Here is a 134075-nt window from a genome sequence, read left to right on the forward strand (position 1 = left end):
CGGGGGTGGGGGGGGGGGGGGTGATAGTGAAATTATGTGACGTCACATGTATGCTATCTGGAATTAGTTTCTTTTCTAATTGCATATCAGCAAATTATCTGAAAATATAACTGACTAACACAAAGTATTCAAAATGAAATCTGAAATTCATTGACACTTTACTTTCCAATTTCATTCACAGAGTAAAGATAACCCTTAAGTTTGTATGGGACATCTGTCGATATTAATGTGGATTAAAGTACATTATAATTAGAATACTTTCTCCGATTTAGAATTTTGAAATTTTACAATTTTTAGCCAAAAAGAAGCTTTAAAAATATTTGGAGAGTTAAAAATTGTAAACCCCCCAGCGGGATTCTAACTCATGACTTACAGATTCGTAGTAAATCCTCTCACCCTTTGTGCAACGCTGTTAGGTGACTATGTTGGGAAAGAAACTACTCATATAATAACACTTCATTTTCGAAATAAACAATACGTCACAATATGGAGGTGTCCCATACCACTCTAAAACTATTTCCCAGATCTGCGTTATATGAAAATAAAAACGAACAAAAAATGAAAACATTTTTTATAACATCTAAATACAAAATATAGATTAAACATATATCTACATGTAGGCCGCCACACGTTTATATATATAAGAATATACAAGTTAAACAATCGTAAAATCGCTGCATTGAATGTTCAGAGTCACTGGCTGGTGACGTCATCGTTTGTTGGGACAACAGCACTGGTGTTGGTGTGCGTTGTAGAAACATCCCAGGCAATGGTGCATATCATGGACTTCAAAGCAGGTTTCTGTGAACGAGAAATTCACCGACATAATGGCGATCCCCTGAACTGAGGGTAAATATACAGTGCATTGTACATTTATTTGAAGCGTCGAAAAAAAAAAAACCGGCCAACTATTTCTTTAAGATTATTTATGATATGGAAAAGGATGATATTGATTAAAAACCTAATAGATATTTAATACATTCAAATCGCATGTCTAAAGCTACCTGATCAATTATTAACGACACTCAAAGTGGCTGAGCAGCCACCAACAGTAACACTTGTCGCTCAAAGTCAACAAACGAATCGGGCGACCCAATGTCAGAACTGGATCCGCGCGTGGTTGTCATGTCAATAATGGTTGATATGATTATTTTTAATGCTATTTAAACATTTGGTTGCAAATATTGAGTTGCAAGCGAAATAGAGAGTTTAGAATTCTTTGTATTGTAAACACAGCTGGAGTCTTGTTAATGTTTAAGAATGTCATATGTTGATACTCAAGGTTTAAACAAATCTTGTTTTCTTTTGTTGATAATATTATCAATAAACACATTGAGGCTGTTTATCTTGATTGTCGCGAGTCATCATGTTCAAGATACTGTAAAAATTTTACCGTACATTATTATGGAATCAAGAGAAAATCTCGGGCTTTGTTTACACAAGAATGACTTTTGACCTCTGTATCTTGCTGTAATTTGACTTCTAACATTCAGATCTTGGTCAGTAATTCAAAATGCCTCACAAAATCAATCTATAAAAAAAAAATGATTAACTCAAATCCTGTATAGGTCCCTTTACGCCCCTGCGAATGTGTTCAGAATGTTTTCTTTATCGTTGCTAAGTATGTAATAAATTCAGAGGTGCTCGAATGAAAGTTCACAAGACTTCACCGAGATTTGTTCAGTTCATGTGAAATTTCGAGCGGAAGTTTTAGTGTTCGGATAATATTCTCAAAATACGTAAGTGCTGGTCGATTTTCATATCATATTCTACTTTGATTTATGTTAAAAAATCAACATCTTTTAAGATGTATGTCTTATTTCACCATCTAGCGGTTTTTTAAATTAAACGTTGATATTCAGAACAGAGTTATCGTTCGTGTTCAACCACGTGTAGAGTGGTTGATAATATAAACATTGGGTTGCTTAATAAAATTAAAGCCATGCTGATGCTTGTGGTGTGCAATACCATTTTTAAAAAAGAAATAATGGGTGTTTGTTTTGCATAAAATAGTGTATCGAACCATTTTCAAGGAACATTCTGCATAAAATAGTAGTTTGTTTCACTATTGATGTTATTACTAGGTCAGGCGCGGATCGGAAATTAATTCTTAGGGGGGTCTCTACTACGTATGTTAATTGTCGCAACAGCAGAAAAAACTATTTTTTGTATTGTCACATTTATTTCTAGAACACATTTTATCCACCAATTGATGAAGATAAAGTTTAAAATCATAAACCTCTAGAATTTATATTTGACTACAAGTACCTAGATTCTCTAAAATAGACTATAAACACGAGGCACGATTTTAACTGCGAAACTGAAAGGGTCAAATAAAGCACGTGGTCTAAAATTTAAATGATAATAACATTTGCAGGGGTGTTTAATGGTATATACCGTAACAATAAAGCGCATGATTGCGTCCGTCATAACGGTATCTGCATTAAAGTCTGCAGAAAAGATACATAACCCGACCCGTGTTAGCGGGTTATGTAAATTTTTCCTGCAATGATCGCTTCCTTCATAACCCGCATGAATCATAAAAAAAAAATAATTTTTTTGTTTATATTAACGTTTTCTTTTAACTAATTAATAAATTGATTATGAAAAGTACATGTAGAAAAATCACTAAATTACTGTTAATGTACATACGTACGTTAGCTAAAAGAAACAGCCAAATCGTCTGCTGTGAGACTTTGAGTCTGACATCATCATGATTATTTCATGCAGTCCGTGATATTTCGTAGGTCTCTGTAGATTTAGACCAATTGATAAAGAGGGCGTGTCAATTTCAGGGCCGGCACATCCACACGTTAAGGTAAGCCTTACACAGTGGCGTCGGAGGAAAATTGAAAGTGGGGGGGGGGGGGGGGCTAGACTAATCCTCAGAAATCTTAACAAGTAAAAAAAACCAAACTAATTCCCAAAATCATTAAAATCCTAATCCGGGGGGGGGGGGGGGGGGGAGAATAAATTACCTGTGGGTCCAGAAAAAATTCTTACCTGTCAAAACAATTTTCCACCCAATTCATGAAAATCCGTGGGGGGGGGGGCTAGTAAACGTATGACTCCAAATTCTCAATATTTCAATCAAATAATGTCTGCTGCGAGAAAAAGTGGGGGTGGGGTCGGGTGGGTGAACCCTCTGGCTAATGGTCTACATTTGCAAAAATTAGCCCCCCCCCCCCCCCCCCCCCCCCCCCGGTTCCGACGCCTATGTTACGTGATAAATAAACATCATTTCCATAATCACCACGTGTTAAAATTTTTGATTTTTCGAAACATAATAAAAACGGAGGAAGATATCATATCTGTAGCGACAGTTATTTTATTGGCTACGGCAATTACATTAATTAAAAAGAGGATAAGGGAATACAGGCGCAAGATAACATAAGGTATTTTTATACATGTTTTACATTGAAAAATTTGATTTATTTATGTACGTGATTCCATTAATTATTCAATACGTACGTCAAAACAAAAAGAAAATTTATTATTAAATTTTGATTCCTTCGTAGTCAGTCAAATCATGATTAGATCATGATATAATATTGTTATATTGATTGATTTGAAAGCTATCGGGTATTATATGACATGTAGAAAGGTATACGCTGTTATATAGATAACTTAATGCATGTACGTGATGAGGAATTTTATCAAATAGATACGTGTTGTATAAATTATTTAATTCGTATGAACATTAGATAGTCACGTTATAATATAAATCAATTGAAAAGTACTCGGACAAGTATTATGTTAGAAACAGTATGTGATGAGACATGTATTATATCAGATACAGAACGCGAAAAAATAATTATATATTTAATACGTACGTGATCCGTCCGTCGTGGATTCCTCCGAAAACAGGAAACCATGTAAAGCTACAAGAGTAAGCACAAAGTCAGTCAGCTGAACAACAACACGGGCTAAATACAGTAAACATACTTTTTTCGCGTGCGATAAATTTTTGCGAGGTTCGCGAGGGCTTTGTCCACGCGAATATATCCTGCCGCAAATAAGTCGCTGTGGTATAGTTGTTATAACAACACGGGTCTAAATAAGGCTTTGCCGCGAACATTAGGTGTCCCGAACCAGTCTATCGGTAGTACATCGCGAAATAAAGTGGTCGCCAATAAAAGTTGGTTTACAGAAAACAATAAGTGGGAATCAAAGAGTAAACACAAAGTTTGTCAACAAAACAACTACAGGCACTTAATAAACGATAAATGGGAAACATAAAGTATCTTCTTTAACGCAAATTAGATCATGTTAAGATATATATGCATCATCAACTATTCCTTAATACAGATATTTTAAACTCCTTTTTAGTTGTAACTTACATGCACCCTGTACAGAAACTGTCAGAACACAGAAGATCAAAGCAAACGTCATAACCAATGGCTGCTTCATCTTGGAAGATTTCTGGGCAATATGTTACTGCGTATGCCGTGTCCTTCTCTTTTATTGAATAAAACTCCTTTCATAATCCAAGGTTTTGTAAACTAACAATTACTGTTCTCGACCCACATTTTAATTATTTCTGATCAGATAAGAAATGATAAAATTTGGTCAAAGCGACTCTTTTGTCTAGATATAAGAAAATTTAATGCGAACCCTGTAAATGTTAATCTGTGAAATTGCTCACTTTTTGACGTTAATTGTTCAGTAAGTAGAGTTGGAGAATTCTGTAAACAGTTTTAGTTTTCATGATAGCTAAATAACTGACCAGATCTTTCTAATCCAGATTCCAGAAGGAGATTAGAGTCGCTAAATTCCAAATTTGTCCGGACAACCGGAATGTGTGACATTTACTCTCGCGTCCAACGCGACAACGGAAGATGTGGACCAGATTTAGGAGAGTCTGTCATTATCTGTACCATTATCTGACCTAAAGCTACAAGTCAATGGACATTGTTGCCATAATATCATTTGCAATCAAAGTAATGTTTGGAGAACACATTATCCAAATATCATGTGCCTGTATTTTTTATGTTTTTTATTTATTTTTACACTTGAGTTCTGGACAAGAAAACAAATACTTAAGATCTCTGGTTCCTGCCGCACGAAAGCAGTGCAATATAAGAATGTTTTGTATCGTTCTTTTAGTTTTACAAAAATACCAAAAAAAAGTATAAATAAAATTTGATATATCGTAAGTCCTAAACATACTGAGCCAATTAAAATATATGGAAACGTTAACTAAATCATTTTATATTCATGGTTTTTAAGAATTCCTGAATATTATATCCTTGGAAAGTTTGGTCTATACTTCCCAATGCACTTGTACAACAACTATGCGGGAATTTTAAATTTTATATTGCAATTGGTAGATCTTAGACTGCCTTCTTTTTCAAGGTTTCATCGGGTTTAAGAAATACGTATAACCCTTTGCAAATGTGGTCATCATATACGAGAACATAATTCAATAACTGTTACTACAATAATATTTTATCTACCTTCATGAATATTATCATCATAATTATAAACCTTGGTATATACTTAGACAACTATAATACTTTCATCACCTTTTCTATTTCATAACTATGATAACAGTTCAAAATGTTTAGTAAAATACTTGACAAGTAATTATCATAATATATTTTAAGGATGCTTTTAAGAAAAATCTCATTAAAATCCGAGAATAAAACGAAATTGACCATCTTTTAATCTCAACTGATATTTTAGGAAAAACTCATGGTTTATGAATTTCTGTAATATTTTTGTTGGAAAAGCAAAACAAGGTTGTTTTTTAATAGACACGATTTTATTCACTGATCACATCGATTACAATAACACATAAACAAGGTATGAAGATCGTTCTCTTAATGTAGAAGCGAAACAAAATTACTTCATTGTCCTGTACAAAAATAGGTCTGCTCTATGTTTCTAAGTAGAAAGGCTTTCTTTTGATAGCATTTTATGATATATTTTCATCTTATTTATCATAAATGCTTTAGTTATACGATTACATGCAAAATGATCATAATAGCGAGTTTTCGAAGCAAACTACGATTCTAAAAATACAGGTCATGTTACTTTGAACTTTCCCCGTACTCAGGCCAATGCCGTAATTCTTACACCAATTATTGAAGAATTCGGGAGTGAATTGGCAAGGACATTTATGCAATGAAGTAAGATTCTATTTGTAAACATTGGGTTATAAGTCAAGGTCCCGCATAATAAAATAATCTATTATCAGAATCCAGAAAATGGCCCAGAGAAAAGCCATTCAGGGGCGATAACACTTCCCCATTAATCAGAGTCCTAGGGCGGGCAGCGCCGAGGGAAACCTCACGTGAAAGTCCTCACTCACGGCCCGACTTTGATAATTATAATAAATGAAGTTCGATGGAATGCAATGAAACTATATTTTGAACTGGCGTGTTAAATAATTCTTGTCAGAAATGACCTTGAAGTAACCGATTTGTTAGAATGGTTTCATCAAAGGTTGTCCAGTAAATGAATCAGTACATACAGACCAAACTAAGTTCTACCTAGTTTCACATTGTTTAATCTGACAAATATTAATGTTTTGTCTACAAAATACTTGAAACCAGCAGAAAATTTAATCAACTAAATATATCTTTATTTTCTTTGTTGACAATTTCGTCAAAAAAATAACAGGAAATGTGATCATTTACTAAACGTACACGTGAATTTATCATTATCAGTCAAATTAGTTATTTATTGTTAATTTAGATTCTCCACTCTGATTCGTAAAGTTTCTGTGTTTTCTTTATAGAATCAAAATAAGGATCAACTCGCCATTTATCAAAATCACGATCATCAGAAAACAACCGGATTGTTTTCAAAGTTTTTACACCAAAGCTTAAAGGATTTCTCCCCAATCACGAGGGGATGACGTCACAGAGCTGTCCCCATCTCTTCAGACGATAGTCCACCCCTGCGTTCCCATCCCAACACAAGATGGAGCAACTCGATAAAAATCATGTCACTACCCCGTAAACAGAGTTAGTTAACCCAAGATAACACGGGCCGCTCTCTTGGGGGAGAAAGATTTATCTTAATCCTTGTTTTGAAATGTATCAGTAGAATTTACTTCACTTAAAATTAATGTAGGGCATGTTTTGACAAATTTAAATGATAAGTTTATGGTATCTCTCGACCTAAGGGGTCTTATGGATTGTGCCAAGCGACCGCTTCTATCCTATATAAACCAAACTTCATTCATGCTGGCCATAACCGAATTTTCCGTTCACAAGAACCCAGTGAAATTTACAGAACCCAATACAACATTTCAGAATGAAATCCTGTTGTTTCTTCGTCTTGGTAGTGCTGGTCGGAGTGGCGTTTTCCGCCAGTAAGTTATTTTTGTTTATTATAGATATTTCTTTAAATCTTAAAAAAAAATTCTGCCTTAATTTCGTTTTTATTGAAAACAAATGCATAGGTTGGTAAAATTATATAAGTGAGGAAAAAAAAGCCAAATGATTTTTTGTTGTTGTGTTTCATCATTTTGAGATAAAAAGAAAACTGAATCACAAAATTTTAGTTAAAGCTATTGGAGGACTGTGTAGAGAATTATTGCAATTATTTAAATTGTAGCAATCCAGCGAATTCCGCAACCAATCAACAAAGGAGTAGCCAAACAGATGGTTCGAGGTGTGTACAGCTACTATTGTCTCGATGTAATAATATTTTTCATGTTAATCGGTGAAACGTAGTATAAGTGATATTATTTTTTGTTTTTTTTAGAAGTACTAAATGATCTTGGCATGGACAAACCAGGCGATTTGAATCCAGAGGTCACCACGCCAAAACCTGTCTGTAAGTCATTTATACTGATTCATTGTGTTTATCAACTCCAAATCTCTTATACTGATTCGTGATCATTCACCACGACAAATCTTTATACCGATTCGTGGTCATTCACCACGCCAAATCTTTTATTTTCGATTTGTGGTCATTCACCACGCCAAATCTGTTATACCGATTCGTGGTCATTTACCACGCTAAATCTTTTTTACTGACTCGTCGTCATTCGGGTTTACGTTTTAGGACATAGCCAAACCACTTATTATTGTTCTTGTAGATTCCTGTAAGAGGGAGTACAACAGCTACCATTGTCAGGGCTGTTTCTATGACTACGTCCAGCATCAGTGCTGTTGTCCCGTCTATAAATAGACAGCCAATCAGCATTCAGCCACACAATGACACGACGCCGGATAAATTCTCCCAACAAATGACTATTCCGCATACACACGTACCGATCATTGACCATTAGTAGCCAGAGGAAGTTAGCAATCTCGATGACGCCATCTTCGACCAAAAGGAAAGTGTTGCAAGAAAACAAACCCCTTTATGAATCTTTTCAAATTCCATTTTTTTTGGTTTCGTTTTCGTTTGCTCATTGTAATCATATCAATAATTTATTTCTTTGAAACATAAGAATATGTCTTGCAATATTTTCCTTAAAAAAATGTGCAATACTCATTAAGAAATATTTAATTATTTACTATTTATTATTTTGTGCTTTTTTGCAATTCTATGGCAAAATAAAATTTGCGCAGCAAGAAATATTTTTCTTTTTAATAATTGATAGAATTTAGTACACAAGTATTTGTTATGTCATTGAAATAATTATGCGTATATATATGCAACGTTATGAATGAAATGGATAAGATGGCATATATCTAGAATCATCTCCAATGATCTCTGGTTAAAAGACAAACAGCCTTCATTAGTGTTTATTTTTTTACAGTAAGACATTAGTGGTTTATTTTTTTACAGTAAGACATAGGTTGTCTGTAGCTGATTATCAAATACCGAAGCCATCTAATAATTTTATCATGAAATAACTGAACTGCATTTCAAAGAGCATTCAGTACAAATCAATGTGATAGATAGAGCCCAAACCACTTCACTATACCAGATTTACTGTGACCAATGTGTATACTTAAGGTGGTATAGGACACCTGTCGATATTAATGTGGATAAAAGTACATTATAATCCAAATACTTTCACTGGTTCAGAATTCTCGGATTTTACAAAATTTGATTAAAATTATATTTCAAAATTTTCGGAATGGTAAACATTATGAAAGCCTCAGCCGGACTCGAACTTATTACTTACAGATCTGTAACTTTTTTAAATCTTTGTAAGTAAGATTCTGACCCATTGCGCTATGCTTTTAGGTAACAGATTTGGGAAAGGAAAAATATTTAAAATTATAATTGACCTTATTGTTTATTTCAATGGGAAGTAATTCACAAAAAGGAGGTGTCCCATACAACCTTAAGCATTGGATGTCGTCGGTCCTGTATCACACCAATGCTTTACAGACAAATCGAATACCGCGCGTTAGCGCAATGTGATAATTGTCTGCACGGCCTTGGTGTGTTATAAGACCGACGACATCCAAACATATACATTAAATATACATGTACTTATATCTATATATATAAACGGAAATTGAAATGTATACACATTGTGAATAAATAAGCTATCAAAATAGCTTTTTAATTATTTTCCTTTTGTAATATTATTGGGAAAATAGTGTAGGGCAGTTGGTTGAAGCGTTTGGTTGTGTTTTTCATGACTTCGAAACTTGCTTGGGATTTTATACTTTAAAAAAAAATTCAAACATGATGTACTCTCATCCAAATTGCATTTTTAGTGATCCATTCTATTTCAAAAGTTTGTAAATAGCATTATTGATATCAAAAACGTGACCGACGAATAACATCCACTATCATTGTTATGAAGTTTTGCTGCAACATCTGTTTGCTAACCTTTTCGTCTCGCTATTTTAAAGATTTTTTAATCGAAAACAGAATCAATTCATAGAATCACTGACGCTCTAGATGTCCTGCAAAGTCTCTTTAATATTCTTCTAATATCGGCGTTCGTTTATCTACGTGATTGTACATTCCTGCAACTAAATCCGAATCTCTTAGCTGGATGTGTTGTTTAGTTTGACTGGGAATAGTAGTCAAAGCATATAATGTTATTTGTGAGAAAATCATACATTTCTAAATAAATAAACTTGAACATTACATGGATAACAATTTTAACAATATCAAAGAATTACATAAGGTATTATAATATCGTTTTTAGTTTGTTTAACACGTCTTTCAAGTAAATAACATTATATAACATTTTCCGTGTTCCATTCCGTTCCGTTGTCCGTTCTGTTTTAGCAACACCCCTTGAATCCAACCCCGGTATTTATAAACAATATTTGAATCTAGTTATTGATGCAGCCTTTTCCTACATAACTTTAACTTTCGTGGACCATGCAAGTGTCCCAGGCATTCATACTCGTTTATAGCTGTTTCTAAAAGTAGAAACAACAGCTGTTTTCCTATTACCATTCTCGAAAACCCTGGTATTTATAAACGACATTTGAATCTAGTAATTGATACGGCCATATTCCAACATAACTTTTAACTTTACTTGGATTTTCCATATAAGTGTCCCAGGCATGATCGTTTATAGCAGTTTTAAAAGTAGAAACAAGAGCTGTTTTTTTTTCATTACAATTCTCGAAAAAGTGATCTTTTAACAGAGTGTTAAAAAAGTATATACCTAAGAAATAAAAGGCAATTTAAAAAGTTCATTGGGATATGAACTTTGTTGGTCACATGATCAAATCCTGTGAAGCCCGAAGTTCATATCCCCGTGAACGTTTAACATTGCTTGTCATGATTTCATATCAAGAATGATATTATATAATGATGAATTAACACTTTTTGCAAACCAACTACAAAATGCCGGCACCAGAGTACCTTTGTATTTCAATAAGCTCTATTGTAAGCTCTAACATAATTTTACCTGATAAGTAGTTAATGTGAAATTATTTAGAAACCTACTTTCATTTACCATAAACCAGCCCAAAATAACAAAACTAAGAGTAAGGTGGTGGACACGCTTTGGTTGATCCAAGTCATTGGTAGTTAGCATCAAAATAGATATTTTTGCAATGGAATCCTATTGAATGATTATGGAAAGAGTGAATATATTTATTGGGGACTTTCTTAGAGTATATATTGAAGTTAAGTTTTGACAAATGTTAGATAAGTAGAATAAGATTATTCGTTTCTTGAATGTCCGATTCTAGTTTTGATGGATAGGAGGCTTGTGAAGCACGACCTCTGGTGAGAGAATTGGATAGAAATTTCTAGAACGAGGTAACCTAAACTTTTTACTTTGAACATCCTTTCAACTCCCTATCAACATAAAATGTTACCGTTAAATGGTTTTAATCCCACAAAATATGAACTTGTTTATTTTTCGATTCATTTCCACATTCATTCGAACCTCCAATGTTGAAGTAGTCAGGATAGCTAGAATATTAATAAATGACCACTGTCTCCCTTAGAAGACGGTAAATTTACAGTCTCCGGATTGTGCACTTCCTCTGCTTTTTGATTGGTAGAAAATACATGATGTGAAAATTTACATTTATTTCATTTGTTGAAAACTGTTCGGGGCAAGGGAGATAAATTTCTGATGATTGTTTTTACATACGACTTAACAATTTTTATAGATTTCAATTTTTTTTCTGTCTATCCTTTTCCCTCAAATTTCACTGAAAATCTGCGTTTGCATATATTAAAAAGTGAGAAAAAAACCAATTAAAATTGCTATGAAAGAAATTCATGCTTTAATTTTTCAGTACATCTAGCTGAAAGCAATATTCTATAATATCTATTGAAATATTTTGTTCTTTGTTGCATTGTTTATGCAAATGCTAAAAATATGAAAATTTGTTACGGTATATGGTGAATATCATTAAACAAGCTTGTATACTAGATACGGTGAAACTAATATCAGTTAAACAAGATGCTGCATTATGTGTTGTTATACTTTCATGTTAAATACTGAAATTTGATTGGTTAAGACGCAGTTAATAATATTTACTATTACCCTCAGCGTTAGCAACGCACTTGGCAACGGGTAACATTAAAAAATGTTACATGCGCGAAAGTTATGCGCGTACGGTTCGCTGTAGAATTCACGTTATTCCTATATAAAAGCAGTAAAATTTTCTTACAAATTTTAAAAAAGACATTCAGTATAACAAAATAAATAGTGCCTGTTTGGGAGGATAACAGTTGAAATTGACACCCCTCGAAAACCATTGTCAACCTCCGCTTCGCGTCGGTTGACAATGGTTTTCTCGGGGTGTCAATTTCAACTGTTACCCTCCCAAACAGGCACTATTTATATATTATCAACTTTGATTTTATCAAAATAATACTACCCATCCTAAAATCTCCTATTCCCTACTATTGTCGATCACAACTATCAAGCACGTTGTTCGCATTTCTCAATTTTATCCACGTTCGTTTACGGCTCATATAAAATAGATCCACCTGTATAGAAGAATGCGACATTTAATTATCTGTTTATATAAAAAAGAATCAAATTTGCTTTGACAACATTGCTGTTTAGAGTTTGCTTTAAAGACGGTAAGCTTTTTTTTATAAAGCTAAACTTGTTTATTCATTTACTTCATTTAACGTAAAATTATTTTGACTAAAGACGTAAACAAAAAGTGTATTGTGACGTCACATTTTATTTACACCCGGCTTTAGCAAGTGGCACGAAAATTTTCACCGTCCTGTTAACCAATAAAATCTCGCATTCTAAGCGGCATAGGAAATAAGAAGATTTATTCCCCAAGAAAAATTCCTGCGGGAAAAAATCATCATACATGTATCTCCCTCATTACCATGTAATAAATTGTTTGTTATACCAAACGACAGATGATTTAGAATACGTACATCAGGTTCTAATCGTTTTTCATTTCTTGTAAAGCAAAAACGTGGTGAATGTTTACCGGTTTCTTTCTTTCTTTTCTTTTTTTTTTTTATACAAAAAGGATTCAAAATGTTGATATAATCTGATAATTTAAAAAAAAAATAATTAATTGATGAGATCGTATGATTATCCTCGGGAGTTTTTATACGCATGAAATAAAAATTACCGTGGTTTACGAAGGGGTGAAATATGATGAAAAATATGACAATAATGACAGGAAAAAGTGCCTTGGCACATGGTTGTCTAGAACCAATCAGATATAGAATCATTATAATGAGGTTAATTTATTAAGGAATAAGGAATCATTCTTTGATTATTATGAGGTGATAATTTTCGGACGGACGGACGGATGGTCGGAACAAGGTAACAACAATATACCCGAACTTTCTTTAGAAAGTGTGGGTATAATAAGCCCGAAGGGCTTTATGTTAGATTTAATCACACCCCGACCGAAATTATCACCTCATAATATTCAAAGAATGATTTCTTATTACTTTTACTTATGTAATTTTAAACCATCGTACGATTAAATATATAGATATAAATAAGCAAACCCCGCTGGCGCCTCAATTTGGCGTCATTTGAGTTATGGGTTATGTAGTAATATAGTACAAAATCGATACGTAGTGTTATCACAGACAAAGACACTGGAAGCTGTAAATATTAATGTTTATTGTCTTATGTTTTCCTTATATGTAAATGATATGGTTAAAAAAATAAACTTGAAAATGAGAGAACAGTTTGATAGACTCACGAGTCTGAACAATCATTCGAAGAACTCTGAATTTTTGGCTCAACTTGACAAGGTAGGGTAGCGTGCCCCTGTAAATCTGCCACTGCTGCTAGGTCGAATAATTTACAGTAAAATTCATGCATACAATGCGATACGCGACCGGAAACTGGAGAGTGAAAGTACAACACACGAGGTAATGCTTTATGACTGAAGATATTTTAAAGTCACTGTGTTTTCGACACAATAAGTTTTTATATATTTGGTTGGTATATTCAAACCATAAATCGATAAATAAGAATAGAATTAACAATCTTATAATAATGTACCATTCATTACCAGGTTCTATCTGCCAGTTAAAAAAACCCCCCAAAAAACCAAAAACCCAAAAAAAACCAAAAAACAAAGATAACACAGATTTACACATTTATGAATCTAATTGAAATATTAAGCATATGTATCAACCTTTGCTTCCAGTTACAATATAGGAAAGAGAAATTATATTTTACTTAAATAATTGCAGAAAAGTATGGGGCGCCGTTTTAATATTTCTGAGTTATATTCTGATATCAGAAAATGTGTTTTTGATATCAAGAATTCGAATTTCTGATATCAAAAATGATTTTTTGATATGAACAATTCGAATTCTTGATATCAGAAAATACGATCCATTTTTTGACATCAAAAAATCGATTTTGTGATATCAAAAAATCATTTTCTGATATCAGAAATTCGATTTTCTGATATCAGAAAATGATTTTTTGATATCAGAAATTCAAGATGATTTTTTGATATCAAGAAGGATATTTTCTGATATCAGATATTCAAATAAAATGGTGAGTAAATTTCACGTATTTAATGAATACTCCCTTGACCCAAAATTAAATTGCTGAACTACAGAGCCCGATTTGCATTTTAATATATGTTGTTTTTTATTTGAATATTTATTTATTGTAAAAATAAATTAAGTGTTTTTGATAATTCTGGTCTTATGTATGGAAAGCGCTAACTGTACACCAGGATAATTCCTTTAAATTATACGACGCCATCATGTTTAAAGGAATTCCATTCAATATTCACAGCGAATCACAAAGAAAGCAGTGCTAATCATTGTATATGTGTATACCCTTGCAAAAATGAAATCAGGTTTAGAAATAGGCATGCATTATTATTCTTTTGATAGTAATTTTATGTAGGTCTTATTTTCTGATATCAAAAAATCGATTTTTTGATTTCAGAAAATACAAATGATTTTTTGATATCAAAAATGATTTTCTGATATCAAGAATTCGATTTTTTGATATCAAAAAATGATTTTCTGATATCAAGAATTCGATTTTTCGATATCAAAAAATCAACTTTAATTCTTGATATCAAAAATTTTATGTCAAGAATTCGAATTTGTGATATCAAAAAATGATTTTCTGATATCACAAAATAAAATTTTTGATATCAAGAATTATTTTTTGATATCTAGAATTATTTTTTGATATCAATATTTCGAATTATTGATATCAAATATTTATTTTTTGATATCAGAAAATACCATAAAAATATTAAAACGGCGTCTCGAAGAAAAGGGGGGAAGAATGATGGTGGTCATATACAGAAGCTTTAATGTATAGACAAGAGAATGCAGGGCCTCAATCATTTGTTATTCACTTTAGGCTTTATAGCCCATCACTATTCAAATTAGTATACAGTACATATTCCATACAAATAAGCATTGCCAAATTGAACAGGAGAATAGAAAATATACTTAAATTATGGTTATAAATCATTTTGTGGTTTTAAACTTTTATTTATATTTTCCAAGATTATATATAATGTTTACATTTTCTTGGCTTAAAAGTTGAATTGAAGGTCTCCTTCAAGAATAAGATTTAATATACGTGCACATTTTTTTTTACGAAGAACGTTATATAAAGGACATACCAATATAAAATGAAATTCATCTTCCACACAATTGATATTACAATATAAACATTTTCTTAATAGTTTTAAGAAAATATAAACATACTTTATACATTTCTGGATCAAAAATATGCAAATACATAAAAAGATAATCACAACAAGAAAGAGTGGAAACTCTAACAAGAGTTTACTGTTAATTAGTTAGACTTAGAAGTTAAACTTTATGTATACAAAGACACCCCTGCGAATGTTATTGTCATTCAAATTTTAGACCACGTGGTTTTATTTGACCCGTTCAGTTTCGCAGTAAAAATCGTACCTCGTGTATAAAGTCTATTTCACAGTATCTAGGTTCTTACAGTCAAATATAAAATCTAGAGGTTTATTGATTTTAAACTTTATTTTCATTAATTGGTGAATAAAATGTGTTCTAGAAATAAATGTGACTATACAAAAATTAGTTTTTGTCTGCTGTTGCAACAACTAACATGCTTAAAAGAGATCCCTCCTGAGGATTAATTTTCGATCCGCGCCTGACCTAGTAATAACATCAATAGTGAAACAGACTATACCATTTTATGCAGAATGTTCCTTGAAAATGGCTCGATATGCTAAGTTTTAATGCAAAACAGACACCCATTATTTTTTTTAAAACATGGTATTGCACACCACAAGCATCAAACATGGCTATGATTTTATTAAGCAACCCAATGTTAATATTTTCAACCACTCTACACGTGTTTGAACACGAACGATAACTCTGTTCTGAATATTATCGTTTAATATAAATAACTGCTAGGTGGTTAAATAAGACATACATCTTGAAAGCTTTTCCCGTTTTAACATAAATCAAAGTAGGATATGATATGAAAAACGACCAGTACTTACGTATTTTGAGAATATTATCCGAACACTTATACTTCCGCTCAAAATTTCACAGGAACTGAACAAATATCGGTGAAGTCTCGTGAACTTTCATTCGAACACCTCTGGATTTATTACTTACTTAGCAACGATAAAGGAAACATTCCGAACACATTCGCAGGGGTGAAAGAGGTATATTTTCTTTCCCCATTATTTCGCATACACCTGTGTTTGGACGGAAAGTACCTGTTACTAAAAATAGCTTCAGGTAATGATTTTCAAAAAAAATAGGTACTGCTTTTATAATGGTGTCTGTAACCACTGATTTGTCATAAACGCGAGAAACCTGAATCGAAACATGAATATATAGAACTCTATTATAATGCAATGAATCTAAGTGTACATTTGTATAGAGAATAAATACATAGTGTTATTGAAGAGATCTGTTTATATTGAGTGTGCTCATACTCAGGCTTAATTAAATAAGATAATTTGAAGAAAAAAAATCTAGCCGATTAATATATGTAATTTGAGAAAAGCTACTATATGTAAGCTTTTAAATATATATGGCTATAAACATAATTGTATTTGGGAAGTCACGAATTGAAATATTTCTCTAATTTTCAGTACGAAGACCACGTTAACCAAAATTAATTCAATGTAAACGTGTACTTGAATACCTGTAGAACTTAATTTTAATCGGATTTCTTTGTTTTAAAGGGGTTCAAATAGTCAAATATACCATTTTTATGGCATACTAAATTACTAATTATTTTCCCGTAAATCCCCGACAAAACCTGACTATTTTAATGATGTTGTGTAAAATAATTAAGACTCTTAGAACATGGTAATTGTGTAATTTAATTTGCGTTTCTCTGAATATATTTTACCTAAATATTGTATAATATTGAAAAATGTCTTATGTTTGCAAAAGTGCTATATTTTAGGCGATATCGTACATTTAGTGCGCTATTATAATACCTCTTTTATAAGTTTGTGCTGTTGATTGGCACTGACAACCAAAAATATGTAAAATTAGTTCAACCACCATATACGTATTGATAAAAATTACCCTTACATAGGTGAAAGAGATAATTAATTATGTGTTTTACATGTGTTTTACATGTGTAACGAAATAAACGTCAGAGTAATGGACCCTGTCACATCTAAACCACCGGAAATCTAAATATAGATCGCGGAATTTATTCAGGACTAAAATTAGCTTGAAGTATCTTGGATGATTTCGTAATTGATATTTCTGATACAAATCTTCAGTCTTTAATAGATGAAATCATTTATTACATTTAAAAGACGGAAGATATACGCAGGTGCCTCCGCAAAAATATAAGTAAAGGTGTGTATGAAAATAATTCTTCTAGATTTTTCTTCGATATTTTCATTTTGCCAAATGTCTTAGACGTATGCGGTAAGTTCCAAGGACGAGACAAAGTTGTTTCGTTATCAAGTTTTCTATTAAACGCAAAATATTGTTATTTGTGCTGATTACAAACCATATATTTCCATAGCAATGCAATATTAGTCACTCACTTTCTCTTCGCTGAGTGATGCCAGTGTTACCATTATGTGTTATTTAATATACTCAGTATGTTACGCTCTTTCTATAAGTTTTATTTTTTTCTTATCATTGTTGAAACATTACATATATTGCTACTTAGCTAAGAATTATTATCATGTTTTATATCCAATGCTCACTTACAAAGCTGCACTTATTTTATTACATTAATTGTACGAGAGGGGTCTGCCCTGTAGCCCTAAGGTTCATTAATTCAAAGGGCTAGTACTTTGAAGATTTATTAGTTCGAAAGCCTACTAAATCGAATGTTCATTATTCCGAAGGACCACTTGTCCGAAGGTTCATTAGTCCGAAACTCGATGTAGTAAATGTTGTTGAGGTGAAAATAACTGAAAGGGTAGGAAAGGGTAAACCCACTGCGAAAAGAGAGTATTATTAAATGAATTGTTATCTCAAATATATCTGTAATATTATTTTCGTAAACCTGTATGTATAATAACTTTTTTCTAGTATTCAGCTTTCTGCCCCTTTAATTTTATATGTATTTGTTGCCCATGAAACGTTATGTCTAGAATAGGAATAATATGTTTTCGAACAGGAAAAAAAGTTAATTGTTTATAAATCATATGATTTAAGAATAAGAATGATACAACTCTAGGATCATAAAGACGGAGTCACCCAAAAGACATCGCCTGTTTTGAAAGGGCGCCTGTAAAGTGCGAAACGAAATCGAAACGAAACGAAATTGAACGAAACGAAACGAAACCAATCGAAACGAAACGAAACCAATCGAAACGAAATCAAACAAAACGAAACCAAAAATCGAAACGAAACGCAACGGAATTTAAACAAAACTAATATCAATTTTGACTACATAAAAGTGAAAATAAATTCATTGACATAAATCATTGAACCATAAAATATAACTACCTGTATGTTTAAAATTGCCGCTGTAAATTTTTAAGCCGATTATCCGAAATTTGCAAAAATTATATAATTATGTAAATAAGTTATGTACATTCTTATACCTTTTAATGTTTCTAATTTGTTTCATTAAATGATATTCAGACGTTTAGAGAGAGAGAGAGAGAGAGAGAGAGAGAGAGAGAGAGAGAGAGATGCCTTAAAACTTATCAGCGACATCACATAGCAAAGTACATACGCAAGTTTTGGGAGAGAGAGAAAGAAAGAAAGAGAGAGATAGAGATATGATACTGAAGGGGACATTCTAACAACAATTTTCTTTCTATCGATTTGAAATATTGTAAAAATGAAACGATCGAATACAATGTGATTTAGTGCATACTGGTTGGTTACCGGTTTCTAACATATAATAAGAATAAGTTAAGTTAATTTTGTAAAATTACGACGTCCGAATTCATGCTATACATATTACAACAATTCTACCCCTTCAGTATCACCATCATCATCATCATCATACCTCTATCTCTCTTTCTTTCTTTCTCTCACTCCCAAACTTGCGTATATACTTTGCTATGTGATGTCGCTGATAAGTTTTAAGGCATCTCTCTCTCTCTCTCTCTCTCTCTCTCTCTCTCTCTCTCTCTCTCTCAAAACGTCTGAATTTCATTTTTATCATTTAATGAAACAAATTAGAAACATTAAAAGGTATAGGAATGTACATCACTTATTTACATAATTATATAATTTTTGCAAATTTCGGATAATCGGCTTAAAAATTTACAGCGGCAATTTGAAACATACAGTAAGTTATATTTTATGGTTCGAAAATTTATTTCAATGAATTTATTTTCACTTTTATGTAGTCAAAATTGATATTAGTTTTGTTTATATACCGTTTCGTTTCGTTTCGATTTTTGGTTTCGTTTCGTTTGATTTCGTTTCGTTTCGATTGATTTCGTTTCGTTTCGATTGGTTTCTTTTCGTTTCGTTCGATTTCGTTTCGTTTCGTTTCGTTTCGATTTCGTTTCGCACTTTACAGGCGCCCGTTTTGAAATAAGATTTAGAAAATTATCTCACCTTTTTCTCTTTCAAAACAAAATTAAAACTTTTCTACATTTATTTTATGATCTAGGATATCTTAATTGTAAGCACGTCAAATGTTTTATCATAAATGGAATAAAAATGGTTTAGAATAACATCTTTTGGAATTAGACTGATAATTTATCGATACTAGTAACTTATTGCATAAAAGCATCAACTTGTCAACCAGAAATCATGTTTTATCGAATAAAAATTATAATGTTTTACGTGCCATAATTAAAGTACCTACATGTGCGAAACAAAATCATATTGAAACAAAAACTAATGGACTTATTCAATGAATTTGGGTCTCCCACTTGGTGTAAACTTTTTTTTTTATCTCACATAGAAGAAAGGGCGTAAGGGGTTCGGGGTTTTGGTTGTAGTGATTTAACTAGATCGCATAGAAATAAAAATTAAGTAGGGTTCAGGAATTTTTTTTTATAATTCGCTGTAAAATTTATGATAACCGGAAATGCACAAGCAAAATGACATACAGACGAACGAACGGACAGAGCTAGATTAATGTTCTCTATTAAGAGTAAAAGCGGGGGAAAATATATAACTTGTACTTCCTTTGTACCTTATTGGGATGGCCCACATAGGTAACACCTGATGTCTATTAATTGTGCATTATAAAACATGTCGAAATTTATATTATCACCCCCTTTCCCTTTCTCTCTCTCATACTTAACCCATGGCAGTTAAGGAGTTTTAACCTTTGTACCCCCTCCCAATCTACATATACCGAAAATACCGATATATCTTTAATTAATGTCCACACAGATCAAGAGAATATATTATAAAAAGCAGGTAACCACAAAGCACATCTACCTTCCTATTTAATTAGCTTTGTTAACATGTCAGAGGCACACGCTGTGAGCTTTATATATTAACTATGACAACAACAGGTGTTTTTATTTTCAGTTTTACTTTCCTTTTTGTGATTTCCATCATGGACACCAACTCATGGTCTCTCTCACCATATGCTAGCACCCATCCTCCCTCTTTCCAAAGAGTACCCCAGGGAAACCCTCAGTATGTGTCTCTGACCGACAACTTCCGATGCCCCGTGTGTCGGGGGGTTCTCCGTGAGGCCGTACAGACCCGCTGTGGACACAGGGCGTGCGCTCAGTGTGTCAGGGACCTTCTAGCGGGGAATCCCGGGGGAGTGGTCCCGTGCCCGGTCAGTGACGACACGTGTGTTGTTCTGAAGGAGGAGGAGGTCAGTTTTTAACGCACATTATCAGATCAAATGCATACAGAAAACAAATGATAAAGACATTTTTTTCGTAACACTTCTAACAATTTAAGCATTTGTTTGAATTTTTTTAAATGTTTAGAAGTATCCTATTTTGTATATTGCATGTATAATGAACTTGTTACCGGCATATTATTTAAGGAATAAGGAATCATTCTATGAGTATTACATGTACATGTATGAGGTGATAATTTCGGTCTGAGGGCATGGTCAAATCCAATGAAGCCCTTTATAATAGATTTGACCAATGCAAGCTTTGAGAAAAAAGCACAAATACTTTTTCAAACAAGTACTAAAGAGACAATATAATTGAATTAATGCTCTGCTTAAAACAAAACGTATTATACCCTGCAGGTGTCACTACAGTATTAAATTTTACTATATATTCTTACCAAAATTGCACAACTTTAGATACAGATTAAAAATTCAAATCGAACTTCTGGAAAAAATCCTCTTGACATCTTTTTAAACAACGCTTCATTTACAATTTTCTAGCAAAATACACACGTGCATCCAGCAAGGCGTGAGACTTTGTTTACCTCGAAGTTACACATGTGCTTGAAAATCAAGCTCGGGCCTTTTCACCCCCCTCCGGAAACAACACGCATCAAAAATTCAAATGACCTCGCATTATTACAAAAATGGGATAGTTAGACCTCTTTCACATTGTTTTTCATCTCATAAACAAAATCAGCTCCTGTCGCGTGCGGAACCGCCCCGAATTCAAAGAAAAATTCGGAATTAGTTTGGCTCAGCCATGTTTTGACGTGAACCTTCAGTGAAATACTGTTATGACACCAACAATAACAGTTTCCCTGAGGCTTTTATCGCTATCTAAGGGGACAATAAATATTCTATTGTTCGGAAAGCCAATTTTTTATTATTCCGAAGCAGTGATTGAAACTTGCGCTCCCTATGAAATATACGCAACGCTTATAAACTTTGCTAAACAACAGCAGATCATAAAACAAATGCACCTTCTTTACTTAGTAGTAAACGTTTTTGAGATATTTGTCTGGTCCACTGAGTGAAGCACCATTTTCATTCGAAAATAATTTCATTCTTATTTCAAATACGTCATATTTTGATTTGAAAAAAAATACCAGTAAAATTCATATAATATTCTTTAAAACTGTGCAATATGAAGAAAGTTTTGAAAACTCTTCCTAGACCGAGGCATTTAATCAGTGTTATCTGCTTAAGTAAAAAATACAACGAACCATACTTCAGTACGTACGTTTGTAAAGTGATCGTCCCTAATACATTTATATATCGAGAAAACGAGAATGGTAAAAGTGATTAACCCTGTCTTATTCCATATATGAAAGAAAATATAAACTGACAGATATAGTGGTGTCGAAATACCAACAACTATAACGAAAAAAAAATAGTTTAATAAGTTAAACGAAAGCAGGCTTTGAATTTAGCGTAGCAATTTAAACAAAAGCAGAAACATGAGGAAATTAGAATGTTTCCAGTGAAATGTTTCGTACATATGATTCAGACGGGGAATGTCAATGGTTATTTAGATAGTCTAGATAAAAAAAATATCGGGTTTATTATTCAAAGTAAGTGGAAATATATTCAGAGGCACAAAGAATGCTATAATAGCCAAAGTATTCGGGAATGAAGAAGTCCTTAATCACTTTTGTATCATCAATTCAAAAAATATATATAGATTCACAGAGATGTCAGCATGAGGAGAGAGATCCTCAAGTTAGAAGTGTACTGCAACTTCCGGAATGAAGGGTGTCGGGAGATTCTTCCGTGGAATGCACTAGAGGTAAACCGATGAATTATACATATATTTATCATAGAAAAGCAATTGCAAATAAACACTGCCTTACTTAATGTAAATTTACTTATCAACAGAAACAAATCTATTTTTTAATCACACTGATTATATTCTAGTTTCACCTGAAGTCGTGTGAGTTTAGAGCCACCCCCTGCCTCTTTATGAGCTCGGGATGTCCGGTCGTGACCCCCCACAGAGACAAGGAGGGTCATGCTGACCAGTGTGAATACCGACCAGTCACGTGCACTCATTGTTCTCAACAGCAAACCTTCAGATCTCTAAAGGTAACACTGAATGATAGAACCATACAATCTAAAAGTAACATTGAATGATACCACTATGTAACCTTAAGGTAACAGTCAATGATACCACCATGTGACCTAAAGATTACATCGAATGATACCACCGTGTAGCCTAAGGGTAAAAGTAAATGAAACCACCATGTGACCTAAAGGTAACATTGAATGATACCAATGTGTATCCTTAAGGTAACAATCAATGTTGTTTTACTTTCATGTTAAATACTGAAATCTGATTGGTTTAGATGCAGTTCATAATCTGTTCTATTACCCTCAGCGTTAGCAACGCGAATTATTACATGCGCGAAAATCATGCGCGTAGGGTTCGCCTTAGAATTCACGTTATTCCTATCTAAAAGCAGTGATGTTTTCTTTAAAATTAAGACATTCGGTTTAACAAAATAAATAGGGCCTGTTTGGGAGGATAACAGTTGAAATTGACACCCCTCGAAAACCATTGTCAACCTCCGCTTTGCATCGGTTGACAATGGTTTTCTCGGGGTGTCAATTTCTACTGTTACCCTCCCAAACAGGCACTATTTATATAATACCATCCAGTAACCTTAAGGTAACTGTAAATGAAGCCTCTATGAAACGAAAAGGTAACAGTGAATGATACCAACGTGTAACCTAAAGGTAACGTTGAATGATACCACTATGTATCAAAAAGGTTACATTGAATGATACCACCATGATATGACCTAATAGTAGTACTGAATGATACCACCAGTTAACATAAAGGTAACACTGAATAGAAACCTCCAAGTGACCTGAAGGTAACACTGAATGATACCACCATGTAATCTAAATGTAGCAATCAATGATACCATCATGTGACCTAAAATTAACATTGAATGATACCACCATGTAACCTAATTGTAGCAATCAATGATACCATCATGTGACCTAAAATTAACATTGAATGATACCACCGTGTAACCTTAAGGTAACAATCAATGATACCATCATGTGACCTAAAATTAACATTGAATGATACCACCGTGTAACCTTAAGGTAACAATCAATGATACCATCATGTGACCTAAAATTAACATTGAATGATACCACCGTGTAACCTTAAGGTAACAATCAATGATACCATCATGTGACCTAAAATTAACATTGAATGATACCACCGTGTAACCTTAAGGTAACAATCAATGATACCATCATGTGACCTAAAATTAACATTGAATGATACCACCGTGTAACCTTAAGGTAACATTTACTGACTACACAGAGACTGACACCATTTGTTGGGCGTGCATTACTGTTATAATAGAAAAACCTTGTCAATAATTTTTTCCCGAAAAGCATTACCAAACCTTTATGAACCCCCCCACCCCCCCAACAAAAAACCCCCCACAAAAACAACTTATATAAAGAGCGTCGTTATAAGAAAAGAAGCTACCGTTGTTTTGGTTAATACTATAGTTAGTTTGCAACAACTTTTTGCGATTGCTATACTTTTTTGACCCATCGAAAAAAAAACAACGACAGTTTTTTTCAATTTAATGATATTATGGTCAATTCAACATTCACTTATAAATTTTCTGGGTATTGCTAATAAATAGCGATACACTATTTGTTGAAAAAGTGTTAAAACAGTGTAAGTGATCATAGAGTTTGATTCATGGTCTCACATTTTTGGTGTTCTAGCGATGCTTGATTCGCGTTTTTGTTATGGTCGAGTCCATTGAATAAAAATGGGATGCTTGATTTGAGTATATATCAATTAGTGTTATATTATTCTTACTTAAAACAATGTAAGGAGTATATCCAAATGTACCGCTGTTACTACCATCATAATTATTTTAATTTTTATGATTAATTCATTTCAATTAAGGACAAGTTATGTTCTAATTCAAAATTAACATATACAGTGTCATATGTCGCTATTTTTGAGTTAAACTATCACAATTCTAATATAGTCATTGTAAACTGTTTGATTGTAATAATTATCAAATCAAAAGTTTGATAGTTAATGTTATTTTGATATATATTAAATATAACATATTATCCCTCCTATCATTGATTCAGAGTCATGAGGAAACCGAATGCCCCCGTGTGGTTGTCCAGTGTCCAAATAGCTGTGGATCAGAATCTTGCCCCAGACAAAAGGTAACACACGTACTATATTATAGAACATCCGTTTAGTAGAGATAAATGAAATCAAAGTACTGAAGTACTGAAAGCCGGGCTCTTTTGGTGTGTCTTTATGCATATTGTGTAGTAAAGACTGAAAATCTCTCTCTCTCTCTCTCTCTCTCTCTCTCTCTCTCTCTCTCTCTCTCTCTCTCTCTCTCTCATGCTTTTAATGTCGGCAAAGCATCAGAGAGCGACCAAATTTTGTAAGCGGCTATAAACAAAAAATATGTCTGTCTAGTAGAAGTTAAAAAGTTTAACAGTTGCTGCCTTGAATTTTGCAACAAGCATTATATATTCAATCCCCGTTTCTTCATCGCGCAGCAAAGTAGTTCATGGAAATTCATGCGCATTGTATGTGTCCAAAATGCATAGTAAAAATGTTTTAAAAGCACGTTATTAATAAGAAAACTAAAAAAGATAGAAAATTCATTCGAAATTTAAAAAAAAGAAACAAAATGCCAACACTTTTGACAAAACGTGGCTCTTTGTGTAACTATTTGGTATAGCGGAAGCTTTACCTTGACGCTGTTTGGTTTTTTGTTTATTTGTGCTATTTATAGTAACATTGGTGATTTATAGAGGCAGGACGCGCGCCTGTTTAGCAGATGATATATAGACAAAAGGACACGCCCTAAACATGTATAATGTTGGAAATAACTAAATATATATATTTTGTAGATGGAAATTCACATAGAGAAAGAATGTCCAAAAAGACCACAAGTGTGCAAGTATCAAACAATGGGATGTGTGTTCACAGTATGTATCAAACCAGGGGTGGTTTTTACTCCGTATGTATAAATCAGCAATATTCTAATAACAATAGGATGTCTTTACACAGTATGTATACAACCAGGGGTGGTTTCTACTCCGAAGGTGTAAATCAACACTTAAATAACATTTGTACATCAGCACTAATTTATCTCCACATAATGAATTCGACCATCGCGTGTACCTACAGGGTGAGTGGTTTTGTCAACTGTAGTTAATCCAACGCCTTAAATCCGTGAAATTCAAGAGAGATCGATGTAAAAATCGTTAGTGACTTGGAGCTTGCTTAAAACAAATCTAGAATAAGACAAGTTTTACGAAACTAATTAAAGGATCAGAAGATATATACTTTGGGAGATATTTTTTGGGAGTTGATTTTAATCAACTCTCCTATGCAGTTACTCAGACAAACCGAAAGTGAAACAGTGTTTGGACCTCAGCACAAATCATTGCTGCTGACAAGACGTAGTTCTTGAAAATAATTGATAAATTCGATGTAATGTATGCTGAAGCATTGTTTTTCAAGGAAACTCATTTATAAATACCTTGAAAATAGTCAGATTTTAAATGGTACGAACAATTTAAATATGTATTGTCTTCGTATGTATTCAAACGCCATAGTTCAATATGTTCTCGTTCAACTCGACGCTCGGCTGTCTCCGTAAATCCTTGTCAGAGATTTACGGTGTCAGCCGAGCGTTTGGTTGAACGAGACTATAGAGTTCAATATTGCTTGCATCCATGCAATTTTCGAGAAATATTTCTATTACTGATACATAGTTTGATTGAATTAATTTTATCTTTGAATTTTATTTAACATTATTTATATGGGGGTTTCTCGACATTCTTGTCGAAAAAGTACAAAAATTCATTTATAAAAATGTGCGTAATTCAAATTAGAAACTACATGTACTTGTCATGCAAAATAACATATCAGTGATTTTAAAATAAATAAACATCGACAAAATCAACTCCCATCAGTTCTTCAGTACTTTGATTATTTAAGGGTGAAGAGGCGGACCTGTTGAGGCACACAGAGGTTTCCCGGGATAACCACGCCTACCTGACGGCGCAACATTCACATCAGGTCGCACTTGACACGGCAGGGTGTCGAAAAGATATCCAAGTATGTAAAAAACTCCAGAAGGTTAAATAAAAATACTGAGAGTAAATTTTCATGACTTTTGTGTGGCTCCATGTAAAATCCTCAATATGTTGATTTGTGTAATCGTCAATATAGAATTAACGGTTTTTCTTGATCATGACTGGCATCATAAGCTTATTATATGTATATATAATTATTCCTCTTCATTAGGAAATCAACTCCAGTTTACAAAGTCTGACGGAAAGAATGACTGATCAGTCCAGACAAATGGAGTCATTAATAAGCGCACTCGACGGATTCAAACACACACTTAAAACCATCAAAGTAAGCACAGTTGAACAATACTATGCATGTCAAACATTGCAATATTATGGCATGTCAAATATTGCAATATTCGATTTTTCCATTTGTATTGTATAAATATTCATTTGTGTTGTATAATTTTCACTTGTATTGTATAATTTTCAATTTGTATTGTATAATTTTCAATTTGTATTGTATAATTTTCCATTCGCATTGTATGAATTTCATTTGTATTGTATAATTTTTTATTTGTATTCTATAATTTTCCATTTGCATTGTATAATTTTCATTTGTATTCTATGATTATTAATTTGTATTATATAATTTTCCATTTGTATTCTATAATTTTAATTTGTACTGAATAGTTTTCCATTTCCATTACTGTATAATTTTCCATTTGCATTGTATACATTTCATTTATATTGTATAATTTTCTATTTGAATTGTAAAATTTTTCATTTGTATTTTATAATTTTTAATTTACATTGTATGAATTTCATTTGTATTGTATAATTTTTTATATGTATTCTAAAATTTTCCATTTTATTCTATAATTTTCATTTGTATTCTATAATTTTTCATTTGTATTGTATAATTTTCCATTTGTATTCTATAATTTGTTTTAAGTAATACAAATGGAAAATTAAAGAATGCAAATGAAAAATTATACAATACAAATAAAAAATTGTACAATACAAATAGAAAATTATGAAATACAAATGAAAATTATACAATGCAAATGGAAAATTATACAATACAAATAGAAAATTGTACCATACAAATGAAAAATATACTACACAAATTGAAAATTATACAAAACAAATAGAAAATTATACAATACAAATAGAAAATTCAAATGGAAATTAGGCTCTACAAATTGAAAATTATAGAATACAAATGGAAATTTATAGAATACAAATTGAAAGTTATACAATACAAATGAATAGTTATACAATACAAACGGAAAAGATCGAATATTGCGAAGTTTGACATGCCATACAATACATACAACTTAATAGAGAGTTTTATTTAGTATAAGGTATACACATTTTTTAAAAAAACCTACTAACGAGGGACCACATTACAAAATATACACATTTTTTATTTAAAGCTATACACGCTATAATTTACGTCAATTTTGAATGACAGTGAAAACGCATGTGTTTGTCTACTTATAAAAGTTATCCTTAATCTGTAAATTACAATGGTGAATTCCATCTCGTTACAAAGATATAGATTTTTAATTGTTTATTTTCCTGCCAGGAAAATATACCTTTTCATGAATATTGATGAAGGAAGAGCAAACCGACCTCACTGCACATGTCCGCGGAGACCTAGGTGGTCGTTATTGTTTGCCTAATTAAATATCCAACTTGATTTTTAATATGCTTAACAGTTGTTAATTTGAAATACATACATGTATAATGAGTAAAATACGTTTGTCATTCACGATACCCTTACTTCTGCATTAACACTTATAGGATCTATAAATAGCACATAGGGGAAAACACAGGTCTACGTCATTTTTTTAAAGGAAGTATTCATATCTACTCACAGGCTTGTAGTTTTTTTCTTTTGTTTGTACTCGTATATCGGACACATTTATGCTTTACTGAAAATATCCTTTCCTTTGTGAAACTATCACAATTATGAAGATGTTTACCCTTCACCAGTTTTGGAATGATAGACTAAATTTAGCTGTCGATATCACGTGATAGATTGATATTCACGAGGAGGCATTACTTTCCTGGCAGGAAAATAAATATTTTTTATTGTTTAATATTTGATATATTTGTTACGTGATCGAATTGAGCATTATAATTAACAGCATAAAGGTAACTTTTATTAGTAATCAAACACATACACTTTCCCCTTTATTCAAACTTGACGCAAATTATAGCGTGTATAGCTTTAAGGAACTCACTAAAGAAAAATATATACTACCATAAAGTAGGCATTATATTGATTGTGGAATCTAATTGGAGAGGCATGTACTACATAAAGTATATAGGTTACTTATATAAAGTTCTCATTAATTTAAATGTAATGTAAAATATATACACTTTACTGACTGGGGGATTTCCCCAAGGGACATGTACAGTAAAAGATATACGAATTACTTATTTTTAAAACTCACTTAAGCTGTGCTTATGGTATAAATTGCACTGCATGTAAACCAATTAATTATTAGCTAGGAAGCTCATTATAAAGATAAGTACACCCATAGTTTTTCTTTATATACTGTGGAATCATCTTCGTTCATGGGGGGGGGGGGGGGGCATTTTTCATGGCTTTCACGGGTAACCCTTTCTCACGAATTTATACCCCCTCGAACACATATACAAACATTTGTTTAATATTCATTGTATTTATGCCTAATTTACAAACCCATGAACCAGAAAAAATTGGTTGCCCACGAATATTGACTCCCACGGATGTGAAATTATTCCATATTACTAGTTAGCTTGGTTTGAATCTTCGGTTTCGTGATGATAATATTATGCAATTTGTTATAATATATTTCAGATAAAAGCAGTTTCACAAACAGAAAGACTGATAACCTTAGAGAGGAGAGTTGACAACATGGCAGATAGAGAGCTGGTAGAGAAGCAGGGGAGGAGCGTGATGTTACTGACAGAGAGACAGGAGACACTGGAACAGCGTGTCACTCACCTAGAGAGGGCGGGGCCATCAGGCGGAGAGGGCGGAGCTTGTGAGTGTTTAAACAGTGAAATAAAAAATTAACAAGATTTTAGCGAAATAAAAACTGTTCATCGATTGAACGGACACAGTAAAAATAACAGCCTTATCTTTGTATATGTAAACTGTTGTTGTGTCATTTAAAATATGTTTAAGAATAATTTTAAACAAATTATGGAAAAATTGTTTAATGTAAATGATAATAATATGATTCATTATAAGATAAGAATATTCTTTATTTCCTCCAAATTAACGAAGTGTTATGTTTAATATAAATGATAGTAACATGGTTTATTATTTATTTTGATATGAATATGATAAAACATAAAAATAGAATCATTGTTCAGATACAGAAATCAAACTTATTTGAGAAGGGACCTACCTTGAATTTGAAAATTGGGAAATTAATTATAGACGTTCATCAGCAACAATCTGTGGAATTTGTTAACAAGGCATTATGTGTTATTATATATGTTTTATTATATTTATCACTGCGTGCATAATAATGTTTTCATGTACCTATATGTATATACTAGAAAATGAATTATGATTTCAATTGAAATTCATATGTATGTATAAGCTATCTATGACCACAATTTTGTAAATTGTTTAATATAAAATAAATAAAAGAAAAAAACCCCAAAAACACCAGAAAACAAGGCATTGATCAAACTAATACCAATTTATATTTTTTTTATCTTTACAAACTTTTATAAATAACCATTTTAAAATATTTGAGTCAAAAGTTAAACCTCTTTGTGCATACATTCAACTTTTAGTGGTAAACAGCATTTTAATTTTTTTTTGTCTTCACATTTTCACTTGGCATGTGTTGGCATCTTTCTCTGTGTTTTTATTGAATGTTTAATAATCCTAAAAGTAATATACATTAACAGAAAAATACATAAGCTGGTGCTATACTTTCGTATCATCTTCTGATGTCTTCCGTTCTTACTAGGTGACTTTTTCTTCCAGGTCAGCCTCGAGGAGAGAACGACCAACGCCTAGCCTTACTGGATGCTAGATTTGCGGATATTGACCTACGAATGCAGGTTATAGAGACAGTGAATTACAGTGGGGTCTTGATGTGGAAGATAAGAGACTACACCCAAAGAAAGCAAGACGCAAAGGCAGGGAAGACAACCTCTCTGTACAGCCAACCTTTCTACACAGGACCGTTCGGGTACAAGATGTGTGCACGTGTTTATCTAAATGGGGACGGGATGGGTAAAGGAACACACCTGTCTCTATTCTTTGTCGTTCAGAAAGGTGAATATGATGCCCTGTTGCCCTGGCCATTCAAACAGAAAGTGACGCTGATGTTATTGGATCAGCAGAATGGATCGCGCCATGTCGTGGATTCTTTCAGACCGGATACCACAAGCTCTAGCTACCAACGACCGGTGACGGAAATGAACATAGCTTCCGGGTGTCCATTGTTTATAAGTCACGTGGTGTTGGAGACTCCGACCTATCTAAGAGATGACACGATCTTTATTAAAGTTGTAGTCGACAGTGAAGGTCTTAAACAGCACTAGAGTGGAGTGAAAGTCGACTGAGTGTTATATGTTCTTATTGCAGTGTTGCTTACTTGTGGACTCTTTAATCCCCTTGTCTCCTTTAAAACTTGAAATAAAGATTATCAAATATTGTGTTATCTTTTCATTCTACGTATTCTATATGTATGGATGGTTACAAAAATTAATAAATCGTCACGTTTTTGTTTTTACAATTATTTTTTTTTTTTACAAAACCTAACAAGAATTTATCATACTATTAGTGTAAAACCTGTACTTTTAGCAAAAACAAAATATTACTTATCACATTACCTAATCACCATAAATTATTTGGTGCTTATACTTGATCATGGATTGTATTGCTTGCAAATTTTGAATCAATATCCAATGGCACACGGTTGTCATTCATGTTTTTAAAACAATGTTATTCATATTTTTTAATAATGTTTCTCAGTTTTCATAAATAAAGATGAAGTTGGAAAAATGCATTAAGATTTCTTCTTTTTGATAAGTTTAATTACCTAACTATCCCCAAAGGATGTACGCTGCAGAAGTACATGTAGACCTTAGGTAATCTATGTTTGAATCATTAATAAAAAATGAGATATAACCTCCTGAGTAGTTGGTGAAATGAAGCATGTAGGCGTTGTAAAGGCTTATATATAGAGACACACCTTGACATCGCCTTATCGCCCGTTCACCTGCTGATCTCCATGATGATCTCCATGAAGGTCCTAGTTGTACTGTTCCTGTCTCGGGCAGCCATTGTGATGGCGCTGGACCCGGCCTCCTACCTCCAGGTAACCCTACTGCTCTGACAACGACTGTTCTTTCACTATCGCTTGTTAAAAAGAATAAAAACCTTTTCCCCCACACACTTGAGAAAGAATTCCATATAACAATGATGCATTAATTGTATGGATTGGGGAAACCAATGAGTTGCAATCAATGGATATTAATTGATAATACGCAATATTAGAAGGTATGTTTGATATTTTATTTTCCAAATCTACAACCGTCGAAAATGATATTGGAAAAATAGTGTAAATTACTTCAAACAAAACCTATTTTTCCTAAGAATTAATAGATTTTATTACAAACGGTGGCTAAAAAACGATCTATAATTACTGAGATAGTGTCCTGATATCAATGATGGATTACATGTAGTTAGATGCATTGTGGTAAGAATCCATGCTGTACAGACATATATGTGTATACTAATGTACCATTGTTTTATTTACAGGCACACAACACGTACAGAAGGAATGTCAGACCTAGAGCTGCTAACATGAAGGAATTGGTAGGTTTTAATCCCACTGGTCCCGCGCTTCATGTCTTCTTCTATATCATAGATTGGTTTGATAACAATGCTGGATATAACAATCTTGTATAACTTACTTTCATGTATTTTTAATCTCAAAAATCAAAATCGGTATAAGTCATTAGTGCATATTATATACTAGTCGCTGCATTAGGTGTTGTTTGTTTTACCTAGGCTTACCCCACATCCGGGATACAACTGACAATTTTTTTTTTTGCAATCTGAATGAATAAAGATTGCACAGATTTTGTCAAAAGGTAAAAAGCGTTTCAAGCTAGATTTGTTCTTCAATTAAAATGAACAGAAATGGAGTGAGGAACTAGCTTCTAAAGCACAGAACTGGGCTTCGCAATGTTTAAACGAACCGGATCCTGTAACGTCATCACCCTCCTTCACTTGCGTGGGAGAACACCGTCATCTCGGTAAGTGTGCATAATTACCAAACATCAATTGATTCTTATTCCCTTCTCAATGAATGAATTTTTCACTTCTCAATGGCAAATATACTTGATCTTTGGTTTAATAAATTGGAATTAAAAACCCGGTATAATACGCCCGTCTGTCTGTCCGTCAAATTGTTGAATCTGGTTGATAGGTTTTTAACGGAAATATTGAAAGCTTATCGTTACAAATGTTGCTAATGAGCTGTGTGTGTGTTGAAAGCCTTATCCGACGTCATTTGATCGAGGCTAAGGTTATATCGAAGGCCCCTATTGCTAGTCTACAGTTAAATTCTTCAAATTCAATTTACAGATAAATTTCAATAGTGTATCATTTAATTTTCATTCGTTTGATGAGATATCGGCGCTTCTGATTGGCCGAAAAATTTCTTTGTTACCTGCATCAATTAAATTTTTGCTGCATTGTTTATAGAACGGTTATTTCCAAAATAAACAGTCAGCAAAGTGTAAAGTTGTGTCTGTTTAATTGTCAGCAAACAAAACACAAATTTATAAATATAAAAAATTAAAAGTTTCACCTTCCAATATAAACAATACACATTGTTTAATTCACCAAAAAGAAAATCAAGCGTCTTCTGACGATTTTATCTGCTTGAGATCAATCAACATTTACTGCGAGGATGGCTGTTCCTTTTCCAGGAATAATTATAACGAACATTGACCCGAAAACTTTTTCATCAATGCGCGTAGCTTTCCGGTCAATTTTTTCTTTGTAACGCCAATCAATAGAAACATTATTATCTTCATTTCTTAATTCATATAGATGTGATTTTCTGGTCTATGGTATTTTTCTTGTATATAATATTTTGGCAATAGGTTACGGAACCCCAACAGCGTCCAATGCTGTGTCACTGTGGACCTCTCAGTCCAACAACTATAACTACAGCAGCGATTACTGCAGCAGCAGGACGGCGTCCTGTGACAAATATAAACAGGTGCGAGAATACGGTATATAACATTAAAATAGGTGCGAGTATACGGTATATAACATGAACAGGTTTTGCTGTACTGTAGATAACAAATTATTGTGCGATAATACTGTATATAGCATAAACAGTTGCGAGTATACGGTATATAGCATAAGAAGATGCGAGTTTACGGTGCATTACATAAAGAGGTGCTAGTATAATGTATATAACTTACAGGTGTGATAATACGGTAGATAACAAACAAGTGCGAATACAAAGTTTATATTATTATAGTTTCATGTATAATACTGAAATTTGATTGGTTTAGACGCAGTTGATAATCCGTTTTATTATACTTTCATGTTAAATACTGAAATCTGATTGGATTAGACGCATTTGGTAATCTGTTCTATTACCCTCAGCGTTAGCAACACACTTCGCGTCGGTTGACAATGGTTGTCTCGGGGTGTCAATTTCAACAGTTACCCTCCCAAACAGGCACTATTTATATACTATTTTCCTCAGCGTTAGCAACACACTAAGCAACCGGTAACACAACGAATTGCTACATGCGCGTAAATCATGCGCGTAAATCATGCGCGTACGGTTCGCCGTAGAATTCACGTCATTTCTATACAAAAAATTCTCTAAAATTAAGACATTCAGTATAATAAGATAAATAGTGCCTATTTGGGATGATAACAGTTGAAATTGACACTTCTCTAAACACCATTGTCATCATCCGCTTCGCGTCGGTTGACAATGGTTTCCTCTGGGTGTCAATTTCAACTGTTACCCTCCCAAACAGGCACTATTTATAAGTATAACCAGGTGCGAATATACGGTATATAATATAACCATGTGCGAATTCGAATATACTGTATATAATTTAAACAGGTGCCAGGATTTGGAAAATATCATATACAGGTGCAAGTAGACGGTATATAAACAGGTGCAAGTATATATTTAACATTATTATACTTTCATGTTACATGTAAATACTAAAATCTGATTGGTTTAGACGCAGTTGATTATCCGTTCTATTACCCTCAGCGTTAGCAACACACTTAGCAACGGGTAACATAACGAATTGTTACATGCGCGTAAATGATGCGCGTACGGTTCGCAGTAGAATTCAAGTCATTCCTATAGAAAAGCATTGAAGTTTTCTTTAAAATTGACATTCAGTATGATAAAATAAATAGTGCCTGTTTGGGAGGATAACAGTTGAAATCGACACCCCTCGAAAACTATTGTCAACCTCCGCTTCGCGTCGGTTGACAATGGTTTTCTCGGGGTGTCAATTTCAACTGTTACCCTCCCAAACAGGCACTATTTATATAATGTCATGCCGGTATATGAATATGCTAAAAACGTTATCAAGAACATCCTCATTGGCCGTTATTCAAAACATGCGCTCTTTTTATTTAATTTAAAGCAAACTGAAGAGGTTTATTTACATTTCTACTACAGAGACACATTTTCTGTAAAGAAATCATTTGAAAACGGCAAGTGTATCCTCCACAATCGATTAAAAAGCAAAAGCTAAACATTTTAATGTTTTTGCTCTACGTTTGTCACATCTCGTATAAACAGGTTGTCTGGGCTGACACAGAACACTTAGGGTGTGCCGAACAGAGATGTCAGGCGGGAACCCTGGTGGTCTGTAACTATGGACCTGGGTAAGATATATTCAGGTCTTAACTTTTCTAATGCAAACGAATAATGTACTATTGTCTGTAACTTTGGACCTGTGTAAGCTATGGCAGCTCACTCAGGTGACTAACTGCAATTGGTATCGTCCGTCATCTTATTACAAGGCCAATAGTAACCATTATTGGTGCGAATCTAAATTGTAACATTCATGGCCTTCGGGATTTATGGCCCTTGGATTAGGGGTTCAGGCTTAATTGTTGGGCCAAAATGGCAATATAGTAAAAATGAATTAAATCTTAGAAAATCTTTTTCTCTACTCCCGTATATATTTGAGAAAAAATTAATGCATGATTTTTATGTCCATGAAGCCCTCTAACAAAATTTAGAAATTAATGACCCCTGGTTTAGGGATTCAGGCCCTAGGGCTGGGCAAATATAGCAATATAGGGAAATGAATTGTATCTTAGAAAATCTTCATCTCTACTTCCATATATGTTTGTTGAAAAAAACTTAATGGATGGTTATGATGTACAGGAAGTACCTCCCTCATTGTGAAATTCATGGCCCCTGGGTTGTTAGGGGTTCAGGCCCAAGAGCAGGGCCAATATTGCCATATTGTAAAACATATCAAATCTTAAAAATCTTTTTCTCTACTTCCATATTTATTTGAGAAAAGTTAATTTCATAGTTATAATGGCTAAAATGTAAAATTCACGGTCATTGGGTCAGGTGTTAAGGCTATAGGAGAGAGCCAAAATGTCCAAATAGTGAAAATGTATTGATTTGATATAATATTTTTGTGTACTACCACGGTCATGAGAGATATTGACGTGCATTGCTATTAATGTTCATAATGTCGTTATAATAAATTGTGAAATTTACTGCCCAGGCCATGTACTATTGGGGGGAGGCGGGGGCTTTTTAAATATGGGCATATAAAATTAACATGTATTTCCACTTAGGGTAATTGCTGTGTGTCATGCATTAACAATTTGAACTTTAAAAAAAAATACATGGTAAATTGTGATTTGGCAATATTGAAAAAATTATATGTTCAATTTTAGGAAATATACTTAAATATCCTGTGCATTATATACTTGTAGAAGTAAGCTGTATGCAATTTGTGTGCATTAAAAATGAAACTGCATGTGAATATAATTTAAAAAAATGACCTTTAAAGGCCTGCGGTTCTCTTATTACCCAAACTTTAAATCTTTTGGCCCCTGGAACTAAGGTATAGATAATCAGAGATTCATACGACGTTTGAGCCTCACCCCATTTTTATGAATGAATATTTTTCAAACATCAAACATAAGCGCGCTAATAGATAAACATGTCAATTTATTCTTGCGTTTTCATATCTTATTAAAGAACGAGTACTACCGATTTTGATTGATACACTTTTTATGTTTCAATTTGTAGAGCAAAACCAAGCGGTCGTCCATACAAGGACGGTTTCCCATGCACTCTCTGTCCACCTGGATATTCATGTGAAAGTGGACTGTGTAAAAAACACCAGTCAATTTAACCAGGTCTATTACTAATTTCTACTGATCAAAGAAGTTTACCAACTGAATCTTGGACAAATGATTTAATGTGTTTCTCAATTGTTTGTCTATTTTGATACAGATTGCATGTTTGTCATTTGAGAAGTTGTTGCAAATATGTAAATAAATAAAAAAAATAGTTTGACTTCAGATATATTTCATAAACAAGGAACTGTTCTGATTCAGATTATTACAAAACAGAAATGTAGTTAAATTTTAAAAGCAGCCAATATTACCCATCTATTTCAAAAGACTTTTTTGAAGCTCTTAATTCACAGTGAAGGTTGGCAGCTAAAATTATTGACAATGATCATAACACTGTATATGTCGATAACAATGATATTCGAATTTAAAACCAATGATAAAGTTTATAAAAATAATTTTTCTAATAAAATTTCAATTTGAATTACACTTTTATTGTTTAGTTTTTACCTTGTTTTTATTGGCTTAACTGATTTGAAGGTTTTCAAACAACTGCGTTCCATCATCCGTCAGATCGTCCATCTGTATGTAAACTGTTTACATATTAAATCAAACAAAGTACAAAACATTATGGAAGAGACTTCCGCAATTTTAAAAGTAAGGACGTGCATGTATCCTTCAAAGGGAAGATGGTCACAAAGCATGGGAAAATGGTCACAAAGAATGGGAAGATGGTCACAAAGAATGGGAAGATGGTCACAAAGAATGGGAAGATGGTCACAAAGCATGGGAAGATGGTCACAAAGAATGGGAAGATGGTCACAAAGAATGGGAAGATGGTCACAAAGCATGGGAAGATGGTCACAAAGAATGGGAAAATGGTCACAAAGAATGGGAAGATGGTCACAAAGCATGGGAAGATGGTCACTAAGCAAAGGAAGATGGTCACAAAGCAAGGGAAGATGGTCACAAAGAATGGGAAGATGGTCACAAAGAATGAGAAGATGGTCACAAAGCATGGGATGATGGTCACAAAGAATGGGAAGATGGTCACAAAGCATGGGATGATGGTCACAAAGCATGGGATGATGGTGACAAAGCATGGGAAGATGGTCACAAAGAATGGGAAGATGGTCACAAAGCATGGGATGATGGTCACAAAGCAAGGGATGATGGTCACAAAGAATGGGAAGATGGTCACAAAGCATGGGATGATGGTCACAAAGAATGGGAAGATGGTCACAAAGAATGGGAAGATGGTCACAAAGAATGGGAAGATGGTCACAAAGCATGGGATGATGGTCACAAAGCAAGGGAAGATGGTCACAAAGAATGGGAAGATGGTCACAAAGCATGGGATGTTGGTCACAAAGAATGGTAAGATGGTCACAAAGAATGGGAAGATGGTCACAAAGAATGGGATGATGGTCACAAAGCAAGGGAAGATGGTCACAAAGCATGGGAAGATGGTCACAAAGAATGGGAAGATGGTCACAAAGAATGGGAAGATGGTCACAAAGCATGGGAAGATGGTCACAAAGCAAGGGAAGATGGTCACAAAGAATGGGAAGATGGTCACAAAGAATGGGAAGATAGTCACAAAGCATGGTAAGATGGTCACAAAGCAAGGGAAGATGGTCACAAAGAATGGGAAGATGGTCACAAAGCATGGGAAGATGGTCACTAAGCAAGGGAAGATGGTCACAAAGCAAGGGAAGATGGCCACAAAGCAGAGAAAAAAGAGTGTGTCATAAAAATCCTTTAAACCCAGTGCACCAAATATGCAAATACTTACAACAAACCTACATACACAACAACATATTTTGTTTACCTTTTAGTTAAGTAATATTTATCATAAGCAATGTATTTACATATTTATCATTTTAAACATCGTATTTCATGCACATACTCTTAGTTTGATTATTATACATTTAAAATTACATACCTATAAACCATGCATCATATATATCTGTATTGCATTAAGCATTATGAATAATTCATAGTATTGTTTCATATATATAAAAAAACTTCATATTTTTAAGTTTTAAAGTTATAAAGAGAGTGCAATTTTTTTTTTAAATTAAAAATGTTTTTTTTTACCAGTACTTGATGATTACATAGTTAACAATCTGAAAAAAAAATTGTATTTTCAAGCTTGTCATTCTAGATCTTGCTCGCACAATCTTTATTTACAATGTGTACATTTCATTTTATATTTATATATAGTAAAACGTATGACTGATAAAAAGGGCGAAGATAAAGTCGACTGAATGTTATGTGTTTTTCTTGCAGTGTTGCTGATTTGTGGATTTTTTAATCCTTTTCGTCTCGTTTAATACTTGAAATAAAGATAATAAAATATTGTTTTATCTTTTCATACTACGTATTCAATAGGAATGGATAGTTACATGTTTTGTAAAATGTAAATCGTCACTTTTTTGTTCGACAATTTTACAACATTGTTTACAAAACCTTACTATAATTTAGCAAACCATTAGTGTAAAATCTTTAATTGCAACAAAAACAAATGTTACTTACAACAGCACAAAATACAAGCAAAAGCAAAGGCATTAGATAAGTGGTTGTTATAATTTTAATGGATTGATTGAATTGAAAAATTGGAATCGATATACAATGACAAAAATTTGAAAATTTCCATGTAACAAAGCATACAGTGGCGTTCATTTATATTTTTGAACAATGTTTATAATATTTAACATTTTTAACATATTTTTTTCAAATCTGCCAGCTTCAAAACTGGTATTAGATAATATGTATATTTCTTTAAAGAAACAATTTTCCTTTAAAGAAGAATAAGATATCATTATAAACAGTCGAGTTATAATTACTGAGAAAATGTCCTGAAAAAAAAAATGATGGAATACATGTAGATAGATGCATTATGATAAGAAAGAATTCATTCTGTTGAGACATATAATTATGTGAATATGAATGCGCCATTGTTTTATTTACATGCACACAACATGTACAGGAATGTCAGACCTAGAGCTAGGACATGGTAGGTCCTAACCCCCCCCCCCCCCGGTACTGGGCTTTTCTTCTATCGTAGATTTAATTTGAAATTCATTCTGGATATAGTAATCCATGTGTCAATTAATTTGTTAGTTTAATCAAATCTTAACGCTCAAAACCAGCATTGTCCGGTTGAGCAGTATTGTGTAGCTGTAGAGATTAAAAGTATTGTAAGCCTTATCTGAGGTCATTTGATCGAGGCCAAATTATATCGAGGGCCCCTAGTGTAAGTCTACAGTTAAATTAATCAAATTCAATTTACCAATCAATAGTGTGTCATATAAATGTGATATTCTTGTCTATGGTTTTTTCTTGCATTTAATATTTTGGCATCAGGTTTCATTTCGGAACCCCAACAGCGTCCAATGCTGTGTCACTGTGGACATCTCAGTCCTATAACACTAACTACAGCAGCGATTACTGCAGCAGCAAGACAGCGTCTTGTGACAAATATAAACAGGTGCAAGTATGCGGTATATAACAAAAAATGGTGCGAGTATACAGTATATAACATATGAAAATGCGAGTTTAAAGTATATAATATAAACATCTGCTAGCATACGGTATATAGACATTAAAAGGTGCGAGGAAAAGTTATGATACTGGTATAACAAAAAGGTGCGAAGATACGGTATATACCATATCCAGGTGGGATATATAATATAAACAGATGCGAGGATACGGTATATAAAATATCGGTGGAATATATTATATAGACAAATGCGAGAATACGGATTGTAACATAAATTAGCAAACGGTATAAAACATAAATATGTGCAATGATGTAGTATACAACAGCGTTATACATGAAGAACTGAAAAAATGGTTGTCAAGATAATTATCATCGGCAGGTTTGCTAAACCTAGGGTCTTTTTATGGAAATCAAAGTTAAGAACATGATTCAACTCTTTATTACACAAACAAATGTGTAATTTCTAAGATGAACAATTTTAAAACAGAGAGCGATCGTTAAAGCATCATCTACAATATCTAAAACCTGTAATAGAAATGTTAAAACGAGCAAGATATAAGAGTCTGTTTAACTCGCTAGTTTTGATTTTGTTTCATCTCGTATAACAGGTTGTCTGGGCTGACACAGAATACTTAGGGTGCGACGAGCCAAGATGTCTGGCGGGAACCCTGGTGGTCTATAACTATGGACCAGGGTAAGGCATATTCGGGTCTTCCGATGCAACTTGTATTCTGGTCTGTAACTTTGGATCCTGGTAAGATATTCCAAGCTTTCATTTAGTGAATTTGGGCTCCAGTTGCTTTTCTTTTTTGCGGAATGAAAGTTACCAATCAAACAGTTAATCTTTACGTTTCTGTTTCTATAGATACAAGAAATATACACGCTTATCTTTTATTTAGAAATTAATGGTACAAATTATATTAAATTATAAAATTATACAAATATTATACAGAGTCTGTGTCATCTGTTTCATATGTGAATATTTTATTGGAAGTGGACATTGATGGTAACCTAATAACAAAACTTTATGAAAAACGCGAAGACTTCAGATTTTCTATGGCCAACATTCCTTACTTATGCAGCAATATACCTTCATCTCCTGTATATAGTGTTTTTGTCTCTCAGTTAATTCGGTACACAAGGGCATGCTCTTCGTATGAACAGTTTCAAAGGCGAGGCAAGCTACTGACAAACAAGTTAATAAAACAGGACTATCACCAGTCTCGTTTGAAGTTATCTTGTCGTAAGTTCTATGGTCGATACAACAACCTTGTCAGCAAATACAATTTTCCACTGGTTCGCATGCTGACTGACATTTTTCATACTTATTGTTAGACCATAATTAATCACCAAATTACAAGTAATGGCAATGTAATACATAACTCCGTGTTGGATCAATGTTTGTATTTTGACCATCACAAACAAACCAAATTATTACATTTTTGTTTTTTCCCTATTATGACATTTTCCCGATTTTGACATTTACCTGGATTATGACATGCCCAATTGTAACAACCGGTCAGCAGAGTTAATAATGTGTCAACAACACACAATGCTCTCAGGATAATCCAAGTATCAAAACAAATTATTGGTTTAAAAAGTCCTAAACTTAACGCGATTAAAAAGGACACGGTTGAGTGTCGAAAAGGATCAAGAGCGAAGCAGAATTAAGACTTATATGACAACATTCCCTTTCAGTGCAGAACACGCCTTCATACATTGTAATGACAAATGTTTTTGCGTAACATGAAATTTGCCATTGTAATTCAACAGAAGTCCGAGATAACAAAAACTGTTCACTCCTTCTTTTCTAATTTATTAAGCAAGTTAATATAGTGCAGACTCACTTTCCGAATTAAAAAAAATTAAATGCTTATTGTTCAGCGATTATCGTCAAAGGCTACAAAAAATGTATTTAAAAAATGAAAAGGTTTAATGTTTAATAAGTATTTCTAAGATTTACTTATTCGTTTAGTAATTTTAAAATTGCAGGTGTACAAATGAAATACAAAATATCTTTACTGCTTTACGCAATCAGAAGCTATTGGTGATATTATTCTTGAACCCGAAGCAACATGCTTATTCAATTGTACCCGTAAGTATTGTCTAGAGAGAGAGAGAGCATCCAATCACCAAGCCCGCCATTTTGTAACGTAAATAATACGTCACATCCTTAAATACAATGTGCCAATGACAGAATATTTATATTTAAAGCCACGTATGAGTTTATACTCTTTCAAAGAATAAGACGGAGTTTCTGTTCATTTAAAAAGAAAGATATATACCATTATGCAAACATTATGTGATACTACAAATTCTTGGAAAGTCTGATTTGTGAAACACGACCAGATTTGTAAACATGTCAATTCTTTGTGAAATTGCCTTAATTGTTTTACAAGGAAATATAACATGTACAAGGTATGTAACTTTTAAATTATTACATTATTACTTACCTTTAATCAAAGTATCCTCCCAATAATTTGTAGAAAAAATGAGATAAAAACATTTTATTTGTTATTTAAAGAACGAGCTAAGTAATCTATAAATAAACCTGGATTTCCATATTCTAAATATAGACCGAGGTTTAAAATACACTGATAACAAACGATTACTGTCTTCATATACTTTAAAGTTTTTAGCAAAGTTTATACCTGATTTGAGGTACTTATGCTTTCCACCCAATTGTAGGCGAAATAATTAAGAAAGGGTGCTTTTTTACTTTCGTTTTGTCATCAATTAATTCCAAGTCTTCAAATAACAAAATAAAATGCGAAAGGGCCAAACTCGCACGACTAATTGTCGATTTGAAAATAAGAGAAGCCTTGCTACTGTTTTGGTAGGATTTAATATTCATCTTTTTCTTTATGACTGGCGAAAAATTAATTCACACGCTGTAGTAGGACCCCTAAAATTTCAATCAGAGTTTAAATAACAGGAATTGTTAATTCTTTTACAAACAGTTAAAGGAGACTTGTGATCAACATTATGTGTTATTGCTTTAAAAAAAATCGTGAGTAACCATGTAAACGAAGCCCAGCTATTTCCTAATATAATACATATCATTAAAAGAAAATTCCTATTTTTTTCTAGTACAAAATTATATCCAATTCCCAAATAGTATGGATACATTATTAGTAGTGATTCATTTCTTTATTAACTATGATTTCATTGTCATCAGTTTAAAGACGCAATTGCAATTACATGACACGGATATCAATGTTAAAAACTACCCGCTTGCTACATGTGGTTTTTAAGGAGTATTTGACGACTTTTAGCGAGAAGGGGATGGTTAAATGAGTCGATCCTCCTAATTTCTATAAATCTATTTTCCTTTTGCACTCAAAGAGTGAAATACCATATTAGGAAACTATGTGACTTTTATGTTGGTGATCATCCTATAAGCGGATCCGCGACTGTTTATTACATAATTATAGTATCCACAGTGCAGGTGTAGTAATGAAAGGGTTTACTCAAGCAATGCGCAATATAAAGCTATCAGAATGCTTTTCCGTCGTAGTAACCGTCGTCAGGGTGGGCGGAGCTTAAGTGCGAATCTTGGTTCCTAGTTATTAGTTTCTGGTCTTGAGTGTTCACGTTTCAATGCTAATCGTAAAATTGAATTTTTTCTGAAAAAATAACTGATGGGTAAATCATATGATTAAACAAAAATATAGCTAATCTATTAATAGCCAACACATTTTTATGTACATTACATCTTTGCACATGCAATTTATTTTTGTGTGTGTGTTTTCCCTTGTCTATCCCGCATTTGTAATAATCAGTTTTGGAGTATTATACGCATAAAAACAAACGCAGACATTCATGTCCTTTGGGATTATAGGATATTCATTAGATAAGGTAATTAACATATAACATAGTTATTACCCTCGAAGCTAATCATCTAGATGTTCGGAAACCCAGTCCATGTTATTTGCATGCTTAATTTTGAGTAATGTTACATTACGAACTGTTGAGTCAAATTTTGTATTGGTTATGTATGATCTAATCAATTTTGTTATCTATTTACAGATAGAACAAATTAGATATCACGGAAGAAGTATCTTTTGGTTGATACATGTTGTATTAAAATTATGCCACTTAACCGAGAATAGGTAAGGACGATAATTGCGGAGTTAATACTTTGTTTATTTTTCAGTTAGATTATCAAAATAATTATAATATGTGAGAGGTATGAAATAGTAGAAATCATCCATTAATAGGAATAAGATCCACGGTCTAGGACGAGGCTATTTGATGCCTTAAACATTGTTTAACAATTAAAGTTTTTGAGATATACAGGACATTCAAGATGGCCTTTGACATTATCAAACAGGTGATTTACAAATTAATATCCAGCATTAAAAAGGTTTTTAAGAAATATCGATGAAACAGTAGATATCTTAATTTTAAGATAGAAAACAGTTCATCTATAACAGTAAATTATTTAATACGATTATATTAAGCATATGGGCACTAATGAAAATCATCACTGAAATAATTTGGACCGAAAAATAATTACTCTTGAAAAATTGCAGATATAGGGAATTTTAATTTTAATAGATGGTTAATTCATTAGCTTGACTGTAACTTGCTCCACCCTTTATTATTTAGTATACTCTCTCTTTCTCTCATTTCAAAATACCCTTTCACATTTTGGAAATATTAATCTATTTTACATAATATGTATGAACATATAATATAAATTTGAAGTACACATACATTACGAGACTAAACGATGTGTGTTCATTAAGACTTAATGAACTGTTTTGGCTATTATACAAAACAGTCTGACCCCATTAAATTGAGCATCATGTCAAAACTTATTGTTTATTTGATTACATATGTTGTCCTTATACTCTGCACCTATAACCCGTAGAGTTTCAAATGTCATTCCTAGTTCTGATTCAAACAGTTAAAGCCAATTTGCTTAAAAAATTGTTTTTCTATTTATTTTGATTTTAATTCACAAAAAGGTTCATTGAGGTTATCATATTTGTAACCTTAAATAAAAAATGTTTTACTTTACCTTGTAGATCTAACCTTCTCGTTAAAAAACCTATGTATTTTTCTTTCTTAACTCGATGAAAGGTTTGGGCAAATATGTACAAATTAGACATTTTTAATGAAAGGTTTTGGTAGCTGACAAGATCACAAGAGATATTTAAGAAACGTAAGTGTTTTAAAATGTGTATTACATAGAGTTTATAACAACACTAGTATTTATACGCTATTTGTTATATATACATTTTCGCGATTTTCACATTCTCCTCGATTATGACATGCCCAATTGTATCAAGAAGCACACGGCGGGTGCGACCGGTCAGCAGAGGATGCTCACTCCTCCTAGGCACCTGATCCTACCTCTATCTTTTTAGAGGTCCGTGTTGCTCTGCTTTCGATTTGTATTTCATTTTATGGATTTTTGAGATAGTTGACGGTTTGTTTTTGTCATTTTTTCATAACTACTTAAGATATTTAAACAAATATGTGAAAGCTGTAAGGTTGTTTTAAAGGGATAGTAGCGAACGAGATAAAAAAAGATATTGAAAATATGTAAAGGCGGGTGCGACCGGTCGGCAGCGGATGCCGTATCTTTATAGAGGTCCGTGTTGCTCTGCTTTTAATTCATATTTCGCTTGATGGATTTCTGAGATTGTTAACAGTTTGTTTTAGTCATTTTCATATTCGAATTAACTAATTGTTATTTCATATGGATGAGCTAGTTGAATGATTATATCAACACTACTTGTAAATATCTGCCATCTATATATGCATATTTCTGAATTATGTGGACAAATATAACAAAACGAGACTTTTTACCCTAGAATTACTAGTGACTGACGAGATCAAAAGATGCATCTGAGTAACCTAACGCTAACTTATGATATGGGTTAGATAAAAGATAAATTTATCAACAACACATAAATGTATATACCACAAATATATATTCAGCTACTTGAAATGTTTGAACGAATGTGTCAAAAACGAGGCATTCAATAGTAGCTGACGGAATAACAGGAAATAACTAAGACACTTTAGTGAAGTCTTAAGAATATTTAATCAATAATATCTGTAGATATCTGCGAGTTGCAATTGTAGTGCATCTACGTGAGATGTTGGAACAAATATAAACAAGAAAACATATTGACGCAAGCGTCAAATGGGCCGCAAAAACATAATTGAGAAACACATTACCAGAAGAAAATTATGAGTTGGTTGTACTCATTTCTATGGTATTTTCAGCAGCACGTTTTGAAGTTTAGATTTTACTATTAAGAAATCAGTATTTGCAACAGTAATTGTATGACCATTGACATAGTATGAAGTTCAGCTCATCATTGCTCTCTTTGACATAATGTATTTCCAGGGACATACATCCCTGGTATTTCAAACCAATTTGATTTTTTTTTAATTGTACTGAATTAAAACTTAATGCATTAGTTTATATGATTTGAAGGGGCCACACAATAAAATGGAAATGGATATTTTAAATGTACAAGTAAGATCATGCTCATCCGATAGAAACTGCAAAATTTTAAGGTAAAAAATAAGCTGGAGATTTTTTTTCCTAACTGGAATTATACATCTTATCTACACTCAGTTCATGAAGATAATCATGATTATTTAATTGCAAGTGGTTCTCAAAAGAATTAAAAATAAACACAAATTTTCAACAAACAAAATTTATTGTACATGAAAAGGCTACAAAAAATGTAACAACCTGGACGAAAGAAAGTGACAACAAAAACTTTGACCAGAACATAAACGACTTAATAAAAAATAATATCAAGTGTGTTAATAATATAATTGAGATCATAAAAACTGGTACTAATCAATACATAAACAAACTAGCTAACAAGAAGCAAACACAATAGCTTCCAACAATGAACAAAACTTTGCATCTTGTGTACACTTGTACTGTTTTGAAATAAATAAAAAGAACAACCACTTTCTCTTACAAAAGACTATTTTCTAGAACAGTAAAAAAACTCAACCCTAATCTATAATAAGTTGCAAAAAGACATTGACAATGCAAGCTATGAATGAAATCATCAGCTAAAAAATGCAGTTGCAATATAAAAACAGTTTTGAACATGCATTTTTGGTTACTGGTATTTAATGGTGATATGATACCTTAAGATACTTAATGACCAAAATCATGCAAATCGTGTACTACAGCATACTGTTTTGAAATAAAAAATAATGGCCACTTTCTAGCACAAAAAACTACTTCCTAGTACTGACAATAAAAAAACTTGCTCATAAATGAGTGGCATTCTAACATTGCAAGCTATGAATTAAATCATAAAAAAAATTATATCATTTAAAAAATCCAGTTGCAAAAAAAAGCCCCAAACATTCATAATTTGTTTCTGGTGTTCAATGTTGATTTTCTATTTACTTTTCAACATTGTAAAACATGTTATTTGCACTAACGCAAGATTTAAATCTGATAGGTAGCCTCATGATCAACATTTGAATCAGCTCCTCTTTGTCATCAACTATCAACTCTTCTTGTAAAATAATTTCAAGCATGCTTTTAAATACAGATGTCTTGAGATCTTTTTTCTCTCCTCGCTTGAACAGAAAATTTACACGAAATGTAACCACTTTCTCTTTCAAAAGACTGTTTTCTAGAACAGTAAAAAAACTCAACCCTAATCTATAATAAGTTGCAAAAAGACATTAACAATGCAAGCTATGAATGAAATCATCAGCTAAAAAATGCAGTTGCAATATAAAAACAGTTTTGAACATGCATTTTTGGTTACTGGTATTTAATGGTGATATGATACCTTAAGATACTTAATGACCAAAACATGCAAATCGTGTACTACAGCATACTGTTTTGAAATAAAAAATAATGGCCACTTTCTAGCACAAAAAACTACTTCCTAGTACTGACAATAAAAAAACTTGCTCATAAATGAGTGGCATTCTAACATTGCAAGCTATGAATTAAATCATAAAAAAAATTATATCATTTAAAAAATCCAGTTGCAAAAAAACCCCCAAACATTCATAATTTGTTTCTGGCGTTCAATGTTGATTTTCTATTTACTTTTCAACATTGTAAAACATGTTATTTGCACTAACGCAAGATTTAAATCTGATAGGTAGCCTCATGATCAACATTTGAATCAGCTCCTCTTTGTCATCAACTATCAACTCTTCTTGTAAAATAATTTCAAGCATGCTTTTAAATACAGTTGTCTTGAGATCTTTTTTCTCTCCTCGCTTGAACAGAAAATTTACACGAAATGTTTTACTGGAGCTGCTGGTCCTTTGGCATACTGGGCACTCTCCTTCTACATATTTTTTTTGTCGACAAGCTGAAAAAATCCATAAATAAAATTATTTTACCAGAATTTATCTCGTTTTGCTATGTGGTACACCTTTTTCACAGAGTTAGTTTATTTCATTAAAATCCTTATTTATTATATTGAAACTTCCTGTAAAATTCTCATCAATTTACCTGCGTTGTCACAACAGATGTAAACATCAACATCAGTGAAGTCAGTAAGAACAATTTCTTCAGGTGTTGTATTTTCCAGTTCTTCCGAAAAATCTGGATCAAGGTTCGCAAAACCAAAATCTTCATCACTAAGGTTTACTTTGTTGTCAGCAACAAACTTAAGGATAAAAACAGAACTTATTAAATTCAGGTTTAAAAAAAAAAGAAGTAATTATATAAATATCTGTTTAATTTATGACATTATTATTAAGATTACCTCACAGGAAGATGTTGGGCAAGTTGTTAGCTGTTTTCTTGTTTGAAACACTTTTGGGTAAACATTTGTGACTTTAACAGTGTCCCCAACATTAAATGGACTCAAAGCATTCTTGTTGAATAAGCAAACTTTGGCGACACTGCTGGTGTCTTTGATCATGATTGATTTCACTGCTAAACTACCTTCCTGACGATACTTCAATGGTGAAACCTAAAATATAAAAAGTACAGAATTAATTCTTAAAATATATATAAGTACACTTTGAATTCTTTAGGTATACATGCTTTGTTAAAGCATTGTAGAGAATTCTTATATGCAAATATTTTTTGTATCAAAATAGTGAAAATATACAGATTGTTTTCAATAAAAAAAAACAATTGTGCAATTTGGTTATGTTTGTTAGTAATGGAATCAATATGGTATTGTTTTTATTACCTTGAATATCTTCCCAGTAACTTCCGATTTGTCTGGTGACTGCAAAGCATCCTTAAGCAGTTTTCGCTCTCCTTGTTGTGGTGCATTCTCAGGTAAATTTGGTACCTGTATGTCTTCACTGGTTTCCACTGATGCTGCATATGCAATTATACTTCTTGATGTTATCCATAGTTCGTTCCCAGTTTTCTTCAGTGCATTTTGGAATTTAAAGCTCATTCCCTCCTTGATCATGTCAAACCTTGCCTTTTGATAGATTCTAATTTTGTATGTTTCTGTGCCATTCCCACCAATTACGTTGAAAAAGTGCATGGTTCTGTTTGAGGTTTTGTTGCAATAGGATTGAAGTTCTTTTGATTTCTTCAAAACCTTTAACGTAACTGTCAATGTTTCATCTGAAGATTCTTGAGACTAGAGAGAAATTATAACATTTTTTACAAACGAGAACAACAAATTCCAGCTCACTATATATGTATCTTAACCTAATAAATCAGACTTCAATCATTTACCAGCAAATGCAAAAGTGCATTATTTGACACAAAATTAATATATGCTATGTTTATAATCACAAAATTTCTGCAAAGTTCTGAAAACCCAATTTTAATTCTGTTTGAAAAACTAATTGGCACAAATATTTGTAAAGTGAAAATGTTTTTTAAAATTTTTTGGTTATTCACAAATATTGTACCCAATTAATTAAAATGATTCCACTAAAGTTTTGCAATTTTCATGTAATTCAATAATAAAAATGACAATACATGTACGTCAAATAACTTAAATTCAGCATTGTTTAAAGTGTTATGACTGAAACTTACAATAACCATTTATTTATTAATATTCTTCAGCCTTTCATATTCCACAATAACATCTTCTGAAGCTTTTATTTTTGATGGATCAAAGTTGATCAAAATCAAGCCTGTGCTAGAAGTTACCCTGCTTAGTGCAACATATGCCATACCAAATTCAAACACAGTACTACCTAAATCAATAACTGCTGAGTTCAAAGAAATTCCCTGGACTTTGTGAATTGTGCACGCCTAAGATAACATTAAAGGAAACTGTGAACGTACAACATGTCTACCTCTGTAAACAAACTTATGCTCATATGGTTCTATTGCAACTGGACTATGAAGAGAGGATTCTTGTTTCATCATTACTCTTCCAATTTTAGGATCATCAAACTTCACATATATACATGATGGCTTATTGTTTTCACTTGAAAAAATAATATTCACAATTGTTCCAATAGCTCCATTAACCAAACCATTTTCAGTTTTAATATTCCTCATAAGCATTACTCTTGCTCCAACAGACACCATCAACAAGTTTCTTAACCCTCCAGCAATAGTATCATCAGAAGGAATATGATCACTTAAAACTTGTCCCATGAAATTATCATCCTCTGATGCATAAAAATGATCTGCATAGATTCTGATAGTATTTGCCAATTTACTAAGCTGATTATTGTTATACATTTCTACTTGCTGTCTTGTGGGATAAATATGTAAAAATTTAGAAAACTTGGTTTCATCATATTGTAATCTACTTTTCAGAAAGGATATATCATTTTCTAGAGGCATACCAATACGTACTCTCTTCAAAAGGAAATAATATGATAAATCAGAATTTTGTCTGTTATTTTCCTTTAAAAACATTGGTTGAAATAAATGCCAAAGTAACTCATTCTTGAATGCAAAATTTCCTTTCACAGGTCGCAACTGAAAAAAATCTCCAACAGCAATTATATTGCATCCCCCAAATGGAAGGTCACAATCTTTTATTTCTGACAAACGCCTGCTAATAAATGTTAACATGTCACCACTGACCATACTTACTTCATCAATGACAACTGAATGGACATTTTCAAATTCTTTACGTACTTGTTTCAATGTGTAACTAGACAAACCAGCATAATTCAAAAACTGTGCCACAGGAACTCGTAACAATGAATGAATCGTACGACCATTTATATTATTTGCAGCAGTTCCAGTTGGAGCACATACAAGAACACAATTCGAATTTAAAACTCTTGCACAAAATAATTGGATGTATGCAATAATAACTTTTGTAGTAAAGGTTTTACCAACACCAGCTCCACCTGTTAAAAATAAATGAAATGGCAACTCATTTTTTTCAAATTTAGATTTCACAAAACAAAATGCCTCCAACTGGGATGGTGTCAACCTTTTCACACTTTCTCGAAATTCAACAATTGACATTAAACATGAAAAACTGTGCATATGCAAATCATCATCAAATATTTCTGTTGCATTTTTACTTGTATTTAAAGACGCAGATTCATTCACATCAGCAAAGAATAATTTTTCTAATACAAGATCATTATTCAAAGAAAACAAAGTGTCATTTTTGGTGTTTTCAGAAGAAGAGTTACAAGACAACTCTGACATCAATTTCAGCTTCCGTATTGTATTTTCGATTTGTTCCGTGAATGAAAAGTTAATGAAATCAATGCTTGTATTGAATAACTGTCTCTTGTTAATGAATGCTTCTCTAGGGTTGGAATAGGGAACAACAAGCTCATTTTCAGATTTGTGTGGCAATAATAAAAGTAACATTGAATAAAAATGATCATCTGAAGATGGAGGAAAATGTGGAAATCGTACAACACTTGGTTTCTTGCATTTCTTCATAACCACATCATACTTTTCAATATAAATACGAGACAGAGAAACTCTCTTAGGCATTTCATTGCTACATTTCTTGTACCAGGAACAAAATTTGAATAAACAAATATCACTTAATTCCACAGGACGACAATGATAATAATCAATAATATTTGTTTGAAACACTTCTGTAGAATTGTCATCAAGAATTTCAATTTCTTTTCTACTTTTCAAAATTCTGTATCTTTTGCTTGGTTGCCTTGTATTCAGATAAACAAAACACCTGGTTACATGAATCAAATTCAAATTGCTTAATCTGTAAGCAGCTTCTTGGGAACTCAATCGTCTATGGCGCAAAACTGTGAGTCCTATTTTCAACAACCGCTCATGCCGTGGAATAGGATTTTCTCTAAAGACATTGTGAATTAGTTGACCCAGTGCATTTTTTAACTCATCCGGCTCTGACTTGCAAATATAGCTACACACATAATATGCTGCACCCTCAGCATTACAAATCATCTGGATATCCATATTTGCTCTCCAGTGTCTTAATATATCAGGATTGTATGAATTTATCATCACATCTTTACTTGTTCTTTTTGTTGTGTAAAACTTTCCTTTATTTTTATCTGACAAATTTATATTTCCAACAACAAAAGTTTTTTCACATTCTCGTTTTGGAAAACCAAATCTACAACAAGACTTAAATCCTTTACTGCAATAAGAAGTATGAGAATGACTTTGTAATGTAGTCACTAATTGAAACAGTTCAGCATCATGCTCACAGTTGGGAATAACAGAACATATTGTTTTATCTATATAACGAACCAGTGTTGGAATTGTTAAATTTGAAATTTCATTGGGTACATCTTCAATCCATAAAAACATATGAATGTGTGGGCTTCCCCTATTTTTAAATTCTACTCTTGCAAAGTAATCAAGAACTTTACCTAAAGGATATTTTTCACTCTGAATTACATATTTCATTAAAGACTTGAATCTGCGCTCAAAGTGTATTGCAGTCATTAAAGGATCACTTCTCATACCACTTCCAAAACTATTCCATTGTTTAGCTTCATCAAAATCAATATTATGTAACATCATTCCCAATTCTGGCCAATGCAAATCATCTGCTGATAAGGTCATGAAAAGTGTTGGTGGACCTAAACATCGAAACATCGCCAGTAAATTATACAGCTGGTTTCTGAAATAAGCCACTGTTCCACGAATATTTTTCATGAACATGTAAGAATTTTCTTTTAACTCTGCATTATTCTGCAAATTTTTAATGTCACATGCATTCACAGACACAGCATTATTTTGACCCTTCTTTATTCGCATGTTTATATTTATCTCTGATTTCAGACAGGCAAGATCATATGAGACAGCAGAATGTAACAGATAAGTCAAATCTTTCCTAAAATTTCCATTTTTGTTATATAACCTATATTTAAAATACATAGACTTTGAAATTTTCATAGGTCTATTGTAATTTAAACCATTTTTACCATATGGGAATAGCCATGGAAATGCCATTTCCTCACCACTTTCCATTTTGTACACCCTTACAGGTTTTTCTGAAATATGAGGTACATTAATAATGCCCTCATTTCCGATTACAGAAATGTCGTTAGGCATTGTACTATTTATTGGTGTAAGGGTAGCACTTTCCATATCAAAATCTTGAAAATCCATTTCTGTATCTGTCAATAATTCTTCATTTTCTTCAGAAATAGCAATGGGTTCATACAGCAAGTTATTTCTTTTCAACCATAAAAGTGCCTTTTTAACTTTTTGGGGGGAAACAAAATATTTAAATTTTTCAGATTCCACATAACCTTTGTGTTCAAAATTTACAGCAAAAAAACATCCATCATTAATACCTTCGGGTAGTTGATTTGCAATAACTTGCACATTTGTTGGCAAATTTAGAATTAACCCTTTTTCAGCCATTTGACCCCCTGGTAAAATAATGACTGTCATAAATATCTGAATCAGTGCAATTAATCTTTTTTCAATAAATGACAAAGTTCTCAGTTCTGAAGGAATTTCAAATGTTTTCAAGCAATTAGCTTCCGTGCATAAATATGGAACTTCTTTTTTCTTTATTAAAGAATGACAAGTTTGACACAACACCTCACTTCCATTAGTTGTTATATGTGTGAAGTTTTTTAGCTCTGCATTCTTAAAACTGTGAGTTTGGTTCTGAAATAAAAATCTGTCACAACAAGCACATGAAAAAATTGGACATTCTCTTATTCTACTCTCATAAGCTTGTACATGATTTTCATCATGCAAATAATTAATATCAAGTCTTGTAGGATATGCATCTGAATGATCTGATATTGTAAAAAACATGAAACATTATCAAAACTGTTAATACTGCCACCACTGCTATTCAAGTCTTTCAGTATCAAATTGTGCGCAGATCTTTCACTATTTTCAAAAGAGACATTTTCATGAAAGTAATTTTGAGGAACATGAACTTCATGTGCAACTTGCTTTCTCTTTTTTTTCTTTATCGAACAAATTTTTTCGCTTGATTTACAATAAGTATGAAAATTTTTATTACTACTACATGTACTACTAAAACTGGAAAAATCAGAATGTGTTTTGTTGCATGCATATCCATATTGCCTTTCTTTTTGCTCTTCACACAAGTTAATCACTTCATCTTCATTTGAGAGAAAAGAACTTCTTGAACTTGTCGCAATTGTACTACAATCAAAATTGTACCAAGGAAAAAGCAACGGAGTTATTTCATATCTCATATTGCTAAACAACGTTGTTACATATTGGAAAAATTCTTCAAAATTTTCAAACTGAAGCATGACAGCATTCCCATTTTCATTAGGAAAACCTAAAGAATCTCTTTGATGCGAGTCAAAAACATAAACAGTGTTGTCACATATATTACTATAAACTGCCACAGTATTTCCACCAAAAGTAACCAAATGAAAACTTGTTATTCCATTAGCCTCTAAGAAAGCATGTTCAAATGACATTTCACCAGCATCTACATTAACAACGCCATTAACAACGCCATAATATCTGTCAAAAAAATACTCTATCTCACCAGGTAACCCGTTCCACGAGTAAAATGTTGGTGGTAAATCTCTGTGAGATAAATATCCATACTCACGACCAGAGGACAAAATATGACCATAAAAATGTGTACCGTTCGCAACAGTTTGATTCAAATCACTGGGAGATAATTCTGATAAATCAGGCATATGTTTAACAAACATGAGCAGAGCAACTAAAGCTATCGCAGTACATTGTACACCATTATAAGGTTGGAATTCGACACAGCCTTGATGGCAATTTGCTAACAAACTTCTCACCATTTTTCCTGCTTGTGGAAACCGCAACCACGTGCGTTGTGAATCGTAAGATCACAGTCTTCCTCCAAAAGTACCACAGGAAGCGCGGGAAAAAATTGCCTTGGTGAAAAATAGTGAATACCGATCCCGATACAGTGCCTTGAAAACAATGAAAAACTCCGAAAAGTTCCGAATAGATTATAGTCTCGATAAAAAGCAGACAGGCATTATCTACTATACATTTGCGAGAAGAAATATAAAAAAAAAGCCATTTAACATTTACTTTTAATTTATACATGAAAATTTACTTTTAATACAAATAGTAATAAATATAATATTAATTCTAAAAAAAAACAAAAAAAAAACTATCCCGCAGAAACGCAGTAACACTTTCTAAATGTATATCAAATAACGGACCGCCTCCTGGCGGCCCGTAATAAAATGTTAGATATATTACTTCCATACTTACGTCGACTCGATATATCCCAGTAAACTTGAAATAAAAAATACCAAAGAGTCTTTATCATCTGTTTCATATTTTGAAATTTTGCTTATCCAATTATTTGCATATTTTACTTGAAAGGGGCATTGATCGTAGCCCAACAACAAAGCGATATGACAAACGTGATGATTTCAATTTTACAATAGTCAACTTTCTTTATTTGTGTAGCGATATACCTTCACCACCTGCATATGGTGATTTTGTCTCCAAGTTGTTTTGATACGCAAGGGCATGCTCTATGTATGAACAGTTTTCTAAGGCAAGGCAAGCTACTGACAAACAAGGAAAAATAACAGGACTACCAAAAGTCTCGATTGAAGTCATCTTTTCGAAAGTTCTATGGTCGATACAACGACCTTGTTAGCAAATACAATCTTCAACTGGATCGCATATTAACTAACGTTTTCCATACTTTTTGTAAGACCATGGTTGTCATAATTGTCTACTGATGTTTTCATTTTCCCGATTACGACAAAGAGCACACGGCGGGTGTAACCGGTCAGAGGAGGATGCTCACTCCTCCATGGCACCTGATCCATCCTCTTTTTTTTTTTATTAGAGATCCGTGTTTTTTTGCTTTTGTTTTGTATTTTTCTTTGGACGTTTGATTTTGGACACTGTTTTTTATCACCACATGTCATATTTAAAAGAAAACATGTAACAATTGAAAGGTTTAAAAAAACCCAACAAACAACAACCAAATAAGCAAATCTTTATTTTAATGTCATGTTGACGATCTCTTAGAATGCTATTATAAACAACACTAGTAGAAATCTGTCATCTACATAATGCTTTTGATCTCAATTTCTGATAGCTATCCTATTGCTCTATTTTATTTCCAGTGACGAAAATTCTTTTCTCGTTTATTTTACTGTGTCTTGTATCAAGGTTTATGGAATATCTTATACAATACTAGCACTAGTATCGACTTTAATATCCTAGCTAGATACTTATAGATAGCTTTTCTCACATCTCGTAGCCAGTGACTAGTAGTCAGTGACTAGTAACTAATTTTACCTGTCTTGAAACCTTTGACTATGAAAAAAATGACAATAACAAACTATCCAAAATATTATTCGGTAATTGATTTTAAAAAAAAGTAGATTAGTTTATCTTAGACAGAAGATATTAACATACAATCATATATTATCGATTATACTATTTGATTTTAAAGGCATATTATCTAACCAATCTCTGCTTGAGCCAATAAGGCACATTCCATTTAAAGGAAAATAAAAATGTATTCAATCACATTTTCGTGCCTTACATTTACATAATCCACAAATCAGTTATTCGCTTATTTTGCCAGTCTTTGAATGTCCTTGATGGCAGAAGGAACTCAGAGTTCTCCTTCATCGTTGTCATCAAACCCTCAATCAACTCGACTTCCAATTCATCAAACCCCTGCTGGCAACCCAGAATTTATAACTGTTGACGACAAGTACAGATGTGTGGTATGTAATGGCATCGTGCGGGGGGCTGTTCAGACCCAGTGTGGACACAGGGGCTGCGAGCAGTGCTTCTCTCAGTTACTACAAGGGAATCCGAAACAGGTCATGTGTCCAGCAGGGGAAGAATCATGTGTCTATCTAAAAGAAAACGAGGTGAATATTTACATGATATTAAAACAAATTCACAATGGTTTCTTTCAAGCACCTTTAAACTATTGATTAATGTGATATACTGAATAGTTTGATATTTCCAAATGGTAAAGTGTTGTTTCTATTCCTTGTTCTTTATAATAATTCTTCTTACGGAGTTCCCTCCCAACAAGGAAATTGGATAAACTATGTCCAAGGAAATTGATTAAACTATGTCCATTTCTTATATTTGTTGATTTAAAGTGAACTGTTAGCGAACCAATTTTGCTATATCAACCAACATATGGAAAACCAATGTTAAAAAAATCAAATGATTTAGATTTTCAGGGATTTTGGTGCACGACGGGAAGTGCGTCTTCTTCCTGTGTATTGTAGTTTCAAAACTGAAGGATGTAAAGAAGAAGTGCCATGGAAAAATCTACAGGTAACTGAATATATACCAAGTCTTGTGACAAATGAGAGTTATTTTAATAATGATAATTTATATCAGAAATAAAACTTCTAGACATCACTTTTATACAAATGCAGAACAGTGGTGTTATTATTAACTCTATTACCTTTGTATAACAGAGGATAAACGTATTCAAGAAAAAATATAAAGTTGGGGGTTACATATCATTTTTTCAGTACTGCAAAGTGACGTACAGCAGAAAATAGTGATGTTTAGATTGGATTACTAGTAAATAATCAATAACGGTTTGTTTAACGTATCAATATTTGATAATAGGCACACGAAACAACATGCAGTTACAAACCTTCTAAATGCAAGTTTTCCCAGGAAGGGTGTCAAGTTACCGTTGTTCTAAAAGATTTACAAACACATGAAGAGGGGTGCCTGTTTCGTCTGGAGGCCTGTAGTTATTGTTTGCAAGAAATAAAGCATCATCTTATGCAGGTGAACAAGATACTGGTATTTGATTACCACAATGCCATCGGTTAAAACCTACGTTGTCAGATATTGTCAAATTTCCATTTTAGGATCATTTGGAAACTGCGTGTCTTGAGTATGACATATCTTGCCCATTCAGATGTGGAGTCGAATCTGCTACTAGGAGAATGGTATATGAATTGTTTTTCAGATCTAAATGGAACTTAATCAAAAAGTATATTATCAGTTGCATGGTTTATACAAGCTCTATTTTAGTACATATCATTCTTTGGAATCGTAAGGCAGATTTATATTCAATTCAGAAATTTAATAATTTACGAAAAAGATATTAAGCATAAACTTATCCGGATCTTAAGATTTGTAAAAAACTGAAATAAAAAAACTCCAGACAAGGTGCTTGTTTTAGATTGAAGCTAAAAATGCCTAGTTTTGCTGGGATAATATCGTAGACAAGATTAAGGTAGTGAGATCTATACTATTCAAACCAGATTAATAATCGAAAACAAAATCGAAGTAGACAAAGTAGACACATGTCTGTGTTTTAGAAACGTTAAATTGTTTGTGCTATGCATGTGTCTTAGGAGTCTGTATGCTGCATGTATGAAATGCATATACCCATAGACTGAAAAAAAATATATAAAGAGCACGCCAACGTTTCAACATTCTGAAATACCATTGTGATGACTTCGTTTGCATGCAAGATTTTAGTAAATTACACTAATAGGCGTTTTGCTCTTTGGTGCAAGAGTTAGTTTGGTTTTGTTTCCCGTGCATACTACATGAGCGAGGCGTTTCTTTGTTACTGCTCGCATATCATCATGTAAGTAATTTTTGTGTATTTTTATGCATAAATCTCTCTGTAAAGCAGTATGTTATTTTTCAAATAGTCAATTTTAAAGATAAAGTGGGTGTGCCACTTGATATTGTTACAAACCAAATGTCGGTAAATTTGAACGATGTTTTGTATGAATGCGTCTTTTTATTGCTTTAAATGAGAATTTCAAAGCGCACACTTTTTAATAATTTACACATATTTTGATGACATATTTGTCAGCAACATTTTTATAAAATTTATTATCTACTATGTTGTTTCTTAGAAACCTTATTTTTGGTTTATTGCAGTTAGTTTACCACATACACTCGAATGCCATACAAACTGTGCATTAGACGTATAAGTAAAAGACTATTAAAATTCAAATAGTTGTCTTGGTGGATGCGCCTTGAAATTAAAAGAAATGCGAACGACATAGCATGACTTGCCTTGGTAAATGTGGATAACATGCTTGCAAAATTAGAAGGACAATCTGCTGAAAAAGACCGAGAATATCATTAATCTGAGTCACCTTTTGGGTTTTGTTGTATTTCTTCAAAGATTTAGAAGCTGACCTCGTGTTATTAAACATTAAAAAAGTAGTAGCTCTTGCTGAAGATGAAGTTCGTAGGGGAGAATATGAAGAAATTTGTAATAGAAATATCGGCGACAGTGAAAGTCAACTGAACATACGACAAAATACGTGAAACAACATTCCAATGCGTCACTTTATTTAGGCAGAAAAAAAAACCTGTAGTGAATTATGAAGTTGAGAAACCATCAAGTGCAAAAAAGACAACTCTTTTCTAAACAAGTAGTTCCTGATCTATCATTGCTTTGATTAGAAAATAAATGATCAGTATGAACAACTTATTGTGACGACATAACCATACTATCTGCAAGGAAACATTGACAAACACAGCTGTGAAATACATGAATGAATAAAATAGAGGTATAACCTCAATTTCATGTGCTATTTAAATTTGTTTAAAAGCAAAGTCGTATAAAAAACAAGCCAAGTTTTATGTGCAATTCACCTTTGATCTCCACCAGCAAAATTACAAATCCTAAAAACAGAATAGTGAACAAACTAGATTATGTGCTCACTAGAACTAGAAAAACTTCTGTGAATGACACAATATCAAGTAATATCGAAAACGTGTGTCCTATTCATAGACCCGGTCTTTCCTTTGAACAGTGTCGAACATTTATTGCAAAAACCACTTGATCAGAGAAGAACATTTTTGAGAGACATTAATATATGTTTCGAATGTTCGCGTAAAAACAACAAACAATATAAATGTCATTTAATCTGAAATGTGTGAAGTGAGGAAGTTCATATCATTCAACACCTTGGATTCGAAAAGAAAGTTAGTGTCGATGAAATGTGTCGTTTCCTATCGTTTCTAGAAGCCTGAAGGCGGAGAGGATACAAAATAAAGAGAATGAGAAAAAAGGAACTCAAAATTACGCAGGTTTGCGGAGATTCGTTGAATTTCAAAGAAAATCTTGTGCAAAAACTGTACTTGTTAATGTGCATTCGAAAGATCTCAGAAACAAATGCAGGTGTATGCAGTGGTTAATGATTAACCAAACAAAATTTCAGCAAGTTCTGACCTTTTTGATCTTATAGGAATCAATATAATAAGGACAAACTATGTGTTACCATCACATTGCAAGAAAACAATTATAAGGTGTCACAATTACTATCCAAATATGTAGGGTTATTTAATTGTTTAACCATTCTGGTACGAGGATGGTCCTTGTTACTTAAAACAAGAAAATATTCATAAAACAAGAGCAAGCTATTCAAAAATAAATAAGAACAAATGGAAATTGTTGACATCACTTCTTTTCGTATGGACTGGCATTCAACACGACGTCGCGCTTATGGTTAGTTTCGTTACTTATATAAATGTCTTTGCAAGGATATCACATGGTCTACCACGTTTCCACTACTTGGTTACCTACTTAAATATTGAACAACATTGCATAATAAGTTTTATTATTCACGTTTATTCGAAGAATTATTGATTCAATAATATAGTGTTATATAATATAATAATCAACACTACAAACATAGAAGAAAAATATGACAATTAGTTAAAGCTTTCTCAGAATAAAGCCCACACAGGTATATCGTTCCCAAGATCATCCAGCATGGGAAACACTCAAGATCACTCAGCAAGAGTACGAACACGTCCACACAGCTTGTCGTCCAGAATGCATCTAACTTATCTTCCAAAACCACAAAGCAAATTAATTTGAAAATAAATCAAATCTGTAAACCAGGGTTTCCCCAGTAAACTACTACACCCACTGACCACGCATGCGTACAAAAATATATAAAATAGATCATGAGTGTGGAAATACATTTCAAACATAATTAAGAAAGTATAACCAAACCAAAAGAATGACAGAATATTTGGAACATAATTGTGACATGGTTAAAAAACTGACAATCGAGATTGAATCTATAAATGGGCATACTTCTATTCTGTACAAAACAGTACAGTTGCAAGCTGTAGCTGACTACGTTCCACCTATCGACTACAAAGCTGAAATCATGATGTTCATCATGAGAGACATAACTAAAGCGCATCGCGAACTAGATCAGAAAGTAGGACCTGGCAATCTTCCTTATGGACAGGAACGCACAGGAATTGTATATTGGCTTTACGTTTATTCGGGAAACCTGTTTAGGGAAAGTTTATCAACACAATAAAAACCTATTTCTTGTCAAATGGTCGTCCGATGGTGATGTTACGCTGTGATAATGATATTTATGTAAAAAAAACTGTGCTGAGATAACTGATATATGTAGTGTTAGATGTGAATTCGGGAAAAAATATTTTCCAGAAAACAAAAAATAATGAGAAGATTGGACTCTCCATCGATGACAGTGAATATCTTGAGATCAAGAATCACAATTTCATAAAGATTATAAGAAAACATAGAAGCCTTCTTACTTTAATTTAAACAAGTTTTCAGGATAATAAAAATATATTAAATTCTTTTTATCTTTTGTTTTGTTTCCGAAAGCCATAAATTTTGTTTTATTCAGTTAATTTGCCGTATACACTCAAAAATCATACAAAGTGTGAACTTAATGTACAAGAATAAAAACTATGAATTTGAGTGGGTTGCTTGATGTGTGCGACATTAAAATCGTTTTACTTATTTTTGCGTCTGCAGTTTTAAAAACTGTTTCTGAAATTGTTTTGCTAAGTAAAATTGAATTATTTATGTGAAGTCTGCTTTCTTTTACTCAATGTTCAGTTTGTGTCTGATACTCTGCATATAAGGTATAATTATGTATACTTTATATGAAACATACATCTGCCCACTCCTTGCAAACCATGTACCTTTTTATGTTCAGTATAATTCAGTATTCTGTATTTGAAGTTTGTCTGTTAGTTATTGGTATTTATTGTACGTTCAGTTGGAATTTATTAACTGAACGTTAAGAAAAGTACTTGTTGTCTCGCATATATCATTCTGTAAAGTACAAGCTTGTTTACCATGTGTTAAGTACCAGTCTTTTTATTGTATAATTATATCCGCACTTTCTAAAGAAAGTTCGGGTATATTGTTGTTACCCTGTTCCGTCCGTCCGTCTGTCACGTTTTACTTTCTCAAACTGCTCTTACATCTTATAAACCAGCAAACTGAACTCTTGGAGTTTGATTTGGGGTGTCATGTTGTTTCGTAAAAAGGTTTCCAAACTTCCCTTGTAGTCCTGGGGGTCAAATAATTGGTAAAAAATGACGTTTTTTCACAAAAACCCTTCTTCCTCGAACTCCTCCTACATTTTCAACAGTAGACAAATCATCTCTTGGAATATGCTTTTGGGTATCCTATAAATGCGCAATAAGGTTTTGTAATTTTCAATTTTGTCCTGGGTGTAATTTAATGGCTGAAAAATGACTTCTTTTTTTTACCAAAAAAAATTGTTTCAAAAACGTCATTTTTTTGCCGTAGCCAAATGATCTTCTAGAAAATGATTGGGATGTCATATTAAAGTGTGATCAGGTACCAGAATTTTTTGTTTCATTAAGGGGATCAGTGGGCAACAAAAAATGATGCTTTTTTTGCAAAAAACTATGGTTACCAGAACTCCGCTTACAACTTTTGGAGTAGCTACGTCATCTCTTGGGATATAATTGGGGCTGTCCTATAGATATGCAATAAGGTTTTAAAATTTATGTTTCATCCAGGGAGTCAAATAGTAGCAGAAAATTGACGTTTATCACTCAAAAAAAATCCATAGATCCCAGAACTCCTCTTATGATTAAATGGATAGACACATCATATCTTGGGATATGATAGGGACTGTTCTATAGATGTGCAGTAAGGTTTTAAAACTTTAAATTTCATCCAGGGAGTCAAATAGTTGCAGAAACGTTTATCACTCAAAAAAAGCATAGATCCTAGAACTCCTCTTATGATTTAATGGATAGACAATTAGACACACCATATCTTGGGATATGATAGGGACTGATCTATAAATGTGCATTATGGTTTTGAAAAATTAAATTTAACCCTGAGGCACATTACCTACATACCGTTTGATGCCCTTTAAAGATCAAGATGATATATGGTTAAGGGCTGGGGATCTCAACCGTTTTCGAAATATTCGTGCACTTCCTGCTCGAGGGGGGTCACGACCCCCCCCCCCCCGGGGGGCCCATGACCTACATATCGTTTGATGCCCCTTGGCACAAGGAACAAGAATATATATTTTGAAGATATTAAGGGACTTGCTGTTCGGGGGGAGGGGGGGACAGGACCACCCACAGGGCCCATTACCTACATAACATTTGATGTCCCTTGATATAAGGAACAAGAATATATATGGTTTAGGAGTCCTGATTTTCCATTTACAATAGAGTCTACGATTCTTCCCATATGGTTCAATGTTAGACCCTACACCCTTTTGATACCCCCCCCCCCTCCGAAAAGTGGTTGTCTAACCACAAATGAGAAAAAATCAAACTAGGGTGCACAACTAGATATGCAGGCCTATTGTATCCTAGAGTTTTGTACAATTCTGTTCAGCCGGCTATTTGTACTTTGCGGAACGGAACGGAACGAAACGGAACCAGTTAAGAGGCCCAAAATAGGGAAGCAGACTTTTTTAAAACGCCAATATTTCAATTTAATTTATTGTAAGTAGAAGATTGTTTTTCAAATGTTGATGTTTGAATGGACTGTTTATTACATGAAATATGCTACTCATTGCTCTAAAAGTCATTACACGCTATTTTTCCGAGAAAACTTAATACACAATTCGAGATGACTGAATTAATTTGATAGCTTTTTTCATTCATCTCTAAAGAATCTGATAAAAAAAATCAAAGAACGGCGAGTTGCTGTTATATTTTCCATTAATTAAATTTTGTTTTTGAAGGATTTCGTTCCGTTTCGTTAAATACCAATATCCAGACGAGTAAGGATATTTTGCGGAACGGAACGGAATCAGAAAAGATCTATTCAGAAGAAAGACAACATAAGTTATTTTCATCGATGTTACACATGTATACAGATTGAGTAGCATATTTCATCTAATAAACACAGTCCATTCAAACATCAAAATTTGTAAACAGTCTTCCATTTACGATAGGTTGAATTGAAATATTGGCGTTTTAAAAAAAATATGTTTCCCCGTTGGTTTGGGGCCTTTTAACTGGTATCGTTTCGTTCCGTTCCGCAAAGTACTAATAGCCGTTCAGCCATCTCTGAGAAACAAGTTCAGAGCGGGAAAGAAGAAAAAGAAGGAGAATATTAATACATGTAATAAGAACCGTACAAAAACAATTAGTCTCCAAATTACATTTGAGAGACTTAATAATAAAGTTAAAATGGAGATAGGATCATCAAACATCAATAATTTCAAGATAATTGACAATTTCTGATTCTAAGGGGCACAGGATGACCCCTTCGGGTCATAACTTATATACCATAATGATCTGACGCACCACGGCCAAAGGAGGAATAATATCTTTGGATTAAGGTGGGAATCTCAATGGTTTTTATGATATTTGATATTATCAGGAAGAGCACTTGGGATCATGACCTACATACCATCTGAAATGCATTGAACAAAGAAACAATAATATATGTACATGATATATGATTCAATTCAAGAACCCAGATATAGATCTATCATCTATGTTTTGTAATACTATTATATATATATATATATATATATATATATATATATATATATATATATATATATATATATATATATATATATATAGTTTGTGTTTTGTTCTATACTATTCATGTTCATGACTGTAGTATGGCTTAGTCTTATTTTGCATTACATCAAAAAATTATCAAATATATGACTTGGAACCCCCACCCCCAAACAAACATAAATATAAACCGCCCCTTCCCCTAGAAAATGTTCTGGATCCAAGCATGTATTCCTCCCTAAACTAAATATAAAATGAAATTTAAAAAACTTACATTTATTTATGCCTAAAATGAAAATAAACATTTACAGTTCATTGTTGAATGCTCTATTAAAATCAAAATATAATTTGGGGTCTAAAAGTTTTATAAACTGAAAAAAATGTTATTCTTAAAAAATATCACATTACACCTTGCATAATTGACAAATGACCTATTAAGATATGATCAGAAGTCATATATTTCTACCTTGGGATCAATAACTAATATTCATCGACAAGTTAAAATTAATAACAATATATGATTCAAATTATAAATGTTTATACTCCACATCCACACCCCCTCCCAATCAAACCTGGTTCTAAAGATTCAGTCTTCTTACATTCTTACATGGGTACAGTAGCATATTTTAATCATTTCTTGATTGCTTTTTCTCTCCTTATGCACATCACATTAACATTTTTGAAATTGCTTAATTTAATTTTTGAGATTTATAAACAAAATGTTATATGCATGTGTATTCGCCTATTTGGGAAATTGTAAAGTCTCCTTAACAAAGCAGTGTAATCATTAGGCTAGGAATTACCCACATGGATCAAACACTACATATGAATAAGATAAAATACTTTATTATTTCTAGTTCTAGAATGTCAGAGTGTCTCCAAGGGGACATAACCTATATACAATGACACAAAGAGCAAGAATAAATTATATGGTTTAGGGATGAGGATCTAAGATCTCAGAAGTTAACAAAATATACAGTGTATCATCATTTACTATTTCATTTTCATGTATTTTCCTGTTTCGTGGGGTCAGAACAGTCCCATAAGGTCATGATCTACATTGTATTTGATGCATTATAATACATTTAGAAAGAAATACCCCTTCCTTCCTATTATAACTCATATAAAAATGATAAGTGTCTACACTTACTTATACATGTAATACACAAATTTAATACGAAATTGTTTATACAGGGTCAATATGGGGTCAATTTAATAGTGAAAGTTTGACAAATGAAAAAATAACTTTTGCAATTAAAATGACGGAAACTTTACAATGCGATAGGATAGGTAACGATAATAAGCTTATTTAAATACCGGTATTAAAAATGCTAGTAAAGGGAGATCACTTATTTAGAAAGTGAAAGTAGTACTTATACCGGTTTCTCATAATATTGTGCTACAATACATGTATTATGCTTACCTATATTGGTCAACATCATAATGATCCATTAGAGCACAATATGAATCCCTTGAGCTGATCATCACAAAAGAAATGTTTATGCATGTTAACTAATCCTTTTTTGAATATGAAAAACACATACATGTATGTATACACCACGTGAAATGAAACCTATCAAATCGAAGAGCTGGGTAAAACTAGTACCCGCTATTGAGACCCGTAGACCTGTGTTGTGTACGTAACTTCAGACAAAGATCAGTCATTTGTAACATGCATGTATTTTTATGACCTATTCTTCAAAACCCCTTGCACTATTTTATTAAGTAAATAACAGCTTCAAGGTGGTGCAGGACACCTGCATATTGTTATGTATACTTCCTATTGAAATAAACAATAAAGTATAAATATAATATTTCCCCCCAAAATAATGTTACCTTACATTGAGGCGCAATGGGTTAAAGCAATAACATTTCTGTAAGATCATTGGAGTCCGAGGTGTATTTTTGGTAATTTTACTATTGATAAAAATGAATTTTCATGGGGGGGGGGGGGGTCTGGACACCTCACTCCCACCCCTTTTCTAAATCCGTGCAAACGATTATGTACATGTAGGCACACAGAAGTAAATCTAAAGCCGACAACCGCCGCGGAGAGTGGGTATAATTTAATTATGTTTGTAATAATTATATACACCATACTTTATATGACATTAAATGTTAAGATTATTGATTAACTTAAAATTCACATGCAAACAGTTCAACCCCAAATTGCACATTAAGTGCTGCTCATGTGTATTATCATGTGGAAAAGGGATCTCATCCTTCAGTTATGCAAATTATAATTTTTGAATGTATTACCGGAACTTGCATGTGGCCTTCATTTTTGATTAAACTGGAACAGAACAGTGTTATTTAGGGGCAAACACTTGGTGTGGGTATTACTGTCTAATAATAGCATCTAGTTAATGTTTGTTAATGTGAGTATCTTAATTGTATATCGACCTGTTTACTGCTTGTTTGGAAAAAAATGTTTAACTGTTATTAGGTATAATTATATTAAAGCTGCATGGTCTATTACAGTATCAAATAATTTTCCATACAAACCAACTATCTTAGAAAGTTTTAGACTTTCGTCTATTTACATCCGCAGAATCGGTCTTCTTTCAGAGTTAAGAATATTCAAAGTAAATAAAAATAAATTCTTTTCGGGCATACAACCCCCCCCCCCTAACCCCCCCCAAAAAACCCACAAAAAAACAAAAAAAACCCCCAAAAAACAACAACAACAACAACAAAGATACAAACCAAAATGCATCACGGGAATGTGTACGAAAGGGAACCGTTTGGTTTCGTTCCCCGACTATATTTAACCTGGATGTCATGCATCAATTGTATATAAAACAGAGATAATAGTGAATAATTTGTACATATGTTTATTTTTTATTTTCCAGAACACTACCCATATTTAGACTCTATTAATAGCGTTATCAATCTCGTAATAAAATCATCCCTGCCTCGACGTTAGAGGCGAATTTTGTTTAAAAAATGTTCATCATTTTTTTCATTTTAATATGGCTTATTTGACCGGGAAAACTACTGCAACGTCTATTATTATATACTTAGCACAATTATCGTTTAAAAGCATACACAAAATCTGATATTAAATCGGACAAAGCAGCTTTAACTAAATTTTACTATAATTCAGTTAAGTTATAATTCACTTATTTGTTATCATATGTCGAGGTGTTGTCACGGAACGTTTATAATGTATGGATATTTATTAAGGGTATAAAGTTTATAAACATTGTAAGAATCAGTGCAAGTAATGAACATAAACAATAAGTGTGATGCTCATGATTTATATGTGTTACAGATGATTCAACACTATACTAATGAATGTCCGCGACGTCCGATTGAGTGTAAATACAACAGCATTGGGTGTAAATTTACCGTGAGTACAAAAAGCAGCCTTTGCTTAAACAATAAAACAAAATTGGAGTTGTTTCTGTCTTTTTACATTGTTTATCTATGACATTGTTTTCTATGGGACATGCATTACAGATATCTTACAGACATTTATTTTTCTCTATATCTGTTATATATACTAAATAGATCACTGAGTAACACTAAGTATAAAATAGGTTTTCCTTAGCTTTTCAATTTACTTTTACGCTACAGCGTAAGTATTAACTTCATTTCAAACTCTGTAAATATATCAGGGATCAAAAGAAGATGTTGATAATCATATTAGGAATGAACTTGATCACCATCTTGAGCTGTCAGTTCGGCGATCAGCAGAAACAGGTCTGAAAGGAGCTCAAGCCAAAGAAAGGACACAGGTTTGTGCATGATGTATATTCATTGATTTTTGACGATAATCATCATAATTATCATCATCATAATCATCATTATCATCACCATCGTCATCTTCATCTTAAAAAGTAACACACCTGCCATAAGTCTGCCAAAGAGAAAATGTTGAACTATTTTTCTAATATCAAAAATATAACAAATTATTCAGATATATTCTCTTTTTATTAAGGAGTTATATGGACAAGTTGCCGAGGTACAGCAGTTAATCGCTGGGAATGTCAAAATCATGCATGAAGCAAAGGAAAATATTGAGTCATTAAAAAAGAATATCAAGGATGTAAAGGTATATTCTTACTTAGAATCTGCCAGAAGATGCTCAGTAATTGTTTTAGGGCAACATGCATGTATATCGAATATATGAATCTATACTACTATATTAAAATAATAGACTCGAATTTTTGGGCTTTAATACCGATTAATCGGAAGAGTACTGTATGTTGTTTTATATATTTTAAACATCATTGGTACTTGAAGATAACCAATTTGTTTTTCTTTTTTCTCAATTAAACTTTGCTAACTAATAATCAACGAAAATTCCTAAAAAAATCCGGAAATCATCTGATTTTTTGTTGGATTTTACAATCTTGCACATGAGTATTACATTCACGCTCAATCATGGGAGGCTCTTTATTTTATGTTTCCACAATATCACATTTGCATGGATAAACTCAGATACGATAAACAAATGCGTGTAAATTTTCACTGGAAATATTTTTCTGTTCATCAACGAAAATACTGGAGATAACTCTTATATAGTGCATTTACTATAAAAAAAATCCCGAGAGTTTCGATGTCAACATGATGTGTAATAAACGTTGTTGAAGAAATGTTGAATTCTGCATTATTATAGAATTAAACTTTTCGAAGAAAGGTATTTACAACTTCAAAATGGTTTGTTATGAACAATTTGACTGTTATTTTCAATGCAAAACTATCAATTTTATCCAAAATCGTTTTGGAGCAATTCTGCAATTTTCTGCTACATTACGTATATATGGGAGGCATTTTAACAGTGATTAAGGCCTTTCCTCAGACACAGTTACATAATTCCAACTCAGCAGAGTGTAGTAAAACTAATAGCATTATTGTAGACTTAAAGCTTGGTTATGCAAATGTCAACAATATACGGTGTGTCGATGTATCTATTTCGTAAATGTCCGATATCATATTCAATGTCAACCCGTGCACGCACGGGTCAAAATCTAGTGTTTTGTTAAATAAGTTGCAACAGAAACGGATCTTTCTATTTTTGTGTTGCAATTTGGTTAATTTTTTTTATAATAAATTACTTAACCATGTGACTGTGTTCTATATCAGCTTTTGTTTGTGTTCTTCTACTTTTTAAAATTTCTACTTTGTGCCGTCGCATCTGTGACACAAATCATAAAAGTTGGTGCACATATGCCCAAATGATCTTTACATTGATTCGATTCTAAAAAAATGTTTCAATATCTTAAAAGTTTGGCTATTTAACAGCTAATGAATCTATTTGGGTTATATATAGGATCAATAATGGAATTGAAAATGAAAACTGCTGCAAATTCATATACGTAGAAAACACAGTTCTTAATTTTAAAAGAACAATTTTTGTTCTTCCACCTTCTACAAAAACTATTCGAGGCAGGTATATTCGAAAAAATCTAGGCATATAGAATCTGGATTTATAGACAAACAACTGTTGATAGAGGTTGACATTAGAAATTTTGTACGATTAAACGATGTTTTTGTTGTCCATGCAAATGATAACATTTGCATTTTATTACTTTATCAAGCTGAAAGTTGTTGCACAGACAGAAAGGCTAATTACAGTAGAAAGAAAAATTGACAAACTTGCAGACCAGGAAACACAAAATAGATTAGGAGGAGAAATGCATATACTGAAAGAAAATCAGAGCAGTATTGAAACGAGAGTTACACAACTCGAAAGAGCAGGGCCTGTGGGCGGACACAATGGTTGGTCTAGCTACTAAAGGCTTTTATATCACAGTCGTCATAAAAACACCTTTGAAAAAAAAATGAAATATAACAAATGTTATTTATCATATCAAAAATGAATCACAAAATCAAAAAAATAAATTATTTCAAAACTCAAATGCGTTTGTTATTTATCAGAGTTTGAATATTTACTTAAATAGCGTTTGAAAAAAAAAGTATGCGGGAATCGTTATAGATTTAAAATAAATATTCTAAAATTCATTTATATTAAGCTGTTCCTTATGCTGAAAATTATTCGACCGAGGTTAAGATCAATATTTACGAGATTGATTAACAAAGTTGATATTCAGACTCGATTATTTTTATCAATAAGAAAGAGAATGGTAAGTACTTATATCTTTTAAATCTGATCCGAATAACAAAATTTGAATGAAAAAGTAATACCTGCTATTTTTAAACAAAATTATTGTAAAAATCAATATCACATGGAAATCAATAATTATTTTGTACGTTTATAATTTACAGGAATACCATCTGATCAAATTCAACTACACGAACGTCAACTGGGGATCATTGATCTCCGACTAGCTGAGCTTGACCTACGATTTCAAGTAATGGAAACAGCTAGTTATAACGGAGTCCTCATGTGGAAAATCAGAGACTACTCGCGCAGAAAACAGGATGCCAAGTCTGGGCGCACGATTTCCCTGTATAGTCAGCCTTTCTATACTGGACGGTTTGGATACAAAATGTGTGCTCGGGTCTACTTGAATGGAGATGGTGTAGGAAAAGGTACCCACCTTTCTCTGTTTTTTGTTGTCCAAAGAGGTGAATACGACGCCTTGTTACCTTGGCCCTTTAAACAAAAAGTATCTTTAATGTTGTTGGACCAAGATAATGGAACACGGCATTTGGTGGATTCATTTAGACCAGATATTACAAGTTCTAGTTTTAAACGCCCGACGTCTGAGATGAATGTAGCCTCCGGCTGTCCCCTGTTTGTCAGTCATAGTGTCCTTGAGACTCCTACATTTCTTCAGGAAGATACGATCTATATAAAGGTAGTCGTCGATATCGAGGGTTTGCGACAGCATTAGAGTAGTTCCCAAATTAGCTACAAAAGACATTCGTTTTGTCTATACTTGAAGGCTTGTTTATTTCTGAAAGATATATGATAAAAGTTTTCTTTTATAATGCAAACTTTATTTCTTTCTGATTAAGAACTTCTCTACTTGTGTTTTATCTTACCCATGTTTTTATGTCTTCAATTTCAGTCAATGACTCTTAATAAACAGTGGCGGCGTAGGTTGTTGTCAGAAAAATAATGCTGTTGTCAATGTTATTCCAGAACTCTTACCTAAACTTAGTTTTACACCTGTAATATCTTATCCACCGGTTTGCAAATACACCTTTTGATTTCAGTTCCTTCAACCTCTCAAGTCCATCAAAAGGAACACTAAATCTTAGTATTGAGGGGACAAAATTAAACTGAAATAATATTAGAAAATCGAATGATTTTGAATTTGTTAAATAAATTCTGAATGATTATTGATTTGCCATGTCAATGAATTGATAAAAACCCAAAAAGTTAATGTTAGTTGTACACATCTAATTAATGTTTTTGTAAAAGAAGGACTAACTTAACGCTCAATTATATTATAAATTATGACTAAAATTTATTGAGTGAAAGTCATTTTAAGGATATAGAGACCAAATTGTGAAATCATTTTGATTTGTTACAACGACGAAAGAAGATTGGTAACGTTATTTCATTACAAAATTGCATATAAATATATTCTTTTTGATATATAAAGTATTAATCAAAGTACTGAAGAACTGGCGGGAGTTGATTTTGTCGATGTTTATTTATTTTAAAATCAATGATATGTTATTTTGCATGACAAGTACATGTATACGTAGTTTCTATTTTGAATTACGCATATTGTTATTATAAGAATTTTTTGAACTTTTTCAATTAGAATGTCGAGAAACCTCCATATTAATCATGTTAAATAATATTTGAAGATAAAATTAATTCAATCAAAGTATGTATCAGTGGTAGAAATATTTCTCGAAAATTGTATGGATCCAAGCAATATTGAACTCTAGTCTCGTTCAACCAAACGCTCGGCTGACACCGTAAATCTCCGACAAGGGTTTACGGAGACAGCCGAGCGTCGAGTTGAACGACACTATTTTGAACTCTGGCGTAGGAATACATACGACTACAAAAAAATATTTAAATTGTTCGTACCATTTAAAATCTGACTATTTTTAACGTATTTGTAAATAAGTTTCCTTGAAAAACAATGCTTTAGCATACATTACATCGAATTCATCAATTATTTTCAAGAACTAAGTCTTGTCAGGAGCAATGATTTGTGCTGAGGTCCAAGCACTGTTTCACTTTCGGTTTGTCCGAGTGACTGCATAGGAGAGTTGATTAAAAATCAACTCCCAAAAAAGGATATGCAAAAGCTTGTTCAGTAGGTGCAGGGTCAGGGTCCCGGTCTTCCTTGAAATGTTCCCTTTGAAGAATTTACTCTAGTCATTTACATTTTAAATGTTTGTGATCATGACAATTCAAATGTGACCCTAGTTGACTTATGATATACTTATATCATTCCATACTCTCAGTACTTTCAAACTGTTTTCAAGTGTAGATGTCATATGAGGTGGTGCAGAATTCCATGGAAACTTGGGTAATGACCGGAAACAATCATCTTTAATCTAAATGTCTGATTGGTCATACACAAACAACAGCATTGTGATTCCGGATAGATTGTTTCCGGCTCGCAAGTTTTAATAGGTAACGTTTTCTTGCCATAATATATTGATGTTGCTGGGGTTTCATTTCATTTGCTTTGTATTGATGACAACCTTTAAATAGTTGAGGTTTGATAGCATCATATAGATACTGCTGTTTACATAGAAATGTAAATATGAATAGTCGATTCAATGGAAGAATAATATAAAAGTTTACTTGTGTAAAACAATGGTCAAACAATGGTTTTATGCATTGTTTACTTTGATAAAACGACACCAGAATTTTGATCTTGGCTTTTGTTGACTGGATCTAATGACAGTTAAATTTTGTCGACTTAGATGAATCTTTGAACCATGATAAACAGTCATATTTTCCAAGACACGGTTCTTAAAAGAAGAATGTAAATAACACTTTTAGTGACGTACAGTAATGGTTAAATGTAAATATCTTTATAAAAAATGCGCATATATCTATCTATCTATCTATCTATCTATCTATCTATCTATCTATCTATCTATCTATCTATCTATCTTTATATATAAATTATTAAAAATCAAATTGACAAATATGTGAGATACTAGATATAAATATTATGACAAGACATCTTTTCTATATAGAGACATAACCCTTGACACGTACCTTGTATTTGAATTTTGTTGATTTTTTTTCAGCTTTCATGTAAATATAATTGATTTTGATTTTCAAAATATTTCTTTTCAGGCTATGGTTTTTGTAATATTTAATGACTAATGTATATTCTAAAATAACTTATGCTTGATAATCTAGTGTTTTGATGAATATGAACAGTTTTGTAATTTTGTTGCACAAAATATTCAAATGGTAGCTTTATTGCTTTTAAAATAGTGTGGTTTTTACATGTATCATTTTTAAAAAACTATGCTTTTTTTCACACGTTGGTTGTAAATAGAGAAACAATAAACTTGTTTATTTTATAAAAAAATTCAGATTTGCCATTTGTTTTTCATTTGTACTGTATTATACTGAGTAATTTAATGATATAATTAAAAACAAAAAAATGTGAGGTTTTCTCCATTGTTTAACAATTTTTTATAAGATGCACATGAAGGTATCTGCAATCTTTGGGAAGGAAATCTAAATAAGGGAAAAAGCTACCAATCGTAAATTAACACGACATCAGCATTGTAATAAATGACAGCAATTACGTTCCTATATACTTAGTTTAAATTTTACACTCAGTCGTAAAAATATGTTACCTTCAACAAACAATAATCTTAATCCAGGGGTTACATTTCTGTAGAACCACGAAATTCACGTACGTTTTCAAATATTATTGCAATTTTGATCTAAATATGTTCTCTCATTTTGGGATAACTTGATATTTTTTGATACCTTTTGTGTTTGAAAAGCATTCTCTAAATCGTCATCACTATAAAGCATAGAGATCTATGAACTTATGTCATTAAACAAAAGTTACTTTAATAACTTGAAATAAAAGAAGACTAAGAATTTAGTATGAATGCTAACTAGAATATTTCAAAAAACTGCATTGCTATTGTAGTGAGGATATCGTCAACGCCGAGCTCGTATTTTCTGATCCAATTTCAATGAGGTTAGGGTTAGGGTTAGAACAGTACATCAAGTTAACCTTTTGTAATTAAGTAAGCCAGTTAGACATTGTCACAGTACAACAAAGAATCACACGTAATACAATGTTACAATCGATAATGTAAGCAGTATCCCTTTGATTGAAAAGTCGTTGATACGTGTAAATGAGTTTTACATGAGATTTAAAATAATTACATCATAATTTTATCACTCTTAAGCAAGTTAATGTCTAATTAACAATAATATGAAAATCAATGCCTTGTTGCACAGTATGATCGCATCACAAACAGAAATGCCTCATGGATATCTTTGGTATTTTATGTAACTGCATAAATGATTGGAAATGAATTAGCAGGAATTTAAGATTTTTTAAGTAATGATGAAACAGAAAGTGGTCAAAAAGGAAAAGATAACATTCCTGTATAAGCACTTAAGGCCCATGTTACTATTTCTTCCATACATTCAAACTGCTCCGAATTCCTTGAAGTTGTTTACCTTGACATAGATAGTTTGTTAAACAACTGGCATTTCAATTAGCTGGATTAACGAGCCGCACGAACAATCAATGTAAGAAATCAGTACAAAGCTGTGTATTAAATGATATATAATGGTGAAGCTAAAAAAATCAGAATATCTAGTCATTTCCATGCCCATAACCGCTAGAATAATAAAAGATAAGTTGTCCAAACATTTTAGGAATCTCATTAGACCAATTAGTATGCTATCAACTATTTCTTAAACTTGTAAAAATACAAAAAGCAATTTGTTTTTTAAAAAGATTTATATAGTGGTGACAATTAAACCACTAAATCTAATAAATAGAACGCCTAGTAGTAAAAGTAAAACAAAATCATTAACACTTAATATTAACGGTATTTTTTAAAAGGATGGATCTTCGATTTATACATTTTTACCAACTAGTTTATGGTGATCTCACAATAAAAAACAAAGAACATTTCTTTTTATGTTGCAATACAAATGTGCCATAAGACAGGACATTCATATTCTATGGACAAATTATTAGTTTTATTTTGATTTTAAAAATTAATTTCATTAGAATACAATGATCATACACTTACCAGACAGGTCAGCTCGCCATCCCCGGAGGTTGAATTGAAGCAGGAGGTTATCCAGTGTGCCATTCAAAATGTGAACGAAGCTGTTGATGAGGAGGAGAAGGGGGCTTCCTCAAGGACATCTTGCTCCTACACATCTTCTATTGCAGGGACACTATCAAATTCCATAGATGTCTACAACGAAAAACAGACGTAATTGTTATGTACTTGACAACAAGGTGGTAAGATGGCGACTTTTATTCTAAACATGTGTTCGGATCCCGAACCCGATCCGATTATATATAACATATATAACATCTTTCTTCTCTTATAAAATGAAAGAAAACAATTATAGTTTAAATGCGTTAACATGTTACTTGAACAGAAAGTATCAGCTAATTTTACTAAGTAGCTGGCTAGCAGTAATGTCCACAAGGTTTAACTAGTCAATTATCTCTGAAATAGAAATTGAATGCATAAAGTGAGGTTGCCAACCCATATGCAAAATAAAACATAATCATATGAAATGATATTCACTTAGTTAAATGGTATTTTCACATTCACTTCACAAATCTAACTTTTTGGGTGGAATAACACGTCTCCCTGATCTAGTGGTATTTGGCTTCGGAGTAATGCTGGTAGAGGCTTGTTGAGTGTGGTCTGAGTTTTCAGTTTTGTTGGTGGTAGCTTGAGTCAAACTGGTAGGTTCTTGTGAACTTTCTTTGGGCGGACTTTCGACATGAATCTTTCCATCATCTGGTTGGTCATCAATCGTTTCATTTGCTTTGTGTGTCGAGGATCTAAGGTGTTTCCGATTTCGACGCAGCTGTCGATTTCCAACTTGCACCATATATGATCGCGGCGCTTCATGATGACGTACAATCACTCCAGGAATCCATTCCTTCTCTCCCTGCTGTGGCTTGACTCGTACTGGGTCGGTTGGATAGAGCGGCAACAGCTCCTTGTTGTTCCATTTGTTGTCGAAACTGACTTTCTGTTTGTCCTTGACTGACTGTAGACCCTGCTTAATACTTCCAAGATTTTGGCTCTTTGGTCGCAGAATCCTCTGATGCTGCAGGTAATGTATTGCGTGGCCTCCTTCCCATGAGAAGTTGTGATGGAGATAGATTCACTTCCTCTAGTGGTGTTGTCCTATAATCCAGAAGAGCAAGCTGTTTATCTACTGACTTTCTCCATAGACGCTTTACAGTTTGGACTGCGCGCTCAGCTGCGCCGTTTGAGCTTTGAAAGTGTGGACTAGACGTAACATGTTTGATGTCCAATTCATTGCAGAAATTTCGGAATTCATATGAACTGAATTGTGGTCCATTATCTGATCGGATCTCCTTTGGAATTCCATGGGTTCCAAATATACATTTCAAAGTTTCAATAGTAGAAAATGATGACTGCGACTGTAGCTCCATACAATCAATATACTTAGAAAAGTAGTCCACTACCACGAGGTACTTCTTTGACTCAAAGTCGAATAAGTCACACCCCACTACAGCATACGGTAGGTCTGGAACTGGTGTTGGTTTTAAGGATTCTGGTGGTTGCGAGTTCTGGAACGTGGCACACTTCTCACAGTCTTTAACAAGCTGCTCGATCTGGGAGTTCATTCCAGGCCAGTACATCACTTCGCGGGCACGCTGTTTACATTTCACAATACCGAGGTGAGACTTGTGTATTAGACTGAGCATATGTGATCGAAGAGTAGGTGGAATCACTATGCGCATGCCTTTAAATATTACCCCATCCATTACAGAGAGTTCACTACGAGATGTCCAGTAGTCCCGCACACTGACTGGAGTTTCATTCTTCGTGTCCGGCCAACCGTTTATGATAACAGTGTATAAACCTTGTAGCTCATTAAGGGTGCGCTCTTTGATATCTTCTTGTCTTTTCCTGCTGACGGACAACAAGTCGAAAGCTTTTACATCAGCTATTTCAAGGTCTGGTTCACTGTTTGGTAAGAAAGCTCTTGACAATGCATCGGCTGCTGCCATATCTTTGCCTTTTCGATATCTAAACGTAAAATCATACCACTGTAACTTAAGTAACATTTTCTGAAGTCTCATAGGCACGGACAAAATTGGCTTTTTGAAAATCTGCTCTAGTGGTTTGTGGTCATTGTAAACTGTGACTGGCTTGCCAAATATGTAGCAATGAAACTTGGATGCTCCATGTACAACTGAAAGCATTTCCTTTTCAATTTGAGCGTATCGTTTTTCTGTTTCTGTAAGCGCCCGAGAGGAGTATGCAATGACACGGCCTTCCTGCATGAGGATTGCTCCTAGTCCATCTTTAGAGGCATCACATTGTATTTCTGTTGGCTTGCTTACATCAAAGAGTCCAAGGACTGGAGCGGTCGTACAAGCGGTTTTTAGTCTGTCGAAACTCTCTTGGTGTGTTTTATCCCATTGGAATGGAATGTCGGCTTTCAGAAGTTGTCTAAGAGGCGCGTCTATTTCACTCATATTTGGAATAAATTTGCAACGGTATTGCACCAGTCCTAGGAATCTCCGCACAGCATCCTTGTTCGTGGGTGCTGGCATATTGCACACTGCTTTAATTTTCTCAGGATCTGGACTGATGCCTTTGGAACTGATGATATGTCCTATGTAAGGTACTGACGTCTTGCGAACTCTGCATTTATCAAAGTTGAGGCGCAGATTGAATTCCGTCGCTCTCTTGATTACTGCTTCAAGGATGTGATCATGGTGTTCCCTATCCCGGCCTGCAATTAGAATATCATCCATTATTGCGAAAGCTCCTTCAATTCCTTCTAGCATTTGGTCCATAATGCGTTGGTATATTTCTGGGGCTGACTTTATGCCAAATGGAAGTCTAAGCCAACGGAAACGACCAATTGGGGTATTGAAAGTCGTAAGGTATGAAGATTCATTGTCGAGTTTAATTTGCATATAACCAGATTTGGCGTCAAGAACTGAAAATACTTTTGCACCAGGAATAGAGGATGACACTTCCTCTACTGTCTTCATGGGGTGGTGTTCTCTCTTAATGACCTCGTTAAGATCTTTAGGATCAATACAAATTCTCACTTTGTTGTTCCTAAGGCTCACAACCATCGAGCTTACCCACTCGGTAGGTTCTTCAACGGGTACAATGTAGCCATCTGATTCCATTTCTCTCAGCTTTTCGATGATTCTTGGCTTTAACGATGCTGGCTGACGGCGCACTGGGTGAATCACACCTTTTGCATGTTCATCAATTTTAATTTTATGTTCTCCTGGAAGAGTTCCAGTGGTACGGATTAGGTCTGGGAAGTCACTAAACTGTCCTAGCTGCACCGAATCACATTCAACAGTGTCCACACGCATAATGAGGTTAAGCTTCTCGGCTGTAGAACCAGTTATGATGTTTTCCTGCGAAACGTTTACTACCTCAAATTTAGTTGTAATAGGTGTATCACCAATATGACTAGTGAGTGGTAAGTCAACGCAGAATTCTGGACAAATTTTGTGGTTTGTGAATGAACGCAGTATTTTCTGAGACTTCTGCTCATTGCCGTGTAAGTCTGCTTTTATGTACTGTGACATGATGATTACGTTACATTTAGCTCCTGTGTCTATGCGGAATTCTAGAGGTCTGTCATGAACATACAGTGTAACGAGCCATTTATCTGACTTACGAGTGTCTGATCTGTCATCACTGGTAGAAAGAATATCTATCATGGCATCTTCATCACAGTCATCTGAATTGGATAAGTCTTCTGGTTCCAATGAGTACATCTTAGCCCGATTACGCTTCATACAGACTGATCTCCAATGGTCTGGTTTTTTACAGTAGTTACAAGTGGTACCGACTGCTGGACATTTGCTGTGGTTAGCGTCGAATCCACAACGTGTGCAAGTATTTCTGACTTGTTCAGTCTTTTGCTTTATTTTACTGTCATGTTTCCTTGTTTCAGGCTTCTTCTGTTTTGATCCAAGTTTGGAAATTGGTATTTCGTCAGATCCTCGGATTAGTTTTAGTTGTGATTGGGACATTTCATACTGGCGCCCTATATCTAGAGTTTTGGCAAGATTTAAGCCCTGTCCTTGATCAAGTAGTCGTTCTTGTACTTTTTATGCGCTACTCCTGCGATTATTGCATCAATTAAGATGTCATCGGTGTCTGCATACTCACAGTCCATAAGGATTAAACGTAAGTCTTTTACAAAGTTATCAAAAGATTCACCTTCTTTCTGTTTACGCTGCATGATTTTGAATCGCGCGGCTCTCTTGTTTTTTCTCGGTCTGACATACACATCGAACTTGTCCAATATTTTCTTGGGATCGTCTTCCTCACCGTCATCCCAATCGAATGTTTTATATATCTCGCGACCTTGCTTTCCTATCCAAATACCTAGCCATCCGGCTTTGTCCTTTTTGTCTGCTTTACACAAAGGTCCCTTGAAAACGAAATCCACGTGTTGTCTGAACCGCAGAAATTCGCTGTAGGTTTCAGGGTGGGACCAGTCCATGGAGGGTTGATCGAACGAAAACGACATAATGACTTGACTGACCGATGTTTCCTGGCTCTTTTAGAGGTTTCGTACAGACGGACGTGGCTTATAGTCCTCTTTCTGACACCATGTTATGTACTTGACAACAAGGTGGTAAGATGGCGACTTTTATTCTAAACATGTGTTCGGATCCCGAACCCGATCCGATTATATATAACATATATAACAGTAATGACGTATTGAAAGCCTAGAGATTCAGAGAGATTAAAGTTTGCAATGAAATTGTACCGTGTATACCTCCTCATCTGCATTTGTCATGAGGTGCTCAATGAGCTAAACAGTTTTTGACTGCATCTTCTATTTTCTGGTTGAGTTGATAATAAACATTCTAAGTCTAGGCCCGGTGAGACATTAGGGTAGCCGAAGGATTCCTGGCCCCAGTATACTTGAACCTCACCTGGGAATAGTATAATTGTTAATGCAGACTATATACCGACCCGAACACTGGAGCTCCATGAGTCTATGTACTCAGGTAACCAAAAGAACCTAATGAACCTTTGAATTTTTGAAACAAATGTATTATTAAAATGTACACTAGAAATTCAAGTCATGACAATCCATTCCCACCGATGTCGCGGTAGCCTCATGAAGACCGGTGATCGATATCTTAGCATGTCATACGAAAACACAGAATATATGTTAACTTTCTTACAGTTGCTATGTGGGAGCCCTGCCTCTCCTCTGCACTTTTGTAGCATTGCATGTTGAAATTTACTATAGCTACTGCCCGCTGGCCCTTGTAGATTAAGGTATTTACCATCAGAAAATTCCTGCATGTTAAGTAATCCTAACAATTGTATTGATACTGCAGTATAAACCGAATAAAGATAACAGTATTGTCAACGCAGAGCTCGTATAATTTGATATCCGATACAATTCAAACTAGATGCTGTCATTAGACAGTAATACCCGCACCATGTGTTTGCCCCTAAATAACACTGTTTTGTACCAGTTTAATTAAAAATGAAGGCTATATGCAAGCTCCGGTAATACAATTAAAAATTTATAATTTTCATAACTGAAGGATGAGATCCCTTCCCATATGATAATACACATCGTGACATGAGCAGCACTTTATGTGCAATTTGGGGTAGAACTGTTTGCAGTGAAATTTCAGTCAATCAATAATCTTAACATTTTATGTCATAGAAAGTATAATGGTCTACATAATTATTACAAACAAAATTAAAAATTATATTATGCCCCCTCTCCGTGGCGGTTGCCGGTTTTAGATTTGCTTCTGTGTGCCTACATGAACATCATCGTGTGCACAGATTTTAAGAAGGGGTGGGAATGAGGGGTCCAGACCCCCCCCCCCCCATGAAAATTCATTTATATCAATTGTAAAATTACCAAAAATACACCTTAAAGCTGTTATTTACCTAATAAAATAGTGCAAGTGGATTTGAAGAATAGGTCATAAAAATACATGCATGTTACAAATGAATGATCTTTGTCTGAAGTTACGTACACAACACAGGTCTGCATGTCTCATTAGCGGGTACTAGTTTTACCCAGCTCTTCGATTAGATGGGTTCACGTGTATATATACATGGGTGTTGCTAAAACGCGGAACGGAAAACGGAACGGAAGGGAAAACGGAAAATCTTATCTAATGTTATTTACCTCATAGATTTGTTAATCATGCTAAAACGATATACTTTATGTACCTTTTTAATTTTTTTTTGAAAGATTAGCAATATTAGATTATTTATTCAAGAATATTTATTTCCTCGAAATTAACAGTACATGCATTGACCACTATATTCTGTCCCAAAACATCCTCGATTCACTTTTTGCTGTATTTTTATATATACCTCAGGGTTCAAGCAATTCTCTTTTAGAAGCATTAAACATTCTCATTATTCTTTCTTTAAAACGTCCTCTCTAGCTTATCAGCTGGTATAAATACACGGCTAAAAATAAAGAAGTCTACGGGGTTTTGCATTTGAACAGACCCGGATGATAGTGTTGAAAAATTGTGCAAGGTCCTCTGAGTGACTTCCAAATGGAGAAAAGATGTCAACATTTTCCATTATAAATCGTCCAAATGTGCTGCATGAATATTTTGGGATCGACAGACTATAGTCCCAATATATAATCGGAAAATCAAACCAGGCACGTCTAGAGCTCTCTGTTCGGATCATATGTATATAGCTGCTGGAATAAACAACTGCTTAGTAATGCAAACGTAAACAAAATTGCATTGCTAAAAATACTAGTTTCACAAATTACTAGTTTCACAAATTACCGGGTATTTTAATGTTTACTGTATTTTAATTTTTAATGTCGTCAGTCCTACGGTTTTTTTCTTCCATCCCAATGATACTGTATCGTCTGTATGATAAAAGATCGTCTAGAACACCGAAAATTCAATTTTGATGTAAGTATATATACATGTACATCATATTTGAAATATAAAAATACTCAAAACACGCATAAAACGCTTTCACTAACTGCGTACGTTACGCTGATATGCCAGCAATACCATATAAGAAAAATAAGTAAAAAGTTATTGCTAATTTGCTCGTTTAATCATGTTAATGTTTCACAATTGGTATACATTTGATTTTTCCGTTTCCGTACTCAACTAAAGCCGAATAAATACAATGCTATAATTGATAGACATTCAAATGAATATTAATAAGATAACAACATGTTGATAATCATTCATTAGATATAAATAAAAGATACAAAGTAAATCATTTCTGGCCAGTCTATACCCTTTTTAAGCGATAAACGTGATGATATTTTCCATTCCGTTCCGCTTTCCGTTCCGTTTTCCGTTCCGCGTTTTAGCAACACCCATACATACATGTCTGTGTTTTCCGTATGTAGAAAAGGATTCATAGTTAAGATCAGCTAAAGGAATTCATTATTGTGTTTGAATTGGATTATCATTATGATGTTGACCAATTTAGGTAAGCATAATACATGTAGTAGCAGTAGTACAATATAATGAGATGCCAGCATACATATATAAGTTCTACTTTCACTTTCTAAATGTGATCTCCCTTTGACAGCATACTGTATCATCATCTTTTAATATTTAAATAAGCTTATCATCGTTACCTATCCTATCGCATTTGTAAAGTTTCTGTCATTTTAGTTGCAAAAGTTATTTTTTCATTTGTCAGACTGCATGCACTATTGAGTTGACCCCATATTGACCCTGTATAAACAATTTCTTATTAAATTTGTGTATTACATGTAAGTAGGTGTAGACAATTACCATTTTTATATGAGTTATAATAGGAAGGAAGGAGTATTTCTTTCTTAATGTATTATAATGCATCAAATACAATGTAGGTCAAGACCTTATGGGACTCTTCTGACCCCACGAAACAGGAAAATACAAAATATCTTCTAATGTCATTATGATGCATCAAATGGTGTAAAGTACATTAATGACCCCCAGGTGTTGTCTTTAACCCCCCCCCCCCGCCTTTATGAAATAGGAAATGATATGATACACTGTATATTTTGTTAACTTCTGAGATCTGAGATCCTCATCCCTTAACCATATAATTTATTTTTGCTCTTTGTGTCATTGCGCTTAAAATCGTATGTAGATTATGCCCCCTTCGAGACACCCTGACATTTCAGAACTAGAAATAATAATGTATTTTATCTTATATTCATATGTTATACAGTAGTGTTTGATCCATGTGGGTAAATCCTAGCCTAATGATGTCACTTCTTTGTTTAGGAGACTTTACAATTGCCCCAAATAGGCGAATACACATGGAAGTCATGCATATAACATTTTGTTTATAAATCTTAAAAATTGAATTAAGCAATTTCCAGAATGTTAATGTGAATCACGAGAGAAAATTAAAGCAATCGAGATATGATTTAAAATTTGCTACTGTACACATGTAAGAATGTATTAAGAAGACTGAATCTTTATAACCAGGTTAGATTGGGGGGGGGGGGGGGTGAATGTGGAGAGAGAACAGTTTATATTTGAGTTTGTTTGGGAGTGGGGGTTCCAAGTCATATATTTGACAATTTTTTAATGTAATTTAAAATAAGACTTAGCCATACTATAGTCATGAACATGAATAGTATAGAACAAAACTCAAATATATATACATAGGAAGTATTACAAAACAGATGATTGATCTATATCTGGGTTCTTAAATTGAATCATATATCATGTACATATTATATTATTGTTTCTTTGTTCAAGGCATTTAAGATGGTATGTAGGTCATGATCCTAAGTGCTCTTCCTGAAATTATTAAATATCATAAAAACCATTGAGATCCCCACCTTAATCCAAAGATATTATTCCTCCTTAGGTCATGCAGGCGCATCAGATCATTATGGCATGTAAGTCATGACCCTAAGGGGTCATCCTGACCCCCTTAGAATCAGAAATTGTCAATTATCTTTAAATTATTGATGTTTGATGATCCTATCTCTATTTAATCTTTATTATTAAGTCTCCCGAATGAAATTTGGAGACTTATTGTTTTTGTACGGTTCTTAATACGGTACATGTATTATTATTCTTCATCTTCTTTTTCTTCTTTCCTGCTCTGAACTTGTTTCTCAGAGATGGCTGAACAGAATTATATTGTACAAAACTCTAGGATATGATAGGCCTGCATATCTAGTTGTGCACCCTGGTTTGATTTTTCTCATTTTGGGTTAGACAACCACTTTTCGGGGGAGGGGGGGGGGGGAGAGGGGTGTCAAAAGGGTGTGGGGTCTAACATTGAACCTTGTAGGAAGAATCGTAGACTCTATTGTAAATGGTAACTTGAAAACGGACAAAGATAATAATATAGTGTTTTCATAATCAGATATTGGCTGTTACTGGCAATATATAGGGTTTATTAGATCTGACCCCTGGGGTCATCCCCACCCCCCAGGAATTTGAAATTACCATATATCTCAGAAACTGTTATAATCATGACCCCTAAACCATATATATTCATGTTTCTGATGTCAAGGGGCATCAAATGTTATGTAGGTCATGGGCCCTGTGGGTGGTCCTGACCCCCTCAAACAGCAAGTCCCTTAATATCTTCAAAACAGTTGAGATCCCCACCCTTAAACCATATATATTCTTGTTCCTTGTGTCAAGGGGCATCAAACGGTATGTAGGTCATGGGCCCCGGGGGTGGTCATGACCCCCCTTGAACAGGAAGTGCACGAATATCTCGAAAACGGTTGAGATCCCCACCCCTTAACCATATATATTCTTGATCCTTAAAGGGCATCAAAAGGTATGTACCGGTAGGTAATGGGCCTCAGGGTTAAATTTAATTTTTCAAAACCGTAATGCACATCTTTGGAACAGTTCCTATCATATCCCAAGATATGATGTGTCTATCCATTGAATCATAAAAGGAGTTCTAGGATCTATTTTTTTTTGAAGTGATAAACGTCAATTTTCTGCTACTTTTTGACTCCCTGGATGAAATTTAAATTTTGAAAACCTTACTGCACATCTATAGAACAGTCCCTATCATATCCCAAGATATGATTGTCTATCCATTAAATCATAAGAGGAGCTCTTGGATCAATGTTTGTTTTTTTAATTGATAAACGTCAATTTTCTGCTACTATTTGACTCCCTGGATGAAATTGAAATTTTTAAAACCTTATTGCACATCTTGGCACATAATTGGGACAGCCCCAATTATATCCCAAGAGATGACGTAGCTACTCCAAAAGTTGTAAGAGGAGTTCTGGGAACCACATTTTTTTTTGCCAAAAAAACGTCATTTTTTGTTGCCCACTGATCCCCTTAATAAAAAAAAAATTCTGGAACCTGATCACGCCTCAATATGACACCCCCAATCATATTCTAGAAGATCATTTGGCTACTGCCAAAAAAAATGACGTTTTTGAAACCAGTTTTTTTGTTAAAAAACGTCATTTTTTAGCCATTAAATGACCCCCAGGACAAAATTGAAAATTCCGAAACCTTATTGCGCATCTATAGGATACCCTAAAACATATTCCAAAAGATGATTTGTCTACTGTTGAAAAAGTAGGAGGAGTTCGAGGAAGAAGGTTTTTTGTGAAAAAACGTCATTTTTCACCAATTATTTGACCCCCAGGACAAACAGAGAATTTTTGAAACCTTTTCACAAAACAACATGATACCCCAAACCAAACTCCAAGAATTCAGTTTGCTGGTTTATAAGATGTAAGAGCAGTTTGAGAAAGTAAAACGTGACAGACGGACGGACGGACGGACAGACGGACGGACGGACCGAACAGGGTAACAACAATATACCCGAACTTTCTTTAGAAAGTGCGGATATAATGATGTTCAGAACAGTGACTTAAGTTAACTGTCATAACAGACATCGCGATTGCTCAGTTTTGGCATGATGTAAGACAGTGACAACAACACCCCCCCCCCCCCCGATATTTTCCATTTAACAGGGAAACTTTCTGTCGCGAGAGGCAAAGCAAGACGTCGGTACGATTGACTTGCAAGTCACTCACAACGCGGATATTAGTTCTGCCATTCGCAAGGCAAATGTACGTCTGTTACACGACAATCGTTATAGGTAAGTACGATTTTAACGGACATCCCACGTTGCGAGTGGCAACCTGTCTCCAAACAAAATTGTACTTGACACACATGACTCTCCTCTCACATAAAGCTTTTGTTTCTCTTACTTTGAACTTCCTATCATTCCTAACGATCAGTTACGGGAGTCAACGCTGGCAAAATCCGTAGCACACAAACAGCCACCAAACTTTTACGACCAGTAGAGGCCGTGTTCTGTTGATTCTTTTTATATGAACTTGTTTTCAGCTGATTTATAAATGTAGTTTATGCATGTCTTAAGATAAAAACAAATATTACAGTTGTTTTTATGAAAAGATTAGCTAAACAAGACGAGACAAATAAAGAAAGTTTTCAGAACATCAATTTATTTTTGGGAGTTGATTTTAATCAACTCTCCTATGCAGTTGCTCTGGCAAACCGAAAGTGAAACAGTGTTTGGACCTCAGCACATATCAACACCGCTGATAACACTAAGTTCTTGAAATTAAAATAGAAAAAAATTCGATGTAATGTATGCTGAAGCATTGCTGTTCCAGAAACTTATCTATAAAAACTTCGAAAATAGTCAAATCTTATATACTACGAACAATTTAGATATTTTTGTAGTCTCATGTATTCCTACGCCAGAGTTAATATAGTCTCGTTCAACCAGACGCTCGGCTGTCTCCGTAAATCTGCAACAAGCAGAGAGGGGGCTCCTTGCTTGTCGGATATTAACGGAGACAGCCGAGCGTCTAGTTAAACGAGACTAGAGTTCGATATCAATAGTGCTTGGATCCATACACTTTTTAGAATTGTTTCGATAACTAATACAAACTAGTAGTTGAAAAATATCTTTAAATATTACACAACATGATTTATGTGAATTTTTCAAAATTCTTGTCGGAAAAGTCTAAAAACTCATACTATAAAAAAAGTGCGTAATTCAAATACAAACTAGAAACTAATTGACATGCAAAATAAATTGATTTTAAAATAAATGATAATCGATAAAGTCGTCTCCCGTCAGTACTTCGGTACTTTGATTCGTATTTGATACCACAACAAATTAAAAAATGTTTTAATGATAAAATATTGGGGGGAAATGCGTAAAAATATAATTTTAGCAAATTATCAAAATATAATTTTTCAGGCCAACATTAATTTTTTTAAGTGTTGTTACATTTTTGTTCTCTGTTTGTTAAATTTTACAAGATAGTTGAATTACACGTGGCTTTGACATAATTGTTGATTGAAAGTAAAAATCCACATCGAATTTACAAATGTTATTAAAATGACGCCATGTATACTTTATTTACTATTAAATTTATTAAAGATTTCAAATTCGGTTCTGGTATTTTGTTTCTATATTATTATAAAACATTTAGAAGAAATGATAGCTCTTGATCATATAAAATATACCGCAGCTATTATAATGGACCTATCAAAAGCCTTTGACTGTATTCTGCATGATCTTTTTTAGCAAAATTAAATTCATATGATTTTACAAATGCAGTTACAACCTTAATAGCAAGCTATTTAAGCAACAGAAGACAGTTTGTGAAACTGGGATATGTTTTTAATGATTTTTGAGATCATTTGGTCGATCACAGTTGTGTCCATATGAGGTGTCTGGCAAGTTTTACTATTTGCGCACGTATTGCACCTTGCACTACTTTATTAACTAAACATTAACTAACTCAATTAAATCTTTAACTACACGTAGATTTCTAAAAATATTACTCTTATCCATTTGCTTAGAAAATAAAACATTTATACAACTACATAATTAATGATTCAAATTACGTTTTTCTTTACATATGCGTAAGAATATTTATAACGGAAGTCTAATTCTTCTACTAGAAGTAAAACTTTATGCCTTGCTTATTTCGGAAGGTAACAAAACGGTGCTATATATAGTTTATTGAATGTAGCGTAATGCTTTCGTATTACATTAACACAGCTGACCATTGATATATATGCTGATCATTCCTTTAAAAGAAATACTTGTTTAGAATAGTACACAGGTGTTTAACAAAGTTCTATACTTGGTCCTGTTATTTTTAAATATTTTTACGAATGACATTTTTCATTTTATAATAGATTTTGACCTTTATAACTACGCCGACGATGACACCCTTTCTATTTCTAGCAATGATATTAACTCACTGTAAAATACTTTAGAACCAGACCCTCAATTCTTGTTAGGTGGTTCAAAGACAACCAAATGCAAGCCGATCCTGATAATGTTTAAGCCATATGTATAGGGTAAAAAAACAAAAGAAGAAAATATATGTTTCGGAATAGACGAAATTAAAGTTGAACTAGAAAATGAAGTAGAATTACTTGATGTTACCATTTATTTTAAACTTAAATTCAGCTCTCCCGTTTCAAATATATGTAAGAAAGCCTCTCAGCAGTTAAACGTCCTGACTAGATTAGGGAAACTTACAATTTATCATACTTTCACACTACAGATCAAGTTTACATTTTTGTAGCGTCTTGTTGACATATTTTCGAGAAAATCAATTTTTTATATTTCATTTTTTTAATGTTCGGGTTCGATATTCTGCATAACAGTGTATTGTTTTCACAATTTCCACAAACCGGTAGGGGACGTGTATTGCTTATGCAATACTCTCAGAATGCTTGTTCATATAAATATCTTCATCGAAAATCAAAACTACCATGTCGTAAACTCCGACGTTTCAGAACAATGGCAACAAAATGTTTTAAGATTTTAAATAAACAAAGTTATTGTTCTTTTAGATATACAAATACAGTTGTTTTACCGAAAGTTAGATCAACAACATATGGTTTAAAATCTTTGAGATTTGAATCTACGAAAATCTGGAATTCTCTATCAGAGTCATTTAGAAAAATTACAATTGTTAATCAATTCAAATCGAACATTAGTAGTTGGTATGAAAACTGTTGTAACTGTTGCGCTTGTCGCTAAATTTTGTAAACAGGTTTGAATTAAATTTAAGTTAAACCCGGGTATAGGGTTAGAGTGAGGGTTTGGTAGGGTGAGGGTTAGGATTTGGGTTTGGGTTAGGATTAGGGTATAGACGCTTTGACGAGATGCGTGTGCGGAAATGCGGAACCCCACCTATTAACCCACGTTACTGTCAATCATTTCTTTATATAAATATTTGATGATTTGGTTTCATATCATTCTTTTGATTGTGTTTTGACTTGAATGAATGATATGGCTTTTTCACTTGTTAAAGGTAATAGCATTGTTTCTTTTTTTGATTTGGTCATCATCCGGTATTGCAATGTTCAGTTGCATTATATATGAAATTTCATAAAAAAAGAGAAATTATTGTTGGAAATAAGTGAGGGACTACTGAATTCATCTACATTTTACAATTTAATTTCAATTGTACCAAGATCTTTATTAAATGTAGTGAATTATTAATATTAATGAAACTCATTTGATGTACTTAATTAAAATTATTATGTTTAGAGCTTGTGCTCACTAAGGTTAAGGTCTTATCTTGTTTTACTCTGGGTTAAACCCGTGTATACCCTGGGTTTAGCCAGGGTATACCCTGGGTTTAACCCGGGTATACTCTGGGTTAAACCCAGGTAAAGTCTGAGTTATATCTAGGTTTGCCCTGGTATATACCCAAGGCTAAACTTGGGTTTAAACGAGACTTTAAGCTTGAGAATAGAATTTAATATATATTTTAGTTATAAAAAAACCTTTCCTTGCTTACACAATCGTGTTGTAAAAGGAATTTGATATTGTTGAGACGATTTTATTTATATGAATACTTTCTTTAAGTGCATTTATTACCTAATTTAAAAATAGGTTAGGGTTAGGGTTGGGTTAGGGTTAGTAGTTGACCCTATATCACAAGGAATGGGCACATAATCTCCTTATCATTAGACGAAATCATGCACTGACTGAAAACTGTCCGATTCATGGTTAATTTGTGTCCAATCCATGGCGAAATGAACATTTGGAGCAAAAATTACATTGACATTAATTGTTCCAATTTCTTAGACTTACTTTAATCTAATGTTGTTTCAAAACTTACTTCCTTCTATTTATTTTACACAGAGAGCGTATTTTCCCTAATTCAAAATCAAATGCACATCATTTAAATAATGCTTTAATGTAAAATCTTCATAACTAAATTTTCAAAGATGGAGTATTTGACGTCATTTTACGATGCTAATATTGCTATCACTTTGACAGTGTGAATGTCAAATTCTTAATAATGATAAAATTCATTAGATCTAATTCAGCAATAAACGAAACAACACATGAGTGCATGCACATTTATTTGTATATTAATAACCAAAGTAGTCCGATCCAAAGTACGTGTCCATGGTTAACTCACCCTATTAGTTAGAGGTCGTAAAGTGAAATGGTCTACAAGGGTTAAGGTGTAGGCAATAGGGGTTACATGGGCTAGGTTATTTGATGCATGGGTTACAAGGATAATAAGGGTATATAGTATTTGGGGTGTATGGGATACAAGGGTTAGGGTATAGGGTGTAGGTGTTACATGGGTTAAGGTATAGATGTAGGGTGTAGGGGTTATAAGGGTTAAGGTATAGGGTATAGGGTGTATGGGTTACAAGGGTTTAGGTATAGGGTGTAGGGGTTACAAGGGTTGAGGTGTAGGGTGTAGGGGTTACAAGAGTTAAGGTATAGGGTGTAGAGTGTAGGGGTTACAAGAGTTAAGGTATAGTGTGCAGGGGTTATAGGTTCAGGGTTAGGGTTAGAGTTAGGGTTGGGTTAGGGTTAGGGCATAGGGGGCTTTACGAACATACCTGGTAGCATAATTAGTAGTTGACTGCCCGTTTGATCAAGGAATCCTGATCAAGTTTCTAAATATAACTTTAAAACGCCGTTGGCTATAAATAGAATTTTTTATGTACTCGTCCTCGTCTATTTTTTATAGCTAGGCATGCATTTTGGTTTTCGGTTGAATGATCTGAGGAAAATATTTGTATCAATTATGTTTTAGATATTTATTTTACTTCATATTTAAAGTATATCACAAGGAATGGGCATATAATCTCCTTATCATTAAATGAAATCATGCACTGAAAACTGTCCGATTCATGGTTAATTTGTGTCCAATCCATGGTGAAATGAACATATGGATCATAAATTACCTTGACATTAATTGTTCCAATTTCTTACACTTACCTTAATCTCATTTCGTTTCAAAACTTTCTTATTAGTTTACACAGAGTGTATTTTCCCTAATTCAAAATCAAATGCACATCATTCAAATAATGCTTTAATGTAAAATCTTCATAACTAAGTTTTCAAAGATAGCGTATTTGACGTCATTTTAAGATGCCAATATTGCTATTACTTTGACAATGTGAATGTCAAATTCTTAATAATGATAAAATTCATTAGATCTAATTCAGCAATAAACGAAACAACACATGAGTGCATGCACATTTATTTATATATTAATAACCAAAGTTGTCGAATCCAAAGTACGTGTCCATGGTAAACTCACCCTATTAGTTAGAGGTGGTAGGGTGAAATGTTCTACAAGGGTTAAGGTGTAGGCAATAGGGGTTACATGGGCTAGGTTATTTGATGCATGGGTTACAAGGATAACAAGCATTTTGATAGTATTGCATAAGCAATATACGTTCCCTACCGGTTTGTAGAAATTTGTGAAAACAATGCATTGTTATGCAGAATATAATTTCTTACCGTCTTCTGAACCCCGAATTAACGGACCAACCCGATAACGAACCCGATTGTTATAATACACAAACCCTGTCGATTAAATTAACAGATGGACGGATTGACGGATTGACGGACGCAGAGGAAAGCTATAGTCCCCTCCGGTGAAAACTGGTAGGGGACTAGTAAGAGTATAGGGTATTTGGGGTAGGGGATACAAGGGTTAGGCTATAAGGTGTAGGTGTAACCCAACCCTAACCCTAACCCTAACCTTAACCCAACCCTAACCCTAACCCTAACCTTAACCCTTGTTACCCCTACACCCTACACCTAATAGCGTAACCCTTGTATCCCCTACCCCAAATACCCTATACTCTTACTAGTCCCCTACCAGTTTTCACCAGAGGGGACTATAGCTTTCCTCTGCGTCCGTCAATCCGTCCGTCCATCTGTTTGTCTGTCTGTCTGTCCGTCCGTCTGTCTGTCCCACTTCAGTTTTCCACACTTTTTTCTCTATGCGTTTGCGGAAAATTATGAAATTTACTGAACAGCTTCAAATTGTCAAACTACAAATCACGTTTACACTTTTGTAGCGTCTGGTTGACATATTTTCGAAAAAATTGATATTTTTTATTGCAATTTTTTAATGTTCGGGTTCGTTATTGGGTTCGGTGTGTATAGAATAAAGGGTTAGGGTTAGGGTAAGGGTTAGGGTTGGGTTAGGGTTAGGGTTAGGTTTAGGGTTGGGTTAGGGTTAGGGTTAGGGGTTAGGGTTAGGGTTAGGCTATAGGCACTTTGACGAGATGCGTGTGCGGGAATGCGGGACTCCGCCTATTAACCCACGTGACTGTCAATCATTTCTTTCTATAAATATCTGATGATTTGGTTTTTTATCATTCTTTTGATTGTGGGTTAGGGTTAGGGTTAGGGTTAGGGTTAGGGTTAGGGTTGGGGTTGGGGTTAGGGTATAGGCACTTTGACGAGATGCGTGTGCGGGAATGCGGGACTCCGCCCCTTTACTCGCGTGACTGTCAATCATTTCTTTCCATAAATATCTGATGATTTGGTTTTTTATCATTCTTTTGATTGTGACTCTGGGATTATATGGATTTTTCACTTGTTAAAGGTAATTGCATCTTTTAATATCGTTATTTAATAGCTCATTATCCTGCATTCAAATGTTAAGTAGCAATAGATGTGAAATTTTATAAAAATTGTAGTTATTGCTGGTAATAATTAATAGACTATTGAATTGATCTAAAGTTTACAATTAAATTTCAATTGTAGCAAGATATTCATCAAATGTAGTGAATGATTGATATTAATGAAACTTTCTGATATACTTAATTAAGATAATTACGTTAAGAACTTTGGCTTATTAAGCTTAAGGTTTAACATTGTTTTACTCTGAGTTAAACCCGTGTATACACTGGGTTCAACTAGGGTATACCCTGGGTTTACCCTGGGTATACCCCGGGTATACCCTTGGTTTACCCCGGGTATACCCTTGGTGTACCCCGGGTATACCCTGGGTTTTACCCTGGTGTACCCTGGATTAAACCATGGTAAAGTCATATTTAGTTATATTTAGGTTTAACCTGGAATATACCCTAGACTATACTTGGATTTAACCCACGGTTGATCTTTGAGAATATAGTTTAATATATATTTTTGTTAAGAAATAAATGAATTCAGATATAATGCCGGGTAATTATTTCTTATCATCATCTGACTTGAAAATTAGATATTATAAAAACAAATTCTAAGCTTTGCTCATTACTAGTGTCTAAACACGTCATATTTTTTTAAAATTTTAGATGGATATGGAAGATACGGAACAAACTTTTTCTGAAACGGTGTTGGAGAATTTCAACCTAGCCAAGGCGTACAATTCTGTATCTGAAACACCACAACTTTTTTTAAGAAGGGATGATCGGATTTTTGGAAGATGCCTGACAGTCGATGAAGTAGAAAGAGAAGTATGGTTGAGATATTCCTTTGACATTGATGGATGCGTCAGGGTTAGGGTTAGGGTTAGGGTAAAGGCATATTTACGAAATCATTTGCTGTATCAGGGTTAGGGTTATGGTTAGGGTTGGGTTAGGGTTGGGTTAGGGTTAGGGTTAGGGTTAGGGTTTGGGTTAGGGTTAGGGTTATGGTTAGGGTTAGGGTTAGGGTTGGGTTGGGTTAGGGTTAGGGTTAGGGTTAGGGTAAAGGCATATTTACGAAATCATTTGCTGTATCAACTCGTCAATGTCACCGAATTGTCACGTGGTCTGTGAAGGGCGGAGTTAAAGCTGGATTGATACATATATATAGTGATTGTTGTTTAGGTTAAATTTCTTTATCAGCCATTTTACCTCACATTTAAACCTGAAACCATAAACTTGTTGTTGAACCCTGTATGGGGGTTAAGTTTTGAACTTATACTTCAGTAGAAGCTCTTTTAAGACGAAACAAAATTCATTTAATGTTCCGGTTTTCATTAAAATTTACAAATATCAATTATTGTAAATGACGAAATGATCTCTTCGTAAAACTCCCACAATAGATGTTAAGCTGTAATGTTTGATGTAAAAGGTTAAGGTTAAAAGATGAACCTTAAATGTCTTATTGAGTTTTCTAGGTATTAGTAAAGTTGTGTAAAGTCAACACAACAGACATAACCGCAAGTTTTCAATTTTACTTCTGATTCCCAGGAACCTAACATTAGGGGCCTACATATTGCAAATCAATTTCAACAAGAGTCCCCCCTCTAACTAATGATAATCATTAAAAATCATTTCATGAATATTAACAACACATATAAGCCTTCAAGTATAGCAACTCTCAATTTTTACAAACATTTTGACGGGTACTTTTTTCCCCCCAAACTGTCCCTTGCTGCCAAAAGGTTCTTCGATTTCAACTGATTGTCTATGATTAAGATTACTGTAATATAAGCAATATATTCCAAACGATTTAGAAGGTTTCCTTGCTGATTAACCATACTGATAATTTAACGAGAAACAGAAAGTCAGGGTTAGGGTTAGGGTTAGGGTTGGGTTGGGGTTAGGGTTAGGGTTAGGGTTAGGGGGTTAGGGTTGGGGGGTTAGGGTTAGGGTTAGGGTTAGGGTTGGGGTTGGGTTGGGTTAGGGTTAGGGTTAGGGTTTGGGTTAGGGTTAGGGTTAGAGTTAGGGTAGGGTTAGGGTTAGGGTTAGGGTTAGGGTTAGGGTATAGGCACTTTGACGAGATGCGTGTGCGGGAATGCGGGACTCCGCCTATTGATCCACCTGACTGTCAATCATTTCTTTCTATAAATATCTGATGATTTGGTGTTTTATCATTCTTTTGATTGTGACTTTGTTGGATTATATGGGTTTTTCACTTGTTAAAGGTAACTTCATTTTTTAATATCATTATTTAATTGCTCATTATCCTGCATTCTAATGTTAATTAGCAATATATATGAAATTTTATAAACATAGTAGTTATTCCTGGTAGTAATTGATAGACTATTGAATTGATCTATAGTTTACAATTAAATTTCAATTGTAGCAAGATATTCATCAAATGTAGTGAATGATTGATATTAATGAAACTTTTTGATATACGTAATTAAGATAATTACGTTAAAAACTTTGGCTCATTAAACTTAAGGTCTAACATTGTTTTACTCTGTGTTGAACCCGTGTATACACTGGGATCAACTAGGGTATACCCTGAGTTTACCCTGGGTATACCCCGGGTATACCCTGGGTTTACCCCGGTTATACCCTGGGTTTACCCCGGGTATACCCTTGGTGTACCCAGGGTATACCCTGGGTTAAACCCGGGTATATCCTGGGTTTAACCCGGGTATACCCTGAGTTTATCCCGGGTTTAACCCGGGTATACCCTGGGTTTACCCCGGGTATACCCTGGGTTAAACCCGGGTATACCCTGGGTTAAACCCGGGTATACCCTGGGTTAAACCTGGGTATACCCTGGGTTAAACCCGGGTATACCCTGGGTTAAACCTGGGTATACTCTAGGTTAAACCCGCGTTTAATCTGTGTTAAACCCGGGCATACTCTTGGTTAAACCAAGCGTATACCCTGGGTTTTACCCGGGTGTACCCTGGATTTAACCATGGTAAAGGCCGAGTTATATTTAGGTTTACCCCGGAATATACCCTAGACTATACTCGGGTTTAACCCAAGGTTGATCTTTGAGAATAGAGTTTAATATATATGTTTGTTAAAAAATTAATTAATTGAGATATAATGCCGGGTAATTATTTCTTATCATCATCTAAGTTGAAAATTAGATATTATAAAAAAAAAAAGCTTTTCTCATTACGAGTGTCTAAACACGTCATATTTTTTTAAAATTTTTAGATGGATATGGAAGATACGGAACAAACTTTTTCTGAAACGGTGTTGGAGAATTTCAACCTAGCCAAGGCGTACAATTCTGTATCTGAAACACCACAACTCTTTTTAAGAAGGGATGATCGGATTTTTGGCAGATGTCTGACAGTCGATGAAGTAGAAAGAGAAGTATGGTTGAGATATTCCTTTGACATTGATGGATGCGTTGTGGAGTTTAAATCTTTGGCCGCAATAAGAATGCCCGTGAGACATATCACACTGTTTCCAAATGATAATGCAAGTCTACGGAACGTTAGAGGCTTTTTGAAAAAGCACGTCAGATTAACAGAATACAGTAAAAGCGAACTTATGACCTTCTCAAACAGCTTAGGGTTCCAGCTATTTTATGAAAGAGGGTGGGAATGTTGGATAGCTTTAATTCCTATGCACCAGATGCATTCAGTTGCATTATCCATTCAGCAAGTGAGACAACAAGCCCTCGCCACATTTCTTCAGCTGAGAGAGAATTTTAAAAATACACTAATGGCTCTTGCTTTGCGTGGAGAGGCTAGAAGAACTCTCGAAAAGAATGACATAAATGACGTTCGAAAAATGTTCATTTTACCTGACGATTGTTATGCAATACTCGATGCTTTGCAAGCATCTTTAAACCAACTGACCCAAACTGGACTTTTGAGACCAATCATATTTTGCTTCCGCTTTGGTGAAAAAATGACCTGTGGATTATCATTGTCAGATTTTAATACCCAATTTACATTGCGTACAACTATCCATGTTGCTGCAAACATACTGTCAGACTCTGAAGAAGTTGATCTTCTTTGGTCTACTGCGGGATTGCAACAAATCATCGGCCACAGAGGAACACTTTGTACATGCTTATCATTCAAAGACTGTGCAAACTATCAGAGCAATCTAGATGGAAGACCAATGGATATCAAAACTTGTTTGCGGACGATTTGTCGTTTTCCACACGAGGTGCAGTTTGTTCAACTTTACGCTGACATTCCACATCGTCAACCCAATTGTCGATATCATCCAGTGTCGGGTTGCATTGTTGGAGGTATGTGTTTCCCACGATCGACAGCAGAGGCATTCCTACGCGACGCTGATCATTATATATCTACATTGCAAAGCAACTGGACATTACTAAGGAGAAGTACATGTAGGATTGAGTTTGTTGTTTCGCAGGATTCAGTTGCTGACCATATAAATGCTACGGATTTTATTAATTTAACCAATCTAGAAGTACTTTTAGAAACTGTACCTCTGTTGGTGCCTTTTCCTTTGCATATTCTAACATGCATTCGACATTTGGGTTTATGGATTTGCAAGGAACTTAAAGAATTATTGAACGAGTATAAAAAAACAGGAAATGTGCGTGCCACCTGGCAATCCTATCAGTTGGAACTAGCCTCCGAAAAACTTTTGTGGGGAAAGCCACTTTGTGGAAGGAGTACATCTTACTCTATCAATCTAGGACCAGGAGCTCTTGGTCCCAGTAGAAGTTCAACTGACCACTATGGATTTCTATCTTTAGAAGTGTACTCAACCTGTATGCAAAACGAATATAGCATTCCCCCACAAGAAATATGGACAACATCTGAGGTCATATCTAAGATGATAAAACGGTCAGTGGGATTGCACGATCACTTGGATGGCAGCTATGGAGTCATTGGTCGACATTTGGTTGTTGCCTTACTACATGACCTGCACGAAACTGGCAAGGCTGCCAGTTACGTTCTTTTTGAAGATTTCCTACGAGAGATAAAATCTTGCAAGACAACATTTAAGACAGTCGGTGCTGTAACAATTAGATCGCTGGTCAAACTGTTAACAACAAACAGAAGAACAAATTCCCAAATGGTTTTCCCCAGCTTGTACCTGCTCTTGGATAAAAGTAATATATCAGTGGCAGAAGTCATAAAAGCTGGTATTCTTGAACTTGACCTTAAACATTTTCCAGCTGTTACAACATATGACAGGCATGGGAATATGACACTGACTTGGTCATTTAATGATAAATTCTGGACGGTTGTATATGACAAACGTTCTACAGATATCACAGAAAACACACTTGTCACAATATCAGATTTAGTAAGAGGTGAATTGGAAAAACGGGGGCTAATATACCCAAGTAAGATTAAGAAAACCCCAAAGATTCTTCCTTGGTTAACAATGTGCCTTCGAAGGCTCCAGAAAGAAAATATGGATATGGAACAATTAGTAATAACAATGACGTATATCAGCTGTATTGCACTTTTGATGCAGGGCCAATATGTCGAATATGACAGGTTAGCTTTACTGACGATCGACCTACCGGTAGATAAAAACAAACTGATCGCCTTGGAGATTTTGTCAAAGTTGCAATTGGCCAGCTTTAGATTTCGCAATTTGCAGTTAAATCGCTTGCACTTCACCATCCCACATAAACTTGAAATGTTGACAGGAGCAGAAAAGAAAAGTACGAAGAAGGGAGAAACAAAGCAATCAGAAGAGGTTACTACCAATGACAATAAAGTCGAAGAACTCCCCCCAAAATACGTCGATCATGACAATGCTGACGATGACCCTATTCTATTTGATAAAGACATCGGACATCGAAGAACTTCCACTTGCTTCCCGATTTCTACATCCTTGAAAGCTCCCTGGTCAGCTCAAGAGTTGGAATTCCTGCATGCTCAAAGGTTGGCAGAAGTTACCATTCGTGAAAAATACGAACGCTTTAAATTACAGTGTTTAAGATCAAATATTCCTTTCCGCACATTTCGGGCTTTTGAAACAAAACTACAAAGACTTTCAAATAAGTAAATATATGCTGCAAGAAGCATAATTTAATTGCATTTACATTTAACAGTTATGTGAGTTATAAGTCATGTTTGATTATAAGCAGGATATTGTTGATTTCGGAATTTCTACATCGGCAATCACTAAAGCAAATAAATTTTGTCTAAGTTTATTTTTGTCTGAGTATTTAATTTGGAAGTAAATGTGAAAAAAGTAATCTTTGACTTTTATTTCTTTATCAAACATTTATCAGGGAGTTTGTGAAATTTAGAACATTTTTTTAACTTCTTAAAAAGTTTCCGTCGAGTCTATTTTTTGATAATGTATTGTGTAGAGAATGGAAGTACTTAAGAATAAAAAATTGTTTAGATGGCTAAAAGTTTCTTGTGAATCAACCTAATGAACTAAGAACTTCAATTAAATACTGAGAAAGGGTTTTTTTTTCTTCAAGGTCATGATTTCACAAAGTCTCCATTTATGTTGAATAAGAAAATTGAAAATGTTTTGAATTTTTTTTTATCATAGTGTATAATTTATTAATGGTTTAAGTTCGCAGACAGATCTTTGTCCGCAAACATAGCGTACTAAATAAATCACGCACAAAAAAGTATGAATGAACTATTTCACTTCTTTTTGAACTGTTTTACAATTTAAAACGGTAAGATAATCTTTTACCATAACTTGCAATTACAGGACAAAGTAAACTCTAATATTTGGCAGTTGCAAATGCTTACTCGAACGTTGAGCTTATGGATTGATGATACACAAGCCGTGTTAACTAGTCTTTCCCATCACTCAGAGCGCCTGCTAACGTTAACACAGAAAGCACAGTCATTGTTTCCTTGTCACTCCTTCAGTGCAGACGGTGATTTTCTTAGGAGAGGTAAGCAATTCATTAATTGAAAGTAATCAGTATACCTAATGATAAAGAATGTTTAGAATGCAAAATTAATTTCTTGTTTGTCTAAAGGAAGTTCAAATAAAAAAATAATATTAAATCATTCTACAATTTTAGAATATGTACAGACTTCCATAGATAAGATTAAAATGACTCAATCAAACACAATTGGTTTTGTTCTTATAAAACAAAATATTTTGTCACATACGTTTATTTTAATTATTTTACGATGTTCCTGTGCATTACAGATTCCTCACTTGTCTTGAATTAAATAGCAGTATGGAGAATGACTGGCTATCCGAAGGTAATTTTTATAACATAGATATTGAAACATTGCTTAATATAGCAAGCATATTACAACTTTACATGCATGTTTTTGAATCATATTTGATAGATGAAAACGATCCAAAGTATGAAGCCTTAAGAGAATTTGTCCTTGAGACTCTCGGGAAGTTCAGTCGTAAAATAAGAGAAGTTGGTATTAAGCTTGAAAACCTTGAAAAAAAATTGGACTCAGGAACAGAATGTGCCAAGTTCGAAGCTGATTTGGACCAGATTCATAAGAAAATTGATAAAGAGGTGAAGCCTGAATTTGAAAACGCACTTTCCTTCCAAATTAGTCAAGTGAACTCGAGAATAGACGAGTTAGAAATGGCTCTAGTAAATCCTAAAAAGAGAAAAATGATAGACAATGAAGAATTTGAACAAGAGGAAACAGAAGCTAAGATCGCGACATCTGTGGAAGAATTAAATGAAAACATAAGAAAAGAAGTCGCGGAAGTGTTCAAGAGCATCGAAAGGAGCTACCGCAAAGAACAGGAAAAAGTTTCGAAGTTACAGCTAGCGTACATTCATTACTGGCTGGGATTGCAGGAAACCATTTCTCCAAGTAAGTATAATATACTCCATGTATAGCAACGGGGAAACGTTTATAGTTAAATTAAGATAAAAGAATGAATGCCAGTTTCATTTATTCGTAATGCTTATGCTTTGAGATAGAATGAGAACTCAAAAAGTGTTGTTTTGTTACAATAGCAAAAATGGTAGACATCCAAAATTTGATAAAAGATGGTGTGGAGGATCGCATATGGAGCGAGGGATGGAAGCCAGACGTTCGCGGGGATTTCACCAACTATTTACAGGACAAAGTAAAGAAAATAGTCAAGAAGAAAAGAGCAATCAACGAAAGAACAAAGCTCCAGCAAGAGCTAGACAACTTAGTTGGGAATGATTTGCAATAAAAGTTTGCTTATGGTTTGTGTAAAAAGAAAAGCATCTGTTCACTAAGTATTGCTTATCATTTATGTTATCCTTTATGTAAACCTTTTGTTAGTGCAAGGAAATTTGTTAAAGTAATGAAAGGTAAAAGAAGCAGGAAGCTATATATTATATTAACATTATGTTGATGTAAGGAAAGTAACTTCATAAAATATATGTTGATGTCATTTTTGATAAGAGTAAAAAATGAGTATGTTTTAACAACAAATATGAAAACTAATAAACGAATGATCTTTAAAATAATTTGTTGGTTAGTTTTTCAACAGTCCGCCCAGCGCAACATCAGTTATACATAGTGGATAAAACTTTATCCCTTTAAAAATCCAAGTTTGGGAAAGTTTAATGTATATTTAATTTCAACAGCCTCTGTACAACATTATCCCCGAATATCAAGGTCTGGGATTAGATTTTAGATGATAAACCCGGGATGACCCTAAAAATCAGGGTTAGCTCGGGGTTAGCCCTTAAACTTCCGGGTTGGGGAAGGGTTGGTGGATATTTCATGTGACCTACCTCTGTACAACATTATCCCCGAATATCAAGGTCTGGGATTAGATTTTAGATGATAAACCCGGGATGACCCTAAAAATCAGGGTTAGCTCGGGGTTAGCCCTTAAACTTCCGGGTTGGGGAAGGGTTGGTGGATATTTCATGTGACCTACCTCTGTACAACATTATCCCCGAATATCAAGGTCTGGGATTAGATTTTAGATGATAAACCCGGGATGACCCTAAAAATCAGGGTTAGCTCGGGGTTAGCCCTTAAACTTCCGGGTTGGGGAAGGGTTGGTGGATATTTCATGTGACCTACCTCTGTACAACATTATCCCCGAATATCAAGGTCTGGGATTAGATTTTAGATGATAAACCCGGGATGACCCTAAAAATCAGGGTTAGCTCGGGGTTAGCCCTTAAACTTCCGGGTTGGGGAAGGGTTGGTGGATATTTCATGTGACCTACCTCTGTACAACATTATCCCCGAATATCAAGGTCTGGGATTAGATTTTAGATGATAAACCCGGGGTGACCCTAAAAATCAGGGTTAGCTCGGGGTTAGCCCTTAAACTTCCGGGTTGGGGAAGGGTTGGTGGATATTTCATGTGACCTACCTCTGTACAACATTATCCCCGAATATCAAGGTCTGGGATTAGATTTTAGATGATAAACCCGGGGTGACCCTAAAAATCAGGGTTAGCTCGGGGTTAGCCCTTAAACTTCCGGGTTGGGGAAGGGTTGGTGGATATTTCATGTGACCTACCTCTGTACAACATTATCCCCGAATATCAAGGTCTGGGATTAGATTTTAGATGATAAACCCGGGATGACCCTAAAAATCAGGGTTAGCTCGGGGTTAGCCCTTAAACTTCCGGGTTGGGGAAGGGTTGGTGGATATTTCATGTGACCTACCTCTGTACAACATTATCCCCGAATATCAAGGTCTGGGATTAGATTTTAGATGATAAACCCGGGATGACCCTAAAAATCAGGGTTAGCTCGGGGTTAGCCCTTAAACTTCCGGGTTGGGGAAGGGTTGGTGGATATTTCATGTGACCTACCTCTGTACAACATTATCCCCGAATATCAAGGTCTGGGATTAGATTTTAGATGATAAACCCGGGATGACCCTAAAAATCAGGGTTAGCTCGGGGTTAGCCCTTAAACTTCCGGGTTGGGGAAGGGTTGGTGGATATTTCATGTGACCTACCTCTGTACAACATTATCCCCGAATATCAAGGTCTGGGATTAGATTTTAGATGATAAACCCGGGATGACCCTAAAAATCAGGGTTAGCTCGGGGTTAGCCCTTAAACTTCCGGGTTGGGGAAGGGTTGGTGGATATTTCATGTGACCTACCTCTGTACAACATTATCCCCGAATATCAAGGTCTGGGATTAGATTTTAGATGATAAACCCGGGATGACCCTAAAAATCAGGGTTAGCTCGGGGTTAGCCCTTAAACTTCCGGGTTGGGGAAGGGTTGGTGGATATTTCATGTGACCTACCTCTGTACAACATTATCTCCGAATATCAAGGTCTGGGATTAGATTTTAGATGATAAACCCGGGATGACCCTAAAAATCAGGGTTAGCTCGGGGTTAGCCCTTAAACTTCCGGGTTGGGGAAGGGTTGGTGGATATTTCATGTGACCTACCTCTGTACAACATTATCCCCGAATATCAAGGTCTGGGATTAGATTTTAGATGATAAACCCGGGATGACCCTAAAAATCAGGGTTAGCTCGGGGTTAGCCCTTAAACTTCCGGGTTGGGGAAGGGTTGGTGGATATTTCATGTGACCTACCTCTGTACAACATTATCCCCGAATATCAAGGTCTGGGATTAGATTTTAGATGATAAACCCGGGATGACCCTAAAAATCAGGGTTAGCTCGGGGTTAGCCCTTAAACTTCCGGGTTGGGGAAGGGTTGGTGGATATTTCATGTGAGGGTTAGGGTTAGGGTTAGGGTTGGGTTAGGGTTAGTGTTAAGGTTAGGGTTAGGGTTAGGGTTGGGTTGGGTTAGGGTTAGGGTTAGGGTTGGGTTGGGTTAGGGTTAGGGTTAGGGTTAGGGTTAGGGTTAGGGTTAGGGCACTTTGACGTGTTGCGTGTGCGGGATTGCGGGACTCTGCCTATTTTTAATCACATGACTTGTCAGTGATGTGGATTATGTTTACCCGTGTGTACGTTTCTATTATAGTTCATTTTTGTAGAATGATTTGTGTGCAATTGGATGTGCAATTTGTTTTTTAGCGGTAAGTTGGTTTACTGTACTTCATGTTTTAATTATCGAAAGATATTTTACATTATTGCTTATACATATTAGTTAATTAATGGGATGTAATAATCTTAAATAAAATATAAGTAATGAGATAGTATTTTATATAGAGAGAGGAATTCACTGAAAAGCAACCAATAAGATACTGACGGAAGGTTACCTGCGATATGATACAAAATATTTAGAATCAATAATTGCATAATTCTCTAATATCAACTTACATAATTTTATTAATTATAATTTATAAGTACTGAGGTTGTACATTTTTGGTGTACCTTAGATACACCTTGGGTATACCTAGGGTATACCCTGGGGATACCTAGGATATACCCTGGGGATACCTTGAGTATACCCTAGGTATACCCAGGGTATACCCTAGGTATACTCAGGGTATACCCAGGTTATACCCTAGGTATTCCTAAGGGTTTACCTTAGGGTATACCCTGGGTATACCCAGGATATACCTAAGTTAGTGTTTACGAATGTATTGGCCACGTTCACTGTTATTCTAATACGTTTTGTTGAAAATATTTCACAATTCTAATATAACTAATTTATTATTAAAGAGACCTATGATTATTTAAGATATGTAAAGTTAGCTTTCCCTAGATGGATATAAAAGTGAATCAATATGAATGGAACGTTTTTTTTATTTTAAAGATGAATTCGACGAAGATGAGCAGACCTTTGCAGAAACTGTGATGGAAAACATGAACTTAGCGAATATGTTTTATCCTGTGAGCGAGTCGCCCATGTTATTCTTGAGAAGAGATAAACGGGTATTTGTAAGAAGTGTGACAGTTGACGAAGCAGAAAGAGATATTTGGCTTCAGTACTCTTTTGATATTGAGATGTGTTACTGAACTGAAGAATTTAAATGGAATACGAATGCCAGTTAGACATATAACACTCTTTCCGAATGACAATGGCAGTTTACGTGAGATTAGAAGCATTTTAAAGAAACATATCAATTTAACAGAATATTCTAAAAGCGAGCTTATGAATTTCAGCAGCTCTTTAGGGTTTCAATTGTTTTACGAAAGAGGATGGGAGTGTTGGATAGCCATGATACCTGTACACAAGCCTTGTGTACAGGTATCATGGCTATCCAACACTCCCATGAAGCAAGGTTTTGTAGCTTTTCCGAAACAGATAATAAGACAACAAACATTCAATACTTTCCTTGAATTGAGAAGAAAATTCAAAGATATACTCGCAGATTATGCCATGAATGGAATTGCTTCGAAAACCCTAATGAAAAACGATATCAAGGATGTCCGTAAAATGTTCGTGTTACCTGATGACTGTTCTACAATACTTTCTGCTGTACAGACTGCTCTGGACAACGTCTCTTTAACAGGATTTAGGCCAATAATATTTTGTTTTCGTTTTGGAGAAAAAATGACGGATGGACTACCATTATCTGATTTTAATAGGGAAGAGATATGTAGATCAACTGTTCATGCAGCTGTAGACATTTCCACGGATGGTGAGGTGGATCTATTTTGGTCCACTTCAGGTTTGCAGAAATTAATCGGTTTGAGAGGTGTATTAAGCACATTTTTATCGCTTACAGACTGTGGAAATTTCCAATGCAATCTAGATGGAAGGCCAATGGATATTAAGAATGGTTTACGAAAGGTTTGTCGCTTTCCGGACCAGTTACGGTTTGTTCAACTTTATGCAGATATACCACACCGTCAGCCCAATTGTCGATTTCATCCAGTGTCGGCTTGCATTGGTGGAGGTATGTGTTTTCCAAGGCCGACAGCAGAAGCTTTCCTACGCGACGCAGAACATTACATATCAACTCTAGAGAGCAATTGGGTGCTAATGAGAAAGAGTGCTTGTAGACTAGAGTTTGTTGTTGAGTAGAATACCGCATTATCTGACAATCTGCATGCTCTTGACTTCTTCGATCTAATAAACTTAGAGCAACTTCTGGAAAGTGTGCCTTTGTTGGCTCCTTTGCCACCCCAAACACTAAGTTGAATAAGACATTTGGGCTTGTGGATGTGTAAAGAACTTCGAGAATTGTTGGAGGGTTTTCAAAAAACGGGAAATGTGCTAACCACCTGGCAATCTTATCAATTAGAATTAGCCTTTAAAAAATTGCTCTGGGGAAAACTACTTTGTTCAAGGAGTACAACATATTCAGTTAATCTTGGACCTGAAGCTTTTGGACCGAGTCGAAGTTTGACGGACCAATTTGGTTTCTTGTCGCTAGAAGCTACTCAACTTGCATGTAGAACGATCGAAGTATCCCTCCACCTGAAATATGGACCAACTCGGAGATGATCTGTAAAATGATAACAAGATCGGTGGGTTTGCACGATGATTTTGATGCCAGCTATGGAGTCATCGGTAGACATTTGGTAGTTGAATTGCTTCACGACTTACACGAAACTGGAAAGGCCGCTTCTTACGTTCGGGGTTAGGGTTAGTGTTAGTGGTTAGGGTTAGGGTTGGGTTAGGGTTAGGGTTAGGGTTGGGATAGGGTTAGGGGTTAGGGTTAGGGTTAGGGGTTATGGTTAGGGTAAGGGTATAGGCACTTTGACGAGATGCGTGTGCGGGAATGCAGGACTCTGCCTATTAACCCACGTTAGTGTTAGGGGTTAGGGTTAGGGTTAGGGTTGGGTAAGGTTTGGGTTAGGATTATGGTATAGGCACTTTGACGAGATGCGTGTGCGGGAATGCGGGACTCCGCCTATTAATCCACGTGACTGTCAATCATTTCTTTCTATAAATATCTGATGATTTGGTGTTTTATCATTCTTTTGATTGTGACTTTGTTGGATTATATGGGTTTTTCACTTGTTAAAGGTAACTGTATTTTTAATATCATTATTTAATTGCTCATTATCCTGCATTCTAATGTTAAGTAGCAATAGATATGAAATTTTATAAACATAGTAGTTATTCCTGGTAGTAATTGATAGACTATTGAATTGATCTATAGTTTACAATTAAATTTTAATTGTAGCAAGATATTCATCAAATGTAGTGAATGATTGATATTAATGAAACTTTTTGATATACTTAATTAAGATAATTACGTTAAAAACTTTGGCTCATTAAACTTAAGGTTTAACATTGTTTTACTCTGTGTTGAACCCGTGTATACACTGGGATCAACTAGGGTATACCCTGAGTTTACCCTGGGTATACCCCGGGTATACCCTTGGTGTACCCAGGGTATACCCTGGGTTAAACCCGGGTATATCCTGGGTTTACCCCGGGTATACCCTGAGTTTATCCCGGGTTTAACCCGGGTATACCCTGGGTTTACCCCGGGTATACCCTGGGTTAAACCCGGGTATACCCTGGGTTAAACCCGGGTATACCCTGGGTTAAACCTGGGTATACTCTAGGTTAAACCCGCGTTTAATCTGTGTTAAACCCGGGCATACTCTTGGTTAAACCCAGCGTATACCCTGGGTTTTACCCGGGTGTACCCTGGATTAAACCATGGTAAAGGCCGAGTTATATTTAGGTTTACCCCGGAATATACCCTAGACTATACTCGGGTTTAACCCAAGGTTGATCTTTGAGAATAGAGTTTAATATATATTTTTGTTAAAAAATTAATTAATTGAGATATAATGCCGGGTAATTATTTCTTATCATCATCTAAGTTGAAAATTAGATATTATAAAAAAAAAAAAGCTTTTCTCATTACGAGTGTCTAAACACGTCATATTTTTTAAAAATTTTAGATGGATATGGAAGATACGGAACAAACTTTTTCTGAAACGGTGTTGGAGAATTTCAACCTAGCCAAGGCGTACAATTCTGTATCTGAAACACCACAACTCTTTTTAAGAAGGGATGATCGGATTTTTGGAAGATGTCTGACAGTCGATGAAGTAGAAAGAGAAGTATGGTTGAGATATTCCTTTGACATTGATGGATGCGTTGTGGAGTTTAAATCTTTGGCCGCAATAAGAATGCCCGTGAGACATATCACACTGTTTCCAAATGATAATGCAAGTCTACGGAACGTTAGAGGCTTTTTGAAAAAGCACGTCAGATTAACAGAATACAGTAAAAGCGAACTTATGACCTTCTCAAACAGCTTAGGGTTCCAGCTATTTTATGAAAGAGGGTGGGAATGTTGGATAGCTTTAATTCCTATGCACCAGATGCATTCAGTTGCATTATCCATTCAGCAAGTGAGACAACAAGCCCTCGCCACATTTCTTCAGCTGAGAGAGATTTTTAAAAATACACTAATGGCTCTTGCTTTGCGTGGAGAGGCTAGAAGAACTCTCGAAAAGAATGACATAAATGACGTTCGAAAAATGTTCATTTTACCTGACGATTGTTATGCAATACTCGATGCTTTGCAAGCATCTTTAAACCAACTGACCCAAACTGGACTTTTGAGACCAATCATATTTTGCTTCCGCTTTGGTGAAAAAATGACCTGTGGATTATCATTGTCAGATTTTAATACCCAATTTACATTGCGTACAACTATCCATGTTGCTGCAAACATACTGTCAGACTCTGAAGAAGTTGATCTTCTTTGGTCTACTGCGGGATTGCAACAAATCATCGGCCACAGAGGAACACTTTGTACATGCTTATCATTCAAAGACTGTGCAAACTATCAGAGCAATCTAGATGGAAGACCAATGGATATCAAAACTTGTTTGCGGACGATTTGTCGTTTTCCACACGAGGTGCAGTTTGTTCAACTTTACGCTGACATTCCACATCGTCAACCCAATTGTCGATATCATCCAGTGTCGGGTTGCATTGTTGGAGGTATGTGTTTCCCACGATCGACAGCAGAGGCATTCCTACGCGACGCTGATCATTATATATCTACATTGCAAAGCAACTGGACATTACTAAGGAGAAGTACATGTAGGATTGAGTTTGTTGTTTCGCAGGATTCAGTTGCTGACCATATAAATGCTACGGATTTTATTAATTTAACCAATCTAGAAGTACTTTTAGAAACTGTACCTCTGTTGGTGCCTTTTCCTTTGCATATTCTAACATGCATTCGACATTTGGGTTTATGGATTTGCAAGGAACTTAAAGAATTATTGAACGAGTATAAAAAAACAGGAAATGTGCGTGCCACCTGGCAATCCTATCAGTTGGAACTAGCCTCCGAAAAACTTTTGTGGGGAAAGCCACTTTGTGGAAGGAGTACATCTTACTCTATCAATCTAGGACCAGGAGCTCTTGGTCCCAGTAGAAGTTCAACTGACCACTATGGATTTCTATCTTTAGAAGTGTACTCAACCTGTATGCAAAACGAATATAGCATTCCCCCACAAGAAATATGGACAACATCTGAGGTCATATCTAAGATGATAAAACGGTCAGTGGGATTGCACGATCACTTGGATGGCAGCTATGGAGTCATTGGTCGACATTTGGTTGTTGCCTTACTACATGACCTGCACGAAACTGGCAAGGCTGCCAGTTACGTTCTTTTTGAAGATTTCCTACGAGAGATAAAATCTTGCAAGACAACATTTAAGACAGTCGGTGCTGTAACAATTAGATCGCTGGTCAAACTGTTAACAACAAACAGAAGAACAAATTCCCAAATGGTTTTCCCCAGCTTGTACCTGCTCTTGGATAAAAGTAATATATCAGTGGCAGAAGTCATAAAAGCTGGTATTCTTGAACTTGACCTTAAACATTTTCCAGCTGTTACAACATATGACAGGCATGGGAATATGACACTGACTTGGTCATTTAATGATAAATTCTGGACGGTTGTATATGACAAACGTTCTACAGATATCACAGAAAACACACTTGTCACAATATCAGATTTAGTAAGAGGTGAATTGGAAAAACGGGGGCTAATATACCCAAGTAAGATTAAGAAAACCCCAAAGATTCTTCCTTGGTTAACAATGTGCCTTCGAAGGCTCCAGAAAGAAAATATGGATATGGAACAATTAGTAATAACAGTGACGTATATCAGCTGTATTGCACTTTTGATGCAGGGCCAATATGTCGAATATGACAGGTTAGCTTTACTGACGATCGACCTACCGGTAGATAAAAACAAACTGATCGCCTTGGAGATTTTGTCAAAGTTGCAATTGGCCAGCTTTAGATTTCGCAATTTGCAGTTAAATCGCTTGCACTTCACCATCCCACATAAACTTGAAATGTTGACAGGAGCAGAAAAGAAAAGTACGAAGAAGGGAGAGACAAAGCAATCAGAAGAGGTTACTACCAATGACAATAAAGTCGAAGAACTCCCCCCAAAATACGTCGATCATGACAATGCTGACGATGACCCTATTCTATTTGATAAAGACATCGGACATCGAAGAACTTCCACTTGCTTCCCGATTTCTACATCATTGAAAGCTCCCTGGTCAGCCCAAGAGTTGGAATTCCTGCATGCTCAAAGGTTGGCAGAAGTTACCATTCGTGAAAAATACGAACGCTTTAAATTACAGTGTTTAAGATCAAATATTCCTTTCCGTACATTTCGGGCTTTTGAAACAAAACTACAAAGACTTTCAAATAAGTAAATATATGCTGCAAGAAGCATAATTTAATTGCATTTACATTTAACAGTTATGTGAGTTATAAGTCATGTTTGATTATAAGCAGGATATTGTTGATTTCGGAATTTCTACATCGGCAATCACTAAAGCAAATAAATTTTGTCTAAGTTTATTTTTGTCTGAGTATTTAATTTGGAAGTAAATGTGAAAAAAGTAATCTTTGACTTTTATTTCTTTATCAAACATTTATCAGGGAGTTTGTGAAATTTAGAACATTTTTTTTAACTTCTTAAATAGTTTCCGTCGAGTCTATTTTTTGATAATGTATTGTGTAGAGAATGGAAGTACTTAAGAATAAAAAATTGTTTAGATGGCTAAAAGTTTCTTGTGAATCAACCTAATGAACTAAGAACTTCAATTAAATACTGAGAAAGGGTTTTTTTTCTTCAAGGTCATGATTTCACAAAGTCTCCATTTATGTTGAATAAGAAAATTGAAAATGTTTTGAATTTTTTTTTATCATAGTGTATAATTTATTAATGGTTTAAGTTCGCAGACAGATCTTTGTCCGCAAACATAGCGTACTAAATAAATCACGCACAAAAAAGTATGAATGAACTATTTCACTTCTTTTTGAACTGTTTTATAATTTAAAACGGCAAGATAATCTTTTACCATAACTTGCAATTACAGGACAAAGTAAACTCTAATATTTGGCAGTTGCAAATGCTTACTCGAACGTTGAGCTTATGGATTGATGATACACAAGCCGTGTTAACTAGTCTTTCCCATCACTCAGAGCGCCTGCTAACGTTAACACAGAAAGCACAGTCATTGTTTCCTTGTCACTCCTTCAGTGCAGACGGTGATTTTCTTAGGAGAGGTAAGCAATTCATTATTGAAAGTAATCAGTATACCTAATGATAAAGAATGTTTAGAATGCAAAATTAATTTCTTGTTTGTCTAAAGGAAGTTCAAATAAAAAAATAATAATATTAAATCATTCTACAATTTTAGAATATGTACAGACTTCCATAGATAAGATTAAAACGACTCAATCAAACACAATTGGTTTTGTTCTTATAAAACAAAATATTTTGTCACATACGTTTATTTTAATTATTTTACGATGTTCCTGTGCATTACAGATTCCTCACTTGTCTTGAATTAAATAGCAGTATGGAGAATGACTGGCTATCCGAAGGTAATTTTTATAACATAGATATTGAAACATTGCTTAATATAGCAAGCATATTACAACTTTACATGCATGTTTTTGAATCATATTTGATAGATGAAAACGATCCAAAGTATGAAGCCTTAAGAGAATTTGTCCTTGAGACTCTCGGGAAGTTCAGTCGTAAAATAAGAGAAGTTGGTATTAAGCTTGAAAACCTTGAAAAAAAATTGGACTCAGGAACAGAATGTGCCAAGTTCGAAGCTGATTTGGACCAGATTCATAAGAAAATTGATAAAGAGGTGAAGCCTGAATTTGAAAACGCACTTTCCTTCCAAATTAGTCAAGTGAACTCGAGAATAGACGAGTTAGAAATGGCTCTAGTAAATCCTAAAAAGAGAAAAATGATAGACAATGAAGAATTTGAACAAGAGGAAACAGAAGCTAAGATCGCGACATCTGTGGAAGAATTAAATGAAAACATAAGAAAAGAAGTCGCGGAAGTGTTCAAGAGCATCGAAAGGAGCTACCGCAAAGAACAGGAAAAAGTTTCGAAGTTACAGCTAGCGTACATTCATTACTGGCTGGGATTGCAGGAAACCATTTCTCCAAGTAAGTATAATATACTCCATGTATAGCAACGGGGAAACGTTTATAGTTAAATTAAGATAAAAGAATGAATGCCAGTTTCATTTATTCGTAATGCTTATGCTTTGAGATAGAATGAGAACTCAAAAAGTGTTGTTTTGTTACAATAGCAAAAATGGTAGACATCCAAAATTTGATAAAAGATGGTGTGGAGGATCGCATATGGAGCGAGGGATGGAAGCCAGACGTTCGCGGGGATTTCACCAACTATTTACAGGACAAAGTAAAGAAAATAGTCAAGAAGAAAAGAGCAATCAACGAAAGAACAAAGCTCCAGCAAGAGCTAGACAACTTAGTTGGGAATGATTTGCAATAAAAGTTTGCTTATGGTTTGTGTAAAAAGAAAAGCATCTGTTCACTAAGTATTGCTTATCATTTATGTTATCCTTTATGTAAACCTTTTGTTAGTGCAAGGAAATTTGTTAAAGTAATGAAAGGTAAAAGAAGCAGGAAGCTATATATTATATTAACATTATGTTGATGTAAGGAAAGTAACTTCATAAAATATATGTTGATGTCATTTTTGATAAGAGTAAAAAATGAGTATGTTTTAACAACAAATATGAAAACTAATAAACGAATGATCTTTAAAATAATTTGTTGGTTAGTTTTTCAACAGTCCGCCCAGCGCAACATCAGTTATACATAGTGGATAAAACTTTATCCCTTTAAAAATCCAAGTTTGGGAAAGTTTAATGTATATTTAATTTCAACAGCCTCTGTACAACATTATCCCCGAATATCAAGGTCTGGGATTAGATTTTAGATGATAAACCCGGGATGACCCTAAAAATCAGGGTTAGCTCGGGGTTAGCCCTTAAACTTCCGGGTTGGGGAAGGGTTGGTGGATATTTCATGTGACCTACCTCTGTACAACATTATCCCCGAATATCAAGGTCTGGGATTAGATTTTAGATGATAAACCCGGGATGACCCTAAAAATCAGGGTTAGCTCGGGGTTAGCCCTTAAACTTCCGGGTTGGGGAAGGGTTGGTGGATATTTCATGTGACCTACCTCTGTACAACATTATCCCCGAATATCAAGGTCTGGGATTAGATTTTAGATGATAAACCCGGGATGACCCTAAAAATCAGGGTTAGCTCGGGGTTAGCCCTTAAACTTCCGGGTTGGGGAAGGGTTGGTGGATATTTCATGTGACCTACCTCTGTACAACATTATCCCCGAATATCAAGGTCTGGGATTAGATTTTAGATGATAAACCCGGGATGACCCTAAAAATCAGGGTTAGCTCGGGGTTAGCCCTTAAACTTCCGGGTTGGGGAAGGGTTGGTGGATATTTCATGTGACCTACCTCTGTACAACATTATCCCCGAATATCAAGGTCTGGGATTAGATTTTAGATGATAAACCCGGGGTGACCCTAAAAATCAGGGTTAGCTCGGGGTTAGCCCTTAAACTTCCGGGTTGGGGAAGGGTTGGTGGATATTTCATGTGACCTACCTCTGTACAACATTATCCCCGAATATCAAGGTCTGGGATTAGATTTTAGATGATAAACCCGGGATGACCCTAAAAATCAGGGTTAGCTCGGGGTTAGCCCTTAAACTTCCGGGTTGGGGAAGGGTTGGTGGATATTTCATGTGACCTACCTCTGTACAACATTATCCCCGAATATCAAGGTCTGGGATTAGATTTTAGATGATAAACCCGGGATGACCCTAAAAATCAGGGTTAGCTCGGGGTTAGCCCTTAAACTTCCGGGTTGGGGAAGGGTTGGTGGATATTTCATGTGAGGGTTAGGGTTAGGGTTAGGGTTAGGGTTAGGGTTGGGTTAGGGTTAGGGTTAAGGTTAGGGTTAGGGTTAGGGTTGGGTTGGGTTAGGGTTAGGGTTAGGGTTAGGGTTGGGTTAGGGTTAGGGTTAGGGTTGGGTTGGGTTAGGGTTAGGGTTAGGGTAAGGGTTAGGGGTTAGGGTTTGGGTTAGGGTTAGGGTTAGGGTTAGGGTTAGGGTTAGGGGTTAGGGTTAGGGTTAGGGCTAGGGTTGGGTTAGGGTTAGGGTTAGGGTATAGGCACTTTGACGAGATGCGTGTGCGGGAATGCGGGACTCCGCCTATTGATCCACCTGACTGTCAATCATTTCTTTCTATAAATATCTGATGATTTGGTGTTTTATCATTCTTTTGATTGTGACTTTGTTGGATTATATGGGTTTTTCACTTGTTAAAGGTAACTGCATTTTTTAATATCATTATTTAATTGCTCATTATCCTGCATTCTAATGTTAATTAGCAATATATATGAAATTTTATAAACATAGTAGTTATTCCTGGTAGTAATTGATAGACTATTGAATTGATCTATAGTTTACAATTAAATTTCAATTGTAGCAAGATATTCATCAAATGTAGTGAATGATTGATATTAATGAAACTTTTTGATATACGTAATTAAGATAATTACGTTAAAAACTTTGGCTCATTAAACTTAAGGTCTAACATTGTTTTACTCTGTGTTGAACCCGTGTATACACTGGGATCAACTAGGGTATACCCTGAGTTTACCCTGGGTATACCCCGGGTATACCCTGGGTTTACCCCGGTTATACCCTGGGTTTACCCCGGGTATACCCTTGGTGTACCCAGGGTATACCCTGGGTTAAACCCGGGTATATCCTGGGTTTAACCCGGGTATACCCTGAGTTTATCCCGGGTTTAACCCGGGTATACCCTGGGTTTACCCCGGGTATACCCTGGGTTAAACCCGGGTATACCCTGGGTTAAACCCGGGTATACCCTGGGTTAAACCTGGGTATACCCTGGGTTAAACCCGGGTATACCCTGGGTTAAACCTGGGTATACTCTAGGTTAAACCCGCGTTTAATCTGTGTTAAACCCGGGCATACTCTTGGTTAAACCCAGCGTATACCCTGGGTTTTACCCGGGTGTACCCTGGATTTAACCATGGTAAAGGCCGAGTTATATTTAGGTTTACCCCGGAATATACCCTAGACTATACTCGGGTTTAACCCAAGGTTGATCTTTGAGAATAGAGTTTAATATATATGTTTGTTAAAAAATTAATTAATTGAGATATAATGCCGGGTAATTATTTCTTATCATCATCTAAGTTGAAAATTAGATATTATAAAAAAAAAAAGCTTTTCTCATTACGAGTGTCTAAACACGTCATATTTTTTTAAAAATTTTAGATGGATATGGAAGATACGGAACAAACTTTTTCTGAAACGGTGTTGGAGAATTTCAACCTAGCCAAGGCGTACAATTCTGTATCTGAAACACCACAACTCTTTTTAAGAAGGGATGATCGGATTTTTGGCAGATGTCTGACAGTCGATGAAGTAGAAAGAGAAGTATGGTTGAGATATTCCTTTGACATTGATGGATGCGTTGTGGAGTTTAAATCTTTGGCCGCAATAAGAATGCCCGTGAGACATATCACACTGTTTCCAAATGATAATGCAAGTCTACGGAACGTTAGAGGCTTTTTGAAAAAGCACGTCAGATTAACAGAATACAGTAAAAGCGAACTTATGACCTTCTCAAACAGCTTAGGGTTCCAGCTATTTTATGAAAGAGGGTGGGAATGTTGGATAGCTTTAATTCCTATGCACCAGATGCATTCAGTTGCATTATCCATTCAGCAAGTGAGACAACAAGCCCTCGCCACATTTCTTCAGCTGAGAGAGAATTTTAAAAATACACTAATGGCTCTTGCTTTGCGTGGAGAGGCTAGAAGAACTCTCGAAAAGAATGACATAAATGACGTTCGAAAAATGTTCATTTTACCTGACGATTGTTATGCAATACTCGATGCTTTGCAAGCATCTTTAAACCAACTGACCCAAACTGGACTTTTGAGACCAATCATATTTTGCTTCCGCTTTGGTGAAAATATGACCTGTGGATTATCATTGTCAGATTTTAATACCCAATTTACATTGCGTACAACTATCCATGTTGCTGCAAACATACTGTCAGACTCTGAAGAAGTTGATCTTCTTTGGTCTACTGCGGGATTGCAACAAATCATCGGCCACAGAGGAACACTTTGTACATGCTTATCATTCAAAGACTGTGCAAACTATCAGAGCAATCTAGATGGAAGACCAATGGATATCAAAACTTGTTTGCGGACGATTTGTCGTTTTCCACACGAGGTGCAGTTTGTTCAACTTTACGCTGACATTCCACATCGTCAACCCAATTGTCGATATCATCCAGTGTCGGGTTGCATTGTTGGAGGTATGTGTTTCCCACGATCGACAGCAGAGGCATTCCTACGCGACGCTGATCATTATATATCTACATTGCAAAGCAACTGGACATTACTAAGGAGAAGTACATGTAGGATTGAGTTTGTTGTTTCGCAGGATTCAGTTGCTGACCATATAAATGCTACGGATTTTATTAATTTAACCAATCTAGAAGTACTTTTAGAAACTGTACCTCTGTTGGTGCCTTTTCCTTTGCATATTCTAACATGCATTCGACATTTGGGTTTATGGATTTGCAAGGAACTTAAAGAATTATTGAACGAGTATAAAAAAACAGGAAATGTGCGTGCCACCTGGCAATCCTATCAGTTGGAACTAGCCTCCGAAAAACTTTTGTGGGGAAAGCCACTTTGTGGAAGGAGTACATCTTACTCTATCAATCTAGGACCAGGAGCTCTTGGTCCCAGTAGAAGTTCAACTGACCACTATGGATTTCTATCTTTAGAAGTGTACTCAACCTGTATGCAAAACGAATATAGCATTCCCCCACAAGAAATATGGACAACATCTGAGGTCATATCTAAGATGATAAAACGGTCAGTGGGATTGCACGATCACTTGGATGGCAGCTATTGAGTCATTGGTCGACATTTGGTTGTTGCCTTACTACATGACCTGCACGAAACTGGCAAGGCTGCCAGTTACGTTCTTTTTGAAGATTTCCTACGAGAGATAAAATCTTGCAAGACAACATTTAAGACAGTCGGTGCTGTAACAATTAGATCGCTGGTCAAACTGTTAACAACAAACAGAAGAACAAATTCCCAAATGGTTTTCCCCAGCTTGTACCTGCTCTTGGATAAAAGTAATATATCAGTGGCAGAAGTCATAAAAGCTGGTATTCTTGAACTTGACCTTAAACATTTTCCAGCTGTTACAACATATGACAGGCATGGGAATATGACACTGACTTGGTCATTTAATGATAAATTCTGGACGGTTGTATATGACAAACGTTCTACAGATATCACAGAAAACACACTTGTCACAATATCAGATTTAGTAAGAGGTGAATTGGAAAAACGGGGGCTAATATACCCAAGTAAGATTAAGAAAACCCCAAAGATTCTTCCTTGGTTAACAATGTGCCTTCGAAGGCTCCAGAAAGAAAATATGGATATGGAACAATTAGTAATAACAATGACGTATATCAGCTGTATTGCACTTTTGATGCAGGGCCAATATGTCGAATATGACAGGTTAGCTTTACTGACGATCGACCTACCGGTAGATAAAAACAAACTGATCGCCTTGGAGATTTTGTCAAAGTTGCAATTGGCCAGCTTTAGATTTCGCAATTTGCAGTTAAATCGCTTGCACTTCACCATCCCACATAAACTTGAAATGTTGACAGGAGCAGAAAAGAAAAGTACGAAGAAGGGAGAAACAAAGCAATCAGAAGAGGTTACTACCAATGACAATAAAGTCGAAGAACTCCCCCCAAAATACGTCGATCATGACAATGCTGACGATGACCCTATTCTATTTGATAAAGACATCGGACATCGAAGAACTTCCACTTGCTTCCCGATTTCTACATCCTTGAAAGCTCCCTGGTCAGCTCAAGAGTTGGAATTCCTGCATGCTCAAAGGTTGGCAGAAGTTACCATTCGTGAAAAATACGAACGCTTTAAATTACAGTGTTTAAGATCAAATATTCCTTTCCGCACATTTCGGGCTTTTGAAACAAAACTACAAAGACTTTCAAATAAGTAAATATATGCTGCAAGAAGCATAATTTAATTGCATTTACATTTAACAGTTATGTGAGTTATAAGTCATGTTTGATTATAAGCAGGATATTGTTGATTTCGGAATTTCTACATCGGCAATCACTAAAGCAAATAAATTTTGTCTAAGTTTATTTTTGTCTGAGTATTTAATTTGGAAGTAAATGTGAAAAAAGTAATCTTTGACTTTTATTTCTTTATCAAACATTTATCAGGGAGTTTGTGAAATTTAGAACATTTTTTTAACTTCTTAAAAAGTTTCCGTCGAGTCTATTTTTTGATAATGTATTGTGTAGAGAATGGAAGTACTTAAGAATAAAAAATTGTTTAGATGGCTAAAAGTTTCTTGTGAATCAACCTAATGAACTAAGAACTTCAATTAAATACTGAGAAAGGGTTTTTTTTTCTTCAAGGTCATGATTTCACAAAGTCTCCATTTATGTTGAATAAGAAAATTGAAAATGTTTTGAATTTTTTTTTATCATAGTGTATAATTTATTAATGGTTTAAGTTCGCAGACAGATCTTTGTCCGCAAACATAGCGTACTAAATAAATCACGCACAAAAAAGTATGAATGAACTATTTCACTTCTTTTTGAACTGTTTTACAATTTAAAACGGTAAGATAATCTTTTACCATAACTTGCAATTACAGGACAAAGTAAACTCTAATATTTGGCAGTTGCAAATGCTTACTCGAACGTTGAGCTTATGGATTGATGATACACAAGCCGTGTTAACTAGTCTTTCCCATCACTCAGAGCGCCTGCTAACGTTAACACAGAAAGCACAGTCATTGTTTCCTTGTCACTCCTTCAGTGCAGACGGTGATTTTCTTAGGAGAGGTAAGCAATTCATTAATTGAAAGTAATCAGTATACCTAATGATAAAGAATGTTTAGAATGCAAAATTAATTTCTTGTTTGTCTAAAGGAAGTTCAAATAAAAAAATAATATTAAATCATTCTACAATTTTAGAATATGTACAGACTTCCATAGATAAGATTAAAATGACTCAATCAAACACAATTGGTTTTGTTCTTATAAAACAAAATATTTTGTCACATACGTTTATTTTAATTATTTTACGATGTTCCTGTGCATTACAGATTCCTCACTTGTCTTGAATTAAATAGCAGTATGGAGAATGACTGGCTATCCGAAGGTAATTTTTATAACATAGATATTGAAACATTGCTTAATATAGCAAGCATATTACAACTTTACATGCATGTTTTTGAATCATATTTGATAGATGAAAACGATCCAAAGTATGAAGCCTTAAGAGAATTTGTCCTTGAGACTCTCGGGAAGTTCAGTCGTAAAATAAGAGAAGTTGGTATTAAGCTTGAAAACCTTGAAAAAAAATTGGACTCAGGAACAGAATGTGCCAAGTTCGAAGCTGATTTGGACCAGATTCATAAGAAAATTGATAAAGAGGTGAAGCCTGAATTTGAAAACGCACTTTCCTTCCAAATTAGTCAAGTGAACTCGAGAATAGACGAGTTAGAAATGGCTCTAGTAAATCCTAAAAAGAGAAAAATGATAGACAATGAAGAATTTGAACAAGAGGAAACAGAAGCTAAGATCGCGACATCTGTGGAAGAATTAAATGAAAACATAAGAAAAGAAGTCGCGGAAGTGTTCAAGAGCATCGAAAGGAGCTACCGCAAAGAACAGGAAAAAGTTTCGAAGTTACAGCTAGCGTACATTCATTACTGGCTGGGATTGCAGGAAACCATTTCTCCAAGTAAGTATAATATACTCCATGTATAGCAACGGGGAAACGTTTATAGTTAAATTAAGATAAAAGAATGAATGCCAGTTTCATTTATTCGTAATGCTTATGCTTTGAGATAGAATGAGAACTCAAAAAGGGTTGTTTTGTTACAATAGCAAAAATGGTAGACATCCAAAATTTGATAAAAGATGGTGTGGAGGATCGCATATGGAGCGAGGGATGGAAGCCAGACGTTCGCGGGGATTTCACCAACTATTTACAGGACAAAGTAAAGAAAATAGTCAAGAAGAAAAGAGCAATCAACGAAAGAACAAAGCTCCAGCAAGAGCTAGACAACTTAGTTGGGAATGATTTGCAATAAAAGTTTGCTTATGGTTTGTGTAAAAAGAAAAGCATCTGTTCACTAAGTATTGCTTATCATTTATGTTATCCTTTATGTAAACCTTTTGTTAGTGCAAGGAAATTTGTTAAAGTAATGAAAGGTAAAAGAAGCAGGAAGCTATATATTATATTAACATTATGTTGATGTAAGGAAAGTAACTTCATAAAATATATGTTGATGTCATTTTTGATAAGAGTAAAAAATGAGTATGTTTTAACAACAAATATGAAAACTAATAAACGAATGATCTTTAAAATAATTTGTTGGTTAGTTTTTCAACAGTCCGCCCAGCGCAACATCAGTTATACATAGTGGATAAAACTTTATCCCTTTAAAAATCCAAGTTTGGGAAAGTTTAATGTATATTTAATTTCAACAGCCTCTGTACAACATTATCCCCGAATATCAAGGTCTGGGATTAGATTTTAGATGATAAACCCGGGATGACCCTAAAAATCAGGGTTAGCTCGGGGTTAGCCCTTAAACTTCCGGGTTGGGGAAGGGTTGGTGGATATTTCATGTGACCTACCTCTGTACAACATTATCCCCGAATATCAAGGTCTGGGATTAGATTTTAGATGATAAACCCGGGATGACCCTAAAAATCAGGGTTAGCTCGGGGTTAGCCCTTAAACTTCCGGGTTGGGGAAGGGTTGGTGGATATTTCATGTGACCTACCTCTGTACAACATTATCCCCGAATATCAAGGTCTGGGATTAGATTTTAGATGATAAACCCGGGATGACCCTAAAAATCAGGGTTAGCTCGGGGTTAGCCCTTAAACTTCCGGGTTGGGGAAGGGTTGGTGGATATTTCATGTGACCTACCTCTGTACAACATTATCCCCGAATATCAAGGTCTGGGATTAGATTTTAGATGATAAACCCGGGATGACCCTAAAAATCAGGGTTAGCTCGGGGTTAGCCCTTAAACTTCCGGGTTGGGGAAGGGTTGGTGGATATTTCATGTGACCTACCTCTGTACAACATTATCCCCGAATATCAAGGTCTGGGATTAGATTTTAGATGATAAACCCGGGGTGACCCTAAAAATCAGGGTTAGCTCGGGGTTAGCCCTTAAACTTCCGGGTTGGGGAAGGGTTGGTGGATATTTCATGTGACCTACCTCTGTACAACATTATCCCCGAATATCAAGGTCTGGGATTAGATTTTAGATGATAAACCCGGGGTGACCCTAAAAATCAGGGTTAGCTCGGGGTTAGCCCTTAAACTTCCGGGTTGGGGAAGGGTTGGTGGATATTTCATGTGACCTACCTCTGTACAACATTATCCCCGAATATCAAGGTCTGGGATTAGATTTTAGATGATAAACCCGGGATGACCCTAAAAATCAGGGTTAGCTCGGGGTTAGCCCTTAAACTTCCGGGTTGGGGAAGGGTTGGTGGATATTTCATGTGACCTACCTCTGTACAACATTATCCCCGAATATCAAGGTCTGGGATTAGATTTTAGATGATAAACCCGGGATGACCCTAAAAATCAGGGTTAGCTCGGGGTTAGCCCTTAAACTTCCGGGTTGGGGAAGGGTTGGTGGATATTTCATGTGACCTACCTCTGTACAACATTATCCCCGAATATCAAGGTCTGGGATTAGATTTTAGATGATAAACCCGGGATGACCCTAAAAATCAGGGTTAGCTCGGGGTTAGCCCTTAAACTTCCGGGTTGGGGAAGGGTTGGTGGATATTTCATGTGACCTACCTCTGTACAACATTATCCCCGAATATCAAGGTCTGGGATTAGATTTTAGATGATAAACCCGGGATGACCCTAAAAATCAGGGTTAGCTCGGGGTTAGCCCTTAAACTTCCGGGTTGGGGAAGGGTTGGTGGATATTTCATGTGACCTACCTCTGTACAACATTATCCCCGAATATCAAGGTCTGGGATTAGATTTTAGATGATAAACCCGGGATGACCCTAAAAATCAGGGTTAGCTCGGGGTTAGCCCTTAAACTTCCGGGTTGGGGAAGGGTTGGTGGATATTTCATGTGACCTACCTCTGTACAACATTATCTCCGAATATCAAGGTCTGGGATTAGATTTTAGATGATAAACCCGGGATGACCCTAAAAATCAGGGTTAGCTCGGGGTTAGCCCTTAAACTTCCGGGTTGGGGAAGGGTTGGTGGATATTTCATGTGACCTACCTCTGTACAACATTATCCCCGAATATCAAGGTCTGGGATTAGATTTTAGATGATAAACCCGGGATGACCCTAAAAATCAGGGTTAGCTCGGGGTTAGCCCTTAAACTTCCGGGTTGGGGAAGGGTTGGTGGATATTTCATGTGACCTACCTCTGTACAACATTATCCCCGAATATCAAGGTCTGGGATTAGATTTTAGATGATAAACCCGGGATGACCCTAAAAATCAGGGTTAGCTCGGGGTTAGCCCTTAAACTTCCGGGTTGGGGAAGGGTTGGTGGATATTTCATGTGAGGGTTAGGGTTAGGGTTAGGGTTGGGTTAGGGTTAGTGTTAAGGTTAGGGTTAGGGTTAGGGTTGGGTTGGGTTAGGGTTAGGGTTAGGGTTGGGTTGGGTTAGGGTTAGGGTTAGGGTTAGGGTTAGGGTTAGGGTTAGGGCACTTTGACGTGTTGCGTGTGCGGGATTGCGGGACTCTGCCTATTTTTAATCACATGACTTGTCAGTGATGTGGATTATGTTTACCCGTGTGTACGTTTCTATTATAGTTCATTTTTGTAGAATGATTTGTGTGCAATTGGATGTGCAATTTGTTTTTTAGCGGTAAGTTGGTTTACTGTACTTCATGTTTTAATTATCGAAAGATATTTTACATTATTGCTTATACATATTAGTTAATTAATGGGATGTAATAATCTTAAATAAAATATAAGTAATGAGATAGTATTTTATATAGAGAGAGGAATTCACTGAAAAGCAACCAATAAGATACTGACGGAAGGTTACCTGCGATATGATACAAAATATTTAGAATCAATAATTGCATAATTCTCTAATATCAACTTACATAATTTTATTAATTATAATTTATAAGTACTGAGGTTGTACATTTTTGGTGTACCTTAGATACACCTTGGGTATACCTAGGGTATACCCTGGGGATACCTAGGATATACCCTGGGGATACCTTGAGTATACCCTAGGTATACCCAGGGTATACCCTAGGTATACTCAGGGTATACCCAGGTTATACCCTAGGTATTCCTAAGGGTTTACCTTAGGGTATACCCTGGGTATACCCAGGATATACCTAAGTTAGTGTTTACGAATGTATTGGCCACGTTCACTGTTATTCTAATACGTTTTGTTGAAAATATTTCACAATTCTAATATAACTAATTTATTATTAAAGAGACCTATGATTATTTAAGATATGTAAAGTTAGCTTTCCCTAGATGGATATAAAAGTGAATCAATATGAATGGAACGTTTTTTTTATTTTAAAGATGAATTCGACGAAGATGAGCAGACCTTTGCAGAAACTGTGATGGAAAACATGAACTTAGCGAATATGTTTTATCCTGTGAGCGAGTCGCCCATGTTATTCTTGAGAAGAGATAAACGGGTATTTGTAAGAAGTGTGACAGTTGACGAAGCAGAAAGAGATATTTGGCTTCAGTACTCTTTTGATATTGAGATGTGTTACTGAACTGAAGAATTTAAATGGAATACGAATGCCAGTTAGACATATAACACTCTTTCCGAATGACAATGGCAGTTTACGTGAGATTAGAAGCATTTTAAAGAAACATATCAATTTAACAGAATATTCTAAAAGCGAGCTTATGAATTTCAGCAGCTCTTTAGGGTTTCAATTGTTTTACGAAAGAGGATGGGAGTGTTGGATAGCCATGATACCTGTACACAAGCCTTGTGTACAGGTATCATGGCTATCCAACACTCCCATGAAGCAAGGTTTTGTAGCTTTTCCGAAACAGATAATAAGACAACAAACATTCAATACTTTCCTTGAATTGAGAAGAAAATTCAAAGATATACTCGCAGATTATGCCATGAATGGAATTGCTTCGAAAACCCTAATGAAAAACGATATCAAGGATGTCCGTAAAATGTTCGTGTTACCTGATGACTGTTCTACAATACTTTCTGCTGTACAGACTGCTCTGGACAACGTCTCTTTAACAGGATTTAGGCCAATAATATTTTGTTTTCGTTTTGGAGAAAAAATGACGGATGGACTACCATTATCTGATTTTAATAGGGAAGAGATATGTAGATCAACTGTTCATGCAGCTGTAGACATTTCCACGGATGGTGAGGTGGATCTATTTTGGTCCACTTCAGGTTTGCAGAAATTAATCGGTTTGAGAGGTGTATTAAGCACATTTTTATCGCTTACAGACTGTGGAAATTTCCAATGCAATCTAGATGGAAGGCCAATGGATATTAAGAATGGTTTACGAAAGGTTTGTCGCTTTCCGGACCAGTTACGGTTTGTTCAACTTTATGCAGATATACCACACCGTCAGCCCAATTGTCGATTTCATCCAGTGTCGGCTTGCATTGGTGGAGGTATGTGTTTTCCAAGGCCGACAGCAGAAGCTTTCCTACGCGACGCAGAACATTACATATCAACTCTAGAGAGCAATTGGGTGCTAATGAGAAAGAGTGCTTGTAGACTAGAGTTTGTTGTTGAGTAGAATACCGCATTATCTGACAATCTGCATGCTCTTGACTTCTTCGATCTAATAAACTTAGAGCAACTTCTGGAAAGTGTGCCTTTGTTGGCTCCTTTGCCACCCCAAACACTAAGTTGAATAAGACATTTGGGCTTGTGGATGTGTAAAGAACTTCGAGAATTGTTGGAGGGTTTTCAAAAAACGGGAAATGTGCTAACCACCTGGCAATCTTATCAATTAGAATTAGCCTTTAAAAAATTGCTCTGGGGAAAACTACTTTGTTCAAGGAGTACAACATATTCAGTTAATCTTGGACCTGAAGCTTTTGGACCGAGTCGAAGTTTGACGGACCAATTTGGTTTCTTGTCGCTAGAAGCTACTCAACTTGCATGTAGAACGATCGAAGTATCCCTCCACCTGAAATATGGACCAACTCGGAGATGATCTGTAAAATGATAACAAGATCGGTGGGTTTGCACGATGATTTTGATGCCAGCTATGGAGTCATCGGTAGACATTTGGTAGTTGAATTGCTTCACGACTTACACGAAACTGGAAAGGCCGCTTCTTACGTTCGGGGTTAGGGTTAGTGTTAGTGGTTAGGGTTAGGGTTGGGTTAGGGTTAGGGTTAGGGTTGGGATAGGGTTAGGGGTTAGGGTTAGGGTTAGGGGTTATGGTTAGGGTAAGGGTATAGGCACTTTGACGAGATGCGTGTGCGGGAATGCAGGACTCTGCCTATTAACCCACGTTAGTGTTAGGGGTTAGGGTTAGGGTTAGGGTTGGGTAAGGTTTGGGTTAGGATTATGGTATAGGCACTTTGACGAGATGCGTGTGCGGGAATGCGGGACTCCGCCTATTAATCCACGTGACTGTCAATCATTTCTTTCTATAAATATCTGATGATTTGGTGTTTTATCATTCTTTTGATTGTGACTTTGTTGGATTATATGGGTTTTTCACTTGTTAAAGGTAACTGTATTTTTAATATCATTATTTAATTGCTCATTATCCTGCATTCTAATGTTAAGTAGCAATAGATATGAAATTTTATAAACATAGTAGTTATTCCTGGTAGTAATTGATAGACTATTGAATTGATCTATAGTTTACAATTAAATTTTAATTGTAGCAAGATATTCATCAAATGTAGTGAATGATTGATATTAATGAAACTTTTTGATATACTTAATTAAGATAATTACGTTAAAAACTTTGGCTCATTAAACTTAAGGTTTAACATTGTTTTACTCTGTGTTGAACCCGTGTATACACTGGGATCAACTAGGGTATACCCTGAGTTTACCCTGGGTATACCCCGGGTATACCCTTGGTGTACCCAGGGTATACCCTGGGTTAAACCCGGGTATATCCTGGGTTTACCCCGGGTATACCCTGAGTTTATCCCGGGTTTAACCCGGGTATACCCTGGGTTTACCCCGGGTATACCCTGGGTTAAACCCGGGTATACCCTGGGTTAAACCCGGGTATACCCTGGGTTAAACCTGGGTATACTCTAGGTTAAACCCGCGTTTAATCTGTGTTAAACCCGGGCATACTCTTGGTTAAACCCAGCGTATACCCTGGGTTTTACCCGGGTGTACCCTGGATTAAACCATGGTAAAGGCCGAGTTATATTTAGGTTTACCCCGGAATATACCCTAGACTATACTCGGGTTTAACCCAAGGTTGATCTTTGAGAATAGAGTTTAATATATATTTTTGTTAAAAAATTAATTAATTGAGATATAATGCCGGGTAATTATTTCTTATCATCATCTAAGTTGAAAATTAGATATTATAAAAAAAAAAAAGCTTTTCTCATTACGAGTGTCTAAACACGTCATATTTTTTAAAAATTTTAGATGGATATGGAAGATACGGAACAAACTTTTTCTGAAACGGTGTTGGAGAATTTCAACCTAGCCAAGGCGTACAATTCTGTATCTGAAACACCACAACTCTTTTTAAGAAGGGATGATCGGATTTTTGGAAGATGTCTGACAGTCGATGAAGTAGAAAGAGAAGTATGGTTGAGATATTCCTTTGACATTGATGGATGCGTTGTGGAGTTTAAATCTTTGGCCGCAATAAGAATGCCCGTGAGACATATCACACTGTTTCCAAATGATAATGCAAGTCTACGGAACGTTAGAGGCTTTTTGAAAAAGCACGTCAGATTAACAGAATACAGTAAAAGCGAACTTATGACCTTCTCAAACAGCTTAGGGTTCCAGCTATTTTATGAAAGAGGGTGGGAATGTTGGATAGCTTTAATTCCTATGCACCAGATGCATTCAGTTGCATTATCCATTCAGCAAGTGAGACAACAAGCCCTCGCCACATTTCTTCAGCTGAGAGAGATTTTTAAAAATACACTAATGGCTCTTGCTTTGCGTGGAGAGGCTAGAAGAACTCTCGAAAAGAATGACATAAATGACGTTCGAAAAATGTTCATTTTACCTGACGATTGTTATGCAATACTCGATGCTTTGCAAGCATCTTTAAACCAACTGACCCAAACTGGACTTTTGAGACCAATCATATTTTGCTTCCGCTTTGGTGAAAAAATGACCTGTGGATTATCATTGTCAGATTTTAATACCCAATTTACATTGCGTACAACTATCCATGTTGCTGCAAACATACTGTCAGACTCTGAAGAAGTTGATCTTCTTTGGTCTACTGCGGGATTGCAACAAATCATCGGCCACAGAGGAACACTTTGTACATGCTTATCATTCAAAGACTGTGCAAACTATCAGAGCAATCTAGATGGAAGACCAATGGATATCAAAACTTGTTTGCGGACGATTTGTCGTTTTCCACACGAGGTGCAGTTTGTTCAACTTTACGCTGACATTCCACATCGTCAACCCAATTGTCGATATCATCCAGTGTCGGGTTGCATTGTTGGAGGTATGTGTTTCCCACGATCGACAGCAGAGGCATTCCTACGCGACGCTGATCATTATATATCTACATTGCAAAGCAACTGGACATTACTAAGGAGAAGTACATGTAGGATTGAGTTTGTTGTTTCGCAGGATTCAGTTGCTGACCATATAAATGCTACGGATTTTATTAATTTAACCAATCTAGAAGTACTTTTAGAAACTGTACCTCTGTTGGTGCCTTTTCCTTTGCATATTCTAACATGCATTCGACATTTGGGTTTATGGATTTGCAAGGAACTTAAAGAATTATTGAACGAGTATAAAAAAACAGGAAATGTGCGTGCCACCTGGCAATCCTATCAGTTGGAACTAGCCTCCGAAAAACTTTTGTGGGGAAAGCCACTTTGTGGAAGGAGTACATCTTACTCTATCAATCTAGGACCAGGAGCTCTTGGTCCCAGTAGAAGTTCAACTGACCACTATGGATTTCTATCTTTAGAAGTGTACTCAACCTGTATGCAAAACGAATATAGCATTCCCCCACAAGAAATATGGACAACATCTGAGGTCATATCTAAGATGATAAAACGGTCAGTGGGATTGCACGATCACTTGGATGGCAGCTATGGAGTCATTGGTCGACATTTGGTTGTTGCCTTACTACATGACCTGCACGAAACTGGCAAGGCTGCCAGTTACGTTCTTTTTGAAGATTTCCTACGAGAGATAAAATCTTGCAAGACAACATTTAAGACAGTCGGTGCTGTAACAATTAGATCGCTGGTCAAACTGTTAACAACAAACAGAAGAACAAATTCCCAAATGGTTTTCCCCAGCTTGTACCTGCTCTTGGATAAAAGTAATATATCAGTGGCAGAAGTCATAAAAGCTGGTATTCTTGAACTTGACCTTAAACATTTTCCAGCTGTTACAACATATGACAGGCATGGGAATATGACACTGACTTGGTCATTTAATGATAAATTCTGGACGGTTGTATATGACAAACGTTCTACAGATATCACAGAAAACACACTTGTCACAATATCAGATTTAGTAAGAGGTGAATTGGAAAAACGGGGGCTAATATACCCAAGTAAGATTAAGAAAACCCCAAAGATTCTTCCTTGGTTAACAATGTGCCTTCGAAGGCTCCAGAAAGAAAATATGGATATGGAACAATTAGTAATAACAATGACGTATATCAGCTGTATTGCACTTTTGATGCAGGGCCAATATGTCGAATATGACAGGTTAGCTTTACTGACGATCGACCTACCGGTAGATAAAAACAAACTGATCGCCTTGGAGATTTTGTCAAAGTTGCAATTGGCCAGCTTTAGATTTCGCAATTTGCAGTTAAATCGCTTGCACTTCACCATCCCACATAAACTTGAAATGTTGACAGGAGCAGAAAAGAAAAGTACGAAGAAGGGAGAAACAAAGCAATCAGAAGAGGTTACTACCAATGACAATAAAGTCGAAGAACTCCCCCCAAAATACGTCGATCATGACAATGCTGACGATGACCCTATTCTATTTGATAAAGACATCGGACATCGAAGAACTTCCACTTGCTTCCCGATTTCTACATCCTTGAAAGCTCCCTGGTCAGCTCAAGAGTTGGAATTCCTGCATGCTCAAAGGTTGGCAGAAGTTACCATTCGTGAAAAATACGAACGCTTTAAATTACAGTGTTTAAGATCAAATATTCCTTTCCGCACATTTCGGGCTTTTGAAACAAAACTACAAAGACTTTCAAATAAGTAAATATATGCTGCAAGAAGCATAATTTAATTGCATTTACATTTAACAGTTATGTGAGTTATAAGTCATGTTTGATTATAAGCAGGATATTGTTGATTTCGGAATTTCTACATCGGCAATCACTAAAGCAAATAAATTTTGTCTAAGTTTATTTTTGTCTGAGTATTTAATTTGGAAGTAAATGTGAAAAAAGTAATCTTTGACTTTTATTTCTTCATCAAACATTTATCAGGGAGTTTGTGAAATTTAGAACATTTTTTTAACTTCTTAAAAAGTTTCCGTCGAGTCTATTTTTTGATAATGTATTGTGTAGAGAATGGAAGTACTTAAGAATAAAAAATTGTTTAGATGGCTAAAAGTTTCTTGTGAATCAACCTAATGAACTAAGAACTTCAATTAAATACTGAGAAAGGGTTTTTTTTCTTCAAGGTCATGATTTCACAAAGTCTCCATTTATGTTGAATAAGAAAATTGAAAATGTTTTGAATTTTTTTTTATCATAGTGTATAATTTATTAATGGTTTAAGTTCGCAGACAGATCTTTGTCCGCAAACATAGCGTACTAAATAAATCACGCACAAAAAAGTATGAATGAACTATTTCACTTCTTTTTGAACTGTTTTACAATTTAAAACGGTAAGATAATCTTTTACCATAACTTGCAATTACAGGACAAAGTAAACTCTAATATTTGGCAGTTGCAAATGCTTACTCGAACGTTGAGCTTATGGATTGATGATACACAAGCCGTGTTAACTAGTCTTTCCCATCACTCAGAGCGCCTGCTAACGTTAACACAGAAAGCACAGTCATTGTTTCCTTGTCACTCCTTCAGTGCAGACGGTGATTTTCTTAGGAGAGGTAAGCAATTCATTAATTGAAAGTAATCAGTATACCTAATGATAAAGAATGTTTAGAATGCAAAATTAATTTCTTGTTTGTCTAAAGGAAGTTCAAATAAAAAAATAATATTAAATCATTCTACAATTTTAGAATATGTACAGACTTCCATAGATAAGATTAAAATGACTCAATCAAACACAATTGGTTTTGTTCTTATAAAACAAAATATTTTGTCACATACGTTTATTTTAATTATTTTACGATGTTCCTGTGCATTACAGATTCCTCACTTGTCTTGAATTAAATAGCAGTATGGAGAATGACTGGCTATCCGAAGGTAATTTTTATAACATAGATATTGAAACATTGCTTAATATAGCAAGCATATTACAACTTTACATGCATGTTTTTGAATCATATTTGATAGATGAAAACGATCCAAAGTATGAAGCCTTAAGAGAATTTGTCCTTGAGACTCTCGGGAAGTTCAGTCGTAAAATAAGAGAAGTTGGTATTAAGCTTGAAAACCTTGAAAAAAAATTGGACTCAGGAACAGAATGTGCCAAGTTCGAAGCTGATTTGGACCAGATTCATAAGAAAATTGATAAAGAGGTGAAGCCTGAATTTGAAAACGCACTTTCCTTCCAAATTAGTCAAGTGAACTCGAGAATAGACGAGTTAGAAATGGCTCTAGTAAATCCTAAAAAGAGAAAAATGATAGACAATGAAGAATTTGAACAAGAGGAAACAGAAGCTAAGATCGCGACATCTGTGGAAGAATTAAATGAAAACATAAGAAAAGAAGTCGCGGAAGTGTTCAAGAGCATCGAAAGGAGCTACCGCAAAGAACAGGAAAAAGTTTCGAAGTTACAGCTAGCGTACATTCATTACTGGCTGGGATTGCAGGAAACCATTTCTCCAAGTAAGTATAATATACTCCATGTATAGCAACGGGGAAACGTTTATAGTTAAATTAAGATAAAAGAATGAATGCCAGTTTCATTTATTCGTAATGCTTATGCTTTGAGATAGAATGAGAACTCAAAAAGTGTTGTTTTGTTACAATAGCAAAAATGGTAGACATCCAAAATTTGATAAAAGATGGTGTGGAGGATCGCATATGGAGCGAGGGATGGAAGCCAGACGTTCGCGGGGATTTCACCAACTATTTACAGGACAAAGTAAAGAAAATAGTCAAGAAGAAAAGAGCAATCAACGAAAGAACAAAGCTCCAGCAAGAGCTAGACAACTTAGTTGGGAATGATTTGCAATAAAAGTTTGCTTATGGTTTGTGTAAAAAGAAAAGCATCTGTTCACTAAGTATTGCTTATCATTTATGTTATCCTTTATGTAAACCTTTTGTTAGTGCAAGGAAATTTGTTAAAGTAATGAAAGGTAAAAGAAGCAGGAAGCTAT

At 34.7% G+C, this 134075-nt stretch overlaps 5 protein-coding genes and 3 long non-coding RNA genes across 14 annotated transcripts; 6 read left to right on the forward strand and 2 right to left on the reverse strand.

Annotated features, from left to right (window-relative positions):
• Positions 1-556: 556 nt before the first annotated feature.
• On the reverse strand, positions 557-4494 carry LOC105323600 (uncharacterized). Its single transcript, XR_899345.4, has 3 exons — positions 4341-4494; positions 3834-3881; positions 557-801 (listed from the first exon to the last, which is right to left on the reverse strand). It is a non-coding gene; the product is annotated as an uncharacterized lncRNA (long non-coding RNA).
• Positions 4495-13681: 9187 nt separating this feature from the next.
• On the forward strand, positions 13682-31864 carry LOC105323599 (TNF receptor-associated factor 3). Of its 2 annotated transcripts, none has more exons than XM_011422663.4 (10): positions 13682-13713; positions 20761-21058; positions 22773-22877; positions 23006-23173; positions 25229-25309; positions 26015-26092; positions 27111-27230; positions 27420-27533; positions 30039-30225; positions 31188-31864. In XM_011422663.4, exons 2-10 carry the CDS (start codon positions 20789-20791, stop codon positions 31748-31750), a joined length of 1686 nt encoding a protein of 561 aa, XP_011420965.3. In that variant the 5' UTR covers positions 13682-13713; positions 20761-20788; the 3' UTR covers positions 31751-31864. The 2 variants fall into 2 exon arrangements, with proteins under 2 accessions (XP_011420965.3, XP_011420964.3); XM_011422662.4 differs by lacking the exon at positions 13682-13713 and adding an exon at positions 17497-17649.
• A 1491-nt stretch (positions 31865-33355) lies between these two features.
• LOC109618084 (uncharacterized) lies at positions 33356-37639 on the forward strand. The gene is made up of 4 exons (XR_010714826.1): positions 33356-33472; positions 34328-34446; positions 36016-36101; positions 37498-37639. It is a non-coding gene; the product is annotated as an uncharacterized lncRNA (long non-coding RNA).
• A 594-nt stretch (positions 37640-38233) lies between these two features.
• LOC136276423 (protein 4.1 homolog) lies at positions 38234-39298 on the forward strand. The gene has a single exon (XM_066088326.1). It carries the CDS (start codon positions 38234-38236, stop codon positions 39296-39298), a length of 1065 nt encoding a protein of 354 aa, XP_065944398.1.
• Positions 39299-43219: 3921 nt separating this feature from the next.
• On the forward strand, positions 43220-77477 carry LOC105323598 (TNF receptor-associated factor 3). 5 transcript variants are annotated; one of them, XM_020065321.3, is made up of 12 exons: positions 43223-43467; positions 45079-45161; positions 46179-46219; positions 57972-58266; positions 58583-58687; positions 58991-59158; positions 59242-59322; positions 69438-69515; positions 69784-69903; positions 70107-70220; positions 71710-71890; positions 72398-75083. In XM_020065321.3, exons 4-12 carry the CDS (start codon positions 57979-57981, stop codon positions 72967-72969), a joined length of 1707 nt encoding a protein of 568 aa, XP_019920880.3. In that variant the 5' UTR covers positions 43223-43467; positions 45079-45161; positions 46179-46219; positions 57972-57978; the 3' UTR covers positions 72970-75083. The 5 variants fall into 5 exon arrangements, with proteins under 5 accessions (XP_065942700.1, XP_019920880.3, XP_019920879.3 ...); XM_066086630.1 differs by lacking the exon at positions 46179-46219 and adding an exon at positions 77309-77477 and having other exon boundaries at positions 43225-43467; positions 72398-72664; XM_011422659.4 differs by lacking the exon at positions 46179-46219 and adding an exon at positions 75360-75560 and having other exon boundaries at positions 43225-43467; positions 72398-72664.
• Positions 47743-56581, reverse strand: LOC105337275 (uncharacterized). 2 transcript variants are annotated; one of them, XR_010714501.1, is made up of 5 exons: positions 56182-56581; positions 50217-50624; positions 49782-49991; positions 49526-49653; positions 47743-49382 (listed from the first exon to the last, which is right to left on the reverse strand). XR_010714501.1 is itself a non-coding variant. In XM_011441923.4 (5 exons), exons 1-5 carry the CDS (start codon positions 56182-56184, stop codon positions 49108-49110), a joined length of 1053 nt encoding a protein of 350 aa, XP_011440225.4. In that variant the 5' UTR covers positions 56185-56578; the 3' UTR covers positions 47743-49107. The 2 variants fall into 2 exon arrangements, 1 of the variants encoding a protein (XP_011440225.4); XM_011441923.4 differs by having other exon boundaries at positions 49526-49682; positions 56182-56578.
• LOC136276012 (uncharacterized) lies at positions 59487-61471 on the forward strand. The gene is made up of 2 exons (XR_010714502.1): positions 59487-59972; positions 60275-61471. It is a non-coding gene; the product is annotated as an uncharacterized lncRNA (long non-coding RNA).
• A 42375-nt stretch (positions 77478-119852) lies between the features above and the next one.
• Positions 119853-133933, forward strand: LOC136276425 (GRIP and coiled-coil domain-containing protein 2-like). The gene is made up of 8 exons (XM_066088327.1): positions 119853-119859; positions 120015-120252; positions 121499-121554; positions 121645-122139; positions 131458-131695; positions 132941-132996; positions 133087-133581; positions 133728-133933. The coding sequence occupies exons 1-8, from the start codon at positions 119853-119855 to the stop codon at positions 133931-133933; spliced, it is 1791 nt and encodes a 596-aa protein (XP_065944399.1).
• Positions 133934-134075: the final 142 nt, after the last annotated feature.

Source organism: Magallana gigas, chromosome 6 (genome assembly GCF_963853765.1).
Source record: "Magallana gigas chromosome 6, xbMagGiga1.1, whole genome shotgun sequence".
Lineage (NCBI taxonomy): Eukaryota > Metazoa > Mollusca > Bivalvia > Ostreida > Ostreidae > Magallana > Magallana gigas.

Bases quoted from the DNA above. Each gene is read 5' to 3' on its own strand.
- LOC105323599 (XM_011422663.4), top strand. From the start codon at position 20,789: ATGGACACCAACTCATGGTCTCTCTCACCATATGCTAGCACCCATCCT. The intron at 21,059-22,772 runs GTCAGTTTTTAA...AAATATATATAG, and splicing joins TTGTTCTGAAGGAGGAGGAG to ATTCACAGAGATGTCAGCAT. The intron at 30,226-31,187 runs GTGAGTGTTTAA...TTTTTCTTCCAG, and splicing joins AGGCGGAGAGGGCGGAGCTT to GTCAGCCTCGAGGAGAGAAC.
- LOC105337275 (XM_011441923.4), bottom strand. The intron at 49,992-50,216 runs GTAATAAAAACA...TTTATATTTTAG, and splicing joins TTACTGGGAAGATATTCAAG to GTTTCACCATTGAAGTATCG. The intron at 49,683-49,781 runs GTAATCTTAATA...TTTATCCTTAAG, and splicing joins GCCCAACATCTTCCTGTGAG to TTTGTTGCTGACAACAAAGT.
- LOC105323598 (XM_020065321.3), top strand. From the start codon at position 57,979: ATGTCCTTGATGGCAGAAGGAACTCAGAGTTCTCCTTCATCGTTGTCA. The intron at 58,688-58,990 runs GTAACTGAATAT...ATTTGATAATAG, and splicing joins TGCCATGGAAAAATCTACAG to GCACACGAAACAACATGCAG. The intron at 71,891-72,397 runs GTTGGTCTAGCT...TATAATTTACAG, and splicing joins GCCTGTGGGCGGACACAATG to GAATACCATCTGATCAAATT.
- LOC136276425 (XM_066088327.1), top strand. The intron at 121,555-121,644 runs GTAATTTTTATA...CATATTTGATAG, and splicing joins GAATGACTGGCTATCCGAAG to ATGAAAACGATCCAAAGTAT. The intron at 133,582-133,727 runs GTAAGTATAATA...TTGTTACAATAG, and splicing joins GCAGGAAACCATTTCTCCAA to CAAAAATGGTAGACATCCAA.
- LOC136276423 (XM_066088326.1), top strand. From the start codon at position 38,234: ATGGTCACAAAGCATGGGAAAATGGTCACAAAGAATGGGAAGATGGTC.